At 40.2% G+C, this 144,179-nt stretch overlaps 4 long non-coding RNA genes across 17 annotated transcripts; 1 reads left to right on the plus strand and 3 right to left on the minus strand.

Annotated features, from left to right (window-relative positions):
* The first annotated feature begins 16,346 nt into the window (after positions 1-16,346).
* LOC107316155 lies at positions 16,347-84,557 on the plus strand. 9 transcript variants are annotated; one of them, XR_004307755.1, is made up of 17 exons: positions 16,347-18,564; positions 25,707-26,616; positions 27,349-27,390; positions 27,743-27,803; positions 28,802-31,104; positions 32,398-32,528; positions 33,807-33,900; positions 39,773-39,832; positions 41,254-41,490; positions 42,468-42,681; positions 44,493-45,305; positions 45,722-45,884; positions 50,002-50,141; positions 50,563-50,604; positions 73,175-73,275; positions 75,805-75,967; positions 82,815-84,557. It is a non-coding gene; the product is annotated as an uncharacterized LOC107316155 (long non-coding RNA). The 9 variants fall into 9 exon arrangements; XR_004307753.1 differs by having other exon boundaries at positions 27,743-31,104; XR_004307756.1 differs by lacking the exon at positions 27,743-27,803.
* LOC107316157 lies at positions 38,875-70,808 on the minus strand. 2 transcript variants are annotated; one of them, XR_001556199.2, is made up of 3 exons: positions 69,948-70,808; positions 42,215-42,349; positions 38,875-41,149 (listed from the first exon to the last, which is right to left on the minus strand). It is a non-coding gene; the product is annotated as an uncharacterized LOC107316157 (long non-coding RNA). The 2 variants fall into 2 exon arrangements; XR_001556200.2 differs by having other exon boundaries at positions 38,875-41,181.
* On the minus strand, positions 79,394-90,512 carry LOC107316156. Of its 5 annotated transcripts, XR_004307762.1 has the most exons (7): positions 90,457-90,512; positions 88,094-88,174; positions 86,117-86,324; positions 82,812-84,222; positions 81,871-82,103; positions 80,710-80,756; positions 79,394-80,558 (listed from the first exon to the last, which is right to left on the minus strand). It is a non-coding gene; the product is annotated as an uncharacterized LOC107316156 (long non-coding RNA). The 5 variants fall into 5 exon arrangements; XR_001556195.2 differs by having other exon boundaries at positions 79,394-80,756; positions 82,812-82,931; XR_004307761.1 differs by having other exon boundaries at positions 79,394-80,756; positions 81,871-82,075.
* A 17,640-nt stretch (positions 90,513-108,152) lies between these two features.
* LOC116653634 lies at positions 108,153-115,822 on the minus strand. Its single transcript, XR_004307835.1, has 3 exons — positions 115,559-115,822; positions 112,963-113,088; positions 108,153-108,728 (listed from the first exon to the last, which is right to left on the minus strand). It is a non-coding gene; the product is annotated as an uncharacterized LOC116653634 (long non-coding RNA).
* Positions 115,823-144,179: the final 28,357 nt, after the last annotated feature.

Below are 144,179 nucleotides of genomic sequence, written 5' to 3' on the forward strand. Positions count from 1 at the left end.
CATGTGTGGGGGAACTGAAAATGGGCACTGGACATAGCCCTGCTGTTTAAGTGGCTATTTTTGATCCTGTCTCTAGGTAGAAGATGGAGGAAGCTGTAACAAGCTCCCTGTGAGTGCAGGGAGAAAGAAGGGAAAGGAAGAGAGGATAGAAAGACAGAAAGAAACAAGAAAGGGCAGAAGGAGAGCGGTCTTTAATGAAAGGTTTACATCAGTCCCTGTATTACTGGAGCAGCATAGTCAAGCACAAAAGTCATGATGAGAGTTCATTACTCCTAGCAACCTATGGCAATTCATTCTCTCTGCCAGTAATACCTTATAGCAATGTCCAGCTTGTGGCTAGAGCTCTGCATGCTGGAATGCAGAGAAGAGACGTAATAGGGTACAAATACTTGCCTTATTTATGTTAAGGAAACTGAGGAAGATAAAAACAGTACCATGGGAAAGAAAACAGTTAAGTGGGAAAGGGGAAGCAGCAAATTGTTGGCAGAGATGAATCCTCCTGGCACCAAAGTTCAGTGCTGCATCCACAGGAGAAAACACCTCTTCCAAGGATGACAGATACTCTCCATCTCTTGTTTCATAGCTTATCCTCTCTGTGTTGCCACAGGAACTCTCAGTCATAAAGCACTTTATTAGCTCAGTCCTTAAATGCTCCAGGAAGGAAACAACCTGGCTGAGCAATCCCTACTATACTGAAATAGCCCAAGAAATGCTGAGTCTGGTTTAGACCAATAACTCTGTAAGCTTTTTCTCACTACTACAAAGAAGGATGCTGGTATTTATGAAACAGCCTAAGAAAGAAGTGGGTTTTCTCACCACACTTTTTATCCTTTGCATTCAGGGCTATTCCAACTGTTTTCCTAGGGAAAAAAAAACAACCAACCACCCACAGACAGCAAACATAGTTTCTCAAATCCCTCCACACTCTAGGAGACCCTACTGTGTGCCTTGTGGCTCAGGGTCTTCAGACCAAATCAAGGATCAGAATCTAGATTTCAATAACAAAGGATCTTCAAAGGGAATGCCTGATCTTTCACTCTGATGCTCAGGGAAATCCACTTAAGGGCCCTGATACTCTCAGCTCTGGGTATTGAGGCTGAATGAGGACTGCTCTCTCACGGTGCACCCTTTAGCCACTCTTGATCAAAGCCTGGATCAGAGCCCGGCAGCTGGTATCCATCCAGAAGCAAACAAACAAATGCAGGTGAAGAAGTGAGGTTCTGAAATTTGCCCTTGGGTAGCCAATGTCCTACATCAACACTGTGATTATTCCTAGCCATTAAATAAAGACTGAGAGGATAAATCCCAAATATAAGAAATTAAAATCAATAAACTCACTGAGTTCTCCATGTCACAGTTCAGACTCATAAAGAGATAGAACCACTAAATCCCTCCAGTGCTGCTCTTTCACAATTGCACACATTAAGAAAGGGGAAGAAAGAGTTATATGAAACACTTGGCTGGGTATAGGAATCAGTTATCTTAATGATGCAATATCAAAAGGAAATATTGCCTCATTTAGAGATCTACCAGCTACAGTCACTACAACACTCCCCAAAGGCTGGTAACGATTCTCATAGATGCCTAGAAATTAAGAATTACACTCTCGCTACGTTTAATATCCTAGCTGTACTTTCAGGGATCATCTATCTTAGTAAAGCTTTGGGGATCTAATTCAATTGCTTTCTATCTGCCATTGCTGATTTATAAAACATGTGTCCTTCTAACGATACTGTGTTCCAGTGGATCTCCCAGAAGCTGGAAGAACTGAAGTTATTCGCTCTCCTGAGTGATGAACAAGACTGAGCTGATCTGCTCACCATCCCTCTATGACTGCGTTCTGCCTCATGCTGATCAAGCCAAGCAGTAGGACAAGAAATGTACTTGCCTTTAATACTTTGAGCTGATTGTTCTGCTAAAATGGACAGGTAGCACAGCTTGCAACATCTGCCGTGTGTGATACCTTTGTGCAAACAAAGAATAATTTATACTAGATGATTAACAATTAAAATCGATTGGACAGCTTTACCAGAAATCCCAGAGTAACATCAGATTGATAAGCTATGCAAAGACAGCTGAAATGCAGCCTTTCCTCAGCTGAGACATCAGAGTGCTTGGGGACATCATGTGCATGTGTTTACAATAGAGATAAAATATCAGCATTTGAGGTTAGGGAAAAATAGAGTCAATACAAAACTTCTCAGCACAGTTCCTGAGGCATTTCAAGGTGCTCAAATATGGGGATGAGCCCAAGGATGTGGCACTAGGGGGAAGGTAAGATCTCAAAAAGTACTGTGAAGTTGGTGGGAACAGCACAGGAGCCCAAGGAGGGAAGGGACGATGGTGGTCTCTGGGTGTGCTGTGTGGGGTGCAAAGCAAGGAGGTGGTGGTGGTGAGAGGGGAAGCACTGAGCCTCCTTTGTCTGCTAAGCCTGTAAATACATTGTTACTTATCTAAGCTGGGTTTCCACAAAGCAATTAAAAATATTACAAACGCACTCAACTTGAAGGCCAGATGTACTCATCTTGAATTTAATGCTCACATGCTTAAAATTAAGTATATACTTAAAGACCATTCTGGATGCCAGTACTAACTGATAGGCAGCGTGAAATGTCAGGCTGACAAGTGCTCGTAAGTCTTATCAGCTTCCTATGGCAAGCAATTGGCAGTGCCTTTCAGCTTTGAAAGCTACTTCTCTCAATAGTCTGGAGTGTATTGTTCTTCCGATTAACAAACCACAAGATGGATTTCTTTCCAAACATCTGATGCCTTCTGAATAATTTTCTTAATCAAAATGAACAAGCAGGAAGCACATATTTTACCATCGTTGCTATGATACTGTGAATTATGGCCTTTTTTACTCAACTACTCTTTGTGGTTTTGTTCAGCTTTAGGAAATGCATGAAGAAATCATTCTGGAGAAGAGTTTAATGTGGTACTGTAGGAGCTTGGATTCAGCTGTCTACCAGATGCTGAGTCATAAAGAAGGTGAGGGATGTTTCAGAGGTAATGGATTATGGATAAAGTTGGTAAGATTCAGTAGTTATTTTTATTAAAAAATGGGTGATTTATGTCAACTACCGCTTTTATTTGCATAAGATTGCTGTCAGCTGAAATTTCTGGTCAATGTGGGAGAGCTTCTGGCCCTGGCACTGTACCAGCTGTGCAGCTGCTGATGTACATCTTAGGGCAAGAGGGAGATAGACTGCAACACATACCAGTACATGTGGTGGGGAGAGATGTGCTGTGCATCTGGACAGGGAATAAGGGCAAAAGTGGAAAAATTCAACATTTCTACATTAAATCCATTATAAAGTTGAAAAATGAGCACAGATCAACAGCAGAGCCATGCAGGTAGAAGCACAGCTGTATGACAGCACTAAATCCAGGGGTGAGTTCTGTGTCACAGCACAGCTGCTCCCAGGTGCTCCCAGCACTGTGAACCCACTCTCTGCCACTGGCTCTCAGGGAAGCAACTGCTGCAAGAGGAGATGGAGTGTTTCATTCTGCCTCCAGTTAGTGTCAGATTCAAGATGTGTTGCTGGATTTCTCTCTCACACTCGCGTGCACACAAACAAAATGACAATGACAGCAAAACACAAGATGGGAAGAGCAGCTGTCAGGAATCTCTTGGCTAGCATGTTGAAGACAGGGAAATGAATTGATAGGAGGAGGGCAAATCCTTGTAAAGAATAACAAACTAGAAAGGAAAACAAAACAGGGTCTCTCCTAAGGCTAGAGGCAATGAAAGGAAAACAGTGTTGAGGGGGAGGAAGAGAGAGAAAAGAAACCGAAGGAAAGCTGGGGAGATATTGATGCCGCAGGATCACAGATATGACTGCTGTGTGCTAATTGCACTAGGTTTATAATAAGCATGAAACTTCAGCCCTGATTGCATTCAGGGGCTGAGAGCACGTTCCAGAGCACTTGTTGGGGAAGGCTGTTTTCCTACCGAGGTGCTTAGTGATCGATGGGAAATGAGCTGGTGGTCACCGTGTCTGTTTTCTAACAGCACCAGCTGCCACAAAACCAGAAGTACAGTGTTTCCCAGCTGAACAGCTCTGTGTAAGCTCAGTTTTAATTTCTGCTGGAGAACTGTGAGGCCGAGCCCTCACACTGATGAGACATGGGGAGTGGAGGTGGGTGAGGCAGCTGGCTCAGGGCAATTGGGAAGGGGAAAAGGGGTAAGAAAATAGATGGGGAGAATCACTTTGGCTGCTAGCTCTCTCCATGCATGCAGAGAGCACCATTTACCGTTTACAAATGCATTGCAGTGACCTCTAAAATATGTATCTGATGAGAATGTTTTATTTTTTTTTTAATGGAACGCATTTTCTAATTATGCAACAAAGCAGCAACATAAATTTAAAAACAACCCTGGGGACTGCGTGAGGTTTCCCTTGCTACTCTTACATTTGCAGCACAGAGAAAAGAGAACCAAGGGAGCTGCAGTCACCAGCACCATATGGGGTTGCTGAAGAAGTCAGGACCAAGAGAGCAAAGAGGGTGAAGAAAGTGTTGGCTCAGAGGGAGCTTCGCAGGACTCAGAGTGGGGCTGGACCCACCTGGGAAGAAAAGGCAGATTTTGAAATGGGACCCAACTCCAGCTCAGTTTCAAAGAGTGAAAGCTGTTCAACCATATTTGCTTCAAGGTGAGCCACTTCTGTTCCTGCTGTTTGGGTATGAGAGCTGCAGCTCCTTATCTGCACTGAAACTCAGCCTTCCTCCCTTCTATCCTCCCTCCCTTGCTCTCCTGCCACCCTGTTCCCTGATGCAGCGTTACTTCAGTCACTTACCTGGCAGGTACCTGCAAAACGTGGTGTTAGTTCAAGGACATGTACTAACAGACGTATCACAAAAGGCACCACCTGGTCAATATGTTTAACATTCTGTGCCACAGATAACACCAGAAGGAGCTGATAAAACATCAACAATGTTTATGGAGTAGTTACACGTTACTGAGCAACACAGAGGAACAGAATCCATCCCTGGTCAGTCTTCTCTTGCTGTTTTATTACTCCAGAGAAGTGTGTTTTATTCATCTGCCTGTGGAGTCCGGCTATTAATAGGGGTCTAAAGTGCACCAAATTGGCCACTGGCAGTCCCATTAAGATGTGTAAGTGCATATTACTCATTTTATAGTTTGTGTGTAATCCGAGCCTTTCAGATTTCCCTTGGAAATCTTAGTTACTTACCATCACCTTAAGCAAAGGTCATGAAGTTCAGGGCATGTTTGCTGTCAGACTCCCTGCTGCAAGGTGCTGTTGGTTGAAGTCAATGTGCATGCAGGACACAAACAGCTGGAGGCTGTGTATGTGTGCAGTTGTTGGTGACAGGCAGTGTGGTTGATGGGCTGCTTGTCCAGCCCAGTTCAGCTGTGCTCATTTTCTATGCTATATGACAGCCCAGGGGACAGGATATGGCAGCTTTGGTTCACAGTTTCTGTGATGTAGTTGGAAAGAACTCCAGGCTAACGAGGAGTTTCACTGAGGGCTTACTTTGAGGGCTTGCTGACAAACCTGCACCCCATGATAAAATAATATAAGCATGATTCCACCTCATCAGACATTGCCATTTCAGAAGGATCCACCAGCCTACTGGTATCTTCTTCAGTAGGATTGCAATGGCACTGTCTCAAGCCCTGGGCATTTGGTCCTACTCTGTCTGAATGCTTTCCCAAGTGAAGGAGTAAGCCTTTGCTGGCAGTGTGAAAATCACTCTTTGGAAGAAAGCTATGCATTCAGGAAGTGAAAAGCATGGTCTCTTATGGGGACATAAGTGTCCAAAATACATGAACTTGCAGATTGTACATACCACAGCTTTTCTGCCTTCTGGCTGTGCAAATTCTGAAGACCCTGATCACCTTGGCATGAATTATTGAGAGGAACAGAACGAATGCTTAAAAACAAGAAAATGTGTCTGGGATGCAAGATGCTTTTTAAGCATCTCTTTGATTCCTTCACCTAAACACTGCGGATGGGTGTTCTTGTCCTTATTTCCATTAGCCCTGTACATGAATGATTAAGCTGACTACTAACATCCTGTAACTAGGAACAGACTTCCCTTAAGGGGAATTATTACTCAATTACGGCAATTTTGTAACCTTTTCTGAGACTTTCAGTGCGGACAGGACTTTGGCTGAGTGCAACTCTTGGCATGGCAATGAGAAGAAGAATCTTGGAGCTGTAGTAATATTAGGAAGAGTGAGTGCAGGAACAAAGCCAGAGGTTTATCTTTCTTTTCTTTTTTTTCTTTTCTTTCCTGTTTTTTCTTCTTTTCCTTCTTACAGAAGCTGCAGTTCAATTTCATTTGGGATGTTTCATGGGAAGGCAATGAATAAATGATGAATAAATCAGAGAGAGCAATGCAAACTGACCTACGCTGGAGGAAGGAGGAACTGCAAAAAAGATCTTTCCTATTTTCTGGTGAGTGTCAAGCTAAAGACCTGCTCAGTGCTTCATAGCAATGCTATAATCAATATTGCTGATTCTTTTAACATATAAGTTTGGAACCAGTAGAAAGGAAAAGGATTTCTTGTGATAACGATTATATTTCCAGGCTGAAAACTGTATGGACCACCGCCAGTAAACATTTTGACTCTTACTGCTTATCCTTTTGATCCCATTAGTATCTAGTGTTAAAATGTGTCATGGTTCTGCTGTGCAGAGTGCTGTGCAAACATACCAGAGCAGACCTTCAGCTAAGTTGTCATGGAGCCATCGCTTTAATTGGAAAACCAATTTCATGCCTCTCTGGCAGCTCTGTGATCCTTTTCCTGGGACAGGCTTTTTGAATAACTTGAAGGAATGGTTTGGTAGGATGTGGGAAGAGGTGACGTGCAACAGATGAGTCATGGACCTTCTTACCTTGTCAAGAACAAATCATAGGATTCACTTCATTAAGAGACGGCATTTGCCCTTGGATTTTGAGGGAGATGAGAGTTTTTGGGATGTTTTTGGAAAGATATAATAGTGGCTGATAGTGGCTTTTCTATAGAAAAAGAAGGTCTTCATGGGTGTTAAAAAATTTAGGATAGGAGTGACTCAGAAACAAGAAAAAAAGTTGGAGATCATTAAGTCCTGCTGTATTATTGAGGGACGTAGTCATATCTCTGTAGTATCTCACTTTCTCAAAGGACTTCAAAACCGCAGCTTATCAACAGAGATCACTTTATTCACTGAATACAACAGGTTCTGAAGTGGAAGACTGCACCTGTTTAATGGAGCACAGCAAATGAAGCAACTCTTTGGAACTAGAGGAGTGTAGCATCTGTTGGATGCTGGCAGGGGGGTAGGGGGGAGATGTTAGCAGAGAGCATGTAATGAGAGTACAGCCAATCCCCAGGGCTTAGTAATCTTCTGCAAAAGGGCTGTCAGACACCCAGTGACCATGGAATTTGGAGGACTTCATTTTCAGTTTGGGCTCTGGCATATAACTTCTTGAGTATGGGGTCTGTGGAAAAATGGCATATTGCTCCATATTTTCTTCTTCTGTTGGAATCTCTGTCAAATAAGAGTGCAAAATCTGGAAGAGTCCTGGTAACAGTCCAGTGGGCAGTATCCAGACTTGCAATTGAAGCAATATATATATAAAAGAGAAAGGACGATGTATCAGTCAGACATTCCTTCTGCTTTAACTCGCATTTCAGTGCATCATATTCTCCTGAGTATAGGTAATTCACAAAATAATGTAGCTCCTATTTCTTTTGGATAGCAGCAAAATAACTGAAAGGGAATTAAGAGTCTGATCTACAGCAGAAACAAAGGACTGCAAATGCAAATCCTGAGTAATTTAGAGCTATGCAGATCTGAATGTGGTTTCATTTCTAACATTCCCAAAAAAATATTTTAAGTTAAGTGCCTGAAAAGTATGTTGATTTTGAACAGAAATGTTCATACAAGTTGTTAGTATGGCTTTAGTAATCCATTAAAAAAAAAAAAAAAAGAATAAAAAAAGCCTATTTATTGTTTTTGGGTATTTACAGGAACCCCAAGGAAGTAGGAGGGGATGGCTTTGGGATTTCATTTCAAGTAATATAAACTTGTTGGTTTAGTATGGCTTGGGTGTATTGACTTAAACAGAGAGTTGGTATTGATGGATCACTGCCAGATAGGGCCCTGACAACATGGGGAATGCTCAGTAAGGGAGGAGTGGAAGACCAAAGAGAGAATACTGATGAAAAAACAAAAAAGTCCACTGAAATATAACAGGCATAATTTGATTAGATCTGTGAGGCCAGATTTCTACACCAGACAAAAGACTTGGACAGGTTTAATGTTTATTTCAGACTACCGAGGTGCTGTCTCTGCAGCTATTAGCAAACTTCCAGTGCACGAGAGGTAGGTCAACCCCTATTATCATGCTGGTAATGGAGAAGAAATCTGCATGGGGGAACCTTATGGAAGACAGCCAGTCAGATCTGGTTTGCATTTGTCCAAAGCGAGAATTTCCTTTGCTTCTTATTGGCGTCTGCCTAACGTGAATGAGATGAAGGAGAAAAGCTGTCTGCAGTAAACCAGACTCACTCTGGGCCGATAAAATAGAAAGGCAACAGCGGGGAATTTAGTATTGCAATCTGGAAAACAAAATAATGATAATAAAAAAGGGATTAAAGTGATAATTTTTAGTTGACAGCCTTTGTTTGTAAAGCTACAGCCACCTAATGGGGAAACTGAATTTCCTGGATAGCATATATGTACTGCCCTGGAGTCACTTGATTAAATAATGGATGGCAAATGAAAATACAGCTGCACCTCAGACAAGAAAGCGCACGGTCTTTCTCTGGCTCCCCCCATTTTTGGTGTGTGAATTACTTCAGTCCCCCCAACACAATTCTGAGGGGTGCTTTGTCTTCACTCCTCACTTCTCTGGGAGACCTGGCTGGTACATAATGCTGCTTTACAGCTATGGGGTGGCAAGGACAGCTCTCATGGAGGTGTTTCCTCAGCTTGAGTTATAGGTTCTAGGAAAGCCTGATGGTCACTGATTTACAGGACTGGAAACTGATGGTCACTCTTCTGTAGTGAAAGATGTGAGCCATAAAAGCAAGCAAAGCAAGCAACTTCAAGAAGAGAGAAGTGGATAGGAAAAGGCTGCAGATAGGAATCTTTACTGCATTATACACCTTCAAGGACATAAGCAGGAGTGAGTGCTAGCATCTTTATTGGGCACCGTCACTGTTGTTCACAGCAACAATAAATCTGGATCATGACTTGGTATATATAAGTGTAATCAGAAGGATCTTCTAGTGGTCCACTGCATGTGGAAGAGCTCTTGCCAAAATTAGTCAATGCGGATTAGTGGATGTTGGGCTGTCTTTCTTTTGGATACAATGAGAACAGAGTGGGATCTTCAAACAGGCAACATTTTCTGAGTGTGAATCTGATTTATTCCTTTGCTAGCAAGTCAGTCTTGGTCAGGGATGGGGCAGAATAAAATCCCCACAGACCACAGCATTGTCTGCTGTGTTACAGCTGGACAAAAGAGCTATTTTTGTTAAGGGATTATTAACACTCCATCTTTCCAGGCTTCATCTCATGGAGCATGTATGTGAGCTACACGCTTGCTCACAAAGTATCTCAAGGAGAAAGGGAACTTATTTCCTCTCCTGAGGATGACAATTCCCTCTGCTGAGTCTTATAGCTCAGGTTAGCCCAAGAGGCAGCAAATACAGCAATGCTCTTTGGAGCTCTTCACTGCATAGATGTGAAAAACTACAGATGGTACATTAAGATAAGTTTGGGCAAAGGGGGAGACTTTGGTGTCCCCTTGAAATATGAGTCAGAAGCCACATCAGCGTGCAGAGATTCCGTCATACCCGCCTCCCCATTTCTACAGCCTGAGCTGACTCCTTCCTAACCAGGATTGCTCTGCATTGTGGATGAAGCACAGAATTTTTTGGCATTTGCTATATCCCATAAACAATACAGAAAGAAAATGGTTACAAGGGTTTAACACAGAATAAGCTTCTACGCAGTGGCAGAATTCATCAATTATTACGTTCTGTGCTCTCATTTTGTAATCAGATCTTCAAAGTCAGCTTTGGTTTATTTGACATAATTATTATAATAGCACTCATTTAGGGTACAGCTTGTTAAAGCAGGAGGCTCAGATATTTGGCATTCAAGTCAATATTGCATACATAGATATTCCCTATCTGAGCGTGATGCTTGTTAGTATCATGCTCAGGAATGGACTAATGTTGTGTGAATAATTTCAGCAGGGCAAAATTATTTAGATCTATTCACCCCCAAACTCACATTATTTTTAAGAGCCATATTTAAATTCGTGGGAAGCAGAGAAGACTGCTTTATGAAAGTCTGCCTCACAGCAACCTGCAGTTTAAAAGAAATTAACCCTTTGGGAGGTATCACTTGTTTTCAGTTTCTTTGCCTCCAGCTCAGTGGAGCACGAAAGAGACCCGCTCTCTCTCTGAAACTCAACTCAAGTACTCTGTGAAAACTAACACAGAGAAAAGCAGCACATAAAAGTCTCACAACTTGAATGTGTGTTTTTTATCTCTGTGCCCACATTAACAATCCAGTCTCTTCCAAGAATTTCATGTATTTGTACATGCTCGTCATAGCTAAGTTTATAGAACCATGGGGACTTATAACAGATCCTTAAATATCATTCTTAAGTAGCTGTTGCTAAAACTGTTAAAACTTTAATCAGTTAGGAAATGGTTGGCTTGCTGTTTCAGGCCTCAGCACTAGACTCATGTAATTTTTGGTTGCCTTGATAGATAAAATGTGTTCAATGTAATCACTGCTGATAAGCTTACAGAAGAGAAGATCCTTCCCTCTAAAATATTTTCCATTTTTGCCACAAAAGGCCTTTTTTTGTGCATACACATTTGAATGGAAGACTTATTTTAGAAGAGACAGCGAGAAGCCATTGCTTTTTAAACAGAAAGGAAGAGGTTAAATGATTTATTTTTGTTTCTGGTAGGGTAGTAATGAGAGAGATGCGTATGCTGGCAGATGTGACCTTGGATGCTGATGTTCTGGGCACCCTGGAGTTCCCTGGCTGCAGAGGAGTAGGACCAAGCATGAGAGAACAGGCTGTTTTACACAGCTTTGAAATGTCTTGGGTCACAGGCTCCCACACCCCTGTAACATACCGTGCATGCTAAAATATGCTTCAGTATCCAGCATGTCTCACATTGCAGGGTAATGGAACTTAGTGCTGTGCTTTTTTCTGTATGAGTTATGATTCCTCTCCTGAAAAACACCATGAAATTGAATGAACTTACAGTGGGAGGAGACAAGAAGTTGTAGAAGTGTTGTCACCTATGTATATCCCACTAAATATACCTATAAGGTATAATAGAGGAATACACAAACTTGTACCTGGACACAAATAGAAGTCATGCTGCTGCAACTATTATTATGATTATTGTTACTATAATCATCTAATAACAGTTTGTTTTGCTTGGGAATTTCATATCTGAATTCTTCAACGAGTATTTAGGATTGTCTCTGTTCCCATGCAGGGACCCTTCATATCAGGCTAAGGGTGAAGGACTGGGGGATTGGAGCCTATAGTAGAGTTCTCTTCCAATCTATGATTGCTGCTTAATAATCCACGTGTGTGAAGAATTCAGAAGCCTGGAGAAAGGTAAGCAAGTAATGAGAAACCGAGGTAAATGCTTTACTGCCTTTAGAAGGGTCTTTATTGAAAACTTACTGAAGGCAATGCAAATCTTCCTGTTATATACAGTGATGACTTTCTCAAAGGACAGATAGTCACCACTACACTTGAATTCAAAATATATTAGTACATGGAGTGTTTAGCTTCTATTTGCTGAACATGGGATGAGATGATTGCCAATTATTTAAAGTTATTTGAATAAGTTTTTTTAGATATTTAGGGTGGAAAAACTTTGCCACTGGTCTTACTGCTATGGGATACAGAATCATACTATTGTTAGTCTAATACTCTATTATGTACTATAAAGTAGAGGATGGTGATACTGTGCATGATCCTGAATGAGTCTGACTTAGCACTGTCCCAAGTCTACCTTCATTTCATTGAGCTTTCAATATGGACCATAGGTGGTTCTGTGATGTTTTGTTGTATTTTAAAGATACAATTTTATTAGGTGAGAGGAAGTTTTTATAGTGTGGATGTATTATATTACCAATTATTTAGCACTAACATGGTAGGATTCCAGAGCTATTAACTAGGATTGACCAAACACAGTGAATTATGGGTAGAAACTGTGGGAAGGAACTGGCATGGTCTGGTTTGTCCACTCTGTTTCAGTCCCCAACATCCTTTAAAAAAATAACAACAACAACAAAATCACATTAATTCTGATTTTTAACAGATTAAATTCACTTAGGTGCCCAGCAGATTGTAGCAGCTTATGCATCTCCACTGTAACAGGAAACTTTCATTAGGTTTCCAAGGAACGTAAGTTTGGGTTCGTGCTAGAGTGTTAGTAGTTCTGAAAACAATTACTGAACTCTTCCATTCTTCTCCATTCAGCTTCATGCTTCTAAGTTCTCTGCTTCTAATGAAAGTGATGCTTACCACCAGACATCTAAGTTAAACTGATCTGGCAAGTTACTGAGAAACGTAGTTGCAAAACTTTTGATAGGAATGAAGTTTTCTCCATCAAAAGGTCTTATGTCAAAAGTGAAGAGAAGTTTCTGCTTTTGCTCTATTTAAGGACTGGATGTTAGACATCAGCCACTGAACTGGAAATCTAATGACGTGATTATTTATCAGGTGCATTTTTTTCAACTTGGAAAAAGAAAAGACCAAGTGAAACATCGGTCCACTGGGAAACACTGTCAATTAAAGCAATTAAAAGAGGATGTGGAACTCTTAATTCTTACACTTGGCTTGAAAGGTGATTGACCCTACTTAACTCTCCCGGGTGTGGATGTACTGGGCAGCTTTTTATTTGCTTCTTAAGATCAAATCCTTCAGATTCTTTTATGAGCCATAATTAATTTTCTTTGCATCTAACTTTGCTTATTAGGATATGGGTAACTGATCAAGCTTTGATCATGTTAAGTGATGCCTGTCATCTAGCCTTCCCACTCCCGAAGAGAAGCATTTATTCCTTCTACTCTCATAATATTCTGCAGACAGACTTTCTGACAGTTGAAGTGTAGCCAATAAATTTATTTTCCATTAGTTGCAAATTGTACAATAATATACTAAGGTAATTACACCATAAATCTTCTTGCCACGAAGTTAGACTCTGCGGTACACACTCATAAAATTGTGCAGCAGCAAATAAAATCCTTGTATCTGTATATATTAGTCTTGCAGAAACTTACTTGAGGGTGGTCTGAAATACTTCCAAGGGCAAATTGTTTTTCATAAGAGAGGAGCTATAATAATCCGAGACTTCAAAAATCAGGGTTGCCGTGTACGGGTCAGAGCAAAGATTATTGTTGCCAATCTCCTCAGCTGTGCAGTGTGAACTGGAATATAATATTCTCTGGATCATCCAGGATATGAGGAGCCTTAGCTGAAGATCTGAGTCCAATATAAATGGTGTTGAAGCACCTAAGCAATCCAGACATAATGCTTCTGATTTTTGTATGCCTAAAAAATGCTTTAAAGATGAGGGAAATGCAAGCAAGAATATTTGCACTGAACAAAACAGCCACCAGTACATCTATTTTTCTTACTACCTTTTTAGGTCACTAGTTAAGGATAGCGAGATAAGCTGTCTCTCAGCACCTGAGAGCCCTCGAGAGCTCATCATTTACGTTTACCACTGTGCTGCAAACTGTGGCAACAAGAATGTGGTTTCTAGGCAGTTTTGTTCCTAAAGCCAAGAGCCAGAAGGAATTTTACAACAGAGAGAAGGGCAGCAGTCCTCCCATCCCATCCCATCCCATCCCATCCCATCCCATCCCATCCCATCCCATCCCATCCCATCCCATCCCTCCCCATCTCCGTCCCATCCCTATTTCATCCTCTTTTATTTTTTCCTTTTAAACAAAAAACTGTTGAGATTACATTATTTTCAGAGACCAAGTACTGATGCAGCTTTCTTTAAACTGAAGAATTTGAACCCACATAGTCACGAACCTTCTGCTGAACAAAGAGAATGTGCTGATAACTTTTGTACTGACCAAAGGCCATGGAGATTGTGTGTGTGCTTTGTACAGCACGTGCTCTGCCCTTTTACTTCTCCAGCTGAGCTACCATGTCCCTAGGAAGCTAAAGATCAGCTCTGCATTTAGCTATTCTATTGCCTAGCTGGATGTGCTGAGATAAGAACTTCAGGTTGAATTTATAGGTGCCCAGATCAAGTTCATTTTGCTACAGCATGTATGGCTTAGCAGTAAGGATGTGTGAGATTTGCTCCCTCCCCAGAGAAATGTCCGTGTTACCATTCCTTCCTGCAGTGGCTGAGCAGAAAGTACTTTTGTAAGAATGCCATCACTGCAGCTTCCCATTCTACCAAACACTGAGGCCATAGACCTCTGCCAGGAATCAGGCAGAGAACACAAGTAGCCCTCAGTAATGGAACATTTTAGGGGAGCATACTTTGCTTTTCTGTGAATAATTATCCTCACACGGGCAGCATCTTTGGATGGATCTGGAGTGACTGTGGTGTGAAATGGGCATTTGACTTGCATTCATCTGGGATCAGGACATGCAGAGGAGCACTAGAGAGAGATTTTTCCTGCACATCAGGAAGCATTATTTTCACTGTATTTGGTGTGATTTTCTGTACTCAGCTATTCAGCTGCAGCTAGGTGGTTAGAGGCTCATCACTTATCTTTGGCTCTGTGCTGCCTATCGTTCTGTTCCCTCATATGTCTTAGCTTATGGTATCATTCTGAACATTTTGATTAGGAAATTTCCCTGACTTGGAGCTGTTTCTGGTGGCAGGATTTTTGTGTGTGTCTCCTGATAGTATCTAAACCTCCTCTGTTCAGCACTCTTTAGGGCACTTGTCTTTCAAATGGCAATTACTATGCCTTGTCTGATTCGGAGATCTCTCAAAACCCTGATCTGACATTAGATCCTAAGAAACTGCTTGTTTTCTGATGCCTGAGAATATTCTTTCATTAATGTCTTAATTTTACTTTTCTTCCTGCCACGGAAGAAAACCTGAGCAGACCACATGCATGTGCATGTAGAGCATTGTGGATGTCACTGATCACCCTGTATAGGTTTGTAAGGAAGTTTTTACATATGTCCAATTCACCTGTTGCATTCTGTATCTATGAAATCTCTGGGATAGTTTCAGACAGATATGAATGTGAGCTTTGTTTTCTAGAAAAAATGCATCCAGGATAGGAACTCTAACCTAAGCCTTATGCTTGTTCTGTGCTGAAGAACACCATGAAAGACATCAGGGAAGTGATGGACAGAATGTAAGCAGTTTGTGTACTTCTGTCCATACATAAATCACAAATGAGTCTTAAGCAGCTTTTCATTCACATCTTATTCTTCTCCATCTCTAGAGTCAGCACATATTTTGTCTGGTTATAGCTCTCACCACAACACTGGACATACAAATGTCACTTTGAATCTTCCAGGATTTATGACTTTACTTAAAAATTTAAAAAAAAGAAAAAGAAAAAAAAGGAAAAAAAAAAAAAGAAATTATTCGGTCAGTCTATTGGATATGCTGAGGAAAATGCTATATGGATGGAACTGTGGAGAGATTAAACTTGACAATCATAGTGCTTTTGTGACCTACCTCTCCAACACACACTCCTGCTGATGGAAGATTTTTTGGAGCATTTTTTGGACTTTGGCAGAAATGAACATTAGCTCCTCTTTCCCTGCGACAACTTCCTTCAAATTCACTTTTATTTTTTGTTTCTTTATTTAGGAAAGTGTATCTGATTGTTCTCTACTGAGTTTGGCCTCAATATAGTACACTGCAGTTATTAGCAGTGGAGGGAAACTGAGCTGATCTTTGAATATTTTTCTTTGATGCGGCATTTTATCAGATGGCTTCTACTTGTCCACTAGATATTAAAGATGCAAAATGCTCATTTGAATGGCTCAGATCACCTGTACAACATTTCCCACAGCTTTTAAACCAGCAAGCCAAATCCTGTGGATTAGATTGATATAAGGAATAAGAGCAAGAAAAACCTCTCTACAGTTGTCAAACAAGTAAATGCATACGAATTTCCTCCGATAAACATCTGCAGGTTGTTTTGGAATAGCCAGACTTATTACAAATGCTATAAAGATACTACTGAAATTAAGTGGTAGGAAGAGAGCAACGAAAACACAGCTATTAATCTCTGTGCATCCAAAGATATCCTGAAGAAAAAGATTTTGGGAAACATGTATTACTGTCTTTGGTTTTCTTTTTTTTTTTTTTTTTTTTTTTAATTAAGAAATACCTTCTCACCATCTGAAGTCCATGTGCTGCTTTACTTTCCAAATCTGGATCCAGAGAATCCAAAACAAACCATTCACTGCACACCTCGCCTTGCTGTAATTTACATTTGGCATCTGGATGCAGCTGTACTGACTCTTCCCAGGTAAGAAAAGGTCATATTCATCATTCTATTTTTAAATATTCCTTATGTTTTTGGTTTCTTGTAGTACACATCCTACCAGCCCATTAAACTATCATCTTTGTTGTGTTTCTATGAAGTTTACCTTTTTCCCGAGGCTGGTGAAATGAATGATGATGATGTACTTCTTACAAAAAAGCATCTATCTTTTAAACTCCCACACCTCCCCTGAGCCTTCAGAACTGTTAAAAGTAAATTTAAGGCCTTTATTCTACCATCAATTCACAAAGACTGACAGTAGTGTTTATGTGGAGTCCACAAGTGCCACCAGGTATGTGTTATTGGGGTTAAAATCTGAACTGCTCTCTCATCAATCCAATTTGCTGTACTGTCCAGGCTTTATGGTAATCCAGATCGATTCTGTACAATGAGGGGAGATCAAAGTTTGTTTGGTTTTTTTTTTTTTGTTTTGTTTTTTCCTATTAGCTTTGAGGAAAATAAACTTAGTGGACAAGGAAGCCGTGAAATTTTGCCTTATGAAATTGAGCTGTCTCTGTCTCGCCCTCTTTCTTAGAATTTCTCAGGTATTAAGCATGAGACTCAATTTGTATTCTAGTTTCATGATGGAATTCAGATGAATGAATGAGTACTAAGCAAACGGAGATTGGCCATTTCTTAAAAAAAGCACAGAGTGAGATGCCTGCAGATGAACCCAGGCTGTTTCAGACATATTGTGAGATGTCCTGGCGATTACCAGAGCTGGGAGAAGTAAGGGAAAAGATTGTTTGAGAAAGGTGGTACTTCATTTTAGGTAGAGATTTTTCTAACAATCCCAAGCATTTCCCAGCTTCATGAGAAGCATTCAGAAGGTTGTTCCATTTTGTGTGAGTATTGTATTGTGTGCTGGTTGTTTCTATAGGAATAATACAGGGACCTTCCAATGAGAAGTGACACATTAGCAAGGGTTGACAGGGATGAAGATGGTTTACACTAACAATCTCTAATAATCAACAGCATTAAAAGGTGGAATAAACACATTCAGTCTGTACTGCACCTTGATCCCAAGGATGGGCTTGCTCACCCCTCATGCCAGTGACAACCATTCAGGAAGCACAGAGGGAGAGACTGTGCTTCTATAACAAACTTTCCTAGTCTTAGATCTTAGCCACAAAAAGGAATTCCAGGAAGATGTAGGGCATTCTAGGGAAAAGATAAGAAAAAGTGAAAGGGAAAAAGAAAGAAAAATGAAAAAGAGTTATGGCACTGAGACAATCTGTGCAGGAAACCTGCAGTAAACTACCACAGCTAGTACTGGGAATTCATGCTAATATAAATATCAGTTTGCATGCTTGAATTTGAAAACTTACAGCTGCTTTGTTCAGCAGAGTTTGTACAGTCACATTCTCTCTGTGTGCACATCTTGTACTTCTGAGTGTATTAGCCTGTAGCTAAATCAGATGAAGGGGTCCAGGACAGTAAGACTTGGGATAATTCAATTCCCATGAGGATTTTGGAACATAACCACTACAGATTGTGCCAAAGTGAAAACTAAGCACTCTGAGAAATTGTATTTGTTCCCTGGTTGTACATCACTTATAGGATATTCTCAAAAGAAATGAGGAGACCACAGGAAATGCTTTTAAGCTGATATGCTGGAGGCTTAGAGCCACGATAGTTTTCTGATATGGACTAAAGTCATTTTAGAGTGCTTTGATTGTGTAGAAGTGCTACTTCTGAGATGACTTAATCCAAACTTTTCTGCTTTGCCTACATTCTGCCTGATAAAATATCAGAAACACAGAATAAAGCAAGAGAACAGCCTCCACTGGAGATATGTGTGTAACATCAGAGACCAAGCACAGGTAGAACAAACCCCACTGAGCAGCATTAAAATTAAATGGAGCATAGCCTTAACAGAGTGAGTCATATCCTCAGTCCCTACACTGCAGCCAGGGAGATGGGTTGGTCAGTGAGCAGCTACGGTCTTTCTGCGCTCATTATTATTTGTATAGTCTGTGCGTGTAGGAGCTCAGTCATAGCTGAAGATCACTGCTGTCTGCACTGTACAAACCTGAGAAAAACCAGATTCCACCTTGTGGAGGTAAGCACATTTTGCTGTTCATTTAGTTGTTTTTTAGTTTTTCTTTTTTTTTTTTTTTTAATTGCATCTGTCACTGTTTCCTCATCTTTTAGTCTGCTGCCTCCAGGGAGAAAAGGAAAATATTAAATATCTCATCATAGGATAGAGAGAATAATGCAGAGATATTTTCACCTCAGTACAAGACACCAGGGTTTGTTCTTTCATGGTAAATAGTATCAGATCCCTCAGGGCATGGGGAAATTTCAACTGTAGATCGAAAATCGAGCTGAGAGCCCTTCTCTGGCATGGATTGATTTCAGAGGATCCAAAGGGTTAATGAAACCAGAGTGAAGCTTGGGGAGCTCATCCAATCTCCATGCGGGTAGAGAGATGGAATAAGGGGAGCCCTGGGGCTAAGCCTTCCACTGACTCTAACAGAACCTGTGAAAATGTGATCTCTGGAAATGGACAAACCAACCAGATTCTGGAATAGCAGCAAAACTGCAATAATGGCTGCAAGCTGAAGTTTTCTCATAGTGAGTGATGCCTTTATTGTGCTACAGAAAGTGCTTTAGGAAGGCTGTGGAAGTTGGCCCTCTAACAGATCTGCAGACTCAGACTATTCAAGGGACACAAGGGTACTAGTCAGCAGAAAGCCTTGAGGTAGCAAAATCTGCTTGTTTGTCCTACTTCATGATAGAAGCATTCCTAACTGAGAAAAGCTTTGGAGGAGACTAATTCAGTCATTTGGACCTTTCACATAATTAGCTCAGTTGGTGCCTTCTAGGACCTGGAATGCTGCTGCTGAAAATGTTGAGGTATTTCTTATGTTCTTCATTGTATGAAACCACAAGTGATAACAAATCCAGCTATCAACCAGTCTTTTATCATTATGCAGCATTATGAAAAATCTCCTCTCCATTTGGATAAGCCAATAGTGCCATTGATTGCACTGATCTCTTACAGTTGGCGCCAGACTTATGATTCTTTAAGCCACAGGAAGATTATCTTGGTTTCTTTTCAGCTGCATAATTTGTTTCTTCCCACTCACTGCAAGAACACATTTGGGACTACCTGGCTTTCTATCTTCGAGTACCACATTAGGCTTGCTATCTTGTAGGAACTCAAGTGATTTTAGGGCTTTGGTTTTTTTTGTTTTGTTTTGTTTTGTTTTTTGATTTTATTTTTTGTGAAGGTCAATGACAGGATTCAAATCTGTTTATATCCCAAGGTGAAGCATAACAATCTCAAAAAGCATAATGTAAAACTTCCTCCTCTACTGTAATGGACATTGCTCTAGATCTAAGGAAGATGAAACCGTGCCTCTAGGTGTGTAGGTGGACCATATCTGTCCAATATGGCAGTAGGAACAGGTTGAAAACTTTGTGTAGCTTTTCTGTGTGTGTTGAAATATGGACCTAGCGTGCAGTGGGGCATTTAAATATTTGCCACTATGCTGATCCATCTAGATCTTGCAGTGGCCTGCACTAGGCAACCAACCAGCAAGGGGAAATCATTGTGGCATGAATGGGCTGCAGGCAAGCAGCATAACAGAGAAGAAAAATGAGCTAATGTACACCCTAAGGCTTTGAGAACTCCTAATACTTGGTATGTTTTCACATTTATCACACAGGAAAATTACAGATGTTTCTCAGGAGGTATTCTCACATCATCATGACATAGTCCGGATCTGGTGTCATGTTCTAGTTGTTACATCTGGCTGTGCAATGAGGCATGCCTCATGACTCTGAACGTCTGCAGGCTTCCAGTGATGCATGATCACTGGTCCAGCAGCAGAGGTGGCTGCAACAGTGCTGAGGGCATTCCCTCACCTTCACCTGGAGACATCTGCTTGGAGAAGGTGATGGAGACAGAACTAGGCTTTCTGCTGTTTGCTCCTACTCTACTATCCAAACTGCCTCAGAGCATCAGAAGGTGATACTTCCCCACGGTAATATTATCCAATATTAAAAACCCGTGAGACTTCATTTAATGATGTCATCTCACATATTATGGCAGAATATAATATGAGTAAAATAATTAGAGTGTATTTTGTGGCAAACCAATATAAAATGCAGTGACAGATCTATAGCCATATGATGACTAATTCAGGGTAAAACCAGCAGTGGCTGGAACCGTCTTGCAGAGGTAACACGACTGTTTCCTCAGGGCCTTCCTTTGTCTAGTGAACTTGATCTCTTTTAGGGTTGTTTATGTATTTAGGTCTCTGAAAAACTTCTGGCAACTTTCTTTTCTGTTGTGGTTAAGCAGATGCATTAACTGCCAGAGGGCAATAAAATTAAAGAAGTCAATAGCAAAGAAAGGCAACCATTAACCTTATTTGGCATCTACAAAGCATCTGAAACTGAAATGGACTTTACAGAGACATAAAATGCAGTTTGTGTGACAAAGCTCTTTGTAGATCCCACATGGACCTGGTGTTTTTTCCTGCTTAGAATAGCAAGAATCTGGTTTTCACTTGATAAGCTGGTGTAATATACTAGATTGCAACTGTGTAACCCTGGAAAGCTCTTAAAAAATAGCCTGTTCCAAGGATTTCAAACCTCTGTTTAAAATCAAGCACCTTGTAAAACTGTTAGAAATTGAAAGTTCTGATTTTCTGGCTGCTGGGTGTGAAAACTTCTGAATATCTGGCAATGGCAAATAGTGAATAACACAGTTTTCTTGAATTGGTGCCTGAATCTACTAAGTTTGATAGCACTCCCAGGAAGCACATCCAAGGATTTATCTGAGAATCAGCACATCACAAGACCCTCTGGGAGCCTTCCTTCAGTCCTTCATAGATTGTACAGCTCCAGCCAGCTGGATGTAAGTCATTAAAGCTCCTTATTCTATCCATTAGTAGATTCATTAATATTTCTCTGTAACTTGGGACACAACATTTCTCATGCCAAGCTTAGGAAAGTTTTCTCTTCATCTAATTTTGACTTAGAGACAGTTATAAGGACCAAAAGCTCACCATGGAGAGGAGGAAAAACTTTTTGTAAAATTTAATCTGTCATTGTGTGCAACATTTTAGAGGAATTTCACTTCAGAGATTAAAGTCTTCCACAGAAGACTGTAGGGGTATTTAACTCTTGTCACTGCACCCAGTATTCCTCTCTGAAGTTTATTAACCTACTAGAAGCAAGGCAACGAGCTTTTCATGGCAGGCTTCCTGAAGAAAAAATGGAAAATACAAAACATGTCTCCTTCTAGGAGCTGAGAAACTTGACAAACATAGTGTTAAACTGTTCATATACTCCAGAGATGGGTACCACTAGAAGGCTGCCAACTTAAACACAAATAATTGTTTTGGGGTAGAAAAACACAATCCATGTATTCTTTCATATACACTTAGACTGAGTTATACTTTTATTCTTTATATATGTATGCATATATTATACATACACATGCATATACAAACATATGTATATGACATATGTGTATATATATATATACATAAATATATATATGACCATATATTTTAACAGCAACATCTGCAGATGTTCTCAGCGAGAATTTGTGGACTTACATTTGCAGAATTTTTCTGTAAACCTGAGGGGAAAAATAAAAGAACCTTAACTATTTGATTCCTCCAAGAGAAAATACCTCAGTGCTGAAACCAGCTGGAGCACTAATTGTTCTCTGAAATGTTGACTTGGTTACTTTTCTGAAAGCAAACAGTAAGCAATTGCTCCTCATTATTTACCATGTGGTAATTCAGCCTTGATGTCAGAGGTTAAGCATTTGCTTTTTGCTCTTGGTCACATGTAAGAAAACTCATTACGTAGATTTTTTTTTTCCTTCTTTATTTAATAAAGGTCCATATTTGCTTAGAGGAATTTATGGAAGAAGCAAACTAGGGGCAGCAGGAACAAGCTCAGAGCCCTGCAGGGTGTACTCTGTATTGCCAAAGTCAATATTGCCTTTCTGTACACAAAACAAGGAGCCCTCAGGCTCTAAAAACAAGTACAAAAACTCCCTTTCTCCAATTTTTGGTTTAGCTTTCCATCTGGGATATAATCTGATTTTTGCACAAATAGCAGCACTACTGGAATTTGACTTTCTCTTCAACATTTTCTACCTACTTGGATATTTGTAGCATTTCTCCACTGATCAGAGGTTAACCTCTTGTCCTCTGGTTCTCTTGTGTTTATACTCACTGAAAGATTGGTACAGCTGTCAGTGATGTCTGTCTAGACAACACAGGACTGGAGCTGGGGTGTAGTACCGCTGATAAGTCAAACATTCTAATTGAGAAAGACAGAGCATCATGGCCAGAAGGGCTGATGTAAGGATAGGATGTGCAGTGGCCCACAGAGACAGTTGAGGACTTGACAGACCGCACTGAATCCCATGTATTTTGAGCTTTGTTTTTTGGAGGTCCATTGGGGGCATTGTGGGGTCTAGCTGCTGAAGATGTGGGTTTATGGGACGATTGCTAGGCCTGTGAACCTTGCCCAGCAAGAGCTTCTGCGGAGAGTGTCTGCAACCTTCAGCTGAGCAACTGTTGCCACCATCTCTTAAATTGCAGCCACATTTCTTTCTGTGAGTGGCAGCATTAATAATGATGAGCAGAGTCTCTTCTTGCCACATCTACCCTCACAGCCTTTCATCCCTGGTCCTCAACAGGTGGGCTTGATCTCAGCATGAGGTAAGCAGAGGCTGTCAGAGAGATTTGTGACGCACTGCCACGTCAGGATAGGGACTTTTCTGGCCTTCCATGCCAAATTCCTCAATACATTAGATGCAGCTCCTCAAAGAATGGAAATTCAGAGGGCCAAAATACGCATCTGTCTGTGTCTCCTTGCTTCTCATAATCCTTCTCCAACATCATATACACCTTTCTTCGTCTGCCTCAGTTCAGAATTCTTTGTTCTGTTGAGGCTTCTGCATAGCTGAGGACTTCAAAGCCTCTGCTTAATTTGTGTTTGTACTTCTAAGTACTGAATGAAGGTGTTTGGCAGAGGCAGGTTCTTTCAGAGTATTTGTGTATAAACATGAAAGTTACAACCTTCTGCTTCTTGCTGCTTTCATCTTTTCAGGCTCAGAGATAAAAATGTAGTTGAGTTTTTGGACTCTACAGAAAGTTTTATTAAAAGAATAACTCAGGCTCAGAAGTTCTGCTGAGCTCCTTTTCTCTTTCCCCATCTCCTTCCTTTTTATTTTTTTGTTTTTAATTTCCCTTGTTACTTGCTCCTGTAATCGAGCACTGGTATCGGGCTGTTTTGGTGGATGCCTTCTTGCATTGTTGCTTTTTGGGGCACTGGGGCTGTGTACCTGGTGGCTTCCTTTGTTACAGACGTTGACACTGTCCACTGCACAGCTCCTGTCACCACTGATGAGGGTGAAGGTGTGAAAAACTGAGTGTTTCAGCATCATGTTGCCAGTTTGTCTCCAGATTGCCATGGAGAAACATACTAAGGATGCCTTTCCATTGACAACAAAGCAAACACAGATGACTAGCTTCAATATTGGCTTTTCAGGATTTTTTTCCCTGTATTTCAAGAGGTAGTTGAGCTCAAGAAATCTTTCAACACAGAGGTGAGAACTGGAGTGTCCTAGTTGCTAATATAATCTCTTTAGAGAAAGAGGTAATTATCAGACATTGGGATATTTGTGAGTGATCCACCTCAGTTACTTGCAGGATGAGCATCATATGCATATGGCTCCTCTTGGAAGCTTACTTGCTTTACTTGACTTTTGTGTCAGCTGGAATCTGATAATTTAACTGTTAATGACTTGTACCAGTGCAATTGTTGGTCTTCCATCACTCATGAAATATTGTCAAAAATTTACTGCTCCAAAGGCTATGCAGAGCTTAGGTCCTTGAGGTATACTTTTTTTCCTAATGCTGAGCACAGTAGCTATAATATTACATTTCTGTGCTTGAAATAAACCTTGCTGAACTCCATTATAACAAATTTCAGTGCTTCACTTCAAGCACTTCATTTGTATGTAGAGAAACAAAAATACCTAATATCCTGCAAAGTGATTAACTCTTGTGTTATTGCCAATGTGACATTCATCCACAGACATATTTCCTGGGATTAAGATACTGGCCATGCTTATTAGACTGGGCCAAGGATATGGGATATCAGGTGGAATTTGCAGCACTTTCCTTTTAATGAATATTTTAATGAGGATTTTCCATGTTCAAGTTCTATCACCTGCACTGACATAAAAGTGCAGTGCAAGCTTTCTTTTGAAGTCCACTAGGATTTCCTTAAAGTTATGGTCAGATAATTTCATTGCTTGCAACTATCATCTCCCAGGTGAGAGGAGTCAATTTCCTGCATACATTTGTGCAGATCATTTCCAGAAAATGTTGTTTAAGATATCCCTTTTTATTTTGCATTACAAGATGCTGGAAGCACGGCAGCTTTCAATTTCTGCAGTTCAGCTAAGGGTAGGTAAGTTCTTTAAATATGTATTAGTATAAATTCAATAAATATTGATGTAAAAAATGCTTTCTGGTTACTTGGTACCTGTGACCCTGTCTTTGCTAACTAGTGCTACAAAATCCTTAGAAATCTGAGTTGTTGCTGAAAGAAATGCCATTGAGAATTTTTTTCCCCCATTCATTTTTCTGAATTCCTCCCATTGCATTTGGTTGAAAATCTCCGTGGGTTTGGGACAGGAAGGATTTGTAAGACTGTAAACCAATGTGATGCTCAACAGAAGCATTGCCATTCCTCACCAAAGCCCACCTCCTCTCTGACCTCAGTCAGCATCTGGACAGCAGTCACCCATAGAGGGCACATTAAAGGATTAAGGCCTTAATGACAATTTTAAAATGTCATTATTAAATGGGGACTTCCATCCTGCAGAACACTTGAAAAATAACATTTGTAAATGTTTCCTGAGCAGCATATTCCCTTTTACATTATTTGATCCATTTGTATGCTAATAAGAATTCATCTTCCATACTACTCAGTCTGTGCTTGAGCAGTTCCACACTGAATTCACGATACTGCGTTTTGTGCTGTCAGGATTTTACTTATATTTTTTTAAAATAGTATCTCAATAATTAATTACAGATAAATTATTGACAAAGCAGCAGCAGATGCAAAGGATGAGTGCTCTGTATCTCAGAAGCTTTTCAGACAGTTATCTTTGCAATAGCACTGATCTATATACTTTTTATATTCTCTTTTCAGAAATAAATCCGCTGCTCGCCTGGCGTTTGTTGCTTCCTGTGATACTACAAACTACTGAGAGAAAATTAGCATTTCATCTCCAAGTATTTCCTTAACCAATATACATGTCTGTTAATAATATCTCCCAAGAGAAAAATACATCAGTATATCTATACTTCACTTCAGTGAAGAAAACCCTGCATATTTAGGAAGCATAGCTTTGCTATCAGAGAAACTGTCAAGTTAACTGCAGATGCATAATTCTGAAATATTCTGCTCGTTTAAAATTGCCTGAATGTTCATATATCATTAGTAAGAATACTGCAATTAATTAGTTACGTAATTAGTTCAAAAATGTTGTTGAAACTTCAGTTCCAGCTAAAAGAATGTTTTCAGGCTCTTTTCTCAGCTTGGTGATTTTCTGTGCATTTCTAAGCCTCAGTAAGTTTTTGGGTACACAGTGTTAGTCTGAAGTATTGTAAGTTATGCTGACTCCCTCTTGAGCTACTGACCCAAGGCTGGGAGGCACCTCTGGAGTTATTCATTCCAACCTCCTTCCTGAGGTAGGATCAATGCCAAATGCAGGTCAGGTTGCTCAGGGCTTTGGGCTGAGTATGCAGAGTCCACAGACTTTCTGGTTCCCTTTTTCAGTGCTTAATCCTAGTGAAGAGCTTTTTTTCTTAAGTCCTTGTGATTCTTGTTCCTCGTCCTTTGATTGTGCTTCTAAAGGAGGAGCATGGCTGCCTTTTCTGTAATCTCCTTTCAGGTAGCAGAAGAGAATAACCCAATTCCTCACCAGCTTCTTCAGCTCCAGTCTGAACTTCCCCAGTACTTTCAGCCTCTCTGCATTCAGAATGTGCTCCAGTCCATGCCGATGGACTTTGGCTGGGCTCTCCCCCAGGATGTCAGCAAACCATGATGGTCCCATCAGGTATGAGTGTGCACAGTTGCTGTGACTCAGGTGGCACACACACCAGTCTGGTAATCTGTGATAACCTGTGGTATAGCTAAGCAATGCTAGCCAGATCCAGAAACATGTATAGTTTTCTTCCAGATCTCCAAATCAGACTGAGATTCAGGCTGGACATCAGGAGGCATTACTTCTCAGAAAGGGAGGTCAGGCACTGGAATGGACTGCCCAGGGTGGTGGTGGAGTCAACAACCCTGGGGGTGTTCAAGGAAAGACTTGATGTTGTGTTGAGGGACATGGTTTAGTGAGAGCTATTAGTAATAGGTGAATGGTTGGACTGGATGATCTTTTAGGTCTTTTCCAACCTTGGTGATTCTATGATTCTGTGATTCATATCTCTGCAGAGAAAAGGCAAACAGAGTCTTCCTCTTTAATGTGACTGTGAAATATTTAAGAGTTTAGACTAAGGAAGTAATTTCAGGGCCTAGTTCACCATTACAGCTCTCCTCATGAAGAATCCATCTTCAAAGAGCTACTCCAAGGCCAGGGATGTCAAAAAATATATTTCCATTGACTTTTGCACACTCTGCTTTCTGTTCTAAAGACAATCCAATTTTCAACTAAACTATCAATTGCATTTGGTGTAAAACATGGGCCAATTTCACATTTCGTCTACCTCAAGGAGAGAGGACTGCACAGCTGTACTCCTGTTTTCATGAAGCACAGCATAAAAACCATGTTTCTTGTTAACAGCACCAAGAGCTCCGCATGGGGAAATGAGCTGCCTTCGAAAAGGTACAACTCGTGTTTTAGCCTTAGAATCCTTTTCTCTTTTAAAGGTCGCAGTACAATTTTAAACTCAGAATATTGCAATGCATTTAAATGTCTGAAATATAGGGTAAAGAAGATTTACTAATATGAAATAGAAATGAAGGGATCACATCTACCTTCCTACTGCCAGAACTGACTCATCCCAGGAATAACAATTTCAAGCACTGAGAAAATGAAACTGGCCTTTTGGTGCCATAATCTTAAACTTGTGACCTCACTGCTCCTCACTGTACAGAGGGGTGATAGTTTCTGCAACAAGAGGCTGTTTTGGTGCATGAGGGGAGAGCTGTGAATTTGTTCATTGTGACTTTCACAGGTGATTTTCAACACTGTCCACTGTTACTTCCACATAGGCAAACTGACAAAGGATGAGGCAGGTAAGTGGAAAGTGAGATGGGGAGAAACTGGCTAAACAGAAGGTCTGGAAGTACATTATGTGATATTGGGTATTCTATAGAGGCCACTAGGAACTGATAAATCCTCAGTACTGCTTTGAAAGAAATTCAGAGCAAGACTTTATGGTAACCAAGAACATTTTTAGTAACACAAGATTATGATAGGTGTGTATTAATTTTTCTCCACTAAAATTCAAACTTATACAAGCAATATTTTTGGAGGAAATACTTCATTAAAGTATTTGGACCTTCAAAACATACCAGTTGTTCTATCTATAGGACAGTAAAAAAACAGCAAAATACCCTCATGACTATATTTCCCTAAAAAAATGGATGAAATTGTAACTATATAAGTATGTGTGTATTGAGTTTTATTCCTAACACTGATTTAATTGCAAAGGCCAGGTAAAATAGAGATCAAAGCATCTACCAAGCTGCTCGCTTAGCTCTATAAAAGCATGTGGTACTTAGAAGACATAAGAAAATGATAGTAAATAGAGATTTACAATGTAATTTGTAATAGAAGTTTAACTGGGGGCTCATTGTACTAAATCCTGTTGAGAAGAAAAAGCCTTTGACTCTGCCTGGAGAGAGAACAGGATGAAAGACAGAGTTTTATTGCACTTTTGCCTAAAGAGAAGATGAATAACTGAGTCACACCAGAAATCTGAATCAGTACAGAATGTGAAAGCTGGATCTGAGTCCTAATCTGATGTCCTCATACTAGAACAGTCTTTCCTTGTTTTATAAAGGGAAGGGGAAAAGCTATATTCCAAATTACCTCCACACCTTGCAGTTGAATTAAGGAACATAAAGGAGTGGACTGCACTGTGCAAGCAGCAGTGGACTGCCATGAAGATAGATGGTGTCTGGGATGAGATGGGGTGAAAAGAAGAAGCAAGTGGGTTTTTTCCATTGTGGTGAGTCATGTAAAGCAAGAAAGCACTAAGAAGCTGAGTATTTTTTCCTTTCTTTTTCAGCTGCCACAAAGAAGCCATCTCAGCATCCATACAGTTAAGCAACCTGGGCTCCTTCTGTGTACAGGGAGTGATTGTTTCTTGCTTGCAGAGGGAAATGCACACACACGTGCAGCCATACGCTTAAGAATGGTTTAAAACTGTCATATTTGACTTCCTTGCCCATATGACAATTCTCTTCAAAAATAGCCCTCCTGGCTGCAGGCTGGCAGAGCTGCTCCTGCCCTGATTTAAATGACAAAACTCAATTAGAGTTTGAATCTGTTGCACTGAAATGGAATTGTCTCTTGCAGCCAGAGCTCGGTCACGGATGCGACGTCGGGAGCTTTGGAGGCTGTGCCTGTGGGGAGGGCAGCCAGGGGGGCCTCTGAGCTCCTTGGAACATGGATTTCCCATCTGCTGTTGCTCTGGAAAGGGAACTCCATTGCTGTTCTCCACGTATGTACAAGGACCAGCTGCTTCTTGTCAGCTTTTTCTGGCTGACCACCTCCATGCTTGAGGGGGCCAAGGGGTGGCAGGGACCTGCACTCAACTATGTTCATGAGGACAGTCTCCCTTAGTTTTGCCCCTCTGGCTTTGTACAAACCTCCTTCCCATTCCAGGCACTTGCAAGTATTTTGGCTGAGCTGGAGCTAAGGCAAAATGTTTGGCTTTCTGGTAACAGGTTCACCACAGGAGATTCCCCAGTCCCTCACTGCTCTCTCCTCTCTCCTTGTTGTCCCACAGCAGGCTATTTCCAGACACAGAAGGAGACACTTCAATACTGCCTCTGCTCCTTGTAGATCTGAGCTGACCTCAGCATTTTTCTCATCAGCATGCACTGAGATGTATGTCTAGAAATCAACAACTGCCCCATGCCTCTCTTATCTGGAATCTCAGCCTAACCTTGGTTTATAAGTCACTTGTGTTAAACTGTTCCTCATAAATAGCAGCTCCCAGCATGTCTTCTTTTCTCTGTGGCTTGTATTTGTGTGTGAGAGGCAGAAAACAGGTCTAATTTACATCAGTGCAGCTGGCTCCTCTGATCTGCCACCTGGAGACTCAGCCAACCAGGAATGTGTGCTTGCAAAGGGGCCAGGCCTCTGCTTCCTCTGGCTGTGTCTATCTCTGTATTGGCCATGGGCAAAAGTACCCCTGACCCATCCCTCAGGAACCTGCTGGACCACCTGCAGCTGGTGCTGTGGACCACAAGAAGGATCCACTTGTCCAAGCAGTGCAGCAGACTTCAGCGATCCTCTTCCAAGACTGATGGTGCAGAGATGTAAGTGAATTTATGGAGAAAGACCAGGAAAATGGCTCATGCTTTGGTGGGATAGATTGGAAGGCAGGCAGGGTTTGCCAGTAGGTGCCTGACATACATGGCTGTGTATGTCCCTTGATGAATGTCAGAGCTCTTCAATGAGGAGGGAAGACTGTTCTCACTGGAACAAATCCCACTGAGATGGGCAGAGGAGATTTATCCTGGACTACTCTTTTTTTCTAGAAATAAAATCACCACAAGCACAATATAATAAGAGTCTATGTGAATATGAGCTAACTTACCCCTGTGCTGTCCCAGGAGAGGACAAACTCTTTTTTCTTTACCCATGAGGATGTACCCTGGGGCCTACCTGCTGCTGTCTGACGTTCCAGACAATCAAAAATCAATTCAAACCTCAAGACATGGCTAGCTTTCCTGGAGACTGAATGAGAGGGATGGGGTAGATGAACGCAGTGTGCTGTTTTCTCTCTTTGCATATTCCTGGAACCACAAAACCAGTTAAAAGGAATAGAATGGACTAGCTAAGAAACAGAAACAGTGAAACAAAGCACTGGCTGATGTCCAGTTCCACGTGGCAGATAGGGCAAGTCGTGTGCCCAGCCCCCTTCATGGAAGTGCTCGGATCCCAGACAGAGCACCTCTCCTTGACCAGGTTGTGGTGTGAATGATCCTACTATAAACTACTTTTCAACAAAGCTCCCTGGGAACCAAGCTCTACAAAGACATGAGAAAAATCAGCTAAGCCTGGATGGCTGAAAGGCAAAGACTGAGAACACCCCATCCCTGCTCAGGCTGCAGTTCCTGCAGCAGTAGTGGTGATTACAGCACCTGGGATTGTGATGGATGGGAACAGCATTGGCAACTGGGGACAAGGATCAGACCCAGGTGGGAACAATTCCTAGTCATGCTCTGCAGACTCCATACATAGCAGGCTCTGCCTGCAGCTGAAGCATCAGTGAATTCAGAATAGAAAATAATGTGAAACTGAGAGCTTTGCCTGCTCTGAAGTTCATTAGAAAGAAGTAAGCAGGACTCAGAAGACAAGGTAAGCAGTTCAAACGTGGTGTCTGTGAGGCATGTCAACCCCCTGGGCAGGTCTGCTGTTCCACACTAGCTCATTTGCCCCACAACTGCGGTAGAGGGGCAATCCAGTCCCCCAAGCAAGCTGCATGGAGAAACAGAGCAGCCAGTGGCAGCAGGATAAGGGAGATCTCATTGCCAGTCTGGGCTCAGGGAGAAGGAGTGCCTCAAGCAAGTGGGTTCAGAGGAAGCAGGTCAGGATCAATCCATTGCTGAGTGCAGTGCCATGTGGCGGGGCTGACTGAGTGCAGCCACAGAGCCCTCTGGTGTTGTGTGTGGGATGGCAGACCAGCTACAAGAGCTGCCCTTTATGAGAACAAGGACAGTAAAACATTACTTAGGTGTTTTTTGTTTGTTTGTTTGTTTGTTTGTTTTTGTTTAAAATGCATTTCTTTCTTTTCCTGTGTGTGTTCCTAGAAGGCAAGAATGGGAGTAATGGAATGATCTGAGTTCCCCTTGTTTTGCTTTTTCTCCAGAGAGCTGTACGCTGGGAGATTTGCACTGGAGCTCTGCCCTTGGTGTTACCTGTTATTAATTTGGTGATTTCCATGAACATGTTTTGCCTTCTTGCCATTAGAGAACCGAACCTCAGTAACTTATTGCTTCAGCCAATAGAGGTCTATGAAGAGTCAGTTTACTTGTAGAAATCCTGTTGACATTATTTTATTTTTAAAGGAAAAAAACACCCATTGGCTGAACTGTCAGATTTCTGCAGTCTAAAAGTTCAGGCAGCTTTTCTTTGGGCAATATTAGAGCCACAATGGGCTGTTCCACCCAATGCTTTGTGTACCGACCTTTGCAATCTTTGTTACAAAAGAAAAAGTGGTGAGTAGAAAAGGTTTTACCAACCACCTATTTCTTTCATAAGGTAGGGGTTATATTTATTCCCTTCTGTAGTACTTTAAGCTTTTCTCCTTCACCTGCGAAACACCTAAATCTCTTTAAGGCTGCAAATAACCCCCTTCACTGCAATATCTCCTTAAGGAAAGCCACCTCAGACAGGAGGACGTTTGAAGGACCAGGACTCCTGCTCCAGTGCAGTCCCCAGACACAGAGTACTGTTTTCTTCTGGCATGCATCAACCATTGTATAAAAGCGTCTGGGAATCCTGGTCATTGTAAAAGATTATAGGACTTTATTTATGATGTCATAGGTATACTTCTTCCTCTTTTTAATGGTCTCAGAAAATGTGAAGCCAGAATGGACTATTAAATCATCATGATTTGCTCTCTGATGTGTAATGTCTTCTATTATGTAGGCACTGATCTCCAGCAGATACCACCCACAAGGTAAAAAGATGTCATGAAAGCTAAGAATGCTTTAGAACTACAATGGAGGAAACATGGGTAGAAAATACTTCTGAAATGATGTCCCCTACTGATAAAAAAGGTAAGTGTTGTCCTTCCCTTTGTCTACATTAAATTGTAATTAGTCTGTCTTAACAAGACTAAAATTCTTTCCTTCATTCACATCCTGTGGTCTCCAAGACCCTGAGAATCCAAACAGGTAATATGACTCAATCATCTAACTACAGTGCAAGGGAGCCCTTGTTTTCAGTCATATCCACAAGTGTCAGCTGTATGTCAGAATCTCTTCTTTTCCTATTTATATCCTGACATACAGGAAGATTCCATTTATGTGATGTGTTCACAAGGCTAGGAGGAGGTTAGGAGGAAGACGTGTGTTTTGGAACTTCCTATCCAACAAAATGGCCTGTTCTGATAATTCAAGATGCTGTCAAACAAAGTAAAATGTTTCCCATGATGATGCTGTGTATGTGTCAGTTTCAATGCATTCTGCATTTTGGCTGTTCAGGATTGGATTTTTATGATATGATCCCTTGCCTTCCCCCTTACCTCTCCTCCCTCCTTAACCCTCCCCCCCATATTGCAGTCAGCATGTTCTTATTTGATCTGTACTGGTAATATAAATGCTAGAATGAGGACCTGTTTTAGTAGCCTCTTTAGTTTACATTGATTACACTTTTAATCTAAGCTTCTTCATTAGCACCCTAGAAAAATATTTGGATCAAAATTATTGTCATTTTTCAAGATCTTCCCTTCAGAATCAATCTTAATTCATGCAAGTATTTTTATTCGTTGCAAGTTTGGGAAATAAGGCTAAGAAAATTGTTCCGATTTCAAAACAAAACTCTTGCATTTTTGTCTTCCTTGTTCTCAGAATGTGTGCTCATAAAAGCTGGAAAGCTTACAGGTTTGAAAAGCAGTCAGTTCAATAGTGATGTGTTGCAGCGTGACCTTTTTGGTGTTGCATTGTTGAGCCAAAGCAAACAAGGTGCAGCCCAGAGCAGCCTCTGGTATAGATCTAGTTACACCTTCTGGTGAGAGACCCGTCCTTGGTCTGGCCCACAGTAGCTACAGTTAATGTCTCATTGTTTACTGATTACCCCTCTGTCTTGTAAAGCCACCTGTTCTACTGACTGTAATTGAATTGGCTGTCTGTATTAGGTTCTTAGATTCACCATATGCTCTCAGTCTAATATTATTTATTCAAGATTAGTGGAAACAACACCAAGAAAGAGCAAACAAGAATCTAACAGAAGAGGTCACAGAACGTCTTGTTGTGGCATATGGTGTTGTAGTCATCGTGGAAGCTCTCCCGTGGGTGTTTCAGACCCTTACATATTCTTTACCTTTTGAATTTGAGGTGAATTTAAGGAGGGTGCAGAAGAAGAGAGAAGCATCATTCCAATGGATGGGAAAGAATCTGAACTGCCCACCTGGGGATTTTCAGAGGAAAGGTAGGTCTGTAGAAATCGCACAGATTTTCAGTATTTCTGTCTGAACACTTATTTTGCTTCTCTGACGGCACTCATCTTTCAAGTGTGTTTGCATGGATTACCTAAAAGAACCCTGTTATTTGTGAGCCTCTCTCTGTTCCATGGTACCCTTGCCAGAAGGTGTCTCACTTGCGTGGTCATCGCAAAAAATCATAGGGCCATTTGTTTGCTGTGAGATATCCTTAGGTGCACTGTATGTTGCTAGTTTGATTTCAAATGATGTATTGCAGCCTGTCAGCAATGTGGTTAAGAGAATATATTAACTTAAACTAGCTGATGCATGTGCAAGGCTTGAGTGAGCACAGCATATCTCATAAGTGCTAGTTAGCAGCAGAAATATAAGAAAGAACTGACTAGTGATGCAGGAGAAGGTTCACAAGTACTGCAATGATCAGCAGAGCAGAAGGAGATGAGAGGAGGTGACAGATTCAGTGTCAGAAATGGGAAGTGTAGCCTCAGTGAGAGAGGAGATGCCTGGAGAGGGAGGAGATCCCTGGCCGGAGGAACAGGTGTAACCAGAAAGAGGGAACAAGTGATGGCAGCTCTGCTGCTGTGCCAGTGGTCACATCCCTGTGCCATGCTGGCCCCTTATTCCAGCTGGATCCCATCTGTGCGAGTTGTTCTCCCAGCGCTGTGTCTGGTCCTCCCATGGCGTTCTGTAGCTCTGATGGTCTTTCAGAATAATTAACTCGGGGAAGAGCAGAAAGCGTGAAGGAATGAGGGAGAGAGAAAAAAAGCACAGCTGAGAAGTTCTTTTATTGAATTTGGCTTCCCTTGTTGAAGGTTTGAAGCCATGAAAGATGTTTTCAAGGAAGCAGAAGTTGCTGAAGGAATGGATTATTCAGAATGTGAAAAGTGCTGATTACAAATTACTCTGTGTATGCTTTAGGTTGCTAAGTGGAAAGAGATCTTAATAACTATGCTGATAAACGCGGTATTTTACCTTGTTATTTTTATTTATGTCTTTGGAAATATGCTAGTTTGCTGCATAAGTAGGAAGGCATATTTAATCTTGGAGCAAGCCACAAACACACTCAAAGAATTCCTCAATATAGCAAGAGAGGAGGATTTTTTCCTTTATTCTATTAGCATTTGGTATCTTATTTACTTCAAATGGTTCTCAAGCTTTTCCTGCATGAAAAACTTCTGGGGTTATGTGGCAGATCTCTGCATCCCAGCAATACATGAACCTCACCATGAACGGTGGAGCAGGGTGTTTTTAAATATGGATAATTCTCAAATGCTTTAAGATTTAGAGCATTAAGAAAGAAAATACTGCCAGGTAAACTCAATTCCTTAATTCTGAGTGAAAGCTCTTGCTGTCTTCGGCTTAGAAAACAGTTCAAGGGCTGAGTTGCAAATTGAGGCTTTTTCCCAAGAAGAGCTTAAAGCAAGTTTCTTCTGTTTGCTGGGCAGAAAGATCTCCTGAAATAGCTGTTACCCAGTCATTCTTAATGGCTGTCCCCTGAGGCAGACAGGGCCTGTTCTGACGGTACTTATTGATCTATGTTATGAAAACAATTACAATAGCATTCATGAGCCTTGAAAACCGTAAATAAATATAGCACGCATACTTTACTTAAATCAATAAGTTTGGTGGGGGGTATAATATGCCTCTTGAAGCATAGCTCTAGGAGATTATCATGCTTTACAGTGCTGGAGAGGGCTCTGGTAATGTATTTAATAATGACAATGATAAAAATAAGGCTTAGCAAATTACCTGCTTCATGTGGTACTGCAAAACCTCTTCTCTCAGCTGGCCCAAAACCTCTCCTAGCCCCAGGGTCCTTTCTGCTGGAATGACAAATAATTCAGGCAGGGCTTTGCACAGCAAAAGAGGGAATGGCTTTAAACTAAAAAAGGCGAGACTTAGATTTGGTGTTAGGAAGACCTTTTCTTACTTGTATGGTGGTAAGGCACTGGAACAGACTGCCCAAAAAGGCTGTGGATGCTCCATATCTGGAGGCATTCGAGACCAGCTTGGATGGGGCACTGGGCAGCCTGATCTGGTGGTTGGCAACTTTGCCCATGGCACAGGGTTGGAACTCAGTGATCTTCAAGGCCCCCTCTAGCCTGAGCCATTCTATGAAAGCAAGTTGTCATTTCAGCTGGGGATCTCAAGCACCACATCAGTACAAATAATTTTGTGTAATGATTTCATTTTATTTAGTCTCAGGCTTTGTCTAGAGACTTGCAGAGAAACCATTAGGCATGTCTGGGATTGTTATGAAATTCTTCCCTCAAAAGTGATTTATCTGATTGAGGGTGATATTATCAGCAGTCTCTGACTATTCCTGCCCCTGTGGAAGCCAGCTCAAGACGCATAAAAACAGGACAGATCTGAAAAGAGCCCAATGTGAACCAGCACATCAGGCCTGTTTTCTGCCATTCAGGTGGTCTGCCCACAGGAAAGGATAGAGCCATCCTGCCATGGCCTAGCTTTTTCCAGCTGGAGCTATAGCTACTGCTGCAGAGCTCCACGGCCAAACTCCATGCTGGGAGCAATCAATAGTTGATCGATGGGACAAAGTGGTAGGTGTTGGGCTGCAGAATTGTGTCCTGCATCCTGGGTTTGCTGCCTGGCGTTGTATGTTCTGCATGCCAACTGGCGATAGCAAAAGTGAAGTAATTTGAGCCGATGAAAATGTGCAATTGCAAATTCATGTTCTCTGCAGACTACTCTGAGCACTAAACAGTTGTTCCAGAGTACCTGGTTCCAACCAGAAACAATGAGGACAAGCATGACAGTGGTCAGAAATGAATTTGAGGACAGAAGCCTGGTAACTAGATAAACTCCTACTGTAACAATCAGTATTGAAATAGTGTAACTATGTGAATTTTAAATCAGGCCTTTTTAGGGCATCTTCAAAATAACAGCCTCTGGTGAGAATGCATCTAATTTACTGAAATTCCCAGAGCTTGACACATGACAGCCTCAGCAATGCAGAGCTCTCCCTGCTTGATTTGCCTTCCTTCTCCCTTATGGGCCCATTGATGTGGCCTGCCTGATCTGGTCAACACCCCCGTGTCTTTGCTACCAGAGCATGTAAATACATGTGATAAAAATGAAATTTGGGGCACTACATTAAAAAAAAACAACACATACATTTATACTTCTTGAATCTTTTTTGAAATCCTTCATCTACAGAGTTAAAAACTGGAAACTATTCTGATGGAAAAGACTTTGCTTTAAAGAAGGTAAAATGTACTACCGCAGAACTCTTCATGCTGGCAGACATGAGCTCTTTGCAGATTGCTGAAGTTTGTCCATGCTTTCCCCAATGTTTTTTCCTGAGCACAAGTTATTGTTTTGGTTTTGCTTTAATTAGTCCCTCATAGTGCCACTCTGACAGATTAAATTAGGTATTGCTAACAACATGCCTTGTAAATACAGTCTTTATTTTTCTGTCTGCAAATTCTCTGTGCTCCGGCTGTTGTTTCCATGTCTGTTCAGTGCACATGATTATATAATCGTATCCTAGAAATAAAGGTGGAATAGTTGCTAATCTTTTAACTGCTCCCATTTCTCAGCTGTTATTCTTGGTGTGTGTCAGGCTGCCTAGTCCACGGGACAGTAAATGTGCTCCTGTCAAGTGACTGAAATGTTAACTGTGAAGGATAAGGAATATCAATTAGTAATACAGCCTTTTTTTCTGTCTTCCTTTTCTTAAACTGTGATCTTCACCATAATGTCTGAATTCTCTGTACTGTACGTGCATCCCAGCTAAGGGCAAATTCAGTTCAGTCCAGTCCCTTTCATGCAGGTGTGTGACCATCAGGGTGAGATGCATGGTGTATTTCAGACTGGAGTCATCATGTGAACCACAGAGCTCGAGTTTGAGCACAAGTCCTGAGCTAACACAGCAGTGTAGGCATCAAGTGCAGATTTTCTGTTCAAAATGGACCTTTAAGATCTTTACAGCGTTAACCACAGAATTTCTTCTGATAGTTCTGTTTGGAATCCAGCAGCTCATGTCTTTGTTGAAACAGAGCTTCAATACCAACTCCTGCCCTTGCCAGAAAACACTAACAGACAGCCCACCCGTTGCTTTGCTCATTATTCTTATCACTAGTTTTTGGTTTTGATTTTAATCCTTGTAGGAACTGGAGCTATGTCATTTTTTTTGTGCCTGTGTATTTTTTTTTCTTGAAAAAATATGATACTGCAGGGAAATAGGAGAGGCACTTTTTTATTGTATGTCGTAATGCCTTATTCTAAAATTTGGTCCTTATGCGGCCATTTGAAAATGTTCCATAAGAATAGGAACTATGTAGAAATAACAGACTTAGATTTGTGTCGTAGGCTGTTACTTGAAGAGAGAGAGAACTTATTGTGGCTTCTCAGTGGGGAAACAATGAAACACGAAGAACAGCTTTCTTACCTTATATTTATACAAAGCTTTTCAGTGGAAAAATACGGGACTTAAGAAGACAAGAAAGCTTCAAACCATTCTTCAAGCATCCCAGGCATCTGATTTACAATGCCACTATTATGTGAGAGGGGACTTCAGAAAGCCATCAGATGGTGTGAGTAGGAGGTCTATGATTTGCGATAGATCTTTTTGGAAATGAGCATCCCCTGTCCCTGCATGACTTCCTATGCTTTCCCAAGGATGTAGCTTGAGAGGTGCTTGGGATTCAGCATTTATGATGGGGTCTGTAACAAAAACCAGCATGGGAGCTGCAAGCAGGTATTTAAATAGTTTGAGTGAAAGTGCGAAACTGGTTTAAAAAGCATTTCCTGAAGGTACAATCACATCGGGCACCAGAGTAGAAACACTTATGCATATTTCTGCCCCCTGGGGCAGTTTTCAAGAATGTTGCTAATGTTAAATTTGAACTAAAAGGGCTTTAATTTTTCTTTTTGATGGGGAGCACTTGTTATGCAAATAAGATAGCCTTTGGGCAGATGGTTTTCCATGTGTTTTTTTTTTGTTTTTTTTTCCTTTTTTTTGGAAGAATACTAGTTTAAAGTGGAAATTTCCACATTGAAGTTACCTATTTGGTCATTTTTCCGGGCACACTAAAAATACAAGCATGATAAGTTAAACACTATCCTGGCTTGAAAGGATCCTTGTTTCATTTTGGCACTGTCTGTGTTATAACTACTCCTAGACAGAGAAATTGCAGCAACTTCCCTTTGTCCTTCACCTCATGGCACAGGTAAAACATCTTTGGTTATCTCTCTAGCTGACCTTTGTTGGCCAGGGTATGAAACAAACTGAATCCTTCTAAGTCCATCCTGATCTACCTCCACACTGTCCATTTTTGGGTCAGGGGCAGTTTGGATTTTAGATGAGGGCATCCTTGGTGTTATAAGGGAAGCTGACCTCTGTACTCTGTCTTCCAGTATTCTTGCTGCACTTCAGTTTTTTCATGTACTGGGTTCCTGGATTTGTCTGAATGAGAATGTGCATCCAGGCAGGCTTTGTCCATGTGATTACATTGGGTAACAGAAGTGTTTGATAAGCATGGGTCTTAATTCACTATCAGTAGAGTCAAAGAATTATTCAGAAGGTCTAAGAAAACAGGCTGCTCTATGACTCCCATTCCATGAGAAAAGCCAATAGAGCAATAATGCTTTTTATTTGCAAATATTTTTTTCCTCTCCTGTTATTTTCGTTTTTCAGTCTCAAAATCTTGTGTGGGATATAGAGGTTTTGGCTCCCATCAATGACTGAAAATCTAGAGGTGGGAACCCTGAAGAAGTAATTTTTAACCTGTGGGGAAAGGGCAGAATACAAGGAACATTAAAAACTAGAAAACAGGAAAGCCATTTTAGTAACTTTTTTTTTTTTTAATTTATCCCCTGTTGGCCTTTCTGTCTCAGCAGCAGTTCACAAGAGATGTGCCACTGTGGTGTGAGATCGATCTCATGTGATGGCAAACAGAGGTAAGAAACTGGTCATCCATCTCCAGGAGCTCAGTGAGACTCTGGAGCAACCCCTCCCTGGGAGCAGTGGAGGGAGAGAATTGGCATGCCTTGTAAGGTGCTTGTTTAGATGGAACTGTAAATCATCTGATTGGTACCTGTGGGTCATGCACACTCTGAGTTTCCTTACCAAGAGTTCTCATTTCTTGTGCTGGGCTGGTGGTAAAATACCTGCTTGTCAACATCCAAATGGAATTTGCCATACAGTGCTAATTGCTTACAAAGTGCTTTGGATCTATCTGGAGGGAAGACCCTCATGAGATGTAGCTCATCGTCCTGTCAATGCAAACTGACTTGGGTGAGCAAGGGCTAGGGGACCAAACGTCCTTTGGTAAGGGAGATGCATTACAGAAGATAGGCAGCTTGCTGAGGGGAGAGCAGGTGGCTTCAGTGAGTTAAGTGGAAGCTCTGTTCTCCTGGGGAGGGGAACAGCAGCAGTATTAAGTGCTGAGGCTGACAGGAAAAGTTAGTGGAAGTGCTTTTCTACAGAGCAGGGCACAGCTGCAGCACAGCACTCTGTTGAGCTTGAAGACTTGGTGTTGCTGAGCTTGCAGCTGGAGGCAGGGAGCTGTGGAGTTGGGCAGGGAAAGCTGTATGCAATGCACTCTGCTTTTCATCCCTTCCAGTCAGTAAATAAACCAAGTGGATGCTGTCAAGACCTCAGCTTTTTGGAAGCATGGGGTGATGCAAAACAACCCCAGGACATTTCTAGATGAAGGGTGCACAACAACCTGCCACAGGAACATTGCTTGGCATCTTTCCCAAGCTCTCTGCTTGTCAAATGTTCTTGTGCTTCTGCTTAAGGGTGGTGGAATTTATGACCTCTCTTTAATTGCTATGCAGAGACACTGGGGTAGGACCTTCAGCAGTGTGCCTTGCAGCTCTCAGGGTAATGCCCCACAGAGTTCCCTTCACCTTTGTTGCTGCTTTCTGCTTGTAGTGAGCACTGTGCCAGCTCCTGCTTAAAGGCTTCTGCTTCTAGCTATTTTTTTTTAATGCTGGGAGCAGCCCGAGTACAGTGATCAGAATAGCTTTCTGTGTTGCCAAACATATTTTGGAAAGAAGAATTACTATTACTTTATCAGCAAATCATTTCCCACAGGCGCTTTATTCATCTGTGATAGAGGACAAAGGGAGACATTGAGAAGGCTGATGGGGTGGTTGTGGCTGGTTGAACCCATAGCTGGATCATATTGTAAATATTTTCTTCACTCTTGCATCTGGATCGTGTTTGGTACAGTTGCAGGACCCTTTGAAGCCCATAATTTTAGTTTTCTGCTGCTTGGAAAAAAAATAAATAAAAATAGACCCTAAAAGAGAAACAACAAGCAAACTAAATCAAAACACATTTTCCCAAAATACGCATAAACTTCCCTTTCCAGTAAGTAAGAAAATACCCCAAGGACATTGGATCTCAGCATTAAATCCAAGCATTTGGAAACCGCCTCCATAAGACAAACAAGGAAAGAAATGAACTCTGCTGTCCTGCCAAGGGCAGCCACGTGCTTCCAGTGTCTTCATTCTCAGAGGGAATGCTGTTGTCACCGGGAGGATCCATGCAAGGAAGAGAGCAATGAGGCCTCTTCAGACCCAACCCTGATGTCTTTACAGCTGAACAGGTACAAATCATGGATCTTCTGTGCTCTTCTATAAACGAGGGTGGGGAGTATTTACTGAGCTATGGGTGAATAATTGTAGCAGCTAAAATAAAAACAAAGCTGTGTTTTCCCTTTTCAAAGCACACTGCAGGCTTTGTTTGCTCTCCCTGACAATTTTATTCCAAGGCAATACTGGTAACTTTAGGGAAATCCCTGTGATCATCATAAAGCCAGACAGTAACACTGCCATTTTACACATAAAAGGGACCATGGTGTCACATACAGAATGGTTTCAGCTGTGTTCTTTCACTTTCTTTTCAAAAGAGAGTTGACTTTGGTGATAAGACATCAGACAAACATGCCCCAAATTTCATTCTGCATCCATGGCCTCCTCAGCAGATCTCCCATCTGGATGGATGCAAAAAGCCCCAAAAGAGTACTCAGGGACTTAAAGAATCATTTTTTAAGTGTTGGAAATGTTACCTAAGTACTCTTTTAATGATTTTTTTAGTTTGAACAGAGCCAGGTGCTTGATTGAAGTCTCAGCATTTGGCATTTCAAATGCCACAGCATGGACATGACCTATCCACAAAATACAGTGAAAGAGAGAAGAAAGAGCAGTTCCCAGACAAGGGCTTTGTTTATGCTGAGAAAATAGGCAGATGTGATGGCTTCCACAGTGCTGTGGGTACAGGTCCTCTGAAGAGATAAGTTGGCAGCTGGTACAGCAGGAGGAGATACTGACCTTGTGTCTCACTCCTGGGACTTGACAGGATGCAGGACCAGTTGCAGTCAGTGCAGTTGATGGGAGTTCTCACAGATGTGCCTGGTATACCTGGGGTCACTTTTCTCTATGGTGGATGAAATAAACCTGTGGCAGCTGGAGAGGGATTGCACAGATTTAGTTTCCTAGGTAAATTGTTATCAATGCTCATAGTGCTGAGACTTTATGGAGTACTTCCTGAGTGATAACAAGACATAATTTTTATTTTATATAGCTCTCTGTCCAGCATTGCCAGCATGGGCAGTTATACCAGCTGAAAATCAGAGCCAAGCTGTGGAATGGAGACAGGAAAGCCCATTTCAGAGAGGGCAGGGATGAAACCTCATAAGTCATCTGTCAGGGAGAGCTGAGCCCCAGCACGACGTGATGTGGAGGTGTGGTACATGACATCTGGACACTCCCGATGCGCTGTTGGCCACAGCCATCTGGTGGGTATTTTCCTGTCTTTCATTTGGCTGCTCTTCCAAATGTCCTCATACAACTTTTTAAAGTTACTAATCTGGCAAATTCTGTTCCCTTGGGTATTTCTGACTGTCTCTGTTGCCATAAATGTGAGAAGACTGTAAGTGCCATAGGATGGATCCATATGCTACCCAGCAGATATCACTGCAAGGCAGCTGGGATGGGTTTCTTATATGCTGTGATGGTTTCTATCCTTTGCCAGGAAATGTCAGTTGGTGCTTGATGTGTTAAACTGAAAATTCAGAACAAAATTCGGCAAAGAAAATAAAATACTATTTGGTGAGTAATTGGAGCATCAGCTATTATGAGATATACTACTTTTATAAAGAAAAATAATCTCAATGTGTCTATTTGCTATCAGTCTTTATTTCCTGAGTTTTCATAGATATAGAGCAAAAAAAAAAAAAACAACAAAAAAAACCAAAAAAGGTCATAGAAATACAATCCAAACCAAAGCAGCCTTGCTTTTAATACTTTGGGAAGTCCAGGAAAAGACTGTAAGTTTAATTGTTATTACTCAAGATTTATAATGGAATACACTATTCAACCTAAATTTCTGTTTTCTTTTAAGGTATATTTGCTATGTGCCATCCCAGGAGACTTTTTACAATATGCAAATTATTTGCAACTTCAGAGTGAGTTTAGTATTTATGCTGAATTGTTGTTGGTTTGGATAGGGTAGGTGTGAATTACATTGTCATTGGATTTCAAAATCCAGACAATATTGGTGTAAACAACACCGGTGAAATATAGTATGTTAGAATGTCATTGCTATTTGTATGTTGAACACTCAATGGGCTAAAACTCTCATAATTTCACTGAAGCCAGCTGAACGTGGGTCAATTTACTCATTCTTTTCCTTTAACACAGTGTTGTCCTGCTTTCTTTTCCATGAAACTTCTCATGCTGGCCTCCAAATTTGGCAGATTGTTGTTTTTAATCTGCATTCTACAGATTCTCTCCCTCTCGTTTTTCTCTTTCTTTCTTAGGGAGTTAAACGTAAGCTGTAGCAAACTCAACATTGGGCAAATACGAAACCATATACAACAGAAAAGTGCACTGATATGGGTGGTGTTTGAGGTTCAAGAGTTGAAAAAATACATTTATGCTTTGCTTAAAAGATTAAGAGCTTGATCCTGTTTTCATGGTGTCAGTGGGAGTTCTGCCACCATTCAGCGAGGGAGGGATTAGATCCTGAAGATATTTGATGAAATGATTTGGCCAAGGATTATACCCTTGAATATGCAAAAGCACACAATAACTGTAGCCAAAATAGACTCAAAATATAGAACCTGTCTCTGATGGCTGAGCAGCACGTGAGATCCTGTTTAGAAACCAGGGCTGTTCTCTGTAATTCATTGAACAGGTTTGTTAGAGAGAGCACGGGACATTTTTTCCACGGGGGTATTTGATGAAAGGTTCAAAATTTGCTATGCAGAATAGGTTGATCTGCAAAGATACTGGTAAGAAAGGGTCTTACACAAGGCCAAAGAACTTAAAATGGATCTCAAGTCATGTCCTAGGGACTAGGCTCTACTTGCACAGAAAAGCCTTGATTCTTCCCTCTTCTTAGCAGGCTCATTCACTGTTGATCTCTTAACTTCTTGTAGGACAGGTGAAGTAAACCTCAAAGGCATCACAATCAGGCACATTTTAAGATATAGAAATTAATAAAGCATGAAGAAAATTCTGCTTTGAAGATCTTTGAGTTTTGACTGTAAGATCTACCAAGGGTTATATGCAGCCAGTGTTACCCTTATGGTTTGTATTTCTCAAGGCCAAACTCCCAGACTTGCATGAGGAAAAACAGCAGCACATGCTGTCACATGCAAATCAATACTTAAGCAGCATTTCTGGAAGAAAGAGGGATGAAGATACTAAAAGAAAGATCAAAAAACAGTTGGGAGTTGCCAGATGGCAGCTGCTGCTTGGGGACTGGCTGGGCATCGATTGCTGGGTGGTAAGCAGTTCCTTGTGTATCACTAGTTTTGTATATGTATTTTATATATTATATTATTATTATTATTGTCTTTTTTTTCCTTTGTCTTTTCTTTGTACGTGGTTTTTGTTTCAACCCATGAGTTCTGATTTGTTTTTTTCCCTTGTATATCCTTACCTGACAACAGAAAAGAATATTCTGCTTTTTGCAGCTCCACAAGCACATCCCCAGCAGCAATACCACCACTGCAGCCTTCGGCTTTTCCTGTCTGCTGCTGAACTGTCTGTCTGTTATGTTGGTAAAAAGGTTTCCAGGGGCAACTTTATCAGATTTAGGCAGCATTGCCCTCAAGTATAAAAGATCAGCCAGGGTTGGACTGTTAAAGGAATACTGAGAGGTCCCTGAGTACAGTCTTTCTTACAGAGCAGGGTTAGTTGTACCCAGACCTTCCCAACAGATGGCTGTAGGGGCATGCATAAGCGGCTGCTGGAGGCCATCTCCTCTTAAGCGAGATGGACTGGAGTTGGAGCTACATCCCAGCAGCTTGGGGATGACTGTATGGAGATGCCAAGAGACACTGGAGATAACACCTTGAAGACCAGAGACAAAAGCTGCTGTTCATCTCTCTGACAGACCATATTGCATATTGAGGTATGACAGTTCAGGAACCTACTGTATTTTTATCTACAGTAAACTCAAAACGAGCATTTGAAAGTCCCTTTCTGCTACTCATAATCTGTCCCTTAACCCTTTATGGCCCACAGAGGCTGTATGATGAAGGACTTTGCCACTCTAACCAACAAATCCAGAGTAGGAAACTGAAAATAGCTGAGCTGTACGTCCCTCTGTCTGGTTGGGCAGACAGTTGGATCCTAGGTGGATGAAAACTTATTTCTACGATGAAACAGGAAAGGGTCAAGGCTGTTTCAGTATCTACCAGCTGGCTTTCCTCATTCAAAATGGGGAAACTCAGATCCATCTGGGGGTTGACTTTTAGCAAATAGCAGTATTTGTAAGGTAATGTCTACTATGTACTGTGACAGCTGATGGTTCTATATTTCCTCAAGGTGTTTGACTGTTTTCAAGTCATTGTTATGGGGAAGAATATGTTTGCAGAAAAACCTTTGACACTTGAGTGAGAACAATGAGTTCTCACATTTCCCTCTCTGAACTCCACACCTCTGATAAAGAACCAAACAGGAATTAGAGCAGCTGCTCTGTATGGAGGAGGTATGTAACAAGTGTGTTTTACATTGCTTTTAACAACGGTCATCCATCTCAAAAGAAGTTTGTGCACTAATATTCAGTAATCAAATTCTGTTGGAAATTACCTTGGTCCTTAGCATGTCAGCTGTAGCTATGAGAGCAGATTGCATATTGCTTAAACTCTGGGTTCCCTCATCTCAGTAGTTGTAGGCCAAGGTCAATAAGGCCAAATGGGCACCAGAGCTAGAGCTGCTTTGTATGGAGGAGGGATAAAGAGCATAGCTTCTGGCTGGCACAAAAGCCATAAGGTTGGCTTATCTGTAACAGGCTCCTGTGCCCTTAGGTTAGCTGGCAGTGAAAAGATGTTGCTTCTAGGAAAATCCCCAGTGCCTAGGGGACAGATCAGAGCTGCTACCTGCCCTCTTCTAACTCTGCCCATTTACATTCTGTATGTGTCTGTGCTCAAAGTTCAGGTGTCGCAATATTTTACTGCACTTGGATCAGTATCTACTAAATAGTTTTAGCAGTGCAAAAATACAACAGCAGCCCATCAATTGCAGGTAGATCTTTCCACTTGTACTTAACTTTAAGTGGAAGAAACAACTTAAATGGAAATATGGTTGTCGTGCAGACTACTACACACCATGAAAGCTCCTACTTCTAAGTATATGAGGGTCTAACTGATTCTGTGGGAAGATGCTATCTTGTTGAATAGTTGAATAGATACTCTAGTTGAATAGAGTATACTAGAAAATACTGCAGAGGTGTTATAATTGAAGTTAAAGATGCAGTAACTATAGAAATTGATCAGAGAAAAAAAATCCCAGAATCCTAAAATCTGCAGATTCAAAGAAAAAAAGATATGATTCCAGTAAATAACAACTTTCTTATGAGTTGGAAAAGTGCAGCTTATGTTTTTGTTTCTTATTAAGCACAAGTACTTGTTTTCGTAACTTTTACAATTTCCTTCATCTCGAATTGGAAGCAGAACTGCTATCTGACCAGACTGGAGTCATGGTTAGGACTTGTGCTATTGTGGCCTTTTTGTTGAGCAAACTATGGGGAAGAACTGCCAAATATTTTGAGCGATCAAAGATATAGGACTTGGCTTGCTCAAGGGAGTAGATGTGACGAATGTTCCCCATGCCGTCTCATGTGAATTCAGTTCCTGTGCAGCAGTATGGCTGGGTCATGGAAGATGCTGAATGCTCTCTTAATATACTGCCTTTAACAGCAGAAATCCTTTGAGCTCATTGACCAGGACTAGATCATTAAACAGCACTGTCTGTTTGCTGAGTGCTTTTGGAAATAGGTTAGCAATGTTCTGGTTACTTATGAACAGAAATCTGACCAGGTGACAGAAGGACCAGACACAAGCAGAAAATGTATCGTTGGTCACTCCTTTCAGGGCAGTCAGGAATGGAAAATCTCCAAAGGTTCACCCTGTCCTGGGCTGGTGAGGACACCATGGCTAGCAGACACTGCTAGCTGATGCGAATGTCTAAATCTTGTAACACCACTGACCTTGTCCTTTGAACAGAGTGTTTCATTTTCCATATTTGCCAGTTGGGTATGTTTCTTGAAAATAGCATTTGCTTGGAAATAAACCATAGTAAAGGCTGGCTAAAAATTGACAGCAGTGTAATAGGGTTATGAGAAAGAGAATGTTAAGAATTTCAAATAGCTGTCTTGCAGATCTGAGCCTTTTCTTTCCCTGTAGCTGTCAGCAGCTTAGCGCAGGGAGTGACTACAGGAACAAAACTTAGGCAGTAAAGCTGTCACAGGGAAGACTCCGGATAGGGAGAAATGATTCCTGTTTAATCCAAGGTTAGTGGAAAATACAGACACTAAAATAACAGCACAATTCCACAAGAACACAGAAAACTGTATCTGCATTTTTGTCTACACGAAGGAGTGTAACAGGGTTAAAAAAAAATCCCAGTGCAGAGACTGTGTAAGCAAATCATACTGTATCACCTGTAGTTCTTTTTTTCCCTCCCACTCAGATAGGAACTTGGATATTCTGGGAACTCTATAAATACTCTGTAAAACAACCACTTTGTCAAGACTTTCTGTGTTAATTAGGTAAATGTATGCATCGTTTTGAGCCCATGAATAGATGTTTGCACCATTACTTGTGCTTAAGTGAAGTAGATGCTTAAATATTTATTAAACATGGATCTAAATCTCAAAATGGACCAAAGGAGGTCTAACTGGAGAGATACTGCAGAGATATTTTACATAATTTAGTCTATTTCCCATACGTCTGACTTGATGCTAAATGATTTCTGTGAGTCCAGTGCATGTATGTGGCTCACTCCAGGGTATCAGTGTTTTTTCTGCAGTAGTTCTTATCCTACAGCCCCAAGTGATGTGAAGGTGGAACTAAATGCAGGACTCTGCTGGCATTGATAAACTTGATAAACTCTACAGATAAGAGAGCTACAAAACTAGAATCAATTTCTACTTCATGAGTAGTTCTGAAATATTGGCATCTTGTTATTCTTGAATTGCAGCAGACTTTCAGATGTTAAGATTTCACCAAGAACTGCGTTTTTGAAAATCTATTATGTTAGATCTCAGCTTTTCCAATATTATCTCTAAATGTACATTTTTGCATCATTTGGTTTATTACTATGGAAAATTTCCTATGCTCCACTTCCATTTCTGATACCCATTTTTGCTGAAAACAATGTGTTCCCATGAAAGAAATGTAATTTGGCACGTTTTCTGACAGAAGGATGCATTTCCTTAGAAGATCTTTAACAAGCTTTAGATTTCAGCATAAATGTAATTAGTCAAAAAAGCAATCCAAAGGATGGCACTTTGTAATGCCAGTAAGGCTACTAAATGGCATGTCTGCTGCAGTTACAATCAAGCAGAACAATAACAATAAATCTATGGCTCTAAGTAACACTTAAAATAATAAGGACAGTTACTTGTACAAAAGTGAAATCCGTGTGTTTTCCAAGTTTCATCAGGCAGGATCCAGAGCACAGTGGGTTCAGAGAATTCAGTTCATGTGTATTAAATTCTTGGAAAATATTCTAAAGGAGAACAAATCTGATCCCTATGTTGCTTTATAGCTCAGGAATACAGCTCTGCCAGGTGTTGTTTGGAAAACAGGCAATCAGAAGTTTTCCTAGAAGTGCTTCTAAGTTGCACTGTCCTGGCAAGCACAGGTATGCCAAATCCAGAATCTCAGATGAACCTTAGAGAACTACAAGCTGCTTGACCCAGAATTAGCTTTGACATGAAAACACTGCTTGTAGAAAACTTGAAGCTTGTCGCAGGTTTAATATTGTTGGGTGCATGGCTTCCTACCTGCATCTTCCAACAGAGATGCACACTAATGAAGCCTGTATTTTTCTGCTCATAAATCAGTAAGAGTGGAAAACGAACAGATGGATTGACTTTTCACAGGCATCCCCAGACAAGATGCAGGAGTGCACCAATTCTCTTCTCTCTGCCCAGAAAAATCCCTTATGCAAAGACTTTGGCATCTAAACATCATTACATGCTCTTGTTCATTTCTGATCCCCTCTGCTGTAGTTCTGCTATTTTTTTCTTCTTTTATGCACTGCTAACTAATTAGAGTAGGGACCTTTTATTCGCATGTAGCAGTGAACAATTTCCTCATTTACCTTCAGCAGTGATTATATCATGTTTATAACAAGTTTAATTTATTTTCTGTTTGCTAAGGGTGAGCATCAGGGAAGAAAATGACAGTGTGATGACAGACAATCATAGAAAATACATCTTGCATTCTGAAAATATGTAAAAACAGAGAAATAATATTAAAAATGCATAAATAAAGAGTGCAACATCTTTTTCCCATTGCTCTTAAAAATTTATTGCAAACCAGTAGAGAAGCCTGCTCAAAAGAAGAGAGTTTAATGGGTAACTGCTGGGTCAGCGTAGAAGGAGATAGATGTGTGGATTTCTTCAGGAAGGCTGTCTACAGATAATGTATACACCAGGGTCAGTGGGTCTATCTAGCTCCATATCTTGTCTGATATGGGAAGGATCTTTAACAATGGCAGATCTAATTATTTTCCAGGCTGGACAGTCCCTGTGTCATTTGTCCTCTCCATGTACAGTAATCATCCATCCTTCTCAGCTTTTTCTGCTCTTTTACTAGGGCTACAGTGCAGTCCATGAGATGGTTGGCATCACCACTTCCTGTACTGAAGGCACCAGACATGGACATTAAGCTCAGTGAAACTGAGTAACTTCATTGAGTCTTTGGATCCACCTTGCTTTATGTAATAAAATTGAAAGGTATAGCTGACTTTTATGAAGATGATTATGTCTAATCAGGTAGATAAGCAATCCCACTAAATCAACAAACTATGGCATGTCCCCAAGTGCCCTATGAATCAAAACCCATACATGTATAATTTAATAGTTTATTCTTAAATTTATGGTTTATTTAGGATCAAAGATATACATGATGACTAATGACTATCTGTTCAAGTCCCCATAAAATGCATGCATCCTTCAGAGAATGATGCATCTTCTTTAAATGAATAGAGGCTAACAATCAAGGATCATGTGCTCTCCCAACCTTCTGATAAATGTTCTTTCTATTACTTCCAATAGACTTTGATACATTAAACTGGATAATTTATTCTCAGTAATTTATCTTTATCTTTGTTCTCACGGGTATCAGCTCATCTCTTTCTATCTTTTCTTCCTACAGAAATGCAGTGTATCAGCATCAGGAACAATACACATAAATCAGGTGATTTCAAATTAATATTATGGCATCTTCTTGGTTAGACTAGAAAATGGGTAGTGAAGAACTATGCGTTGTATCTTCTATACAGCAGAAATTCTGTACATCTACACTACTGATCATTTCACTTTGTCCTTAATTCACTCGATAACTCAGTCCTATAGTGTATTGCTGTGGGTAGTTCCCTGCAGACTAAGAACAAAAGAACAAGTTCTGGCTGCATGGATTTTCCTTTGTACTTCTGCTGAGTTAAATATGGAGTAGAAGGCTATGATAGTAAGAGAGAAGTCTGCCTTTTTTCTTTTTTAGACAGTTTCAGAAACTCATAGCATTTGCATGATATTGATCAACCAACCATCTATCCATCCACTTGCTAAATAAAAGAAATTCTGGCTACAGCCATCCTTAAGTCAGAGCTTTAAGTATTTCTCATCTGCACATCATTCCGTAAGTTTGTATAAACTTAATTGGGTCTAATTCAGTCTCAGTAAATAAGGCTTAGAATCCAGGAATGTCCTTTATACTTTTCTTTGATTTTGCAAGTGATTAGGAATCTGTGCTAGGCATCTCAGATATTTTATTTATATAGAGATATATTATTTATTGTACATACATAAAATATATATTAAATATATATAAAATAAATATATAATATTTTCCTGATGCTCTTTTCTGTAGCAGAACCTTCTCCTTCACAAAATCAGGGTGATGAGGAGAGAAAAAAGGTGCACTGCCTCACTAAAGCAAACAGTGAGATAGAAGGAGAAATGGCTCTGATGCTAAATGCTGCAGTCATAACCATAAATAGAGGAATGGGGCATTTCCAGATGCTGCTCCTAAATAGACAGATGTGGCCACGAAAGGGTGAGCTCATTAATGTGGTTCACTTCTCAGAAAGGTGAGAAGTGACCTCACTGGAGAGCTAGAGGAGATTTAGAAGGATTGATTAATATAAAAATGACCTATTTGAGTTAGAAGATCAAGATACAAAGGATATGAGGTGGAGAAGATGGATTAATCTTTATGTAAATCAAAACAAGGTCAGTTCCTTTCTTATGTGTAATTTCAGAGGGAAAACGCTTGCAATACGGAATTCTCAGTTTATTCACCACTGTACTGTGGAGTGGGGGGAAAAGCCTCAGAGATATTCAAACTTCAGAAACCAGTGTTGATTCCCAGTTTTCACTTAAGCTGTTTCAGCTGTATACCACAAGAGTAAGAAAGTCTGTGATAACAATATCAACTGCCTTCTTTATTTTTAACAAAGATAGTAGGACAATTTGAAGTAGATTTTTCTTCTAGGTAACGCATTTCTTTAGGGATTTACAGTATTTTTTAGGTGGAACATCTATTCCCCAATGATGGACTACTTTGATCATTAGAATAAGCTGCCACTAAGGTGATATCTTGTTCTCTATCATTTATTCAAGGTTGAAAGAGGACGAAGCCTCTTCTGAAGTATCAGACATTCTTTTTTACTACCTTCAGACTAGGAAATGTGGGGAAACAGTGATCCTCTTTCATCTAACAAATGGTTTCCAGTGAACTGAGAGTAGAAAGTACTGCCCCATACATTTACCAGCACTCCAAAGAGTTTTCAGATGGTGGTGTATCTGTGTAGCACTGTAAAAGCACTGACTTGTGCAGATGTGAAAGAGGAATGGCAGTGCCCATATCTGAGCCAATGTTGTCCTGTATCCTAAGGACACTGGAACCCTTTGAGACAGCATATGTTTATTAATATACAAGTTAAATTTCCATGCAGTATCATCTTCACTGTGAATAGGACTTGAGAGAATCTTTGGCTGCTGTTGTTTCTCCTCACTGTAGTGAATAATTAATCCTTGAAAAAAGGTGACTCCTGATATTTTTATTTTTTTTATGGTCTGTCAAAGTAGCTCTGGTACCATTTAATCTCTCTCACTCTATAAAAATTTAAGAAAATGAGATCTGGGGATGAGAGCATGTGCTATTTCATATTGATATTAGGTTGATTTGGCAGGTTTGACTACATTTCTTAATGGGAATGCATGGATTTTTACCTTTGTCTTTTAATTTGTTATTTTTTTTAATAATACTGCAGTTTTGTTCTTAGACACCTAAATAGTTCTTTTAGAGAATTAAAGTCTGAATTATTTCCCATCCCTGTCATGCATCATATCCTCCAGCAGCAAACTGAAGGTAAACCACTAGTGCTGCATGCCTTGTTCTGGTTGCTCCAGCATCTGCTCTTTTGGAGCAGCCGGGGCTCAGGGTGGAGATCATGATCTAGCAGAATGGATTAGCTTGGTGCAGCACTGACCCAAAGCTGTCCCTTTGTCCCCCGCTCCTTCTGAATCATACAATCATAGAATCATTAAGGTTCAGAAAGGCCATTAAGAACACCAAGTCCAGCCGTCAACCCATCCCCACCATCCCCAGTAAACCACATCCCTCAGTGCTACATCTACCTTTTTTTTGGGGGGGGAAACCTTCAGGACTGGTGACTCCACCACTGCTCTGAGCAGCCTGTAGCACTACTACCATGTCATTGCAAATATCCATGTGCCCCATAAGACCGGGGTTTAGGTTGGCAGCCCTCTCTTCCCCCTCTCCTCTTGGCAGAAGTGGTGCCATTGCTGCCACCTGGCTTCACTCCACAACTCCAGGGCTGGGAAACATCAGAAGAGATTTCTCCTGGGACCCATTCCAGAGCTCAAATTAGCAATGGACCATAAACTGACCAAACATAGGATTTTGGACTGAATTTATGATGGATTGTCCCAAGTTGAATTTCTAGCGCTGTTTTGTTGTTACAAACTTTCACCCCTAGATTTTCCCCCAGGTAATTAACATAATGTTATTGCTTTAAAGCATGTCATTTGCTCAGTAACAGTCCCAATTACTCAGGGGTTACTGACTTTGGACTTTCAAAATGCTCTACAGGAAGTACCGTGACCCTAGTTACTACAGATATGTTCATGGATCAAAGACCCTGCAGTCAGCCGTCAGGTCCTGACCAATCATTAACCAGGAGGAACATTGTGGAGCTGCTGCTGATTTTTCCTGAGTTACTTTAACAGACTGACCACACTGCATGTTCCTTCGTCCTTAGAAGAGTTCCAGAAGATTAGTCAGCTAAACCTGATAGGACTTCTGGAAAGCTGGAAAGGACTTGGCTCAGCCTAGTAGCAACTAAGGTTGGAAATACAATTGAGTGCTGCAATATCTGCCATATGTTCCTCATTCTTACTGTTTTTTTCCATTAGCCCAAACATAGCAATAAACACTTTTTTCCATATCTACTTCACTGAAAGTTTTATTGACTTGACATTGCAGCTGTGTAAGAGGAAAGAACTACAAATCAGATTTTGTTTCAGCTGTTGTCTTTGCAACAGGTTTTTGGATGGCTTTCAATATAGATAGGGAAAGAAAGAGACTGTGTAGTTTTTCAGGCCAAAGTACTGAAAAAAAAAAGTACGAAAAGATACAAAGATAAGGTGAAGCTAGATAAGGATTTAGCTGCATGAGTGAATAAAAAGGGTGGCAGTTACAAAGATTGTAGTGAAAAAGCAAAAGTGACAGAATTGTGGGGTCAGTTGTAGAGTGGTGTGGGCAAGTTTAAAGGTGAGAGAAACTGAGACCATCTTCTGTGCCTCAGAGTCCTGCTTGTTTTTCTGTCTGCTGAGAGGGGACAAGCTCAATGAGAACTTCAACTCGAGGCCTATTTATATGAGCGCTCTCTAAGAGCTCAAACTGAATCTAGGCTATTTTATTGGGTGCTGACTTGGTGTACCCACAGATAATTGTATGCACTATTCAAGGCAAAAGATTCTCATCCATCTTTGGTGGGACAAATCATTCCCAGAATATTTCTCTAAATGGGGAGCTTTCTAATGTGATCACCTAATGTTTTTTACCTGAGAAGATAGCCCTGGTTTCATCTGTAGCCAGATCTTATTTTGTAACAGTAGAAAATGCATTCCTTCACCCAATTAAAAAAACATACACATATCTACAGATTCATTTATATAAGCACTACAAAATTGAGATTGTCAGGAAGCCTTGCATTAAAACCTTCATTCCTGATTAGAAGATGGCATGCTGAGTACTTCAACTCATTTCGCTCTTCAAAACAAGCTATTATTAGGGTATCTGGCCCTTCATGCTTAATGAGAGCTTTTCTATTGAGATGCAACAATGATGCATCCAGTATAAAATTTTGGTTATAAGTGCGATTTTTTTTTTTTTTTTAAAGCACTTACTTACTTCCTTGCAAAATAAAAGGCTGAATGTTGCTTTTTTTCAAGGATCAAATGACACTGAATACATTAGTTTGGTTTGAATCTATATAATGCCATTTGCCCTTCAGGATCATTTTAACCATTTAATTCCATAATTCTGTATGGAATCCAGTCCATTCTGTGACCCTTCCTTTCAGTTTATGTAGTGCTTCACAGCACATGGACTGAATCTTGCTTAGAACAGAATAAAAAACCTTTGAGATACCAAAAGGTGAATATCTGTCTAAGGTTTATAGGGAAGAATTAGGAAATATGAGGTCCTGGGGCTGGAATGCCTGGAGGATTAGAAAACAAATATCTCCTAGGGAGCTACAATTTAATCCACTTCCAAAATGGACAGAGGCAGCTGGATTTCAGGAAGACCGTGCCAATTGCCAGTTACAGATACCTAACTTTTCCCAGTGGATGGGTTGGCAAAAGCAGGAAGGACAAGCAGAAATCACCTGTATGTGGTTGCATGAGCTGACAGGTGGGCTGCACTGAGTTTTCCCCACAATAACCCTGAGAATGACCAGGCCTTAGATTAATGCATGCAATAGGTACTATTTCAAAGGAATCTTTTTCAGTGAGCTTCACAGCTGTGTGCTGTTGTTCTTGAGATCACCCAGTGATTCTAGTGATCTCAGCTCACTTTAGCAGCATTCACTGCAGGTGGGTCTGTTCTCACCCCACCAAATCAGAGCGCAGCCACTATCTATCTGCGATGCTACATTTCTCTGCAAAGAAAATCTGCTCTGCCTGTTGACAGTGACATTCCCTCTTTGTGCAGTCAGCCTGATTGAGCATTTTGGGCTGTTTCTCCTACCTCAGCTTCATCAGATTTAGCTTAAGTGGCATCTAGTGAAATCACACAGATTACAGTAGCAAGAAAATGATAAACAAAGAGGACTTCTGCTTCCTTTGTTCTTGAATTTGAGGTGATATTAAATTTAGAAAACCTCTGGATACAAAAATGCGTGGACTGAATCTGCAGCTTATTATGAATAATGTGTTGTAAGTAAGTAAGTACTCTGATGGAGACAGACAATGAAAAATTGCTGCAGCCAAACCTGCGAGTAGTAGATAAATATGTTCTCTTACATGCTCTTGGATCTATCTTGAGCATGACCTTACTAAAGGAAAAACACATTGTATCTTCTTGAAAATATAAAAGATGATAGTGTGACATATATAAGTAAGAAATGGTTAAATATTTACTTTAAATGTATATCTATAGAATTTCATGCAGATAGATAATGCTCATGGCAAAAAGAATGAATAAACAGGAAATACTTTTAGTGCATCCTGCTCATTACAGCCGTGACTTATTAAATATTACATCACTTGTATTTCAAAGGTGATTTGTTCTGAATATTTTGCAAAACCATTGCTTTTCCATTTGAAATGCAAACTTTGGTGTCTTCTGTAAAATGACTGTACAATGAAAGCAGGGCAAAAAGAAAAGGCTCTGATCCTGTAGTGAGACAGCACTGTTAGAATGGTGTATTTTGCTGTAGCACCTGATATGCCTGAGAATAGCATTCTGGTGTGGGGGAACCACTTCATTATTGATGCAGACACTACTCTTTAGCACAGCCCCTTCTGCTACTCAAGGAGGGCTAATGTGGAAAGTGCTGGCCTCAGCCTATCTCCTCATTCCAGGTCAGTCTGACAAGCCTGTAGTTCCCCTGGATCCTCCTTATGGCCCTTCTTGTAGACAGGAGTCACATCAGCAAGCCTCCAGTCCTCTAGAACCTCTCCAATAGGAGCCCTGACAGATGGCAGAGAGCAGCTCAGCAGTCAGTCTGACAGCAGGAGCAGAGAAGTAATCATCCTCCAGTACTCAGCACTCGTGAGGATGCACCTCAAGTCCTGTGTTCACTTTTGAGCCCCTCACTACAAGAAAGACATCGAGGCCCTGGAACATGTCTAGAGAAGGGCAACAAAACTGGTGTGGGGTCTGGAGCACAATACCTCAATTTTAATATTAATGGCTCATTCTATTAGAGAATTCCCTATGTTTCAAGAAAGGAAGAGAAATGCAAATAGTCTTCTGTGGTTGCACACTCTCAGCTTCCCTCTGTGAAAGTCCTGTGGAAGCACAGGGTCCTGAACTTCAACATACTAAATGATAATGGTGCAAGACACTAAGAGATAACATAACTTGCCAGAAGTGTGTTGACGTAAGGGTGTCCAGTACCCTAATTTTGTTAAGAGTTCAGGCTACTTTGGCAACACTAAGAAACTTCAGTTGTTGAAAATCATAGCATCACAGAATATCCCAAGTTAGAAATGACTCATAAGGATCACTGAATCCTACTCCTAAGTAGGAAGTCTGGAGCGTAAACCAGATTAATAAAGAAATAAATGCAAAATTTAAGCAACTATTCCTCAAACTAAATGCAGTCCTCTACCTCTTTGTACTCTTGGAGTAGATTTCTTTTTTTCTTAGGATGGACACAGCAGTGAGTTACTTCCTCTGGTTAATGAGTTGAAAATACTTCAAGTCTCTTTTTCAGTTTGAAAACAAACCTAATGAAGAGAAATCCAGGCTGAATCAACCTCTTTATTGGTTTTCTGTGAAAGAATCATCCTTATTTCCAATTACTTGACCCAGTGACTACTGAAGTATTGGTGCTTCTAAGTTATGGACATGAGAAATTAGTTCCTAAGGAAAATGGTCTTGCTGTGCTTCATTTTCAAATATAATTCCACTGAAGGACACTTGATTTTCAAAGTGTGAGTCAACATGGAGAACTTCCTTGGACATTAAGTGCTATTGAGTACTGCTGTTTTATAGAGGAGAAATTAAAGCTCTCAAAATGTGATTCTTTCTGAGGCCACTGCTTGAACTCTCTCTGTGAAGGTCTTGCAAGGATCTTGGCTTAATAGAACAGCCTGGGGATCTTGACAAGCACAGATTCTTGGCTCCAGAGATGAGCTCAGAATCAGTACAGGCAAGTGCTGTGATTAGAGGCAGGGTTTGGATGAAATCCAGAGCTCTTGTCCCTAAGCCATTCAACACAGATCATTTCTGGTACTTCTAAAAGATTGCAAGGGTGAAATCAGTGAAAGATGTGTAGGTAGAGACCCCTTTGAACACATAGGGAAAAAAAAAGACACTTAGGTTGGACAGCATGTCAGAGATGTCTTGAGAGTACTGAGTGCTTACATCTCTCTGTATGTCTAGCCTGACATCATGCACTTCATTCAACAGCTGTTCTCAAATGCAGTAACATCATCAGTGTAACGAGATAATGTCCCTGGTGCTGCAAGTATCTGCATCATGCACATAAAGTGCACCTGCACTTTCTCATCACACTTAACCAAATGAGTAACATCCTCAAGCTTGCGTAGCAAGAGTTGCCCAGATGTCAACTTTGCTTGCAGTTGCTGTGCCTATTTCCTGTATGTGCAGAATTTGTATATGCTATTATTGGGCTTTTTCAGATGTAGCTGACAAAGTAGCAAAGACCTGGAGTCCCATTAAAATCAACGGAGACATAGAGAACTGATGTATCGAAGGCTCTAGCTAGTCATCTGTGCTCTCAACAGTGACAACCCTGTGGATTTGTTCATTCCATCCTAAAGTGGACTTCCCATCATAATATTTTGTGCATAGGTTTAGGAAAATTTGAATGGTAAGTGCTAAAAATAACAATAAAGCTGACAAAATAGGAAGGATTTTGGGTTAATCTCAGGACACGTAATTATTCAGCATCTCCTGCTTAGGCACTTTTCTTGCTTTACTTTCTTATTTTCTATTTAAATATCAGACGTTTTATTTCAGTGCCTTTAATTAGTCCATCCATAAATACAGATTGGCTCAAACTATGCCACTTTATACTGAACAAATATCACAGTAATCCTTACTATATTAGCTTTTACCTAAGGAGCAGCTGCTTTGCTATTTTGAATTAGTTTTTTTTGACTAATGTTTTGCTTCAATCTTTCATGTATAACATGTTTTTAAAGAATGGCTTCCTCCTACTTTTTGCTCTTATTTCCTCAGTAGTATTTTTGGAATTCTTAAGTTTTGAAACACTTGCATCTAAATTTGCACTTTCTGCTTAGAAGAAAATCAGTTTTTCTGTAAAGTAAGCACATCTACATTTTCTTTTTAAAATGCCTTGTGTAAATAAGTCTTTATGAGACTGGGGCAAAAACTCTCTACTTGACAGAAGGTTGATGAAGTTGCAGAAACAAACAAAAACCCCAAAACCAAACAGCAAAATACCTCCGATTCGCCAGTGTAATGAAACCTGCAAGCTGCTGGTATCACAAAGTACGGCCATTAGTCAGGTTAGTCATACGCATGTATGGCTAACACATTATGTATATACAACTGTTGCCACCTCCTAAAAATTCATTTCTGGATGTTTCATAAGGTGACATCTCAAGAAGGGGGAAAGCAGGGACTGCACAAACCACACAAGATGAGAGGTGAGTGACTCGTATTATAGACGTTGTTTCTAAACACGTATGTCTTACATTTGGTATCTAAGAGATACCTAGCGATACCAATTCAAACATAAGTCAGCATGCAGATCCTGATGTGATCAAGTAACTATGCCTTGCCTTTGAGAAATTCCCTCCAAGGATGTTGCCGTCCTTTCAGTTCTCTGAACCCTTTAAAGAATATAAATTAAAGAAAAGCTTTCCCAGTGGATGACAACAGGTCTAAGTGGCAATTCATGCATCTCTCTAATATATATTCCCATAGGGAGCTGCAACTCAAACTCTGGAGATAAAAAGCCAGCTACAGAATCACAGTAGGTACATCTACTTTCTTACACCTATTCACTGGGGAGGTTTTCTATTCACATGTAGAACAGCAGCTAAAATAAGTTCAAGTTTGCTGAAGTTAGCTTTTAGTGTTCTACCTCCATGGAACTAAAGTACACCTATATGACTATTAATATCTGTTTTTAAAAACTTCGTTTTAATTGTTAATCAACAAAACAAACTTTTTTCATATGTTTTGAAGGAGAAAGTGAAGTTTGTTTCAGGGCATTCCTTTGAAATGTACTTTGAAAGCTCTTAAGAAGAAGCAGTACAAAAGGACTGCAAAGAAACCTCTAAGCAACCATATTGTTGGATTTGAAGTCAGTGCCTGTCAGCAATTATCCATAAACCTTATAATGATTCAAAATTGACACCATCCATTGAAACAAAAAGAAATATATCAGGTTATGCATTTATATAAAACTTATGTTTGTTTGTCAGCTGGACTTGTGTGTTGCAATATACCAGCAAAAGTACTGAAAAAACTCCCTTGCATTTCTACATCCTGACACTTCCTACATCTGAGCAAAAGCATTTTGAAAAGGTCTAAGACTAGTGGGAGTCAGTGGACCTCTTGGTATTTAGGAAAATATCAGATATATATAACAAAGAAAACATTTTAATTGAATCCAGCTATAACCCATCAAAATCACCATTCCTTCTGAGTCCAAACCAGCTGCTGCTGATTTGGAATTCCCTCTGGAAGTGTTCTCAATACAGACTCCCAATTCCTTGCTTTAGTTGGCATCTTCCATGGGAAAAGTTGTCTATTCACGTAACTGCTCTGAATGGTACAGGAAAGTAGCAGCAAAACATCATTTTGCTTGTATGCTTTCTGCTTTTCACCAGCAGATGAAACTCTGCATTGCTTAAGAATACCTCCTTCAAGCACAGTGTCTTCATTCCTGGTACTTGACTTGTAAGAACTTGATTTTAGCAGTGGCATTATGAAGAACTACAGGATTGAAGCAGTAAAGATGCTGGTAATCAATATTCAGTCAGCATAGCATCTCTGGACAGGAAACCCCATCCTAAACCTTTCCTCCTGCACAGCATTGTTCAGGCTGATGTTAGACTGAACTAATCACAGTGAGATGATGAACAGGCCCTTTCTGGCCTCTAGATGTTTGACACAGTGCTCCAATACATCAATGTATGTTAGTTATTTTGAGATGTGAAGATGAGAAGCTTTGAGGGCATGGACGAAGGAGACCACTTTGATTGTTTGTGAATTGGGTAGCACTGCCTACACTGGCTGAGTGAAAACAGGGGTTAGTACTTGCTGCCCCACACCTCAGCTTCACTGCAGCTGCAGTGGGGGAGCATAAGAGTCCAAGAAGGGTCTCCTGAGTTCTCTTCCATTTGGCCTTGCTGTGCCCTGCAGTCAGTGTGCAAGTTTCCCTCCGAGCACCATAGAGAAAGTGGGCTTGCAAGGTCAGAATAATAACTCCAGTTTGTTTCATTCTATTTGGCCTTGGTGGAGAAAGAAAGTGAGTTTTATCTTGCTATTTATTCAAAACTATTGTTGCTGGAGATCCTGTCATTCTCTTCATACATTGTACCTCATTGAGGGAAAAAGGATTATCTAGATTATATGTAAAAGCAGAGTTGAAGACCTTCAGAGTCTAAAGAATTTGTAATTGCACACCTCATATCTTTTTTCCCCCCAGTTCTCATTAGTTTAAGAGTATATAAAAAAAGTTTTTTGGTTTTTTTTTTTCTTTGTTTGTTTGTTTTTAAACAAACAGTTTTGTTTACTTACTAAGTGAACTAAGAAATTCAAGTGACTCTGGTTCAGAATCTGAGAGCCAGGATTCAACTCAGATGAACTTCTGAAGATCAGTTCCTAATGTCCTAAACATTTGCATATGAGGAATAATTTGAGCTATTTTCCAGTCCTTCCAAGAGTGCAAGCGTTCCTTTTCCTTATACTTAGGACCTTTTTTCAACTTGGTATATTTTCTCATTTAGAATTCTAAAATCAATTATTTTTTTTCTTGTGCTAACAAAGAGAATAAAGAGCTCAACGCTTTTCTTTAACATTTTAAAATCTCAAACAAACCCCAGAACTGCAAGAAGCCACTTTGAGTTATATTAAACAAATCCTGCAGCAGGATTAAGTCCTTCTCCCTAAAGAAAATCAAAATAAAATGGGGTTTTCCAGTAAGCACTGAACTTCCCCATGTAGAGATGAAACACTGACTCTTCTCACCAAGACTATTTGTAATAGTCAAAGTGTTGATCCAAAAGAGTTGACAAAAAGAACCTGAACATCTTTGCACTTGGAGATCAGAGCGAGGCCTTAGTTTTGACTCATGTCTAACCAATGACATTTTGAGTTAGCCAGTGCTCTAGCACTACCTATTCATGCAAGATACATCTCTTGCCACTGACTTCAGTTCCACCTCTTACCAGCTGGCCATTCTCTGTACAGATGTATTTTCCTTGCAGCCAATGTTTCCCCATAGTCTAACAAGTCTACACTATATGCTATGCAAGTCACAAACTCACAAAAAAGCCATGTGAATGACATCCTTGTTATGTCCCACTTTTCAACCTCCAAGTAACTCCTTGGTTTTGTCTTTACAACAGTTGCCAATGGAAACCACTGCAGTGTGGGTTTATAAGACATTACATTATGCCCTCTCATATTTTTCTTTCACGCATATTCAACTTTCCCAAACTTTGCATTATAAAGAAAATCTCCCAGGACTGGTTACATTCAAAAGTAAGATTATTTGGAAAGTTTGAATAAACTCTCATAAGCAGCTTTTAAGTGAGCTGAGAGAATGAGAAGGAAACTTGGTAAGGTCAGAAGACATGATCCCATTCACGTCAATAGCGTTGTTTCCAAAGTCCTCCCAGAGGATCTAGAACCAGGGACAGAGGATGCTGATCTGCATTCCTTCAATAAACTGAGTTGCCAATGAATTTTGGTAGATTTACCAAGGCCAGATTCCAAACTCATCAAGACAACAGGCCTCTGTGATCTGTGTGAACCACATACTAACAAGAGGACCCACTTGTTTAGGTTCCTTAGTTGGTTCTCAGCAAAGCACTCATCAAAAAAACTTGCATGGTAAACAAGTGAGAGAAAGCTGAACACCCACCAATCCCTTATTTTGTGGTTGTCCCAACCTTCGCTCTTTTCTGATTACACTTTCACTTAAAAAAGAAAAAGCCAACAAGCAATAATACCGCAAAATCCTGTGTTACTTGTGCAGAGATCAGCACTCTTTGTCTTGGTGCTGGAAGCAGACTACTAATTATCAAGGAAATAAGCTTCCTTCTGCCTATATCTGTGTTGTGATGAGTCTGTTGCAGAGCTAGCTTTAAGGTTTGTGCAAGATATGTCAGGGGTTGGTACTGTACCAGCATCAAAAGCTGAAAGACTGCAAATTTAAGAACACACTCTCAGTAATGCAGATGTATTCTTCTCTATTATTATAAAATCTGTTAAGCATTCCCTGCAGAACAGAAAGCTGCTTCTGCCACACTATGCATTGTTTTCCACAACAGGCTTATCCAGCAGAACTAGGGAATAACCTAACTGGACTGAGACTGCAAAGATTCCAATGTAAATATTTGAGATCTATAGCAAAGTACCCAAGATGTGGTTGATGTGAGCAAATATGCCTGATGAGGATTCTGAATGCCTGACTTCTTTCAGACCTGTGAAAGTCCTTATCTACAAAAATGAAAAGCGTGTTGCACAAAAAGCTGACTGTAAGTATCAGGACAACTGAGTTACCATAGCACCTAGTGGTGTTGCTGGAAGGTAGAACAAGGACTATCAGCCTTATTTTGAGAGGAATTACTCCAAATTCCCTAAATATAGCTATTTCAGTAGCTATTGGTCCAGTCTAACAAGGTCAATGCAGATAGAGAGAGAAGGGACCATGTGAAAGTCTGTCTTTTGATTCTCTTTGTTTGAAATGATGCAGCAATCTGCAACTACTGGTCTGCTATCCCTGAACTGTGGTAACTGCTACTTCAACCTACAGCAAAAAAAAGTCTTCATTAGAGCATTGGAAAAAAAAAACAACAAAAAAACACCCTTGTCACAGAAACAAGTGCATGACAGAGTGAATTCAGAATGTCTAAGTCTGTAAAGTATCTAATGTTTGTATTTGCAGCATTTCATTGTTTAAACATTATGAAGAATCGTATGTTTTGTAAGCAAGAATGGTATTTTGTATTGTAAGCAAGACTTTCTGTATCAGGCTCCAGTATCTCTTACTCTGTGCAAATGTTTTGAACAATGGTGATATAAAGATCTACTGGCAGACCTCCAGGAGGAGTTCAGAATGGAAGTTAAACAGCCTGAGCTGTTACGGTTCAGCAAACAACATCTCTTTTGTCTAGTAGCAATTTCTTAATAATTTTGGAACATAGAACAGTAATAACTCACAGCTAGGTGCCCCTGGTTTGCTGTAGTATCAACATGGGGTTGGGGTTAAGTCCATGGGCACCAGCTTGGAAACTCCACATCCACATAGAAGAGAGCTGAAATAGATACATGTCTTGCTGCTACTAGAAAATATACAGGCCACGATTGTCATTGAATTATATTATCTTCTTAGTTTTGTTCCCCTTCTTTTGTTCTGAGTTTTTGCTGCCCGCAAAAGGCAAGACCAAGAAGAAAACTGATGGTGCCTCTCTGGGGTCTTGTAAAGTGAGAAATTAAGCAACAACCCTTGAATTAGGAGGGAGTCTTTCTGTTCTGTCATGTTTTTCAACATTCTTTTCTGGTATTTGTTAGATAAATAGGAGTCTAGGTTCTGGAGATGTCAGCAGAGAGCAGAAGACATATCTGCACTCTCCCTCTTCCCCGGAACATAAGTGTTTGAGTGGCTAATGTCAATTAATGGTCAAAACACTTGCTAATTAGTAAATTCTCTCTGATGGATCAGTTCAGTTCCTAAGTCTGAAATCTCATGTGACAGTGTAACCTCTTTTTTTTTTTTCCTCAAGTTTTCATCATGCCTAATAATTTTTCTTGCTTTCAGTCCTGAAGCCTTATTTGCAGTAGAAGAATGCAATTAAACTTCTGTGTTTGGTTGGCAGGTGAAAGGATCCTTGCTCACAGACGATAGTTAAACTTTTAAAGAGATTAGTAGTCCTTCAAAATAAAAGTAACTAATGAAGCAAGTGCTTTCATCAAAACCAACCAGAATTCCTTCAGAATAACATAACACTTTCATTCTTGGTTTTCCCTTGCAGCTTCTTCCTTTAAGTGACTTAAAAAGCAACTTCTGAGGGTGTTTTTATCCCTGCAAGTGGTTCAGATGGAGTGCATATCTGAGCATCTCATTAGCTCCTTCTTCAATCTGTCTGCCAGTCTCCTCTCCCACTTCAGCTTCTCAAGAACAACATAGCTTGGGTTAGCATCCTATTTCATTATTTTCCCTAGGAGCTGGGACAGGCCATCCCTCCTGAGTGCAAGATGGGTGATGTGATATTTATTCAGTTACTTTACCTAAGATGGGTCCAGCATGCAGGTGACATGAAGATAGAAAGCAGCATCTCTCTGTTGATCTTTATGATCTTTGCTGTCAAGAGCAATAACACTGTTCTTATTTTACAAAACTTTGCACATCCACCTGAAGGTGAATCTAGTTGACTCCAGTTGCGATCATGGAGTCAACACACAACAGTAGGTGGGAAAGATGAATTTTTCTTACATAGGCTGCTCTCCAGAATTGTGTTAGAAGTGTCTGTAAACAAACCAGCCTTCCCCTAAACTCTCTCCCTGACATTTCAAAGGCCAAGAAAAAAGAAATGACAACTTCAGTTTGTCAGAAAACAGCCCAGAAGGGTTGGTGATCTTCCTCCAAAACAAATTTTAATGGGAAAAAAATACCAAAACTCTGCTATCTCCAGTAGTGCGGTGTTAAAGCAGTAGGTGTCCTCTACAGATAAGTATTCATAGCTGCACTGGTTTGGGATATGTCCTCCAGAGTTGGTTCTTGATGGTGTGATCAGATTGTGAGATCTTGGGGCATGTATATTCACAGCACTACCTGCCTCTGTTACCATCTGCAGGTAGGTAGCACCTTTTGCCTTTAAATTATTAAGGGGTCAATGATAGCATATCACCCAGAAGTCAGGCACCTTCCCTTCGGTGGCAGTGTGCACATAGGAACATCACGCTCTCTGTTCTCTCCTGTCTTTGCTACCCCATCACAATTCTTGAAGGCCAGAAAAAGATCTCCTAACACTTCCAAATCCTCTGAAGCAATTTCTTCTCTCAGTGGTGGCTCAGATTTCTGTCTTGGCTTATGTTCAGGGAAACTAACCACATCATGCTTTTGGGAACCAGACCTGAAGATTTTGAGAGCTATCTTCGCTTAAGAAAGTGTGTGACAGTGTTTGCAATCTCTGTAGTCTTAGGTTACAGGAAATAAATATAATTCACAGCTTAACTTTTAAAATGAGCCCCAATTCAGTCTGAAGTCCTTTCAACATAAGTTCTGACCTGCGGCTTCTACAAAAGGTCACGTTTTCAGTGAGCAATCATTTGGATGTGGGTTGCCTTGGGACTGATCTTTATTACCATTTTACCCCGTGATATCACCACTTATTCCCTAGCATGGTATTCAGTTTACACATGGAAATAGGTGAGAATCTGTGTCAGACATGCTAACATGACTCTGCAGATCAGTGCTTTTATCCCAGAATTCTAAGTGATGTTAAGTGACTAAAACATTGCAGGTCTAGGTCTATACACTTTATCACTTAATAAAAATTTCAGCTGTTGTTAATATCCAGCCTCCCCATTCTCCTCTGCAGTTGTTAAAGCAAGGGAGCAGAATACTGAAGTGTTTAATGCACTGTTCCTGATCCAGCGAACAAGGGTCATGTCAGCTTCTTATAATGATTTACCACTGATCAGTGGCAGTGTTAACGCGCCAAACTTTTTATTCCTTGTCTGCACTCAGAAACACAGTCCTGAAATCAGCAAAAACTGGAATTAACACCCAAGTTTTCCTAGTGAGAAAAGTACCTCCAAAAATTAAATCAAACCAAAGGTGACCTGACTGCCTCATGAAAGGAGGATCAGCTCTGCTCCAGAATCCATTGCAGTTTCACTGACCATGACATAGGGAAAACTAAATGGCTGGCATTTCAGCCCACCAACAGACAGATCACATGCCTTCCACTGATGAAGTGTGCTATATGATGCTAGCCTTGCTGCAGCTTGGAGTTCCTGCTGTTCTCCTTTCCTTCAGAAAGGACTCCTGCTACATTGGTGATGTTTGCTTGCTCACCAAAAACCACAGAGCTGGCTATGGCTGCTTAAGTTCCACTGCTAAGAGGCTGCCTTCTGTTAGTGGAGTGCCACAGGGTACTCTGCAGGCTATGCAGCTGGGGCAGGTGTCTGAAAGGTTCTCAGGCAGTAACCCTTTTACTTATTTATTTTTCACGTGCTTTTGTTATAAGATCACCAAGGATGTTTTCACAGGTCTCAAGAGCCATAACTTCATTTTAATCATTGAAAGAAAAGTCAGAACCTCCCACTGAATCCTCCATCCCATATTGTAGTCATATAATGGAAGGCCAAGTCATCACATTTGGGCACCTTTTTTCACTACCTGTGCAGTAAAGAGAGAAGGGACACAGCTTTGGTGTGTACTTCTCCCTGCCCCTGGCAGAACTGAGCTTCCAATGAGCTGAGACACCATTTCTCCCAATTCAGAGAAGGGAAACCTGTAACTGAAGCAGTGGGAACCCAGCATGCTACTCATTCCATAAAGGCAGAGTTAGCCCTAAACCTAGTCTCCAAAGCAGAAGTATAAAAATATTTGAGAATATATCTTATATTTAGAATTGAGAAGGTAGATCTATTACAAACATCTCTTCATCTTGCTAAGTGAAGGTAACCCTGAAAAACATTTGTCTGCATATGTTTGTGCCTATTACCTATGTAAATGTGTCCAGGAGAGTTAAATTTGCACAAAGGAATTGGATCTTTCATTCTACTCCACTCTAGAGGTTTTGAATGCCTAAGTGCTGCCTCTGGCAGTGCATGGCAATAGCTGCCCTCTGAGAAAACATGCATTTCTGTAGGTAATATTGTGTTTGCAGAGTTTGCTGCCTAATTGGCTTCAACACTAGGGTCAGACTGAACTGTTCTACTCAGCCAAGCAAGAAAAGTTGGTCATACTTGACTCACATATAAGAAAATTGGAGCAAAATAAAGGGAATGAAGCTGTGCCTCCTCTGTGAGCCATGCTCAGTACCTACAACTATAGTGGGTTCAGCAATACTACACAGAGCTTTCTTAGTGAAGAGCCCAACTCACTGTCATGGTGTCACATCAGGGGTCCATCATGCTAGTTGATTTATAAATGGATAATTTAAAAAAAAAAAAAGAAAAAAAGCCCTTGGTGCAGAGAGAGCTCATAGTCTGCATTAAACAAGATGCTGGAGGGGCTGAAATGCTGATGCATTTCTGTATTCTTGGTCACAGCATTTCAGTGCCTTGAAACTGATCTGCTTCTCCAAGTTTCTGTGCATGGGTTTGAACTCTGCTCTCTCTACTTTCAGGAGTCACTGAATCCAAAGCCAAGATCCAAGCACTGATCAAGCACTTGCCATTTGGAAGGGAAGGAATGCTCACACTGGTGTCATTTTAAGTCAACAGCAATTTAAGTAGAAACTGTAGTTGAGGAGAGTGTGAAGATTTAAATGATTTCATAGAAGCAGAAAGGAACATCTAGTTACAAGCTGTAAATTGTACTCAGTGAAGTAGACCTTGTTTACACTCATAAAGAGTCAAGCAGAATTCTACATTCAATTCTGTTTTCTTCACAGAAGGATCAAGTGTAGAAGTGCTGCACTAATAGAAGACATGCTGTCTGGGAAGCAAGCCCAGTCTGTTCTTACAGGATCCCTTCCACTGCAAGCACCAGACCTCAAAACAGCCCAGAGAAAAAGCCTCTCAGATCCAAGCAATTTAAATGCAATGAATGTGATTTGGCTTGTAGTTAGTTCCCTTGGAAGTAATGAAAGAGGTAATGAAAGACTGGACAACTACCTTAAGTAAAATGTTATTCATTAGAGCAAAAGCACTTCAGAAAAACTGTTTTGAGGCTGTGAAAGCCAACTCCATGTCTGTCCATGCATCTGTAGCTGCCCATTTCCTGAGTAGGGAAACACAGTGTCTTTCTGTAGGTCCCACCACAACATTTCCACACGCATGCTGTGGAAAGGTAAGTGGTAAGATTTTCCTGCACTGTCCTCTCAATCAACATTACTCTTGAATGCAAGCTGCAGTTTTACCTCACCCAGTCCTTCTGTCCCGTCTTGAAACACCAGCCCTGAACTTCTAGCAGAATGGGAGGGGGAAGGTGAAACTATGTTTCGCAGATATTGAGTTGTGTCTTAAAGTGGATCACCCCAGCTAAAAGGTCTGACACAGAGAGAGTGAAAAAGAGTCACCCAGGAGTGCCTTTGACAAGAGAATTTGATTAACTCCTTGCTTTTGAGAAAGCAAAAATATTACCAGCCTCAAAGAATATGTCCTAACAATTTAATGGACAGCACTTCTGTGCTAGCAACAGAGAGGGTAGTAAATTCCTTCTCCGAATTAAAGTGGAACAATATTTACTATTCAGTCAAGGAACTGTGCCTTTTATAAGATCCTAAAAGCAGTTTCTCAGGAAAACAAACAAACAAAAAAACCCACACCAAAAAACAATTTAAAACACCTCAAACCACTTTATGTATTTACCAAGGTGAAGATAAATAGCCGTATAACTGTATCTGTGCACACATCAGAACAACAACCCAACCACTACCACAGTATTATTATAGCAAATAGAAAGCATCTAACTAAACTGTCTACAGTAATTCTGAGTATGTCTTCACTGACCCAACATATGTCCATAAATAATGGGGTTCTATTATCAGTTGAAGTAAGTAGTACCAGTACTAACTTTGTTTACAGCATTCAACTTTGACCCTTGCAGTTAATTTTACACCACAGACTGCTTTACCATACCATAGCACACCTTAACTAGAACAGTGACTTTGAAATGCACTGTTTCACTCTACCACCAGTAATTATTCCTGCCCTTACTGTAGGCTTTGTTAGCAGCATATGAAGCATAAGGAACTCACAGCATCTCAGAAGAAGCAAACATTGCAGTAGATATTTGTAAGCAAGCCTAATGTTATGATATGATGGAAAGTACAGCAGGAATAACAGGGTGGCACAATCATAGACTGCAATAAATGAGAACAAGCTCAAAAGCAACAGCAACATATGCAGTAACAAAGAAAAGAAAAACTACTTACCTGTAGAAGACCTCCAGTAAGCAGGGACCTCCAACAAAACATGCTCTTGCTTCCACTGCCAACCCTTCTGGTCATTTATGTGCATTGCTTGCACCTGAGCTTTTATTGGCCCTGCCTTCCCACCAGGTGCTCAATCACAGTTTCAGGCCGTGACATTTCCTCTACAGCAGGTCTGTGTAACTGTCAACTAAACCAGGACAACAATCTTCCATGCCAATCTTTTTCAATCTTCCATTCTTACTAGTTGATGCTAAATCATACCATTTTTACCTGGAAATACTGACCCTTGGTTGAGATAAAAAAACCTGGTCATGGAAAGTTCACACATTCAGTGCCTCAGGGATGCACATCAAGGAAAATACTTGCTGTATTACCCTATGGAAAGAGGGAAGGTTCAACACTGTTCCTTTAAAGACAGGATACCTTAAAAACTGGTTTATGGTGGTATTGATACTGCACTTTATGAGACTGCCAATGCATACAAAGGAAACTGAGTCAACACAGGCTTTGTCAGGAGGAACTGGTGTTATTGTCTTCTGTAGCATTTGTAGGATGCAGCTGTCATGGTTACAGGTTCTTATGTCTCAAGCTTTTGTGGGTGATTGCGGTTCCTCTGTCTCTACTTTGAATTGAGACTGATTGCAAGAGTGACTGTTCTTTGGTCAACCACCATGCTGTGGCTTTAATATCACCAGGAGGATAATGAATAATGAGGAAATAGATTGAGATTTCAGTGTTGTAGCTGTGGGACTGTAGGCCAGTGCAACAGTGCAATGAAAACACAGTTAATGTCCTCTAGAAATTCTCTAGGTGCATCTTTTTCTTCACAATTATAGGTTGTTAACTTGTTGACAAAGTGCTATACTGCAAAAAAAGGAGGAAAAGACACAATTCTTAACATTTCAAAACAAGTTATCATTGTTAACCTTTCTGTATTCTTTTGCCATTATAACTGACTCTCTCAATGTAATGTTATTAAGAATCTATTCTAAATAGGACAAATGCCAGCAAGAAGCAATACCGGTAGAGTTGATCTTGTCTTAGGGTAGAAAGAAAGACCAGGTGCTGTCTCAAGATCCCATCCAAAATAGCTTTTCTCCTAAAACACTCTTAAAAGCTGTTCTCTTGGATCGGCAGTAATTTCCATTCCATTTGCATGGGTGGACATTAATGCACCATCTTCTTGCAATAGAGGTCAGTCAGTGTTGCATTCAGATCAAGCTCGTTTTTAGCTTCTAGGACTCGATATTCAAACACCTGAAATCATCTGACTTTGATGTTATGCATGCTGCCTTGCAGATTTTTAATGAGAAAACCTCATATTTAATGTATTCGGGATCTAGAAACTAGTTGATGAGTAAGCTGAAAACATTCACTAAAATATTCCTCATATAGCTCAATGTTATTTTTATTCTTCCCATTTAAATTCTTTCTTCCTCTATTTTTTCATAGCATTTCAATTAAAGTTAATCTTGAATGACTAAGAAGAAATACTTCTGCAGAAGAGTAAATCATCAGTTCCTTTGTGTAAAGTGATTTTTCTCTTAAACGCAAGCCCAGCAAAATCCACTGAAGATCTGTAATATTTTTTCCAATATTCTGTCTGACCAAATGATATTTTAGGATTAACTTTAATTAACCTTTTAAATAAACAGAAGAAAAAAATCAAATTGTATACAAATTCTTCATAAACTGTTAATCGTTTACAAGCTGACCTTAAAAATTCTTTAAATCCTTTCCACTTGTGAAAAGTAGAGAAAATTAGTTTACAGAATGATATCAAACAGTAGTCATGACTCAGAACAAGCAAACTATCAAGTTCTTGTTTTTCTTTATGTGGCATTTTTCTTCTTTGTTTGCAGGCTCTTGGCTTTTCCATCATGAGCCTTGACTACAAAGATTCATAATACAGCCAAGATAGAATAAGTAGCATAACCCTAGAACTGCTCATAACACTCAACATGGAATTAGAAGTGTTCTTCAGATTTGTTAGAAGGTGTTTCTGTAAATGGGATCAGTGACCTGAAGACAAGCTGCTAGATTTTCAGAGAGGAATTAGAAAGCAGGAAAGGGTTTTCCAAGAATGGATTAATTGAGATGTGGGTCTTTGTGTATATTAAATTCTGTTGTTTAGACCGGAGACTCATGCAGCTGTATGGAGACGTGGATTTATTATCTGAAGTGTGAAGGTGCAAGTACAGGTAGCTGAAACTGCTGTTTGGGATTGCACTCCAAAGATCAATTGGGTAACACCCTGGATATGTATAATTTTCTCTCACCTGTAGTTAAAAGTGTTTTGGAGAGCTGTCATTTGCAGAATGCAGCTGCCTTTCACTGGTTGGTATCTATATGTGTAAGCAGTTCTGTGCAGTGTTGAATGTGCAGCACTCCAAGACCTTTTGGTACGTGGGTAGATTAAGGAACCACAAAGCTTGAGAGGAGTTTGCAACCCTTGGGAGAACTGATATCCCTGGGTACATATGTGTTGATTTTCTCTTCTGCATGGGGACCTCTTTGTGTTGGATGGAGCCTTGAATTATGGGTAGATAAAATACTTTTCACTCATTTTTTGAAACAAAAAAGTACTAAGGATCATAACCTGTAAAGTGCACAAGGATCCATTTGACATCTTTTCAGGCTTCCTCCAAACCTATCCCTCCTTTACAAAGCCATTTGAAGGGTGGTAGTATGTCTAACTAAAACAGAAGAGAAGTGCTTTGCTTTTATAGCTTGAGAACCAATCTGGGCAATTGAAGAAATCTTTTATTTATCTTGATGTTAAACTGCGTTGCTGTGGAAAAAAACAACCAGCTTTGAACATCTTATTTATGAACAGATCCTTACCCAGCTTAGGAAATTTTCATCAAATGAGACAGTGTTTACTGGTGGGGGGCAAAGTGTGTGAGGGAGGTCTTATACAGGGAATGACAGAGTTGTCTGGAAGTTTATGAAAATGCAGATGCTGAGCTATCAGCATGCCTGATTAATTAGCACTTGTTTATATGCTGGTTCTTTCAGGCTTGTTTCAACAACCCAGAACTGATTCTAAAAAAATCCCTTTGCGGCTTCTTTTCCCTTCCACACACTTAACTCATGATTGCAAAAATCATTACCACTTTTGATTATAATCTTTAATTAGCCATAAAATGTATGCGTTGAATTATTTACTTAGTGTTCATTTCCATCATCATGTTTTGACAGCTTTAGCATTAATAAATCTTTTGTAGACCCAAAGACCCTGGATAGCCTCAGACTGAGTTGCTTAAGGACACATTGCTTTCCAAAGACCTTGAAGAATGGTGAGCTACCAAGGATTTTTCAGTCCCAGGTGAGCTTCCTGATCATTAGGCTGTCTCTTCTGTGTACTTTGCAGCTTAATGAATCTTTAAGAGATTTTCTTCTGAGTGGATCCAGTTTAGAAGGAAAGGAGGAGATAACATTTCTGTACAGCCTGTCATGCAAGGGTGGTTGTGTGGCTTGAGGCCAAATTCACTACTTGTCTTCTTCATGGTTCTGAAGGTGCTCAATTGGCTTTCTCCAGAGAAACACTTCGAATATATTTTATTCTTTATGATATTCTCAAAGGAGACTTTATCTGTCTCATGGAAGTGACCCAGCAACTCTATACTTGACCCAGTCTTCCTCCTCTCTGCATTTCTGGTGAGTGGATAGAATGGCTCAAAGTGTTCTCAGAAGGATCCCAGCATCCTCACCAAGGCCTTTAGGGCTGGAGATAGCAGAAGTTATGGGTGTCCTATGGGTTTATGAACCCATATCCAACTCTGAGCTTCACTGGGAGGTGGGAGGACAGCTGGTTTTCTGCCCATAACTATGCTAGACCCAGTGAAGTTCCTTGCAATCACTAAGAAGTTGTAGTGTAAGAAAATGCCTCTGTGACTGGACCTCTTTTTGTTATTTAAGACATCCAAATTTCTGCCTGTTCAGCTCCAAGTCTGGTTGCTGAGTACAGCTTCCAGTGAACTGAGGTCACTGAAGTTCTCTGCCTGTGTCTGAGGCCATCAGGGTTTTAAGCTGTGGATAAGATGCTGAGGTTTAGGCTTTCTCTGATTATTGCCTTTCTGCGCTTTTCTATCCAATTTGATGAAATTACAGTGTTCATAATTGCAATCATTGTGGGTAGGTATTTCTGTGTGCATGTAATTTACCAACTTTAATGAGTAAATAAGCAACTAACTGCTGCAGCAAGTGATACTCCCCAAATCTTTAAATAATAATAAATAATAGTGCCACGATGTGTACTCAGTCTGGAACTACTGCCCCATGTGCAATTACACCCATGCAATAAACAGTTTAAAACTGTTATAAATGCTTTCTGTCATTACTGGTGGTAGTAAAATAATTTTGCATGGTTCATTTGCTGCAGTACTTAATTTTCTTTAGTGCTTCTGGAAGGAGTGATTGTTATGAGATCAAAAATGACTATAACAAGACTGTTATTACATGTTCAGTTTCTGTCAGCAATTTCTAAATCCAAATGAAACTAGAGGTGCTCCAAAAGTAATTCCTCCTATTTTGACAACAACAGAGGCTGATGTTGATGCAATGGCAGTAGAGGTTGAACCTTCCCACCAATATTCCATTACACGTTGTTGCTGTGTGACAAACAGCAGCAGAGGGGCAGTCTGGCAAAATGGCATCTTACATGGAAGCGTGGATGAGGAAAAGGTGTGGAATTGATTTCCTCTGTTCAGAGAAAACTGCATCCATTGAAATCTTTGTGTGTCTCTGGCTATAGCACTGTCACCCTCTGGGCCATGCAGCAATGAACTGTTTCTTTCTTGCCACTCAGTAGCAAGGAGGTGAAATTGATCTATCCTAGTGAGATTTGAGGAGAAAACTTGTCACTGAAGACAAGAAGTGCCTGTAAGTTTGCCTGGTAGGACAAGTGTGAGCCCCCATCTATTGTCCTGGCCATAGGAACAGACTATCACCTCTCCTTTTCCCAGATTAGGCTCCAATTAATTTCTACTTACAGGTAAACTGATACTCAGATAGTGAACAAATCCAAGTATTAGGACTATGGCTCTTTTTAGTAGTATGTGCAGTGGAACAGCTCCTCCAAACAAAATACTTTTTATGTAAAGTAGGCTAAAATGAAATTCAATGACTCTGTTTCTTGGAAGCAGTATCCACTTGGCACTGTACTACATTTTAACAACGTAACTTATAATATTTATTCAGATTGGTGCTTCTGACTGTCTGTCAGTGTCTGCAAATAAAATACAGGAGTATTGATTGCTAAAGTAACATCCAGATAGAATAGAATTTGTATAGTTCAGAAAATACTTAAGGTTGCTAGAACGATGTGACCCTTTTGAGGCATCTATGATTAGTAGGCAGTATCTGGCCTATCACCTGGGCCCATCACCTCAGTCCATCATATCCTCGTCTCGAGGGAAGCATGAGCTATGTGGAAGAGCTGAGGAGTGGTGGGAAATAAGATAATATTCATGGGAAATTAATGGCAAGCAGGGCAGGAAAAATGAGATTGGAGGAGAGCGATATGAACAGGTCTCCTGGGTCATGGAGTATGGTGCTAAGATACACAAACAAAGTACAGATCAATTAATTAAATGGCAGTACTTAAAAATGAGTTAATTAAAGATTAATTGATTAATAATTGGTTACATAAAATGTAATCACTATAATTACATTAATTGATTAATTAGAAGTAACATCTATTAAAATGTATCAAACATTTAGGACTGGTTGGCAAGTTCACTCTCACTGATTTATGTATTTTCCTGTTTCCTCTTTCTTGCTTGATAACTGCAAACTTTCCTAAAATTTTGGATGCATGGCCGCATTTATCTGGTTTGTTCTTGTTCCCATCTAGAGAGGAGCATGTGCTCAGCCTGACTCAGTTTGACGGTTCTGCCAGCTGTGCTGTGTGACCTCCAAGTGCAGAGGTGACCACAGCCATCTGCCTCCCCCTGGCCCATGGGGTGCTGGGGTCAGGATGAAATCAGAAGCACAGTGAGCTACCTCTTACTAGGGAGGTCAGTACTGCCCTACATCCCTCCAACCGGTTTTGTCAGTGACAAATTAGCCCTGGACTCTTTAATTTTTGCATTCCAATTTCATATCCTGTGTGGAGCCAGGAGGTGGACTTGAAGTTCCTTATGAGACCCTTCCAACTTGGGATATTCCATGATCTCATCATAAAATGGAAAGGTTTTTTGCCCTGTGGTAGAGACCAATATCCAGACATAGAACATGACTTTGCTTGTTCCTTCTGTAACATGGACAGGTAACATGGACTCCTGGTTGGATGTTAAAACTCAAAAAGAGTAGTCAGGCACTGGAATGGGCTGCCGTCCCTGGAGGTGTTCAAGAAACATGGAGAAGTGCTATTTAGGGACATGGTTTAGTGGGTGATATTGGTGGTAGGTGAGTGGTTGGACTAGATGATCTTAGAGATCTTTTTGAACCTTAATCATTCTGTGATTCTATGATTCTGGTCCTGTAGAGTGGTGACACTCAACAGAAGTAGCAGGATGTGGTCACTGTGACTGTGGCCAATACCTTGGTAGTATCTCCAGGCTGTGAATGCCTGCCCTAAACTGCTTTGCATCATTTGACCTGATAGCCTGCAAGTAGCAAGATCTCATTTATTCAGCTGGCATGTGGGGCTGCGAACCTATCTGCCAACATTTACAAGATGTTTCATGGTGACAGTAATTACTATAATCAGTCCCTTCTGTAGCAAGCTTGAAGCCTACTCTTTCCATTGGCATGGTTGATCTGACTGCAAAATAAATCACGTGTTAACAGCTGGACTAAAAATCCACCCACAGATGTTGCTTAATAGGAGCCTGAGTAAGTCCACCCACTGCTTGTACATTTAGTACTTCTAGAACAGGCAGGTGTATAATCTAGGAAATTTTCCAGTTCAGCCCTTGGAGACATGAATCATTAATGTTCAGTGTGAAGAAATAAGGTCCTTTTTACCCATAGGGGGAAAAAATGAAAGACCACAAACACAGAAAAATGGAGTAGGACATCTGGGAGGAAGCAGCCACTTTTTCTTTATGCCAGACTAGCTACGGGCTTGCAGTATAAGAAATAATGCAGTGATCTCTCCCTGTACTCTGGTACTTTTTCATGTGTTATCTGAAGCACTCACCATGCCTGCAAGCTGGGGTCAGAGGTGTCAGGTTGTGAATCAACTGAAATATTTAGGGACTGCTGCTGGTGGAAATGTGCTCATAGAGCACGCTGCTGCAGCTGAACCATGCCAGTTCTCCTTGAAGGAAATGCTCATGGACTTACCTGGGGGCTGGTGTGGCCTGGTCACAATCCTCCCCATGCAGTGCAAAGCAGAAAGAGGCCCATTTTCAGGAAAGAAGAGGCTTCTAGGGGAGAACCCACAGAAGGCACTCACACACAGAGCCCTGTGTATGCCCTGACATAGTTCTGCAAATGGGTAGCCTGAGGAAAAAAGAAAAGGAAATTCTACTTTTCTTTTTCTTCTTTTTTTCCCCCCTCTTCTGCAGTTTTCTTCATTGTCTTTCTGGTCTTTTTCCAAAATGGCAGTATTTTGTAAAAGTGTGGTGGCTCGAGCCTCCAGCAGCTGCAGGCAATGCAGAACAAGGGGAGAGAGTCCCAGAATGGGTGTTCTAAACTTTGACTTTGAGTGAGGGCTTTCATTGCTGTTAGCATGAGGACACTCTTCGATGGTACCGGATCATCACCTGGCTTGGGTGGCCTCAGTGAAACAGACTCTTTAGCTTAAGCAAACTGGCATTTTTTCCCCCAGATTCGGCAGCTCGGTTTTTCTGTAAGTTGGCTGAGCCTGTGTCTCCAGACCTTTACATCTTTACTTCAGCTCTCTCTCACTTTGTATTTCGGTCTTGCTTAAAAAAAACCAACACAACATTTAAAGAAAGAAACAGTAGGAAAAGGTCTTTTCAGTTCTGATCATTGTGATTTACCAGAGAGATGATGGCATAAAGCTGCTGCCTGGTCCCTGCAAGGTACATGGCACACAGTTAGTCACAAGGCAGCATAAATAGATGCTGCTGAATTGTAAGCACTCGTGTGACTAGCAAACATACTGCAGCCTCCTCTGTGAAAAACACTCTTTCTGGCTTTAACAAAACAGCTGGCAACACCTCGAGAAAGTTTTCAGCTTTTGCCCAGAGCTCATAGCTATGGAGCCACGTTTCATGCGGCATTAATCAAGAACAAAGATAGCCATACATTTTGATATGACTTTTGACTTCTTAAGGACATCAGCTGTGTCCTTCGTGTTCTACTTTCCTCTCTATTTTTGTTAGAGTGAATATCCTTGTCCTCGAAAAAGTAAAAACAAAGATCTCTTGTTACATTTTAAAAGCCAAAATCAAAACCCTTTCGGGAAAAGTTCTTGACTCTGTGGATGAGGAATGAGTTGTTTTCTGTTCCCTCAGTTTGGTCAACTGTCCAGGAAGATTTGTTCAATGACTTGTGACTGCTGTTTGTCGAAGAAGTGGGAGAGTATTAATGCCTGCTCTGAGGCACTTAGGGATCCAACATGGGGTTGCTGGGAAATATCCAACCAGAACAAACAGCAGCTGTCTAAATGCAGTTACATTATATCGTGTTTGGGAAAAGAAAAAAAATATAAACATTAAAAGTTTTTCATTAGTTATATCTGCAAGCAAAATTTGTTCACTGGAATGGGGTAAGAGAAGTATTGGCCATGCACTTCCATTGCCAAGCAAGAATGGCATTTAGTACTGGGACAAAGAAGAAAAGATGAAGCTTGGGATGAGATGAACAACTGGGAGGAGCTCTAAAGGTCAGGCAGGGCAGACTTGGGTGGGTTAACTGCTCCTCATATGCCTGCTGCATTCTTTCTTGAGAATTGCTAATGGTTGCTAATGGGGAAGCTTGAGTAGTGTGCATTCAGTGCTATGAAATCTTTGGACTGAAGGTGAGCAGCTCTAAAGAAGAAGAGATGCAGGGTGAAATACAGGGCAAGCTGTTTTTAAAAAGAATCCATACTAACAGATGGTGTTGTACCAAAAGCAATGACCAATTTGCTGTTCTGTTGTTGAAGCCCCAATCTAACAATCTGAATTTATGGAGAGTCAAGTTTCCTCCTGAAATATGCAAATTTCCCTTAAACATGAGATTATGAAGTAATGAACAGTTTTCCTTTAAATGGCTTTGGCACCGATAAAAGCAAACCTTATTTTTTTTTATCAGAAGAGCCGCTCAGGACAACAGATTATAAAGTCATCTTGCTTCCAATTCTTATGCTTTTTCCACCTGGAAACATTTTAATCTGTAGTTTTCTGATACTGTCTTCTAAACAGTTTGTCCCCAGCACAACACATGAATTCTGTGTGCCATGTTTTATTGGCAAATTAGCGAGGGCACAGAAAAACTGCATCAGCATATCATAAAAAATGCAAAAACATTGAGCACTTATTTACAGCTTGAGCTGTTCCAAAAGGCTCGGCAGCTGAAGCAGTTGAAGACCTGCAATTTCTAGAGCTGGTTGACTGCCTAAATCACACCTAATTTTCTGGGATCTATTGCTATCAGTAGTGGGGAAATCAGAGGTAGATGAAATGAGCAATCCACTATTAGCAGTGATGTAGAGAAGAGTGTCTGATTCAGAGCAGACCCCCCTTTTTTTTTAATCTGGAAGATGAAGTTCTTGAAGTCATGTACCTGGAGGTGTAGCGTGAGTGAGTGTGTGGCTGATCTCCTCATGACATTAAAAGATTTGGCTCAGGATAGCCAAATCATTTGCAAAGCTGCTCAAAGTCATATGTTTGCAAGATGAGGTCTGATCAGGACTGTGCTCCATCATTTGTATTTTGCTGAGGCACAGCTTAGGGTCACCATCTCTGCACAATTATCTCAGAGACACCTGTTCCAAAGTAGCTTTCTTTCAGAGACAGGGCTGTTATCATGGAAACCGTACGTCATACTTCAGATGTGCCTCCAAGCATGTGCTGGATGGGAGGAATCACTTCCACGCATGAGGAGGAAGCTGCTGTGCAGGACCTGTTCCAGGTTGCAGATGATGGGTTTGCCAGTGGGTGTTGTTTAATGTCTTCATATGGACTGAGATCAAATCCCACCACTCTTCAGAATTAAACGCGTGACTGAGTCTGTGGCTCAGTGAGTTACTGCCTTCAGCAAACTTGTGGCAGGCAAATTTCCACAGCAAATAGGAGGTAAAATATATTGGTTTATACATCTTTCAGCTATGGGGTGTGATCCCACCAACCTCAGCAGCAGGAGAACAGCAGCTGGGCTTACTGGATGGCCATCCTTACCCGAGCTCTGCAACGGCAACGGATGCCAGTCTCTCCATCGGCCTCATTCAAGTGACAGCTCTCCAGGAGACCAAGAAGACTGAGCAGATGATAGGCAAAGGGGCCCCTATTTTCTCATCCTTTTCCTTTTTGCCCCAGGAGCACTTTTCTCTTGGCCACTTTTTCTCCATCACTTTAGAAGCTTTCTAGTCTTGAAAACAATCTAGTAATTTTTCTGGCTTTCAGAAGCTGGCTCCTGGTTGCATTCTTTTATGGCTTCCTTGCAGTTTCTAAATGTTCTCCCACAAAATAACACTGAAGTGAGTGTCTGAGCCTGTAAAGAAGTGTTATAGAATATTTTTATATAAGCGAGATTAATGATGTTTGGAAGATGGTGCATTTGTCATGCGGCAGCATTTTGGCAGAAGACTGAGCTTCAGTGAGTGCTTGTTTTCTATCATGCCATACGTCGTCAAAGATCTAACCTGAATTCTTTCCTGAATTTGGAGTTTTACAAAATCACGACTAAGTCCTACAACAAACAAAAAAAGAAAAAGAAAAAAAAAACCCTGAAAACCAACTCCTTACATCATTTTAAAAGTATGAATTCTGATAAAGAGAGAGGAAAGGAGCTTTAAAAATTCCATCTCTGTACTTTTGTTTGTGTCCTCTGAAATTGCAGTTTTGCTTGGTGGAGCTAAATTAATCAGATAAGAGACATTTGTGAATTATAAATGAACACTCTGAAACCTAGAGTTAAATAGAAGCTATAAAAGCTACGAGAGAAATCTTTATACAGTATTTCTGGAGTATTACTGGAATTTATTTTTTCTTTAAACAAATTAAGTTCGTGTTATTGTTAGTGTCCTATAGCAACTACAACAGATTTTGGAAATAGGTACAGGAAATGTAGGTACAGGAGAGAAATGATTCCAGTGATCCAGGAGGAGCAAGAAATAACAGCATGATCCTTATCACTCTGTCATCTTATCTCAGAGCAGAAGTCTGATAAATGACCTGAAGTAGTGGCTTGAAGCCTATCCCCCTGGGAGCCTTGTGAGGACAGCAATCTGCTGCTCACTCCTGAGTGCAGGCAGAGCAGGAATGCTTTCCCTTAATGACACCAGTTCTATGAATTGCAGCATGTGAACTCAGCCAGGCCCTGAAGGACAGACTTTCCTGAAAATGACTCTTAGGTAGTGTGGCCAATTCAGCCAATTCAAGGTTGTTGCTTTTGGCAAATTCTCCACGTTTTGTTTATCTCTAGAATGAAGCCTAACAGCAGTCCATTACGTTTATCTTCTCAGAGCTCAGTGGTCATCATTTGCAACTTAAGGGAGGAAAAAAATGAGCTCAGAAAGAACAGATCTGGAGCAGGAAGCAGTGGTGTTCTTGTGGGGGACAATTATAACCTAATACACGAGGCTGTTGTACCTTGGAAGAAAAGTAGAGCAAAAAACAGACCAGGAGCTCTGTCTGAGAAAATTTCTGTTACAACAGCCAGCGCTGGGCTTGTGCTAGTGATCACGTACACCATAAAGGTGATGTATTTCATGCTGACTTCCAGGAATTTGCTTTTATAATGCAACATCCTGAAAGACAAGCAGGCTATGAAGGGGAAGAGGGGACAGAATTAGAGCATTTACCTTCTGGTTTCCCCTGTGCTCAGTGTGCTTTGCCTGCTTGGATGAACCACCTCCAAGGTGCTGTTGTGCTGCTGTGTCCTTGGCACTGGCACTGAGGACCTTGGCTCTGCTGGGGTGGGAGCTGCAGGCTGCATAGAGCTGGAGACCCTCCAGGATGAGGTGTTCTGGTGCTGATGGCTCCGAGTTTGCTCAGAGGGCTGGCATGCTACAGACTCAAGGCAGAAGGTGGTTAGCTACAAGGAGAGGTGACACAGGGCTGTGAACCCCACCTGAATGCTGTGATGGAGCCCAGGGCTGAGGCACCTCTGTTTGCTACAGAGACTGAGAGCTGCAGGACCGCATGGTGTTGTATATTAACTAAGGCTACCGAGAGCTGCTGAGACTGAAGTCTCAATAGCAGTATCAGTGTGCTGGTCAACGTGCTGATCCTCATGTGTCCAGCTGTGTTGTATACCACTCGTGAAATGGGAAACTGGGATTCTACAATAATTATGAGTTATTCAGGGAATTGTTAGAAATTACAGATCATCCAAACAAACAAGAGAAACAAAAAAAACACCACCAAAACCAAACAAATAAACAACACCTAAAAATCCACTCTCACGAAGAGAAGAGAGTAGTGAATGCATCTTTCTATCACTATGAAGTTGAAAAAAACAAAACTGGCTTTAATCTCTACAGAAAATTGACACTGGGGTTACAATGTATTTGCTAAATTTACTTGTTCCCAGCACAGAAAACAAATACAAATCACTCTGGGGGCAAGTAACCCTTAAAGGCTCCATTCCTTTCTTTCCCCTTCTTGTCATTTCCCCTTCAAGCCCCAGTACTTGCTTTGCAGAGCTTATTACTAGCAGCTGGGCAAGAGACTGGAGAGAACATTGCAGGAGGAGAGCTATATTTTTTTTTTTGCTTCTAATAAAACAATGTCTCTTTCTTACCAGGTAGTGTCTTGGAGCAACTTCACTGTTTGGCTGCAGTGAAATGGAGAAGATAGTCTCTGAAAAATCACCTCAGAAGGCCCATTTAACTCCTGGGGCTGTCCAGCATCCCTCGGAGCTCTATTGCCAGTTTATGGAGGAGAAAATAGTCAATACACAGGTTTGCAGCATCTGTTGTGGAATGCTGGCATTCAATTAAGAGAAGAGCAAGACAACTCATTTCCATTTGACACCAAATATACAGAAAACATGGCACAGCAGGAAACATCTCTCTCTTCTGTGTTAATTTTACCAGGGATTTACCTGGCTTGGTAATGTGCAACCATAATGATCCCAACAATAAAACTTCCAGCTGAGTCAATCTCAGCTTTTGCCCAGTGAAAAAATATTTGTAGTATTGGAGCTCTGTGTATATTGAAAGTGACCTTGTTACATAGGTACATCTTCCACCAATACAGACCTGCTACCTACAGGGCAGTGCTGAGCAGCATTTGGCCAGGGACCAGCAGACCCTCTGACAGAGTAGTAAAGCAAGGAACTCTAAGATGGTTAGATGGTTAGGATGCCTCTTATTTAATATGCCAAGTGGAATAGCCTCCATTAAGTTTCTGGCAATTATTAACTCATTTTTTCCTAGCTAGAAAAGAAAGGTAGTTTTGTTTTCACAGTTTCCTGGCAGACATTAAGATAAGATAGTCTTGTCTTAATATCTATTGTCTATAGATATACTATTGTCTATAGTATGAAGACTGTCTTCATACTATAACTCAGTGGGACTTCTCTCCTGAGAATGGAGTGGAGCAAAGCAGGATTAACATTGATTTTACCACTGCTGCCTTCTCTAAGGGAAAAAGTCCTTGCTGATTTAAGACAATGTTCTTTTGTGTGTGTGGAAATCTTTGGGGAGTTATGCTGCCTGTATTTAAGGTCTCTAGAGGTCCAAGTCCCTCGAGACTTTATGGAAGACAGACTCAGATTGAAACTCTGAGCATATAATAAAAAAAATTAAACTGTAAGAATGAAGTCAATGTAACCACAACACCCATTCAGTGGCTTCAGCAATTACCTGTTAGATACAACAAACTTTTGACCAGTGTTCATCCAAACTTTTTTTGGATTACAATTCCACATGAAAATATTGTGCAATTGTTCGAGTTTCTTTCTTCTCAGCAGTGCCTCCTTCAAGACTTAAGCTTACGAACTATAGTAGGATTTCGGCTGTCTTGGTCCATCCTAAGCAACATGTTTTTGCATAAGGAAGTTTCAAATGCAGCTTTCAGCTGCAAAAAGTGTTTCTCAGATAGTTTCAGCTGTGATTCTGTGCATGTGGCTCAGGGGCAGAACATGGAGGCAGGAATAAACATGGTGCAGATCAGTGTTAGATAGCTAATATAGAGCTGGTATCTGATTCCTGGTAGAGAAAGAAAGTCAGATATCACTTACAGCCTGATAAATCATTCTCCAACTTTACCATCTACTGTTTGGCTTTTGCCACTTAGAGCCCTCATGACTCCATCCTCATAATGAACAAGTCAATGAATATTTTAAAACTCCAGCTATTACTGCCTGTTTAAATCTTCCTACTTAGTGGTTTGTGAGGTTTTCAGGTATTTCTGACTCAGTTCTCTGTGGTTTGTATAGGTTTTATAAAGGGCACAGGGAAGAAAGCAGGTGTTGCTTCTTGGCAGATTTGTTGATACTGGCACAAATGACCAAATGGAAAAAAAAAACAGAACAATTACAATAGTGAGTAGGAAAGGAAAAGAGAACAGTGAGTTTTTGAGAGAGAGAAATAGAAGAATAAAGGTGAAGGTAGAGCAGCCATTTGTGGAATTCAACAGTAGAGAGGTTGAGAGGCACTGAGGTAGTCACAAAGGAATATGAAGATAGAACATTTAATGTTGATACAGATTTGTACAAAAAGAGAGAAATACCAAGAAGGTTGAGAGGTGAACAAGAGCCTGGTTTGCATTTTAGCTTCAGGGAATAAGCAGTCAAATGAGATGTTGAGGGAAAAATATCAACAGAGAGCAGGGAGTGTAAAGGACAGGCAAGAGAGCAGTTCTGAAACAAAGTAGTATTGACATTTTTGCCCTTCTCTTCTTTGCAGACAAATCAGGAAAATAAAATGATTGCCTCAGAGCAAAACTATGACTAAAGCAGAGTAACACTATACACCCTCAGTGCCTGAAGCCTCCCAAGGTACAGGATAACAGAGGCTGCAGTGTAAAAGGACCTTACACAGCAACACGCAACACTGTAGTAGTGTTTGTGGTCCTTGGGACTTCTGCTCTAGTCCTATGAAATGCTATTATTTGCTTGCCCACTTCCTCATTGCATAGAGCTGAATAAGAGGAATCAAGTTTCTGTTTAGTTATTTGCTATTAAGGATGATTTCTAAACAGTTTCCAGTTTCTGGTAGGTTTGACATTTCAAGGACATCTCAACATGCTGCTCAAAATATACCATGCAGTTTCAAAGGCAGAAGGGATGTTGGAAACATGTCCTTTTCCAAGAAACTTTTTACATATTCCCAGTTCTAACAGCCATCCCTATTCACTCAAGCACTGAAACGTCCTCCCAGTCTCCTCTTCTTTAGGCTGAACAAACCAAGTAGTCTCAGCTACTCGTCACGTCTTATCCTTCAGAACCTTCACAAAAGCCCTTTTGGCACACTGCTTACTGATGTTCAATTTACCATCAACCAGAACCCCTAAATCCCTTTCTCTGGGGCTGCTCTCCAGACTCTCGTACCCCAGTCAGTACACACAGCCAAGGTTGCCCTGTCCCAAGCGCAGAATCCAGCACTTGCTCTTGTTACACATCATTTGACTGCTAATTGCTCTAGTCAGTCAAGATCTCTCTTCAAGACCTCACCACCCTTCAGGGAGTAGGCAGCTCCTCCTAATTTAATACCTGCAGACTTGGTATGACTTCAAGTCCTGCATCCAGATCATTCACAGAAATGGTAAAGAGAACAAATTACAGATGGTCAGCCTGATTGTTGACAAAAGAAGTAGTATGAAGTATTAGGATAAAAAAGAAAACAAAAACTGATGAAAGAAAGATTCTGGAGAACCTTCATTATGTCCCTTTATCTCAAAGAGGAAGCAATAGCGCTAACAAACAAAAACAAAAGGACATTCACAGATATACTATCAATATCAAAGGTATTACTCTCTTTGACTGGTGAAAAATGCTATGTTGTGTTTTTTTTTTTTTTCCCAAGAAAACAAAACCAAAAGGCCTGGGCTCTAAATAAATGGGACATTCAGTGGAACAAAGTTTTAAATACAGTTGCTTACCTCTACTGAACATATGCTTTTTCTAACACAGAAAATCTGTGTTTCTACTGGAAACTGACGCAAAATACCAGAGGAAAGATGTCCTTGAGCTTTTCCTCTCTGTTCCCTCATTAGGTTTCTGCTGTCAACCACATTTGCTCTTGATCTGATGGGATACAGGTGCTACCACAGTCATCTTCTCATCTCCTCCTCCACACAGCTCTCCTCCCTAAAAGTTAGAACACAAACAATGGAATTAAAATGGGTGACAATGAAGGGAAAATTGGGTTTGTTTTTTTTCTCTGGGGTTTGCAGATGCTGTGACAAGCTGCCTTGGTTAGGAAACATCAGAAGTGTAATCATATTAATAGAATCATTTTCTTATGCATGTGGAAATGAAGATGATGTATCATTTACAAGTGAATGAAGACTCAACATTGGCAACTGCTGGACTGCATAATATGGTCATCAAATGCTTCAGTTATAATGAGTCTAAGAAATTATTGCACAGCTGTAACGCAACTGTGGAGATTAGTACAGAGTTTCAATAGAGTTTTAGGTTCTCCCTTTTTAAAAATACCTTTCATCCTCAATGCAGCCTGATTGCATACGGTAGCTGGCACAAAGGCAAGAAGCAACTACAGCAAAGACTCGTAGAGAAAACGGTAGCATTTTTGGATGTGCTGACAATGCATCTCCAGGATGTAAAGAAATTCTAGAAGGCAAATCACAGGGTGAAAGACAGGATCGTGGTATAGACTTCACTCAGAGATGGAAATCTGAAGAAATCAATTCCTCCCTTCCCCAAGAATTTATGACAATATTTTTAACATTCTCTTGTCTATTCCAATCAGAGTTTGATCATAGGTAGAGATAAAGAGTCTGTGAAGTCATCTGTCTTGCTGTGATAGCTTGTGTTGTGTTTCTCCCACCCTCAGGTGGAAAAGCAGAATCTAGCTGCTCACTGCAGGGGAGCTAGACTAGATGACCTTGCAACTCAAATGATTCTATCATTCTATTAAACTGATGACTTGGGACACTCGTCCCATATGACTAGGACAAAGACATTCGGGAGGGATATGGTGGGTAGATCTACCTGTATCAAGAATATTTTATTTCCCCCTTTACTCAAGGCAAGAAAATTACTTCCCAAAACATATATTCATTCATATACAACTTCCTCTTGGCAGTTAACTGAATTATGGTCCAGGCTGACGCAGTAGGTTCTTGCAGCCATGGAAAATCCCTGAAGTTTGTTCTTAAATGTGTCTCCAAAGGAAGTAAACATGACAGCTGAAGAGGCACACAAACAGCAATATGACTTTCACAGAGAAAAGAAAGCATCATTTTGAAGAGGTCTCAGTTTTTATATGCATTATGATCAGAGCTCCCAAGCTGTCAGCACGCACAAATAAACCTATATGAATTGCACAATAAAGCTTTAGTGGTAAGATCTGCGCTAGTTTGGTCATATCCTTACCTAATATTAATCAAAACTGTGCAGAGCATATTCTCTTGCTGTGCAGATTTACTCTGGTGGAAGATTCAGCCCCATGTTTTTTTGCTTGGCTTTAAGATTATGACATATTAGATTTATTGGCTCATTTGCTACAGTAGATGAGAGTTTCTGGGCTGAGACATTCAATAGCAGAGTGGTGAATAGACTGGCTGAGGAACAGAACAGGAATAAAGACAGAACATTTGTTCTGAAAGACAGAACCCAGTTCTCATGCCTCACCTAGTTCATCATTAATGCTTTCTATATCCCTTGAAAATACTCTGCTTTAAGTCTCAAAATGAGCAAAGGCATTTTCTCCTTAAATGGGAAGTGTTGAAATGACACGGATTTGACAATCTGTGGAACACGCTGTAGAGCTTGTGGACTATCTGAATGGAAAGGGATCATCTAATTTCTGTGCTAAGAACTGAAGTGTGAAGCGTGCAACAGATTACATAGATACTTGTATTGGGTATGACAGTGCTTGGTTTTACAGTTACCTGCTGCTTTGTATTGAGATCTCCAGACGTGAGCTGGGAATCATGAGAATTTGAAGAATTTGTGTCAGAAGGCGTAGACTCCTGAAAGAAAGGATTAAAAAATACCTTACTCATTTACTATATACTTAAGATCGTAAGTATATATAGACAGACCAGACGTGATGACTTTGCGTGTGTGAATAATATGAAGTGGGGGAACACAATGACTGCGTGTAACAAATGAGAAAAATATCTTTTCCTCATTTAATTCCTAACTAAGAATTTAAATTTTTTGGAAGATCATTAGCAAGTGGCCACTTCAGTGAAGATGAAACCTGTCTAAAATAATAAGTTCCAGAGATAAGGTTTCACAGAATGTTTTAGAGCATCTGGAGATAAGCACCTCTTACTCTTTTAAGTACAGTGCTTCTGGTACAATAAAATGATTTATACCACGTTCTGGTATTTACAGTTGTGGTGACAATCTGTTTTAGGGCATACAATAAAGCTTTTTATCAAAGCTGGCTTTATGTGTCTACTTATAGTCATAAAGAGCAATATGTGGAAACATCCCCCTCAGTTTTCCCCAGAAGACACAAAAGGACAGCTTGTTCAGTACAATACTTGATGCTAGCAGTGGGATATGCTTTTAGATTATCAGCTTGTAATTGAGTTATTAATGTTGCAAAGGAATTTTCAGCTCAATCTATAAACTGTTTTCATCTTTAACGGACAAAAATGCACCCAGCGGAACAGAGAACACATGCTGTTATGGTGTCAGCTCCCTCACTGTGAATCCTCTTCACTATTGCTTCCAGTGGCTACTCAAAAACCTCTTTGGTCAGTACAGGGGTTCACAACACTGCTCAGGTTGCCTCTTCTTTGCTTTGAGTCCACACAAGTCATTTGTTGTACGGGAACGTGCCTACTTCTATACTCTTGAGGAGACTAAATTTTGCATTTCCCAAAGCCTAAATACATTTAAAATATTAAGTTCAGTGCACTCTTCTGAACTACTCAGCTTTGCTTTGGCCTCTTGTGACTGGGGACATGGATGTAAGCAATTCAGACAGCCCTACACAGCCCACAAGACAGGATAATCTCACTAACCACTGCTTCCAGCTTTGCTAGTACTTTACTAGTACTGGACAACAACTTGCTAATTGTTTCCTGGCACGTGGCAAAGCCTAAGGAGATTTTGTTGCTGACTGGAAGGATGGGAGCATAACTCAGTGGCCACAAATAACTGGTAGATGGTGGATAACTATGAGCAAAGCACAGGGGAATAAACAAGAAAAGTCAGGTAGCCTTCATACCCTTGACATTAAAGAAGCCTAATCAATTGATGAGAAGGATCACTTGCTTCCTAATTGCAATTAGTTGAAAAAAATACGCAGAGCAGGGTGACTTCTCCTGACAACTGGAAAACTGCACCACAAAGCCCATCTATCTCAAGTGCAGTTAATTAACTTTACTGCCTGCTCCCTCAAAAATACCTCATTCAAGGAGGGAATGAGACGGTAAGTCTTGTTCTGTCTTTGTAACCTTTCACCTTTATTTATTTTGTCATCACTTTGGCTGTGGTTCAGATGACACTACCCACCATGCTCACTGCATAATTATCTCTTGGATATGGTCAATAAATATTGCATGGGACTTGAAGACCTTATTTGCCTCCATTGTCCCAGAAACTAAGATGACTTTTCTCACCTTTTCCTACCATCATTATGTGGAAAGAAAACTCCATTGCCTGGTGCCGATGTTAAAAATAGAATTTGTACACTGGTCTGTCTTAAGGGTTTTGCAGGGAAGCAGGCACTGTGGACATAATTTTTCATCCTCCAGTGGAAGAGATTGTTTGGCTTGTTCAAAATGTTACATAGGAAATCATTTTAGATCATTAGGAAATTGAGCAAATCACTTTTCCTATGATTTTTCTATTTCTCCTCCTCTGCCCCTGCATATTTTCTTGTTGTGTTGCTCTATAGCTTCTCAAAGCCTTTGTACTTTTTCAAACATTAGAAGCACTGAATTGCATTGCAAGTTTGGCTTTTCAAAGCTTGCTAAAATATTTGAAGTTCAAGATTATGCAGTAACTTTCTGTTACGCATTCTGCTTTTTTTCCCACTTTTTTAAAAGTTGGAAAAATGACAAGGAAAAGTCAAGACAGTGAAATATCTGCATCCAACTGCAACTGGATCATTACTAATAAACATTAAGGAGTTGTTTACTTTTTAGAAATAATCCATTCACCAAATCTTTCTTTCCTCTTCCTATAATCTTCACTAAATCCATCATTTCTCTCTTTTCTTATTTTTCTTTTTCCCCAGGAGTGGTGAACAATGGGTATACCCTTAAAGAACATATAAAAATATACTACTCACATGAAATGCCCAGGTACCAGCCTAAAGACACTGCTAGCAGGGTTCCTAAGTTGTTCTGGAATCTCCATCTGTGAGGTATCCTTTGGGACTCTTCAAAGCCTGATTGGACAGTGTAATGAACTACCTGCTGCAGCTGACCCTGCTCTGATTGGGGCTGGAGTAGATGCACCTGAGGTTCATGCCAGCCTTCACCATTCAGTGAGCCCATTGCAGAGGCAACATTTACTATTGAGGAGTATCACATGTGTGGAGGCAGTTGGGCCTCATTACCAGTGTGTCCTGTACACTTTCAGTGGCTGTTCTGTAAGAATGTAGTGGTTTGAAGTGCAGAGAGCTGCATGACTTTCCCAAGCAAGGAGCAAAAGGCATTGAGTGGAAGGACAGGGAGCTCGACCTGTATTTCTAGAAGACCTCAGGGCTCCCTCCTTCTGCCTGTCCCTGATTGCTCTGTGTGGACTGCTGTCCTTCTGTCAGGGCTGGAGCATCATAATTCATAGCCTGTGCTTGCTGCCAAGCCTCTGCTGCCCTGAGAGGCTGTTTGTCCCCAGCAGCACCAAAGAGAAATCACTCCACTACAAGTACATTAAGCACATGAAAAGCTCTGACAAGAAGCAGAGCAATAATTTTTTTTTTATTTTTTTTATTTTTTTGTAAGCTGACTTATGCTTTATTGAATTCATTTACTGGTTGTCCAACAGCTCCATCAGGTGCTTTTGCAGCAGCTAGACACAGAGGCATGACCTCAAGTCTGGAGTGATTCATAAGGTCCTCCCCACTTCTTTACTATGGAGGTAACAGGAAAATCTCCAGCAAGCAGGGTGCGTGACTGTGACAGACTAAACATCAGTGCTGTGCAGACTAAACATCAGTGCCATGCAGACTAAACAGTTGCATCATTTCAGTGGGAGCAGCTAGGTGTAGCTGTGCCAAGCTTTAGCAGACTGATGTCCTCTGGACATGTTTGAAGTTCTTACCAGTTTGATGTGACAATGGCAGGAAATACAATTGTAATCACATTTCAGCATTGTTGTCTCTCCAGGTGTAAGGATGAATGCAACAACCTGTAACATCTCACATTCCTCTTTTTTTTTTTTTTTTTTTTTGTCACACAGGTTGAATACAAATTGTAGTGTATCTTTAGCTGCACTGATGAAGTAATGGATTGCAAATTTACTTGCAAAACACTAAAGAAGAGGACATTTTGTCATAATGGCTTTGCAAAGTGAAAGAAACAAGTCATCAGAAGTCTACTTTTCTACAGGAAAGCTTGGGAAAAACACTGCACTGTTGGTCACGCAAGTAAAAAGCAGTGGTGGTAAATAAGCCATAATACAGAGAAATGTTGATCTGTTTTGTGAGAGATGTAGCAAAAGTTGGCTGGTTTCTGTGGGCTCAGCATCGCAGTGCAACATACACATGCAAAATGTATTGTACAGAATAAATGGAATGAGAATAACTGATGAATGTCGCAGACTAGAGACAGAGAGAGCTTTACTGCACCACTGGATAATGTTTGGGTATTTGCTAGTGACAGATGGTCAGCCCTTTCATCTGTATATGTGCCCCCCGGATGGAAGATTATTTGACAACACATAAACTGTTACTGCCACACTCTACTTTGTCATCTTGTAGCATTCTTACAGCTTGAGGGGCCTGTGTGTGTTTAATCAATCTAGAAGCAATTTTATGAGGCAGGTGCTTAAGAGAGTGGTAGGAGGAGAGAGAAAACTAATAAATTAAAGTTAGTTCCAGTTCTCTTAATCACAGGCACTCTCAAGCACAGGCAGAGACTGAGATCACTTATCTGTTCCTAAATGACCTGGATCTCATATTACCATCAGTGCTGACGACGCTTGCGGTGTTAACTGATAGCATGCAGAAACCAAAGAAAGGAACACATCAACTTAAAACCATGTATGGCCACATTTCCTCCACAGTGGATGCCAATGGAAAGGCGCAATGTGCACTGAATACCAGAAAATTAATTATGAGCTGAAATATCTTTCAGGTCAGTCTTGTGTTGTTCTGTTGCCCAGACCAAATGTTGCAAGAGGTTGGATGTGGCTGGAGGCAACAAGGTGACTGGAGGTCTATCCTTGTGGCAGCTGAGCTACCGGAGATACGTGCCTCACTGGGAGCACTCTGGTGGTGGGGTACAACTGTCTCAGCCCCTTTCTCCTGCACTGAAGCACTACTTCAGCTGCATTTTAAAGGAGAGTGCAGAAACCAAGAAGGGTAAACAATTACTGGGAAAAAATTCAGGGCTATCACAGCAACTTAGACTCAGGTGAACAGAGGCATGTGAATGCTGAGCTTTGCCCTCAGCATCTTCTTTGCCTGAGACCCCTTTCTGCAGCATGACTCTCCTTACATGCATGCTCTGGGTCCTTCTCCCACTCTGGACTATGGAGGAAAGACCCAAGTCCTTACTACAGCATCTCATTTTCATTCCTTCACAAGAAAGTGCACCCTGTTGCTGTACAGCTAATGTATTGCAACCATTTTCTTCTGAAGGTAAATCAGTACACCGGGAGAGCTGCTCCACTGCACGTTCTCCATAACCATGAAGATGCACATGGCTTTCCTCTCTGCAAAACCCTAAGATTCCAGCTTTGATCAGATGAGGCTAGAGCCTAAGAAATGTTTCTTCTAGGCCTTCAGTTTTCTTAGCACATCTTCCTCTGTTCCCACAGGAATTTGCTCTTATTTGTTGAAATATCTCCTGGCTGGACCATCTCCAGACATCGTCTGTAAGGCTGATTAATTAAAGGAGATCATCACAATTCATAATAAGTTGTGTGCTAATTACGTATACCCTATGAGTATTTTCCTCTCGTTTGTCATGTGAGTGTTCATTTTGCAGATTTATAATTAACGTGACAACTTCAAGTGAAACCAGCTTTGTGGACTGTCAGAGAAAGGCATGGGGGGATTGTGCTCTTAATTAAAATTCATATTTGTTTGGAACTACAAATGTTACTACTCATTTTGCTTCTAGAAAAGACTACCTATTAAAAATGTAGTATTCCCAAGAGAAAAGACACTGAGACATGCTGTTAGCACCAAAATAATCACTTAGTATTAAAAATTATTTCATGCCCACACTGAATTAAATAGTTTGTGAAAAATACAAACCGGTTAGACCTGAAGATCAATTCCCTCTCATGCAGGCAAATGCAAATAGCTTTTCTCTTTTGTCTGAGACAAAGAACTCATGTCTATAGCTTTCTTTACCCAGCTGAGCTGGACCTACAGTCTCTCTTAAAGCTTCCTAAGAGCAGCATAAATAACTTTTTTATAGCCAAGAAGTACAATAAACTTGGTTGAGAATGGTCATTTATCATTAGTACCTGTTTTATTCACTGACAACTTCACTGGCTACTTGAGAATCTGCAGTCTGGAAGTCAAAGTGGTTTACTTGTATCTTTGAAGGATCATCACTTGCTTTCTACAATCTAAAAAGCAGTATTTGTGGGTTTGAGACAAGGAAAAGTTTGGCTAGCAATGTGTGCTCTGTCATCAATGGACTTTAAGCTTCGCATCAATGCTGCAGCAGCTGGTGCTTCAGAAATCTTTCCTTTGGACATCAGAGTTCTACTAGCTGTGAGGCTTATAGTTTGACTGGAGATGAATTTATTTTGGTTGTGCAGAGGTGTATCAAGGCAATTAGCTTTGATGGCACTAACTTTATGTGAAAAAAAGTAATCCTGGTCCTTTGGATTTATATGAAAACCCAATAGGCTTGAGTTCCTTCTTGCACTGCTTTTCTGATAGCATTATCATCATTCTTTATAATAGCTTAGCTAAGTTTCTAATGAATGTGTTAGTTTCAATAAGGTGCCTTGTGCTGCTCCAAAAAAACCCACATGAAATTACTGCTGAACTGTGTTTCCCTAGAAATTCTCCCTCTTCAAGAAAGTTGATTAACCTTAGCGCTAAAATAAAAAGTCATTTCCAACAAGAAACAAGTTGATTCTTACTCAGAACCCTGGGATCTCAGAAATTACAAGGATCAAGACAACCTCTTGCTAAATAGCTCTAAAAAGTCTCCCTGCCCCTTCCCAACCCTCTTTATTTTCTAGCCTTTTTCATATCCCCAAAAGAGCTAATTACATCTCATGTAATTACTTGCTCGTTAGTTCATGACTCCATGACTCAGGTGCCATCTCCCATTAGTCAACTTGACCTCCCATGCATTTACATCACAATAGCATAAAATTGTAATTGCAAATAATTTAGAAGTCAAACAGTTTGTCTCTTGAAACACCACTTTTTCTCATCAAAGTGACTTTCCCTCTGGTTAGTCTAAATGTATTGCAGCAGTGACTGGCTGGTTGGAAGGCACTTACAATCTGATTATAAAAAATCACGTATTTTTATATGAAAGTTAGATCATTCAGATAACCTGCTACCCTGGATGCTAGCGGATTCTGTTTTCTGGGCTACTGCTTTTGTAAACATAGATTATTTGACTAATGCAAGTACAATTGCTAAAATTAAAACCTTTCTATAGAAAGCAACACATGCTTCATGTCATCAGCTGTTCATTCCCCAGAACATCACCCATTCTTCACTAGATGTTTCTGTGCAAATCAGTTCTCCCAACAGTGGCTTACTAGTTTCTGGACCTGCCCTTGCTACAGTGCCTCTCTGTACTCCTACTTTCCCACCTTATTTCTGCCAAGCAGAGGAGAAATTCTTAAACAAAATTCGCAGAACTACAACAAGCTAACAGTGCTGCCAGATGCCTTTCTTTTCTCATTGGTACCAAGCTGAGTAAGAATAGTCAGCGAGTTTGGTGGCACATGTACTTAAATCAGAATAATTTTTCTTATCCAGTCCATTTTTATGACCATGTTGACATTCTTCTGGAATTCAGTTTTTCTGAGGGAGAGACTTGTTTTTGTTTGCTCATGGAACAGCTGTAGTTTGTCTTCCAAAAAAGACAGCATGGTCCTTATCCCTGGCTATTTTTAAATTACCTAAGTCTCCCTTGTCATCTAAAAATAAATTTCTAATATTCACACATAGTACACATGCAACCATCATTTGGCCAAATATGGTAGCAAAAAGGGGTCTTTATCAGGTCTTTGACTTCTTCCATAGTTTCTGAAATCAAAACACTGCAAAATTACAAACAGATCCCATACTTCCTGTTTGCAAAACACCATGAACAGAATTGAGTGCTTTTATGTAAATAGAGCATGGACTGAGTGCACTTTCAGTCTTCTCCCTGCACCAGTCAAACCATAATGGCTTTTACTTCTCTGAAAGAACCCAAAGAATCATAGAATACCCCAAGGTGGATGGAACCATCCAGGATCAGTGACCCAAATTTCCTTTCTCCACAGAGAACCACCCCAAATCCAACTGCTATATCTGGGACTGTTATGTAGATACATATTAAACTCCAGCAGGCTGGGGCCATCACCACTATCCTGAGAAGCTTGTTCCAGTGCCTGGTTAATTGTAACTCCCATATAGCTAGAAAACCCATTATTTTGAAGGGAAAAATAATATTAGATAGCAAAAGAAAAATCTGAATTCTCATAAACAACAATGAAAGATTATTCTTTTAAATAAGCATAATTAAACATCTTTTTAAATCGAGATTTTTAATCAGATATATATTGTTTTTTCTTTGAAGATGAGTTCAAAACATCCGGGTCAGCTAACTTCCAAAGATTTTAAGTTTCTTGTTCCCTACTGACCCTGTAGAACTTCAGTCTGCCTGGACTGAGCACGTGGCTACAAAGCAGTGCTGCCAGGGAAGAGCCCTCCTGCAGCCTGGGACCCTTCAGGTCCCTCAAGGATCATCTCAAAGAATGAGCACATCTTTGTTATTCCTCTCTGCAAGCTGTGGCTGTCACTGATATTTTCTTAAATATTCAGTGTTTCACTCAGGAAAAGTAGAAAAGCTCCAACAGCATTGTCATCTGGTTGTGCTGGAGCAGGTTCTGCCTCTATGGCAATATGAAAAGCCATTGCATGGCACAGCTTTCCACAAAACAGAGGAAACCCAGTTCTGTGGTTTCAGTTCAGCATGTGAATTTTTGAGTGTTTCAGAGCTTTCTGCAGCAGCAGTTTTCATAAGTGAGAATCTATTCACACTATTATAAGGATGAATTCTGAACTTCATGGTAGGATGGATGACCTAGCGTTACAAGGTAACTCTGAGGAGAAATCTTCTGTACTGGGAACTTTGTGGTCTTTATTGAAATGCAAATACATTTTTTCCTTAATTTGTGACAGAAATGGCTCTGATATTCAGCGTTCTTTGTTTAAAAAACAAAGTCAAATTACATTTCCTCATAGTTCAAAACCAAGCAGTTTAGATGCCAAGTGATTTCATGCAATTCAAAACAGAGACAATCCGTATTCTCCTTCCTTATATTATTGTATGAACACTATTGCAATGATATAGTGTATTTTTAGTGATCTGTAACGCAATAGTGTTTCAGAAAAAATGTTTTATACAGACTGCTTTATTCAGCTGGGATAAAGGAACATAAAGAGCGTTCAGAAAATCACTTACTTGCTGCAGGAGCTAGTTAGAGATACCAGAGTATTGGCTTATCCAAACAGCTCATTTAGTAATTCTGTATCATAGAGACAGTGGGATGTAGGGACTTCACAAAGCCACAGAGTCTCCCATAGGTGGGAGACTAAGATATGTTATGGTGATTAATGTTGTTTGCTTGTATACAAATTTTAGAGGCCAGAATGAGATTTTCATTACTGCGTTGTTTGTTTTTCTGTTGGAATCTGATAGAGTTGCCAGCAACTCATACTTAAGTGGAAAAATTTCCAACCTGCTACTCTAAATGTAAGTACTTTCTGACCATTCTCTTTTATGCCAATGAAACTGTATTTTAGATGTCTTCAAGTGCCCACAAAGTTGACCCTATACGGAATGATGATTCTTATGATAGTTATGACAGACACTCTTTTATTCTGAGTGTTAAGATCTTTACAGAAAAATGGCAAGAAATGAAAGGAACTTTGTGGTGCTGAGAACTAAGCATTTCTTTCTTTTCATTACTGATTGTGAATATCTCTGAAGTGTGGAAAAAAGACAGTTCTGTAATGAAGGAAGCAAAACTGCTGTTTGCTACAGTGCTGTTCTCCTGAGGCAAAAGAGACAATAAAACCCCAGGGGGCAACAAACTGACCTTGATTTTGCTCCAGGAAATCCATTAATTTGACAGTGTTCTAGTTCTTGCTTCTCATTGAAGGTTTTAGGTGTGACAGTATCATAGTTCTTTGACAGTTCAAATACAGAGCACCTCAGCAGCAGGAAGAAAAGATTCGGCATTCAGTTAAATGGCTTTGGAGATATAATGGATAACTGAGGAGCCTGAAGAGATTTTAAATGCTGATAGAGACATTTACACCAAGTTTCTGAGCTCCACTTTAAATTCAGCTCCTGGCTTGCCAGTATTTGGCATTGCTTTTGAGCAGCACCAACATTAGACAAGGAAAGTAATGTGAATGAGCTATTAGCCCAGATCTCATAGATCTTTGGCTTTTGGAACTTCAGAAATTGACAGCATATGTTGGTAAAAAGCCTGAGACATCAGCCAGGACAGTAAGTTGCTGTTAGGAAACAGCTTGCTTATTTGGTTTTAATTTGCTGCAACTAGATTGCCTGTAGGAGTGTATGTGGCTTTTATACCCATGTGCATAAAAACCTTTTCATTGCCCCATGTGATTCTAACCAAATATACATGCCACTCTATAGCCCTTGAATGGCATGCAGCACTCCTGAATAATGAAACAGCTATTTCCCCTTTCAGAGGCACAGCAGCAGGAAATGTATTCTAAGCTCATCTCATGTAGTTTATGTAATTACTCAGGTCTCTTGCCAGCTGGAAGTTGGTTGGCAGACACACATCAACTTCTAGACTTTCTCACACACAACCTTATGCAGCTCATTTGAGCAGGCTATTAAATGAGAAAATTCAACCTGTAAATGAGGATGGATTGTCTATGGATGCAATTCAGTTTGTACTGCCAGCACTAAACATGTGCCATTCACTCAAGGGTCATAGCTCATCACCAGAAAAGGGAATGATGCCTCAGAGAAGTCACAGTACAAGTTACAGTGGAGTATATGTGCTACATGATGCCATCATTTGACTGTATGGTAGAGGTAAAAGCAAATAGTCTCCCACTTTATAGCATGCACAGGCCAAGAACAGATGGCCCAAAGTTCTGCAGTTTTGAGCTCTGCAACAAATTTTTTGTATTGCCAAGAGCCAAAGACTTAAAGAGCCTAGAACTGGAGAGCCTTGGAGTATGGGTTCTACTGCTGCCTCTTTGGATAAGAGGCTGCAGAGGCTGGATGTGAGGATTGGTCCCAGGGAGCAATGTCACTTTCAGCAGTACTTGCTGTTTTATTTCATCCTGTTGACAGGGATTTCAATTAACCGATGTTTCCCATGCCAGTACAGTCCTGTTGCCAGTTTGAGACTCACACAATTCAAGTATTTGGCTTTTGCACTTGGCTTGATAGCCAGAGTTTGGCCACATCTGTCTCATATTTTTCCTAGTTCCCCTAAACTGCAGCCAGGGAATTTTTTGTTTTATTTCCTGAGGGAAATTCAGTATAACCAAAACACAACTCACTTATTTCTCGTGCATTCCAGTATCTCATCAATCAGCCATACCCTTTTAAATGTCCACCTTATATAGCAAAATAGGTTTGAAGACATGTCCAAAGTGTTAATATTTTAATAACTGCTTTGTTATGGAATACAACTAGTCAACGAGCTGCATGTCATCAGAGACATCTGTTGTAGTTGCCCTGAGAGACACCTATAAACACAAAATATTCCATCTGTAAGGTGTGTATTCTATGCACTATCACATTATGTTAAACCCAAGTATTTAAAGAGACTGTGATCTTTATTCTGGAGTTACTTCATTGACAATCAAAGTACAGTTATCTCTCTAGTACAGGAGGTGGACTACTCAACAGCCCACAGACATATTACAAGAGCAGCACTAAGAAGGAAGAAGAGTACAATCTTTTTGCTCTTTTAAGGGGTTGAATGATGGTGACATCCAACACCCAGTAGCATTTGCCAAGGAAGACAAAATTGATACAGTGGCACCACAGCTTCTCAAGACAAGCATACCAGACAACCTCAAGTGGACACTCTAGCTCGGGTGAGCCTTCCAGCGCAAAACAACTGTTTACAAATGGTTCAGATCCTTGGCAAAGGTAGTTCTGACTTCACTGCAAAGGATATCTCCTGTCTCTGTTTAGGCAAAAGTAAAACTCCTAGAAGTAGAGCTCAGTGTGTAATATAAAATCTAATACTAAGCTGTAACTATTCCAGCAGCTGGGACTAAGTTTTACGGTTTACATCCACCTCTTGCAGCATAACTTTGTCTGTACATAAGAGAAGTTTCATTTAATTGCTAACAGAATGATCTGGGGAACATAGTGGCAACTAGTGGGACAAAGATTGGAAGAAAATCAATACAAAGCATTCAGAATGGTCATGAAATTTCCTTCCCTTAGGAGATCCTACTCCAGTTGTGACAGGAATACAAATCAATGTCTTCACATTTGTCAAAGTTCTTTCTTGTACTCATTGAACTATACTATCATGCATTCTTTGGTTAAATAAAATGATTATTGTGGTAGCAGCATTTCCACATTTAAACAAAATTTACTGCCATGGGTAGCTTTTAGGTAATGAAATATAATTGTCTCCTAGACAGTTCACATTGGAAACTTAGAAATGATTTCAGTTCTTGGAATAAAAATAAGGAAAAACATTCCTAATTCACTATTCATTCAGGCTGACATTTCTGAGTCATATTAAGAGCACCAGGCACCCACATTCACAAGCCCTGTGCATAGCAGAGGGAAAGATAACAGTCTATAAAAATGAAGAATAATCAACTCTTCCTTCTTCCATTGTTTTCAGCTCAGTTTTTCAGCTTTTCAGCTGGATTTCTCTTCCACTCACACTATGTTTAATGTCACTTACCTCACAAGTTTCAGCAGAGCTGCTCCTGGTTTACTCCAACATGATGACACGGGTGCAACCATGAGTGCTAAAGGAGTTGGCTGAAGCCACTGAGAGGCCAATCTTCATTATCCCTGAAAGGTCATGTTAATCAGGCAAAGTTTGTGAGGACTCCAAAACAGCAATTATCAGTCTTACCAAGCAGAGAAAGAGCAGGATGCAAAGAACTACAGTCTGGTAAACCCCACTGTTATCTCTGACAGAAGAAAAGGATCAGAGAACTACTTTCGAACATATTGATTACAACAAAGTGATTGAAAGTGATCCACATGGGTTTGCAAAGTAGCAACCTGTTGTGTCACTGGTTCTGAGAACCTGTTACCTTGTGAATGAAGATGAATGTGGATCCAGATTCCCTTATCTGACAAATCCCAAACTGCCTCTCTAAGTAGGATTTTAGTAATGAAATAACTAACATCTGGACTACAGATTGCATTTAGTTATCATTGCATTTAATTCATTAAGTTCCTCAGTAAGAACTCCAATTAGAAGTAAAATAGAAGTTTCAAGGTTCAGGCAGCAAAGTTGTTTCAGAAAATACCCCAAGCACTTGCATTTAGTTTTGCCCTAACAGTTCAGGCTTGGTGATGGCCCTTGTTTAGGTAGCCTCCAGTCTAAGAACACTGAATCCATAGTCTGTATCCTCCTAAGCTATGAACATTGACACTGAGCTTATCTGGTGAATGTTTTCTTTTGCTCTGAAAATACCGTAATAGTGATTTCCTTTCAACTATGCTCTTGGTCATGGCTCCAGCATCAGGTTTCTGGAATACAGTCTCTCAATGTTGAGGGTGGTAAAAGAAAAGAATTTCAAGCACCGATTTGAGAGGAAACAGGACAAGGTCCCAGCAGTAAAAAGTCAAAACAGAACCAGTGAGTAATGTGATATGCTAAATCATTGCTTGTACAATTTGCATTGAAAATGTGAGATATTAGACACAAGAAAGCAGCTGCCAGGCAGAGGATCTATTGCATGCTTGCTCTTAATACCCTGTGAATCAGAGTGCATATATTACTGTGCAGGAATTGAAACTCTCTTAATATCCTGGTGGGATTACTCGGATTGCTGGTGGGGGAATGTGTACATTCAAAAAACTTCCTACTCACTTCCTTCTCTCAAGCACATCAGGGGATAATTTCTTCTCATTCCATCTCTGTCTATTGGAAAAAAAAATATACCATTATCTTCCATTTTATTACAAACACAAAATAATCACTGAACTACAGCTCTGGAATATCAATTGCCTCAATAAAGAAAAGTCTAATGACAATTAAAAGTATTTCAAGGCATTTAGTTGTAAACATAGTAAATATATTTGATAGTATAACTTCAATTCTATTTTTTCCCTCTTTATCACCTGAAAAGACAGTTTGCTTAAAATTTTCGATTTTTTGGAAAGATAACAACAAAAATGAGCAACACTAGCTTCTCAGAAAAAAATAGCTACAGAAATTCAACATGACTTATGACTTTTTTATAAAAAGCTGGTGAACAATCATGACTTTATTCCTTCCTTATTGATAACATTTATTGGTTTGCCAAAGTTCTTTCCATTTATAGCATATCTGCTGTAGATGCAGACCTCTGACTCTTAGTAAGCCCGATGTTATTATTAGGATAACTTACTATTTTGTCTGTTTATGCATTACACAAAGCCCTGAATTCTGTGCACATGGTACCTTACGTCATTTTCAGAAGAGGGTATATTGAGTACCAGATCTGAATGCCAAGGTGAAGAAGGCAGAAAGGTGATGTGGATGCAAAACTACAGAGTGATTATAACTCAAATGATTTTTGAGAGGAAATAGCAGCAGAGTAATGGAATACAAGGCATGAAGAATAAGGATGGGTATGGTGACAACCCTGAGTTTTGATACATAATGAGGGGCAGATTATTGGTATCCAGAAAGAGTGAGACCAGGGCAATAAAGTGGAGCATAAGAGAGATGAACTAATTGAGCAGAAACAACAAGTTGATAGAAAGGACATATTGAAGAAATAGAACAGAAGAAAGTATAGCCTACAGAAATGAAATGCTAACATGGAAGGAGCATTTATTTGGACGGTAGTTTTAAATGAAAGAATCCAATTGGAAAACTGAATGATTAAGAGAAGTTATGCAAATGATAGATTGTTATATTGCTCTGAAAAGGAACCACACAGAAAAGCAGAAGGAACTAAACTGGTTAATGTAAAAAATTAAAGGAGTTATATGGTAAACAGAACAAGTATGGACAAGCAGTTGTGTCTTGCATGGAGTAACTAAAGGACATACATTGTTCAAAGCGAGCAGAAATAAACAGGGAGTGTGATATGAGAGACTGAAGAGTAGGAACCATCATAGCATCACAGAAATGTGTAGGTTGGAAGGGACCTCTGGAGGTTGCTAGTCCTATCTCCTGCTCAAAGCAGAGCTGTCTTCAAAGTCAGATCAGGTGTTTGAGGCTGTATTTGATTGAATTCTGAAACTTTCTAAAGATGGAGATTTCACCACCTTTCTTAAGATACTCCGCTGGAGTTGTGTATGTTGTTTTGTAAAGACTGATAAAGACACACGAGGTTAGATCTGTTTACAACTTGAAAGGTCTTTGATATTTTTTTGGTCAGATCTTATGAGGAAATGTCTCATTCTGAATAAACTTTCCCATTAGAAATTCAGAACAAATATTACCGGCTTAATATGAAAGATTTATTTATCAAGTACCAGTGAAGTCAGTGTTGTAGAGAATCTCCTTATGGATGGAACCACAAAAAATCAGCTAATCCTGGCTCAGTACTGAATATCAAAATATACTTCTGAGAACATTGTCCAGGCATTTCTTGAACTCTAGCAGCTCGATGCTATAACCACTGCCATGACCATCATGGAACCTATTCCATACCCACCATCTTTTGATGCAGGGCCTTTTCTCAGTAACTACCCTGATCCTTCCCTAATGCAGCTTCATAAGTATTGCTGTTGTTTGAGTAGATTATTATACATAGCGCTGTAGAAAAATATTCTGATTAAAAATATTTTAAACAGTGAGATAAAGTATTGACTATTAAACAGAAAAGAAAAAATATATATATAAAAGGAAAAGAAAAAGAAACGCTTCAATAGATGCAAGGCTCCTTGTAGTGGGAAGACTTGGCAATTTGCAATTTAATCCTGATGCACTGCATGAGGTTGCCTCAGAGAACCCAGAGATTTCTTGATACAGGAACCAGCATGAGAGCTTGCATGTTAAGATGCACAAAAGTAGAAAGCAATGCTTCTGATGTTGTGAATATTTTTCTTTTTCCTGAAAATGCATATTAGATACATTATTTTCTTAGCTGGCATTGCTGAAAAGCCACGGAGCAATTTATTAATCTGAAGAGAATATGTCATAGATTGCATTTGATAGATGTTGGCATTTCCCTATGGTTTTTACACAGTAACACAGAAGATGACATTTTTATCCTTTGAATGGATGATGGGACTTATCATTCATAGGAATGAATCAAAGATGCTGTTTGCCACAATGAAGAAGACAGTCCTTTGTAATTAGTGTCAGATGGACTGAAAGACTAGGTCTAAAACTGAAAGATCATGTGTAATAGTAAAGCATGAACAACAGATGTTTTCACAGTTGAAAAATAATACATATAGGTCTTAACTCAGAGTTTATTATCAACCTATCATCTGTTACATGAAGAGCTTGCTGCACTGAATATGAAAAATGATGTGCAAATGTGTGTGCATCTGAAGAACTTTTTCTTAACAGAAAACCTGTATGAAACAGAAGAAACTGAGAACCTTTGCAGTGGACTACTAGATAAGAATATAAAAGATGAAACAGGTTGGCAGCTCCAATCAAAAACTCTGGGGACCCTTGGCAGCAGTGGACTGAGCTCTTAGAAACTGAGGTTATAGCAGCCAGGGGTGAGGTGTGATAGAGGAACAAATCAGTGACTGCCTATGAAACTGTCTCTCCAGCAAACACAAAGCAAAAAGCCTTCCCCCATGCATGGGTTGCAAGTCAGAGTTTTTTTCTGCTAGTGTTAAAGGGTGGCTCTGCTTAAAGCTGAGCATAAGGAGCAGCTGAAACAGCACAGAACTGGAAAATATTGACAGAGAGTAGTGAGAAGAAACATTGGGATTTTATTCTGTAAAAATATTTAAAAATATTTATAAAGTTTGGAGTAATGAGTTTGGTTTAGAGGAAGGAGTCACGCTCTTGCTTGACTTTTCTTCTATGCTCATAAAAGCAGGAAGTCATGCTATGTTTGATAAGACAAATGACTGCAGTGATATTTGGTTCAAGACTAGTTTATTTTACTGACCCAAATTTGACTACTGTTAAGGCTGCAACGGGATAGAAGTATTTCTATATGTATATTGCTACTATGAAGCTTATGAAATGTCTGTGTAACTGGGAAGAAAAATATGAATTATAATTTATTATTAAGAATTTCTAATACAGCAGCTCTATGGAACCTTCTACGGATGCCTTCGGGATCCTTATTAGGTTTAAAGGTTTTTGTTTATTTGTTTTTTGATAAAAGAATATGGAATTCTCCAAGACAGAATAAAGAATTGTGCAGTAGAACTGAAGAAGACATTTAAGTAGACAAGCTGGGTCATAGAAGGATTAAAGGAAAATTTCCCTCTATTTAAATATTTTACCCTAACTCAGGCCAGCTCATACCCAATACAGATTAGGTAAAGAAGAACTCCTTGTACAAACCCAATGAGCTACAGAAAAAACCTTCAGCTCTGGCATTGTCAGGATTGCTTTTCAGGCTTGACAAGAAAATCACAACGTAAAGCTAAGTGAAATCTGTGGTGCAACACAGGAAAGAAATGTGGTATAACATGAAACAGTTGACATTTGATGATGCCCTATTTAAGCATGAAATGTTTTTAGATCTTGCCTTAACTTCAGGAACATCTGGGCTGCTTTCAAAACCAGAGCATATCTTTTTCTTTGCATTGTGATATTTGAAACAAAGTTTAAAACCCATGTAGACTATGAAAGCCATTAAGACAGAGCCTGAAGGGCTTTCCTCTGTGTGTAGCATTGAAGACACCCATTTTCATTAATAGTCATTAAAAGGATTTGATATTAATGATGCACTTTTCACAGTTAATTTCCTTTTCAGAAGCATAAACTATGTTTCTGAGTCCTACATTTGCTTCAATTAATTTCTAATATTCTCTCCCCTGCAACCACTTTACATAAAGAATGGAATCACCAAAACAAAAAGAAAAACCCTTAAGGCTTTCCTAGCTTCATAATAAACACCATCCCAAAAGACCTCCTTGCAAAGGAGAGTACATCCATAACAAAGATATTTCACTTTTATACTTATATCTAGTATCAAATACAAATATCTGTTAAGAGTCAGTAGATTGCAAAAAGTTACGTAGCCTAAGAAAAAACAAATATGGCACAAGAATAGTTTTTTTTTTCATCCTCATTCAGTTACTGGGCTCTTATCTCAGTTATGTCCCTCCACAGAAGTATTTTCCCCTGGCACTTTAGAAAATTGTCTGTCCCAACCCAAACTCAGTTTTGCAACCTGGTAAAATCTAATTTTTTTTTCTCACTGGAGAAGGAGTGATGCTTTTTACTTCTTTCTCCTTAGCCTGTGGATCCTTTGCTTATGGGTGCTGATGAACAAGGAGATTTCTGCTGAGGAAGTTTCTCACTGTAAAACTGAGAGGCTACTCTGCACTCAGGATATTGGGTCTCTGACTCCTGCTACATTCTCTTGGTGCTGTCACAACAATAAGCATAATATTTACAAAGTTCCACTGCTCAACAGATCAGATCCCATACCATACCCACAGGCGTCTGGCACAGCAGTAAGATGGCAAACACACCACTAAGGAGTACAGTAGCAAGCTTCATATAGCTGTATTGCTTGAACAACAACACCAAACACATTTCTTGTGCTAGGATTGCCTCTGAGACCAGATAGACTGCAGAGTACAAGATAAAAACCTCACTGAGCGGACAGGCTATTCATGCAATTGCTCATTAGAATGATCTTGCTAAGCGTTCACTGCTTGGTCAGAGGAGAGCCCAGGTCTTACCCCTGGCTGGACACTGAGAGTAGAATTGAACAAAATGGCTTTGCAAACTCTTTGATAGGGCACAAAATGATCAAACCAATTTTGGAGACTGTTCTCTTCTGATTGCAAATGGCAATGGTGGTGTAATCATCTCTCTGTGCATGTGAAGCATGTAACAATTTGTTCATAAACAGGAATCTTTTTCCGTTCCGAAGTGAGTGTGCAGCATTTATTGGTGTAACCTGAGGACAATGCTGTCACTACCTGGACTTTTGCCTGTAGTCTGCAAAACAAAAATGTTTATAACCTCAGTTCAGATTAACCATAATCCAAATAATAAATCACAGATGTTACTTCTTTGGGGTTCAACCTAAACACAGAACTGAGGTGATTTGCTGCCAGTTCCCTCATTAGTTGATAAAGCAAATGTGGCAGACTGGCAGGGGTTTTGAAGATTCTACTTATTTTTTTTGAGAACAATTGCCTAGATATAGGGAAAAAAAAAAAAATTAAAAAATCCAAACAATCAAGCTCTCCCACAAGCTCTCCTAACCTTAACCCTAACCCAAGCTCTCCCACACAACAAGACTGCAGATCAATAGCATTTGTTATCAGTGGTCAAACAGAGGGATTGACTATAAATGCCACAACCATAAAGAAACTTCTATCATAGCCCACCAGCAAAACCGCACAGAAAACAAAGACCACAGAAAAAGCCTCAAGAGGAATCAAGGGTTAGAAGTTCTGCTTATTCACAGAATTGCCTGTATGATTAAATCTGAACTACCCCAGTCTTTTTCTGGGATGATAATTCAGCCATGAGCACATGTACCATCCCTTTGAGCACCCCTCACATTTGCCATCTCTCTGCTCCTGCAGCTCTGATGCACTCAGCATTTCCACGGCATAATACCAGTATTGGCATACTTTTTCATTCTCTGTAATTAATCCAATACACCCACAGGAGAAATGAGGGAGGTCTTTAGACATGTCTTCCAAAGAATGTCTCACGGCATTCTTGTCCCTTTAAATGAGTCAGCTACTTAGCAGCCAAATTGGGAAAGCAGCCAAAGAATTCCCCAGGGATCTGCTGGCAGGAAACACATCACAGCCCTGTAACACAGCTTTGTGGCATTAAAGCTCTTTTATCATACCACTTTCCAAGATTATTTGGGGTAGCAAAATGTAATGGCAAACACAGATTCATACGGGATCAACTGACAAAACACCCAAGCTTTCCTCTTTTTGTGTTTCCTGGAGGCGCTCAGCTCTGTAAGACAACAGAACACTGCTGACAGGCTTTTTCATCTGGGTTAAACACATAGATGGTGGAAGCCCCATCTCTGGAGACATCCAAGGTCAGGCTGGATCAGGCTGTGAGCACCCACTGAGCTGTAGGTGTCCCTGACCATTGCAGGGGAGTTAAACCAGTTGACATTTAAGAATCTCTTCCTACTCAAACGATTCTCTGATTCTCTCAGTGAGAACCAGTGCCTCAAGTCCTGTATGTAAAAGTCTGAAATACATCTGACAGTGGGAAAAATAAAAATTGCATTATATATTTCTGCAATATCCAGGTGCTATGAATCTTGTGCAGCCTCAGGGAATATCCAGTTTCTTGATAATGTGATTTGATATTCCAAAGAGAAGAATAACCTGACAAAATGATTTGCTAAAGAGACGTTACCAGAAGCATTCAACTGTTCCCATTCTCACACAGTGCCTCCATGTTACCCAAGGGGAGGAACTAGGAGAATGAGCATACTGCCATGTGGGAATATCCAGAGTCATTTTCATAGTATGCAGCCCATTCCACATATAACATTAAATTCCAGTGTCACTAGAAAGATCAGCATTTGTTTATTGCCCAAACAATAAAACTGTCCCTAAAACTACGACAGCGAGTTTTACCTTATTTTTGTTGTTTATGAGGAAAGACACTTTAACATAGACTGCAATGCACCATAAAACTGAAATATTCCTGCTGGTTCAAACCCTTGTTCTCCAGTGCTTTTCCCCTATGGTTAATTACAATGCACCTTAGAGAAGCTCTTAGTCCCACACACCACTGATGACCTGCTCCCAGTCCAGCCTCAGGATGATGAAGTTGCAGGCATGTTCTAACCTGAAATGGGAAAAAGCAGTTCTCCTTCTTGCTACAGGCTGGGAATAAGGTATCTCTGACCTGGAACAAGATGATATGCTTGCAGTAAGAACCTGAGAGACAGAAGGTTTTGCAGCAAGTAGTTACTTAGTTAACTCCATAATTCCAGTGTGAATTTTGACCTTTCATAGATCCTTCAAATACAGTGTTTTAGCCTAGCAGACATTTAAATATCCTACCTGTTAACATATATACATTGCATACTGACTACAGCCTTACTCGCACTGCTCATATTACACAGACAAAAGCTGCCATATGGTTTCATTACTTTATTGAAGAACAGAGACAAAGCACTAACCCTAAACAAGGGATATTTGTGGTGTCTTTAAAATTCATCCAGGAGCAGCATACAAACCAATATTTTATGCAAATTCAAAGTCTTACTGTATGCTGCTGTGTCTATGGCTGGTCTAATGTGTTTTGACTAAATTTATCAGTACACTCAGTAACTCCTTGTAATATTGAGTTTGTTTCCCCTCACAGGAGTAATGTAAAACAAGTGCAGAGCCTTGTGGGTCTGCAGGTGTGGCTTAGCTAAAGGGTAAGTGTAGGGTTTCTATTACAAATAATTGTTCCTTTTAAGTAAATAACACAAAATATTAATATACAGTAGGTACAAAAGTAAATTGCATAAGGAGGCCCAGTCCATAAATGGCTATTATTCTCCATGTTTTCATGCAAAATATGGAGTCTGATACTTTGAGCGTGTACAGAGATACAGAACTTCACTCACTGCCAGTGGAATAATTATTCCGTGTTTCCGGATTTTTGCTTTCAGAGATACAATAAATGCAATTGTTTTTCATGAGACTTTTCTTCATCACTGTGCTCTCTTTAAATAAAACTTTGACTCAAAACATCACCTTAACTGAGATCTCCCTCATAAAATGATAGCAAGGGGAGAAGCATTGTGTGTGAAGACAATGTCCTGGTCATCTGGTCTAATGCCCTTGATAACCTTCTTGAGGTTCTCAGACTGAGATTTTGGTCTAGGAACCTCAGCAAATGTTTTGTCTAAAACTTGTTATCTTTTTCTGAGAATGAAATGGGCATGTACAGTGTTCTAATTCTGCTCTTAGCTCCAGGTACATGGAATCTTTGCCAAAGTCTTGAGAGAAGATGAATCCACCACCTCTCAATATCACTCAGTTTACAGGCAATTCATAAACAGTAAACTTATCATTCAAAATAGAAAATGGTTTCTCCGAGTGTTTTTTTTTATTTTTTCTTTCTTTCTTTTTTTTTTTTTTTTCCCCTGGGCAAGGAGTGCTTTGCCCTGATTAAAAAAAAGCGACCTTTTTACATCACTGTGGAAAGTCCCAGATCTATATATCTATATATTTTTTAGAGGTCCTTTCTCAGGAGACTGACTTTGAGCTCCCTGTATCAGAGAGACACCTACAGTCAGCTTTCTTTTGTCTGTTTGGCATAGCCGGTAGCATAAAGTCCATTGGTTATCTTTGCATGATTACACTCTAATTTTCCCATTAACACCTAAATCTGACCAGGTTTATGAATTGCAAATCGATTTCCTTCTCTACTGGAAATCCTAAGTTGGTATTTTCAGTCTGCCAAAACCCATAGGTTCTCCTTTAGTTTTGTTTTTCATCCTTTGCTAAATGTTTTTCTTTTCCTTCTTTACAGATTACAATGTATTCATCCATGCTTATGATTATTTTGGAAACATGTGCAGAGGACAGAAAGCTTGTTTCCCAATACAATCACTGTATCAGCTTCCCTTCTTTGATAATAGAAATTTGCTACAAAAGTAAACTAAATCTAAAACATGAGACGCTAAAGCGTATCCAGCCAAATACTTTCCTCCTTGCTTTCCATGACCTTGGAGTGCTGCATTAGCTTTTTGTATAGAAAAAAATCTTCACAGCGCACATTCTGGGAAAAGAAACGAATGAAGATCTTGATACTATATGCCTAAAATTTCCACATGTTTATGAGAAGGGAACATGAAGTACTGAAAATACAGTGTTCACATCATGCTTTTGCAAACTTACCACTTTTGTCTGTTAAAAATAGTTCCACAGACTTTCCCATAACCAAATGTTCATAACTATATCACCTCCAGCTGTGATCTCATTAGAGTACTCAGACAGAGCAAGGACAGACTAAGTTGGTTCATGTATGTAAAGCTTCCAAGAAAGGCCATGTTGTGAAAGGGATTCAATACCAGTAATTCCATAGGAACTATTTTTGTCTCCAACTTTTTTTCTATGCAAAAGTAATGATTAACCTTTTTGCTATGAGGAATAATAGACAAGGGATCTCTGAACACAGGAAACTTCAGTGTGCTCTCCATAAACATGTAACTATGAAAAAAGGTCATTACTCATCCAGAACTTGAATGCAAAGCCTACAAATGATTGCCCCCGTGAAAGGAAAGAACATCAGAATATTATTCTAAGATTACTTCCATGGTATTAATAGGCATGCAACTTATGATTACAATTTAAATGCCAATAGGAGCTATAATCATAATATTCTAATCTGCTGAAGAAAACAGGACACTGAACTTCCCTAATGTATTCTAGCTTGAAGATCATCTTAAAATAAATAAATAAATTCAAACAACTGTCTAAACAACAAAAATACCTCAATTATCATTTGGAATTGTCCAGTTTCAGCTTCCATTTATTGGATGTGCACACATTTTTCCCTTTTGGAGTAACAGATCTTTTATTGGCACAGCTCATAACAGTCAAAGCCACCTTCTTATTTCCTGTCATCTTTAAAGACTAGCTTTCTATGAGCCAAGACAGTATTGGTTCCCTTTGTTTACTTTCATCGCTCTTCACAACCTTTCTTGTAATCCCACAGCAATGATACCAACATCAATAGGGAGAATAATCCTATTTAAAGTTCTCCTATTTTATCTCTGTATCACAAAAATCTTCCTGGACAGAACTACCATGCAGCAGGACACATTATATTCAATATTTGCTAATAAGCACATTAGTTAAAACTGATAGTCATCAGGATTAAACTTTCAGACTTTTTCTAGCAAACATAGAAAAAGAAAACAAGTGGTTTGACTATGAAACTCATTAGCAGCATAATGAGTGAACAACTAGCTGCTCAGATAAAAAAAAAAAAAAAGTTGTGCAAATCAAACATGCAAATCAAATATGGGATGATAGTCTGAATTAGGAAGAAGAGCCCTTTGCTTCATGTGCACAGTGATGGAAGAAAATACAAAGTACACCTCTAAGAAGCAAGTATAATTTGAGATGCATTTTGACAGAAGTTTTCCACGACCATGTAGCTCCAGAGGGAAGTCAAAGTAAGATGCTATAGAATATTTTTATGAGCCCTGCAATAACATCACAGTCCTTCACACAGTATATTTCATTGTCATGGAAATTGTGGAATTGCTGGAGAAGTTACTTGGGCCACAAGAAATCAACTCTGGGTGCTATCTCTGGGACTACATCTTGTCAGCATTCTCATAAGGGATTACTTTATTTACATAGCTAGACTCTTAATATCTTTGTTGAAACAATAAATAAAAAAAACAAAACTATGCTTTCCTTTGAAACAGGAAAAATGAGCCCCTGAAGAACAGCAAAGAGACTACAAAAATCACTTACATTTGGATTATTGCCAAATAAAGTGGCTTCACATAAAATTCTCTTCATAACTGGCTTTAGAGATGCATTTGATGAATTTTATCTATTTTGAAGAGCTTTTAGTGTCTTGAAATTTAATTTGCATTGCCCTTGTCAAACAGTGAGAGCTGAGGTGTTGCTCACTGAATGTAAAACCAGTCCAGTTCCTCCTTCTTAGTCATAACCAACAGCTTTCAGTAGCATGTTCATACTCTCACAGTCCTATTTTATTAGCATGCATATTGCCTCACTAGCCTGGAAAGAGGTCCCTTGCCTTGTAGAGTCTTTTATGTTCATCTGTTGCGTCAGCTCAAACTGCTTTCATCCGTAATGTCTCATTTGCATTTCCTTCATGATCCACAACTACGCTCAATTCTGTATCTGCTGTTTTATCCCCATGAACAGCAGCTTAATATTCTATTCTGTTTCGTGCTTCAGTTTCTAGTAACCAGAACAAATGCAATACTCTCATTCACAGGAATATATCTTTAGACTTGATGACAAATATTCTGACTAGATACAAGCAAATTGCCTCTTTCACAGGAATACATTGTGCCTGCCTCTCAGTCACACAAAATCAAAGGGACAAGGTTCCCATGAGCTTGAGAACAAAGCCATTCACATAAGCAGCTCACCATGTCCATAAGCAGTATTTTGTGGGGTCCACACTTCTCTGATGTATTTGAGCAGCCAGTTCTTCACATTCACCACATAAGCAGCAACTTCCATCCACTGTAGTCAATTCTGAAGGTGCTCTCGTACTGTAGAAAAAAACATGGTTGTTAAGATGTGCTTTAAAAAAAATAAATTTAAAAAAAAAAAAATCTATATGTAATGATTGAAAGGCTGGATAGAATATGCCAGAACCTACAACATGTATGTTTGCATCCATCAAATATCCCTAGGATCTAAAATGAAGCTGAAGAGGTCAAGGGTTCTAGCAGGTCTGATATACTCCAATGGGTTTCACTTTCTCACCTCCACTAGGAGGACAGCAACAAACAGCAAGAAGACCTCTAGCAACTTAATTATTTACTTGTCTCTATTGAATTCAGGTACTAGGCCTTAGGCATTCAACCTTGAAAACTATTAGCTAAAATCTCTGAACGCTGGGAATCTGACAACACATTATCCATGCCAAGCAGAAAAGACAAAGAAATGTCTGAAAGTTTTGTAGCAAGAGGTAGAAAGGAAACAGATATTAAAGAAGAATGGAAGGGAAACATTCACTTTATTATGGCAGAAGTTTCAGGACTTCCTGAATGACCTGGTTGCTACCCTCAGGGAGGAGAAAGGTTACCTCATCAGCAACATTAGTTTAATCTGCTGCAGCACATGAAAACTCCAAGAAAAATGGACAGAATAAAACATAATTAAATATCCAGAACTTTAACTCAGCATCTAGGTATCTCTTTCAAAAGACCAGAAGATGTGATAAACCAATGGCACCAAAGAAATAAGCATAGGAACAGATAGTCAGGAGGAAATAAAAGAATGCTTTGGGTACCATCAGGAGTTTAAACACAGATGAAACTGCTTAGACCTATCAGTCAAAGTGTTAACATAACTCTTGCAATGTGAGAAGAAGAGCAATATGTAGATAACATGTACTTTGATTTTTGGGGTGCTATAAATTGTGCCATATGAGAAGTTAGTGAAAAATATAACAATAAGCTCCACTCATTTTTCAACACTGAGGATCTTATTGCAAACAGCCTGCATCTACAAGTTAACTTTTCAGTAGCCTTACATTGTCTTCTAGGTGTTGCTCAGAACATCTGAGATTGAATAGTAACTCCAAGAACAAACTGCTCTTAAGTGTGCCTTGTTAAATTATACATATGCAACCACTTAGTTTTATCTACTGATATGTTTATGTTATGCCTTCCAAGAGCCATGAGAAATAAATCACACCCCTTATCTTTACAATAAAGTGTCTTGTAGCCCTCTTGATATTCTGTGTTTGCACACAAGCCTGGAGACAACTCATTTATACATACACAAGTGCTTAAGCTGTCAGAGAGCCCAGTATCTGCTTCAGCTCTGAAACAGCATTTTTTGCTCTCCATATTTCACTTCTCAGCTACATGCTGGACGGTACACAGCTGCTTTACTAATTTGAACACATGACTCTGCTCAGAACTGATTATAATGCAATTACAGTTATCTTTGTCTTCCCCCTCCCCTTAGACAATGCAAAATGTAAACAAGGATGCTTAACATAGATTCATTCCTTGAGACACAGTGCTTTCAGTTTCACATATCTCTGGAGGAAAAATAAAGCATCCTCCTAACTTTATTGCTTTCAATTCTCACAGTAAAACAATCATCTTCTTCACAAATTACAGAGCTCCTTATCAAATGGAGACTCATGTGGTGACTTGGCTTGAGGTCCTATGCAGAGAAGTATGAAATCAGATAAAGAGATAATCATTTGCTTGAGAAACAGTCACAGCCTGCCTTGAAAGCAGTGGAAGTTGAATAAAGGCATCTATAGCACTACTATAACTATGGTCCTGTGGCTCTGGGAAGTAGGGAAGGTCAGGGCAAGGCAGGATAAAGTTGATCTCATGGCATTACTGTTACGAGAGCAGTTCTGTGATACAATCAATACAACACAAACTGTAACAGCCCTTCCCCTTTCCTGCATCAACAGGAGATGAACTTCAAGGGCCCTTTAGCAGTTGGGTGCTACCTGATGGGAGTCACACAGAGATCAGATATAGCACGACAGGAAGTAGATAGCTGCTGCAGGAGTTACAGTGGCAGATGATGTGCAGTAGGTGCACTGACAGCTCCAACCAGCTATAAGGTCTGAAAGCTTCACAAATCATTGTGTGCTTGAGCAGCAATCAGCGATTCTCTATGAGGGTGTGAAAGCACTAAATCAAAGCTGGGCTCAAGCCATACCCACAAGAAGTTGTCTGTATGTGAAAGCAAAATGCCCTGCTCCCCCACACCTAATCTACACAGGCATCTTTCCATTTGAGCACCTCAAATACAGTTGCAATTACGACATTTGCAGCTGGAGGAACCAGCAATGTTTCTGGGTATCTTCTGTAAAGACACTGTCAACTCCTTTGAACATGTTAAGGGCACGTAGGAGATATAATGTTAGCAAGAAAGAATCAAATGAAAGCATATCAGCTGTCTCTGATGTAAGGAAGAATTTTGATTCATTTATCTACTAAATAAATAAAACAATCAAGAGTAAGCCTTGGCAGCCATTACCTTTATAAGACATCCAGAACTCCCATTGCTCTTGAATAGAAGTGACAAACCCTGATGTTGCGTAAGTTCTGCTTTTGAAAGCACCTTCCCTCTCCTACAGTTAAGCTCCTTAGTCTGAAGGAAAAACTCAGCACAGAAGGAAACAGGTTTTCTAGAAGACAGCTATTATTATTATTTCAGAAATATCTCCTGACTCAAACTTCATCTTTATGCTATATCTAAACCACTGGGGAAAAAAAAGAAAGAAAAATACTCCCCAGCAACCTCTCCAATATACCTGTTCCCATATCCTTTGTTGAATAAATGAACAAACAAATAAATAAATAAGTACAGCTGTTCTGTTATTAGGCTCAGCTGTAAAGATTCACAGGTCTTTTCCCTTATCTTCCCCCTGCATTTGTCAGCCCCCTGCATCTTCATTGGCCCTAAGTTTAATGTATATTTTCTATTATTATTTGCAAACCACGATAAAGAAAACGTTATTAGAAATTTCTGATAAAATTCACATTTCTCTTTCTTTAAGGAAAGAAATCTGATAGGAGTAAATTTTTCCAAAGAAGTTCCTGCAGAACTGCTTACTGAAGGGCAGAGGTTTTCAAAGAGCTGATCTAATAATCTCTATCTGGAGTTTAGCTGTGAATGTCAGCCCACAGATGATTGTATTCTCTAGGAGAATGTGTCTGGTAATGAGCCTTAGATCAGTATATAACCAGGTTTTGATTTTAACTAAAAAAATGGATAATCTTACATAGTTTAAGAACTGTGCCTTCCTTTTCCCCCATTAGATTTTAATACTGACAAAGAAAATCTTGTAATCTACATTTGTGTAACAAAACAACTGAACTGATCTATCATCTGTTGAATATTGCTTACAAATCCTCTGGGCCCAGAGAAATTTGCGTTTAGGGAAACAAACTGCTCTTTCGGAAAGTAGATGTTTGATGTTGCTTCTGACTCTGAAGCACAAACAGAAGCCTAAACTAGGGATGAGATGAGCTTTATTCTCTGCTAATGTGACATTTTCCAAATGGCATGTCTCAAAAGAGGTAATTTGTGAGTTTCTAAAGAGTTTGGGAGCTGTTTTTATTTATTTATTTTTAATTAATTTATTTTATTTTTTAAGCATCTGCTGGTGAAAGAGTAGCCAAAAGATTTGTGTGACTGTGGGTTCTGGCTCTGTAATGGTTATCTCAGGTACCACTGTGAGATGGTGGTAAGTGTAAGCTACAGAAAGTGTAAACTGACAACCGAGAAAGAACCAGAACCTATATTCTCCTGATAAAGTTCATGTAAAAAGCCAAGCAATGCTACCCAAAGTTCAGGCTGTCAAGCTGAGAAACTAGCAGAATTCAGAATGGGCAACTGTATAGCTGATTGGTGCTGAAAGGTGGAGATTTGCCATTAATCTATAAAGAGAATTTCTGTTAATAGTCTGAATAGGAACGCCCAGGAAATGACTAAGAGGACACTGACTCTCCTTCATGCAAATGCTGCCTTCTTATAATAGAGCTCTCATTCCCCCTCCTCTTTCAAAGGGATTCATATACATCTGTCATTATGGGTTAGGCAGCTGAGACTGATTTTGTGGTTTTATCTTTCTATTTTCAATAGTCCCAAAGCATTTGCTTAGGGGAATAAGAGAAGTAATTACATTACCATTGAAAACAAATATCTGTTAGAAAGTAGTGTCCATTAGATCTCACCAATCTGATATTGAAACCACAATAAGAGACAACAGAGCAGCATCTTTACTGTTGTATCTTTTCCTGTTTTACTTTCCGTGTGTCCATACATACACATTAATGTATGTATACCTTCATATATATATTTACAGAAACACTTTCTGTAAGAAGATGTATGCAAGCACAGTGAAACATTTAATTTTGACTCCTTGACAAAGCAGACTAAAACATGTTCATCCTTTCCTGAAGTATTGTGAGGTAGCAACACTGACCTCTGTGTTTTCAGGATAAACACAAGTTTATTAGAAACAGGAATACAGTTTTCATTGCAGTCTTGTCAACTTACACTGGAGAGACCATTCTGGCCAGCAAGAACCTCAATAATGCTGTAACTGCTAGCAAAAGCTCCAGAATTTTTTTCTGCTCTCTCCCAGACACTCTGGCATGTATCAGATCAGGAGAGTGTTTTCCCCTCATGCCATCTTCCCTGTGAAAATAAAATGTCTTGAAAAGAACTAGCACAGGCTCAGGAAGTGGTTTGGGAATGCTGCATGATGCTGATGGGTTTTCCCAAATCCCTTGCGTGGAGACATGCCAGGAGGGGATCGCTGTTTGCTTAGATTCTCTGTGCACAGCTGAGGGCCTGCTGAAGCTGTAATATTCCTAATGAGATCATGGGTGATGTGCTTGTCTCACTCTGTGGAACATCAAAGCAAGCAGGAGAGGTTTATTAACCAGCAAAGGAGACTCAAGTTCTTATCAGTGTTACAGTATATGAAAGGGATCAGAACAGTCAAGTTAGAGACAGGTCTGGATGCTTAGAAGCTTTTGTTCCATGCTTTGAAATATTTTGTGAATGCAGACCTGAGAAAACAGGAAACTGAGGGGAAGAAGGGTGGAGGTGAGGTTTAAATTTATAGGCTCAATAATTTATAGGATGGATGGTCTCCACAAAAAAATGTGCAAAACAGAATGGATTTCAACAACTTACCTATACAGTGGGATAAGACAATAAGTACTGAAAGGAGAATCTACCTTCTTTCATTTTTTTCTTCCAAGGATTTCATAACATCTGTTTTTTTTGCCATCACTGTTCCAGTAGTCCAGATAGACAGAGTCCAAACCCTTCAGTCCTTGTAAGATATCTGTTCTTGTCCATGGCTTTTCTGAAGAGGTGTAGAATCAAATGTAACTTCCCCTCTGAGATTGTGTTCTGTGGTTTGAGCCCTTTCTGAATTTTACATTTCAACTTTATCTTCCTCAATAAAGATTTGCTTTCACTTTTCATCAAATTTTCTTCTGGATTTTTTTCTTCTTCCATTCCAATTGATATACTGGAATCTTTGGAAGACTGTTTATATACATACATCTGCAAAGAAGTGCTGTACTGTGAAAATGGTCTAGTGAACGTATTTTGACCAGTCTGAAAGAAAGACATTGACACATGCTGTGATAAAGAATGATAAGGAGAACTATTCATACCATCACTTTCTAAATGAGATACCTAAATGAAGATTTTAATAGTAGCAGTAATAGACTTCTACTGAGTTAATGGAGCAAACTGGGATCTTGCAGAGAACCATTTATGAGAGCTGGATGTCTCTCTGCTAATGTGTGCAGAGGGAAGTTCAAAAGTCATGAGTCCTCCCTTCCACGGAAGTTCCATTCTTGGTGTTATAAAAGTGGAAATAAGTATACAATACTATATCTTAGAAAACAGAGAAGACTTTATTCCAGAAGTTGCTATTAAGTATGGGGATTAAGTATGTTGCTTGTAAGGGTGCTATAGATGCTTAATTTGGGATTTCTCAAATGTTTTTCATTCTCTTCCCAATCTGAATGATACCAGGCATGCAGTGCCTAAGCAGACTGACCAATATCCAAAGTGTAGTTTGTGGCACACCAGATATTCCTCAACTTCAGTCCCCAACACCATCTCTGAATTTTGAAAAAGACAATTTATTTTCCTATCTATGGTACCATCTGTGTTGATGAGTGTCTGGTCATAGCAACATGAATGTCTGTTATGAATGAACTTACCCAGAGAAAGACTTGATACCAAGTAATTTTAGCAATCAAGGCACTTCATTTAGCAGCTATTTGGGATAAAAGTAGTTTATAACTTTAAAATGATTTATCAGGCTAAGACCATAGTGCCTAAAAACTCTCCTTGTTGCTGCATCATTGAGCAATGGGATGGAGAAATACATTGCTGATAAAATATAAATGACATCCTCCACCTTCAAACTCTGCTGGAATCTCTCTTGATTGTCAAAAGGATGAATTACCTGGCTGCTCAGCCTTGGTGCAGTGCTGTATATGCTGGATCTGATCCAAGCCAGAATGTATACTGAAAATCACCTCAGAAAAGCCCATCTGAGTTATTTCCCTCCTGGGATCAAGAAATTCAGAGTGGCCACACTGGGTGGTTTCCAGCACACAGATGTTGGTATTCAGCCCACAACATGGAGACAAAATTAAAGTTGCCATGGATTTATTAGAGGTACCATTTTATGTGGCATACTATGGCCTACCTTGTCTTTACTCCAAAGTAAAGGCTTGCTAATAATCTAGAGCATCCCCTGGAATTCTTTTCTGATGGTTCTTCCATCAGCATGTTTCAGTAAAATGTCCCTGCTCTTCTCAAATAGTTTGAGATAGAATCATAAATTCATTTGAGTTGAAAGGACATTTAAAAGCCATTTGGTCCAGCTCCCCTGCAATAAACAGGGCCACCTACAGCTCATTCAGGTTGCTCAGAGCCCTGTCCAACCTAAACTTAGATGCCTTCAGAGATGGTGATCTGCCATGTCACTGGGCAACCTGTGCCAGTACTTCACTACCCTTACTGAAAATACATTTTTCCTTATATCCAGTCTAAAACTCCCCTCTTTTAGTTTGAAGCCATTTTCCCTTTTCCTAACACAGCAGATTCTGCTGAAGTCTGTCCCCTTCTTTCTTGCAGCCCTTCTTCAGATACTGAAATGCTGCTCTCAGGTCTCCCTGGAGCCTCCTCTTCTCCAGGCTGAACAGCCCCAGCTCTCTCAGCTTTTCCTTGAAGGTAGGTGTTCCATCCCTTGTGTCATTTTTGCTTGCTTGTGCCCATCAGAAAAGATGAGACTGTCAGTAGGATGGTGGGCTCCTACTGCCTGTAAACCCTCATGTAAAGTTGTTTTTAGGTCTTTTTTAGCCAGACTCTCCTTGAACTGTAGGCTGATGTATCCCACCTCATTAGAAAGAACATTGCATGAAGCAAGTAGTGGTTGAAGAAGCATCAGTGGCTGAAGCACAAAGCATGTAGTGGCTGAAGAGCATCAGTGTGGGGCTGCCTATAATTACACACCGGAGTGCTATTACAATGTGTGGGGCGAGTTAATGTTTCAGCAACAGTGCATGAATCACCACCAGCACTTGCTGGTTTCACTCAGAGAACTGTGAGCTGCACTGAGAGTATTGATTTGTCTGTGTTAATGCAGAAGACTGTTGGATTCAGTGTTTGCTATGCCTTATGTGAGGGCTAGAAGTTGCTCCTTGTCATCATAAGAACAACGACTAGAAAAACAATGAGGTCCCAGGGAGTCTGCTGCCAGCCTGAGGGAGTATCGTTGGACTCCTTTGCTTTGTTTTGTAATTAATTTTGAGTGTGCTCTGCAGAATTAATTTTAACTGGCTGAAATACAGCCCAGAAGAACAGCCAGTGGTCTGGAAGGCAGTAGTGCCAGAGTTTTTGATTTCTGTCTGCCATTATATTGAAAATGCATGTACATGCAGATCTTACAAATGTATGTTCCTCATATTCTCAAGGATTCTTGTGGCTAGGCTGCAAATTGCTAGAAGTAGTATTGCTCTCTGCATATTGTTTTCTCTACAGGGGAAGAATGAGGGACAGAAGTGTGATTTTCTTGGGGTCATAAAGCGAGTTCAAGGCATGGCTCAGGAGTTGGTCCTGGGATGGATTGTCTCTGCCATCAAGTCCCTGGGAGAACATAGTTGCCTGAAAAACATCGTATTTTATGATTAAAAGTCCTCTTCAAATGACCGGTACCTTCTATAAGAATACACGTCATCCCATAATGTCAAAATTTTAAAGAAATAAAAATCTCTGAATTGGCTGCTATGAAGAATGCTTTTTTATTAGGCTGACTTCTCTAATTAGAAGTTACTGGGGCTTTACCAGAGAGGTACTAAAGTGTTTATTAGGGACACTGAATAAAACACAGCCTCTTGCTAATGGTGAATGTCTCCCATTATTAGTGCCAGTGGCAACGTGTCCCCATAGTACTCTGTCATCCATGGATTTGCTACTGATTACGGATGAGTTCCCTAGAGTGCAAACGATAAAGTGATTTTTTTGTTTTGTTATATATTTTTTTAGTTTTAGCTGAAGGAAATTTATGGCACAGCTATCACAGGTAAATGCATTAGTTCTCCATAACAAGGGGAGAAATCTGTGGTGTGTTCTGGGAGCTCTCACGAGCCCAGCACATATTTATTAATTCTAGCTGGAATGCAAATCAGAGATGTTGCCTCTTGGAATGCTCAAAACAGAAATTGTAATAAAAAGAATGGCAAACAAATCAAAACCTCACATGATCCCTTCTGATCTGCATTGAGCTCTCTGAAGAACAATTTCCCTACAAATCTGTTCCTGTGTTGTTAGTTTTATCTTCCAATAGCAGTAGACAAAAATGTGACGACTTCACATCTGTTAGGCCATTATTGTTTCATGTGTGGGGGTGACATTGCCACTCACTGATGCACCATAATGACGCATAATGGCTTGGTGATGCAAGTGGGTTGGCACTGCTCTCTGCCACCAGGAGTCTGCAGCTGTGGCTCTGCTGGGTGGGGAGAGATGCAGCTTTTTCTCTTCACGTTTCAGCATTACATAGTGGTGGGATAATTTTAAGTGCAAGCAGGGTGTACAGATGCCATTATCTGCTTGTGAGCATTAAATAAGATTTCAGAGCATGAAGGGCATATAGGAACTTGCTACTGTTGGCTGAAACTATCAACCAGAGCCAAATAAGCTGCGTGCTTGAAAACAAAGACTGATATGAAACCTCAAAACATTCTGTTTCTAGTCCTGTGTGTGGAAGAGAAATGGCCAGGCTTGATCTTGGTATGGGAAAGGAAAGACGTAGGGATTATTTTTAACTGCTAATACTTGAGTGTTGCTTATAAATTCAGAAAAGGTAAAACAACATATTGAATAATAAATCTATTAGTCTTCTGATTGGAAGACTATGGGGGGGTCAAAGTTCATCTCACTTCTAGTCTTCTAATAGGTTCTTTGATTTCCCTCCAATTTTGTACCACATCCTTTATGTTATTGGGCTAAGAGCAAGCTGGTCTCCTGCATATTTCTCTTATATGATTCCTACATCTGCTAAAATTTAGCTCCATATTTTCTCTAACCTATGAAAATGAAACTGCAAACTGTCCTATGTGAGCCCATGCGAGCCATTTACCTCAGTGCCTATACCTCTGAAATACTACTGCAGGTGCTGCTGGTCAGATATTACAGGTATCTTCATGCTCAACATATTGGTCATTATCTTCAGTCATCATATAACCTATGCTATAATCACAGTTGCCTTTCTTTTGGGGCCAATTCCTCTCCTTCCATGCCACCCTCAGCTCCTGTAGTGGCTGCTGAATAGGGATTACTGTCTCCTTCTGCAGAAGATGAGGTTTCTGAGGCCCTGATGGGTGACAGCTCCTTCCAGACTCATTGGCTTCATGTTGCGTCCCTGTCTGTTTCTGGGTGGATCTAATCTGGTGCAGCTCTTCTTGCTATGTCATTGCAGGCACAGAATGCACAGCTCTGCTTTTGGATGTCCATTTACAGAGCTGCACGTGAGCACTCAGTTCTCATATCAGAGCATCTGATGCCAGTGGTTTAACAGGAATGCCATTGTGACTGTGTAGAATCCAGTAGTATCTCTTTTGTACTGCTTTTGAGAATTTCCATTTAAAAGTTACGGTATCAGTTTCCTCTTCTGCTCCTACATGAATAGCCTTTATGAATGTAGTCTCATCCCAAGTAAGATTTATTATAAAGAGAAAGAAAAGGAAATTGAAAAAAAAGTTTAACATTTAACAGATTTATTTACATTCCTCATAATCTAAGCTAGATAAAACATTTCAGCTTTGTGAGAAAAGAAAAATACAAGTAACTCACCTTCCATTAAAAACAGTCTTTTGTTTATTTAAATCCTCTGCTATCATGAACTTTCTCTAGAAAAGATGTGTGTGCACTACCAGTTTCCCTGGAGAAAACAGTAGTGAAAAACACAGATCAGAGGGAGTGTTCATCACCTGCCCTGACAGGTGGCTCATCGGGGTTGTTATCTTACTCATCATTAACAGGTGCTTTTCAAATGCGCAATTACATCTTTCACAGATTGTCTTGCTCAGGTTGTAATATCTCAGCAGAGCAAATGCTATCTGGACGTCAGCTTTATCACATCTTCTTGTACATCAATTTTCCCTTTGAGTCAATTCTTCCTGTACTAAAAATATGAACTATGGGCAGATCCCTGGACTTGGCTTATCATTTGTCTGAGTTCTGAGTCTTAAAATAAGGTTTTGATTGTGCTTACAGGAGACAGGTCAGAATTGGAAACCCTGAGCTGACTGCATCAAACTTTCTGATATTTGAAATCTAGAATCAATCTGAGGTATGAAGTACCTCTACCATCAAGAAATAACACGTAAAGTGCAATTACTCTTTGTCACTCTAGCAGAACCTAACCTGTTCTTAGTAGTCCAAAAATGCAAGAAATAAAGAAAAAAGTCTATAAGCAGAAACATAACCTAGGTAAGCTAACAGCACGACAACCTGAGCTGTATGGGATGTGTGTGACTGAGAATACGCTTCTGCCGCTGCCTTCAGTGGATGGCTAAAATGAAGACACTTGACTTAATGGTGCTGCCTTGTTCTAGCCTGCCACAAAATAACAAGGTAATTAGGTGAGGCTGTGTCTGAGTAATAAGTAGACTGTCATTGTGGGCTATAGTAAAGAAGGGTTGTCTCACCTTTTCTCAGAAAATACAGGGAGTTCTTACGTGGGGCTGAGCTGTACAACGCTGTGTTCCCATGAATGCTGGACAGGAGGGGAAGGGTCTGTACCAAGACTTCTGAGAGAAGCTGTAGGAAAGATGGTGGTGCTGTCCTGGGCTCAGCCTTATAAACAACAAATGTGCAACCAGACCAGCCTTGCACATAGGCTTGTGGAGAAACCCACATCAAATATTCCTTAATGTCCATGAGGGATATTGCAGTCCTGATCCTAGCTTGATGAGCCATATAGCTGTGACATCTACGTAGGCAACAGTAGCATTTCTTTTCTTCTGGCTACTATGAAGCATGCCACTCCCACAAATCGATCCAGCAAATGTCTTTGACGTGGAAAGGTTTAAAGCTGAAAATAAAGCATGCTCGCCATCCTTCTCTCTGTTTTTCTAAAGGATCAGAGGGACCAGGCCTTTCTGTGGATCTTTTAATGCATTTCTATTGCCTTTACCAAAGCTAGATTTGGCAGCTATTTTTATGGAGAAAGCTGTACAGCTTGCACAGTATTTTAGATTTTCAAAGCAGTCTAGGGGATTTCAGACACATATCTACCATTTGCTTTAATATACCCTCACTTTAATGAAAGATATGTGCCTGAATCCCCCCAGCTGCTTTGGAAGCCTTAGCTATAGAGTCTGATTTAAAGCCCACTAAGATCAGGTCTCTCCACTGACGTCAATGGGCTTTGAACAGCCCCGATGTGAAGGAGTTTTCATTATTAGAAGTATCTGTAAAAGGCCGAATATAAGCCAGTTCATACTGTCATATTCTTAATTTCAGGAAGACCTTGCTTGTCACCACTAATGGCCACAGCCACAGAGCAGTACCATTTTCCAGGTGATGAATGATTAAACAGCTGCAGACACAGTGAAGTTTTTAATGCAATCACTGATACAGATGGATCAGGGCAGGGGTTAATGTTGCCTGAGAGACATTCATTGTGATTGCAAGGGTCACATAGGATGCCCAGAAACAAGGGAAAGATTTTGAGATGGTAGCATAAAATGAAAGTAAAGACCAGAAACATGTTTCACATTCTCCTTATATGATGCTTGGCTGTTTGTCTGTTTCTCTTCATCTTTTTTTTACCTAAACTTCCAAAATAAGTTTCAACCAGAAAGAGAGGAGTAGGAGGTACTGGTGTTCTCTGTGATGCAAATAAGCCTTTCCAGGACCAGTTTGCTTTCTCGTTCAAGCAGTTAAGGTTAAGCTATGTGTCAAGAAAGATTTTCCCCCTACATCAGAACAGCAGGGACTGTTTTCATTTGAAAGTAGGAAGGGGGAAAAACGAAGAAGTTTACAGGAAACACAGATTGTGTGTTCTCTGTAGTCCTCTCTCTTAGGTCCCTCAAAGGCTTTCTATTTCTGGGGCCACCGGGCAGTGGCAATGCTGCCTGTCTTTTCTGTGGGCAGGAGCATGTAGCTTTGATCTCCATGAGCATCAAAACTTTTGTTGTGAGCTCCAGAAGGTTCCTCACCTCAGAGAGTAGTAGATTTAGTTATGTTGAGCTCCCTGCCGGCCCTTAGAGAAAGCTAAGATTAGTAGAGCTGCGTATTGTCAGAAGCACAGATAAAACCTCCAACATTGTATTTTAGATTTTAAGTTGTCTTTTTTTCCATTAGTTTTCCCATTCTATCAGCCAGAAATTCCAGGAATCATGTCATTTCGGTGGGCACAATACAGAACAAGAACACATGTTAATTTGGAAAGATGATATTTTGAACAATTCTTATGTTTTCAAGAGTTCCAGAGAGACTCAAATCAAGAACCTGTACCTTCTTGTACCTGCTTGACCTATAATCATCCCTTCTAACTCAAACGATTCTATGATTCTATGATTTGATGTTACTTTCTTTAGCTTGATTTATTAAAAGGAATATGAGTCATGGAGACAGCACAAAGTAAATAAACGAATCTACCTGAAACTGGAGTTGTTCCTTTTCTAAAACAAACGCAAAGTATTCAAATAAGCAGTTCATTTCCCAGCAACGCAGTATCACTCCACTGATGGCGCATCATTTGTGGTCACAGCATAAAAGTTTTCCACAAACTGAGAAACAATGTGTAGCTCAGGAGAAATATCCCATCTTGTGCTGCTTGATTCTATGTGATTGTAATTCTAATGATTCACAGGCAGATATTTTGGATCTGTGTGTGTCTATCTACATATACCTTCATACACGCTTACATCTATACTTACAGGCATCTCCCCCACACTCTTATTTTGGAATATGACTCCAATGTGTGACTGCAGAAAAACCCTCACATTTCACGTAAAGCAGTGGTAAGCTGTTACAGAATGGTGTCACAGATTGTTATGACAGGTTAGTCAGAAAACTGACACACTAGAGAGAAGTAACATCCATCTGAAAATGCTGAAGAACTGACAAAAATGTATTTACGCATACAAACTGGAAGTATATAGGCACATGAAAGCCCACTATAAAGCTGCTGTCTGCATTAGTTTCTCCATACATCTGCACTATTGTTATGTACAAGCCTCAAGCATATTCTCTGGACTAGCTGCAACTTCACAAAAACTGTTTCTGCTTTGTTGGCTTTAACAGGCTTATCCAAATTCATAGTAGCTGATTATTTGTTGTGCTGAATGTACAAACTGTCACCAATCCCCAGCTTGTTTCAGAGGGTCTTCTTTTATCATTTGAACTAACTTAAACATCTCAGGGGAGTTGTCAGTTTCCCTGATTTTTCTGAGCAGCCTTTAGTACAAGTGAGATATTTACATGTACATCTGTGCAATGTAATTTGGACTGTAGTTGTGATGCCATGGCATCAAAACTTAATTCTATCTGAATATGCTGATTTAGATGGCTCAGAAAATTGCTCATTATCTATACACGTTTTGTCCATAGACTGAAAAACCTGCTGTTAGTAATCAAAGGCAATTGCTACCCGTGTTTTGTGCTGATAGCTAGTTTTTTTTTTTTATGTTTGGGGCTTTCTCCATAAGCCTACATATACATCTCTGAAATCAGTTTGCTTCATTTTTCACTTAGCTTCACCAGAACATATTTGCAACTTTGGACAGACGATGATAGTGTCACTGCCTTTCTCAACATATTTGTCTCCTAGGAAAAAAATATATATATTTTTTGTGGCAGCTTGGCCTAAACTGACACAGAGAAAGAAAGCAATAACATGGATATCAATTGTAGGGGAAAGAAAATTCCCACTCATCAATGCTCCCTCATATTACTTTTGCTGGGTTTAATTTCAGACTATCCGATTTTTATCCTAAGTCAAATATCTCATTTCAGCTGAAGTTTGGATGGTATTAACAGAAAGAATAACCAGAATCTAACATTTATAGACACAGTCTCATAGCCTTTCTTTCTCATCCTTGTTTTTGTTTTTGTTAATACCCTTCCTGTTTTTGAAGAAGCAGAGCCCTTTCTCAAACAGTGTTGCAGAGAACAACTGCTTGAAGACTGAGTCACGTGTCAGCATCTGTGCCAAGTTCCTGGTAGGACAGGGAGCACTTGAGCCATCCCATGGCTAATCAAACAATCTGGCGACATCCTGCCAATCCTGTCCTCGTCATCTGCTGCTCCCTCTGCACGCACATTCGATTAGCTCGGCATCAGTCTTCCTGCTGCACACCAAGTTTCTTTTTCCTTGCTACCAGCCAAAGGAAGCAGGGATGGACTGATTTTAAAATCTTGGCTCATCTTAGCTGGCTTATGACAAATATATTCTCAAATTAGTCCTGCAAGTCTAATATTTTTTTTTGTCCCAGGATCATTTTCCCAGACATATTCTTAGGTTTTGATTCTGAAAAGTGGGGACAGTTTCCCTTTGAGAACATAGAGCAGATAAGCAGATAAATCCATCTTGCTACCTTCAGACCACAATCACCTGTGTCCTTAGAGCTGAACATATATCTGAGTACTCGTAATAAATGGTAATGCAAATGAGACCCAAAACTACTAATAGAAGCGGATCAGTTTTCCTGAACCTGAAGTGTTAGTTTGTCCTCCTCTGTGCATGATGACTCCCAGAGGCTGGGCTGACTCCCCACACCCTTGCTCTAGGGTTGCTGTTTCCTTCTTGAATCTCCTCCTTGCCAAAAGAAAAGAGCAGGAAGAGGGTTACAAAAGCAGAAATCCCCTTGGACAATTCAAATCAAGGATGAAGAACTGCTGCTCATAAACCACGACTGGAATCACTCCCACATGCCAGGAAAGGTCAGCGAGAGTGAATGCCTGCAGAGAGTTTGTCTGTAGGGGTGGATAATTTTCAGTGACAGAAGATTTCCCAGGAGTACACAGCAAAAGGAAAAGGGCTTTGAAAACAAGCAGCTCATTTTCTCTTGGGCTAAGGCCACCCTGTAAAGTTTTGAGAACACAAAAAGGGCTAAAAATAAATATAAAGCTCTATATTACATTAGAAGCGGGCCACACAGGTACTTAGTCTCATGAGGCTGGACATCAGGCATCCAAATATCTGTATAGATGTGAACAACAGACATCAGATCAAGCTTCTACAGCAGAGTATTAACAATCTAAAAAATGATTAGTTTTCAAAACATAAGAAAGGGCTGGAGGCTTAGAGGTTAAGCCTTCACAGTAAATAAGTGGATTATGTATTCTTAGAGATCGTGGCGTTAGGCTGCTTTTCCCACCCCTGATGCTACCTTAGGTAATGTAACATGAAGTGACTCAGCTCATATTGTGTACCAATTATTTGCAACAGAATGAATACGAGTGAAGTGTGTGTAACACCAGCCCTTTGAAATTAATATTAGTAGAGATTTTGCTATCATTTACTAGGAACAGAATTTCCTTCCTGATCAGCTCTGTGCTACACTGGCTATCATCATCACCACAATGCAGTACTGGCGGTGAAGACCTAATGGTGGCAGACAAGAGTGAACTTCTTGAGAGACAAACCACATCTGTAACCAAAAATCCTATTTGTGGAGTGGTTTGTCTGCATCCCCCTTTGAACACCTGCTTCTTGTTGGTTACCCCAAAAGCTGTGCACCTATTCTACTGCAGGTTGTAGCTAACCCTACTGTGGCAAGCATGTCTCTGGTACAGGCACTGTTCTGTGCTACAGCTCCTTGGGCAGCAGGTTAGGGATTTCCCACCTCAATTCCCTTGTCACAGTTGCTCTGTCATTGCTCCTTAAATCGGATCATTTCATACACCTGTCATTACATAGTTGTGCAGCTGTACAGTGACAATAATGTAAAGATGGCAGTAAATACCCAAAAGGTTATTTACAGAAAAAACTTACCAGTATGGAAGACTTCAGTCTGCTGGGAAACACTGAGACAATCCCCACCAAGGAGAAATCTCCAAAAGATGCTGCTTTAGTGGTGGTCAGCCCTTAAATGAGGTCTAGAGGAGGTGGAGTCAAGCACCACCCCTTCCAGGAGCACAGCTAAATTACTCTCACCTGTGCTCCCACAGCTGACCCGACACTCACTCACCTCAGCTGATTAATCAGAGGTTCAGGCTGTGATTACCAATTTCCCATACATACAGCCTATGGAACTGTGACTGGCACATGGCACAGGGAGGGACAAAGACCTTTTGAGGCAGGACAGCTTTCAGGCAGGGAACAGTCCCAGAGAAGTCACTGATGTGCAATGGCCACAAAAGGAAAAAAGAGAATGTCTCGCTTTACCTAAATCTGCAAATGCAGAAGCAACATCTGTAAGGCTATTTAATGATACAGTCCTTCACTCTTGGGATGTACTGGATCTCAGTTATGAGATGTTTTACAGCTTTCAAAGACCTCTATACCCAAAATATTTATTAGAGTTCAACATTCATTCTCAGGAAAAATGGAAAAAAAACCCAGTCATTGTGGCTGAACAACAATGTGCATCCAAGCTGGAAATCTGCTGAGCCACAGATATTGTAGAACATTTTTATCTGAAGAATTTCCTGTGATCTAAACAAGCAGTTTTTAATTTGCATGAAAATAGTTAGGGAGTTGACTTCATAATTAATTTCTGTGTAAGACATTGTGCTTATTATCTCTGCAGGTATGCTGTACAACCTCTTAATAGTATAGTTGATTTCTAAGCATTACATTAAAGTTCTTTTAGGTACTGTAATTTGGCAACATGTCCCTGACTCCCAGTGAATCTGGATCTATGACTGTGTTCTCCTGAGCTGGGACAACTTCTCATATCTTTTCATTATTCCTGATAAAGTGCATTTCCACTATAAAGAAAATATGCTGTCTTGTTTTCTTTGCTTACAGTGTGCTATTTCCCTGGCAAATGACAATGCACTGAATACATTAAGCAGCCTTATAAATTCATTTCTTTGGTAGCTTAAATTTGTTGCAATTTGGTACATTAAGCAATTCTCCATGTAGCATTGTACTAAAAGAGAAGGCACTACAAGGCTATCAAAGTTGCTGATACAACATTTATTATCCGAAAATAATGACCGTCATTGAAAACAGATCTATTAGATTTGGGCAAACTAATCTTATGACTATCAATTAAAGCCACATTTTCTGAGGACCTAGTTTTATGACTTGTTATACAGAAGTAAATTCATCTTTGAATTTCAGACTTGCAATGTGGGATAAACTTGCAATATAACAGGCTAACATTCCCCCTACACAGGATGTTGTTTCTATGGAAGACTAAAATAAAGAAAATGCAACATAATATTTTCCCAGTCTGGTAAATGCTGCTTTCTCAACCATCAGTTGCTTTGAGTTTGCTTCTTTGTGGAGTTAGTGATCGCCATAGCTCCCAAGGGATGTTTCTATGATGCATTTGTCCAGTTCCTTTTTGAAGCCATATGATTCTACTGCCCACTAAACACATATCCCGCAGCACTGAGATCCAGAACTCGTCACTGTGTGAAGTATATACTTTTCTTTGTTTTAAACCTGCCTCTGTTAAGAAACTAATTTTTGCCAGAAGCAAGACATTCTTGCACCACACAAGACTTAGTAGTGTCCTCTATCATGCAACACCTCCCTTCCCTCATTCATCTCTTTTCCAGACCAGTCATCAAACCTACATCCATTTGCTTTACATGTATGCTATTCTGCACCTCTATAAAAATGTTGTAATCCCATGAAATTACCCAAGTCAGGGTGAATTCAATGCTAACTAAGACACCAGTGACTTGCCCAGTACTCCAGAGTCCATAGGCTAAGGAATGACGAGAGCTTACCAGCTCCTCCTGTCTCAGAACCCAGATTAGCCTTCCTGGTCACAACAGAGTTTTTCATTCCCTGAGCTGGAGCTACTCTTGCCTGCTAACACTTCACCTTTTGCTGGCTGCCACTTTATACACAAGTTTGCCTTTGAGTTTCTCACCTTCCTGAAATGTTTATTCTCTTGAGTCCTCCCTTACAGCAGATCTAACATCAGGGAGCAGACACTCCTCAGTCTCTGAGCCAAAGCCTTAGGCTGATATGAGGATTCAACTGTGAATCTCTTCAGTATAAAACAAAAACCTGAAATTGAAGTGTAAAAGGACTGGAAATTCTAGTGAGAGGCTATGCCTTGCAGCTGTGTGCTCAACACTTCAATGCCAGCAACTGCAATGCAGCCCCTTCTGGGGCAAAGAGAGAGTCCTGCTCAGTGCCCCTCTGCACAAGAGCAGGTGGGATGAAAAGGCAATTTAGAAACAACGAGACTAACCCTCATCACTGGGAATGGTGAGGTGCTGCAGTGCTTTTTATAGCAGCAGAAAGAAGAACTTTAAATCTTGCTGAACCTGTGCACATCTCAGGGAGCGAACATTTAATCTGTGTGATATTTGACATTGCTTTCTGTAAACATGTGAAGGATCAGTCAGATGTTTTTGAGGCTGGAACTTAAAATTCCAGGGAGTTTAGGCCAGGCATCTATCCCTTCTAGCTATTGTCAGTTAGTGCAGAGGCTGCAGAAGTTCACTTTTTTTACTCTCCCAGCAAGTACATGAACAACAGCAAGAAACTTTCTGCTTTTTACACTTGCCATGAAAAAGCAGGAGCAGAGCAGGATGGGCTCCTGTCTGGTTATTACAGAAAGCCACAGTCAACCTTCAAATGCATTTTTGCTGGTTTGAGCATCACAAGGAATATATCTTCTGTAAATCCCATCTCTGTATATGGATAATTCTATCTCTGGTGTTCATTCTTACTTTACATATTTTTATAAGAGATGGTCTCTAGATGTACAAACTTCATCTTTGACTCAAAGGAAGTATTGTATAACCTTGTAGATTAAACAGCACTGATTTAATTGGAAAGCAGTTTAAGCCATACTGAGCAGCTGCAGAACTGAAAATCTGTCCAGAAGAACACAGATGGATCTAATTGTCTTAAAACAGCACCTAGATTGCAGCCATCATGTAGATCATGAAGTGAAGACAGCAAACGCACTGCATCCATCGTTCAGTTGGGAAGAGTTTGGGTTCAGTGTCTTATGGAGAAGAAAAAAGCTGCAGAAGAAAACATCCTGCAGAAAAGGAACACTTTCCCAAATTGATTACTGCATGTAAAGGTTGTATTTTTTTAGGAAAATAAAGGGTAAATTGAAACTTTTCCTACTTTCTTTAATTGTAGAACAATTCCTTAATAAAGCTAACAAATACTCAGAAAATGAATGACAATTTACTTTCTTTTTGAGGTAGTATCTTCATTTGTAACACTGAAGGAGAAAGTAGTGCTTCAAATGTAAAAAGTAGCACTTAAAAGTGAGGATGCTACTCTCAGTTATTGCATGATACGGGTTTTATAAAGACTTTAATGTGGAAATATAATGAAAAAAATGATGTTCTGAAAATGAGAATATTGTAACAGTAAAGTTTGGAGTGAGAAAACATCCTTTTTATAGGTGTACCCATTTCAACAAGTGATTACTATACCTTGGGCAGACATAACACTAGTAAGGATATGTTGGATATTTAGAATACTCTGCCATAGTTTTGGTTTTTTTTACTTGGAATATTTTGTCAGAAGGGAATATAGTTCACTTTACATTATTAATGTGATTGCTGCTAATCATTAAGAAGTGCTGCCTGAAAGAATTGCACTAACTGTAGAATTAGATTCCCCATTTTTACATGAATCAGCATTATTGAATCATGAAGGCAAACCTGCTCAAAGATCCAACCCTAAGCCCATTAAAAATCAATGAAATCTTTGCAATCAGCTTCTAGTTTGGGTTACCGCCCCACTGACTGTAAATTAAATTCATCTGTCAGGCAGCAATAATACAGTGATATAATTAACTTGCTTAGAATACAATCACTCCAACTTTCATTAAAAGTGATGCGTTTCTTTCAATTACCTTGCCAAGATGCATTTTGTTGCTGTTTGCTTGTTTGATGCTGAAGGAAAAAAACAACAACACAACTATTTGGTTAATTACCCTCTGGACTGGTGATTGTTGCTGTAATGGAGTCTGACTTCCAGGGTCATGTTTGCAAATGCAGTGACAAATAGGGACATCTGTGGAAGGGGGGCAATCACAGCCATTTTCAGAGCAGAGCCAGGAGCACGCACATCTCACCCAGAAGTTAATGAGAACTCGGTGCAGCATTGATTCAGCCTCAGCAGCTGTATGGATGGTGAATGAGTATTGCAATAAAGGACTGCAGATGTTTCCAAACAGTGACAGACAAGTAAGGTGAAAATGCAGACTCTGGAGCATCTTAGAGTCTGGGTAAACCATTTCTTGTGGCCTCTTTGTTCTGAAAAATCCCCTGAAAGACACACTGCTGCCTTGTACTTCAGGGTTTCACTGGACTTAGGAAATTTGATAGTTCTCAAACTGTGCTTTCTCTGGGGGTAAGAGTAAGGATTGAGTGACGATCACCTCTTCTGCTGTGGCACATCCTTTCTCAGCAGACTCCCAGGCTGCCTTCGAGTGAATCTTACCTTCTTCCTTGTCTGAATCTTGTGTCTGAGCAGGATGACAGAGAGATGGAGAGACTTTCTCTTCTCTTAACTCTGCAATGCTTCTCACCCCTGCATCTTCATGGAAACTGCAGAGAGGAGCTGCACCAAACCGCAGTAGGGGCGAGAAGAGCATTAAATAAAAATGAGACCGAACCGAGCAGAGCTACAAGGAACTTGGCAGATCAGATTCCCATGGGTTCGCATAAGCATCTTCAGCTGCTATCCAGTGAACACCTGCCAACAGCCCAGCAGCCACAGGGGCTGCTTCAGCCTGGGCTGCAGTAGGACACACCAACTCCAGTGCGAATTTTTCCTGTGTTTGCTTCCTGCTAATGCTGTATGCACATTAAGGTTTACATTCCTCTTTCCTTTCTTTCCCCCTTCAGTCTCTGTCTTGAAAGAGTTGGAAAGCTGATGAAACTTGAAAAGAAAATCCCCTTTTTTCAGTTGCAGGCATAGCTAGGGGGAACGCAAGAGTGTTTCAGCTGGGCTGCTTTTTGACCAAGCAAACTAACCACAGCTATTTCTTTATTCTTTGGAAGTCTGAGGCAGAGGACATTTGAAAGCAAGAGGGTCACAGAGGAGAGTCTCAGCATAGTGTCAGCACTGTGATATCAGGAGTTGGAAAAAGCTTCAGATGCACCTTTAAGCATAGGATTAGAGCTAAATAAATCATGGTCTGGTAATGGACAGACAAGAGGTAGGGGAAAGATTTTGTTTCAGTTGACCTGGAAGAATCTGGAGAAATGGAGCAAAGAAAAAAAAGGATACATATATACATTTTTAATCTGGGTGAGCTTATTCTGTTTTCACATTATTTAACAGCTGTCATAATATTAAAATCTACTTTAATTTTAATAAGGTAAAAATGCCATTTAGAAGGCAAAGAAACAAAACAGAAAGGCAGAAAGGTTGCAGTTTGAGAACAATGCCATAAGAATTGACTGTGTCCCTTCTGGTTGTCTCTTCTCACCCCTTACCCACCTGCAAAAAATCAATGTTACACACCATGTTCTTCTGGAAATCCATTTTTAGATGAACTTCGTTGAGCTCCCCTGAACCAGTATTTGATGCATGGCTTCTGATTTGTCTGTCTTACATACGAAGATCTCTTTGCTTAGATAAGTTCTCCAGTGCAAAACCTGCCACCAAGTCTTCCTTCAGAGGCACAAAGTAGTCTCCCTTGCTTGGCAAGATATGCTCTGGCTGGCACCTGCAGACTGCTGAGCTGTCTACCACAGTTCTTCCAACAGAAAAGGAGCGGACTTGGAGCATCCATCCATTTCTGCAGGTGTGGAGAAGCAGAGAGGATACAAGTGTGCATCAGGAGAAAAGATGAGGCAGTTTTTCTCTCTTAAAAAGTCAGAAAACATTTGCAGCCTTCACTTTTCAGCCTCAGCCGTCTGCTTGCAAGAATCCTCACTTGCAGATCCTATTCAATAGCAATTTGTCTTGATTCTTTCTGTACTTTAGCCTGCGCTTACTTTGAGTCCAATCCAGAAAAAGGCACCCATTTAGCAGTCCGGGTCTGCAGTGACACCTATTAAAAGTGGGATAATAAGCATTTTGCCAGTTGGCAGAATTAAGCAGAAGATGGGCTGAGAAGGCAATAACACTTTGCCACCTCAGTAGATACCTGTAAGCAGGGCAAATGACACAGTTCACCCTTTAAACTTCTATTCATGTCTCTCTGTTTAGGATTCCCTTAGGATTTTCATTCTTCATTCTGTCCCATCTTTAATGTACATGATGATTGGCAAGGAAATGCCGTGTTAAATCTGGCTTTGCACCCAGGAAATATCCAAAAGACTGAATGATACTCTAATTAAAATCCATTTGCTTCAAACTTCCTCTGTACTCATTGCAGCTTTCCTTTGTGACCGCAGTGTATCTCTTGGCATTATCTCAGCTGTTACCCTACTCTGTTCCTCCTGCTGTGGGTGGATTGGTTACAGCTCAGTAGGCTGGTGTGAAGTTTGCAGAGAGCAGCAGAATTTTGCACTCTGAGCTCCCTTAGCCCACAGGCTCAGTAAACATCGGCCTTTTCACTACTGAGCTCAGAGTCACAAGTGCAAACAGCACCGGGCTGGCAGCCTGGGGAGAGGTAACCAGAGGACAAGAGGTGAAATATGCTGTAATTATTCTGTTCCAGAGCAAAGCCAATCCCATGGTAAAGCTGTGAGCTGAAGGACTATGAAGCCACCTGCGCTGGGGTGCTTCCAGTGAAGTACTGAGGGACATGGTTAGTGGGCATGGTGGTGGTAGGTTGGCAGTTAGACTAGGTGATCTTAGTAGTCTTCTTGAACATTCATGATTCTACGCTTCTATGTGTGCCTGCAAGATGGCACAGGTTATGATCCTAGATGCAGGTTTGGTTATTAGAGGTACAGGATGGGCACATTGGAACAACTTAGATGTGGTGGTGGTGAGACCCTGGAACAGGTTACCCAGTGAGGTTGTGAATGCCCCCTCCATGGGCTGGATGGGGGTTTGAGCAACCTGGTCTAGAGGGAGGTGTTCCTGACTGCAGCAGCGGAGTTGGAACTAGGAGATCTTAAAGGTCCCTTCCAACACAAACTAGTCTATGTTTCCACGATATATCAGTTTTATGTGGGTTCTCAGTATAAACTGAATGCATGCAAGATCACTGTCTTTCCTCAGAGCCACCTGAGATTCAGTCTGCACCTTTACTGCTATGTCTCTGCACAGCAGAAAACTCCCAACAACTGCCTTCCCCAGAACATGGCAGAATCAAGGCCTAAAAGCTGAAACCATGCCCTACAGTAGGGACAAAGGCATTGCTCTCCCCATCCCCCGGCATGCCCTTGCATCCTATCTCTCCCATATTTGCATGCAGAAGTATAAGGGGCTGAGCTCACCTTCCTGCTGACTGCCTGGCGTGGGCTGGTGTGGATGAGCATGGATTATCACTGCAGTCATTCACCCAGTGAATAATGGAGGACATGAGGAGGCAGGAACAGCTCTCACTCCCAGCCTCAGATTAATGACAGACAGGACTGCGTTGTCACAGCCTTCAAGTCATCAGCACTTGTCAGCTCTCATGGGCACTGAAGGCTGCGTTGCCCTCCTGAGGCCTCCTGGAAAAGAAGCTCAGAAATGTAGCCCTTTGCATGAAAACCTTCTTCTCCACCAACTGATTCACACTGTATTGTAAAACACAGGATGTCATAGAAAGAATCCAACTGACATGAAGTCTTTAGCCCAAGTGCTAAAATTAATTAACAAGGTAAACATTTCAAAAGTGGAAGGCATGTTCTTTTCTTGTAAGGCATTTATCCGGAGGTTGTATTAATTCACCCTTCAGCTTCTCCCCTGTGTAGAATGACCTGAGGGATCTGTTCCCCTGGATAAGTTACAGATTGAAATTTAAAATTCTTGAAAAGAAAGGAAGTAAATTCCTGCCAACACACCCAGAATACATTGACTTTCTACTGTTGTTATTTGTACACATAAATTATTTCCTAGGACTGGTAGGTGAAAATTGCACAGCTGAAAACTAAGGTTAGTGCCTAGTCACCTTCTGGGAAAATCCATGCAAATTGTCACACCACGTTTTGCAGTTGAGCATCCATTTGCATGGGGCAGTGGCTGTAGGGCTCAATCCGGGTTCCCCGTGTTTCTGTCAGTCCTGGCTGTGAGCCCAGCCCTGCAGGGCCCTCCCTTTGCCAGAGCGGAAATTTCATTTTTTCCGGTCAGTTTTATTTTCTGCACAATTATTTTCTGCACGATTATTTTCTACATTTATCTCAGAGATTTATTATTATTATTAACGATAACGGAATAAATGTTTCAATCCCTTCCATGTTTCCCTTTTTAGCCCTGTCCTGCTGTGATTTACTGGACGCTGTTAAACAGAGATCTCTGTCTGGAAAACCCAAGGCTGGACGCTGAGCAGATGACAATGGTGGCAGAGATTTATCGGAAAGCAGACCTTCTGGTCTTGGTGCGGCTCATACTTTACGAGTGCTCGCCACCTTCTGGTTTGAGAAAGGATTACAATCATTAAGCGACCGGGAATTGAGAGGAAATCGACTGTAAAAACTGGTCCTGTTCCTAATCCCCCTAAAAGGATTGACGGATTTGCACAGTGCCGTGATTCCTGTCAGAGAATTTTGAAATGAAAGGATGGATGATGCTATTGATATCCTTGAAGAATGTCCTTTAACCATTGAGTAAACTATTCAGGGAAAATATTAAGAGCAGGAGCAATGGAAAATTGATCTTAAAAGTGAAACAGGTACAAAGCTTTCAAGAGGAAAAGAGTTTTGAAATGGTGATCTTTTTGTCTTCTCTCATAAAGACGCCTGCAGATTTTGGCCAACCTGAGACATTTCCACTCAATTTTGTCAGCTGTCATCTGACTGCCCAGCTTCAGTTGTCATCTGCCCTTTGCACAAGTGGAGGATGCACAGTATCTGTAAAAAAGCCACTCTACAGTTATGGTTACTCAAATAATACGAATAGCACTACAAAAAAGTCAGAATTACCTCATTCAGTCATTTTCAATTTAGCCAGATGAGTGTTTTCACAACACACATGTACTTCATGAAGGCTGGTAAATGCTTTTTTTAATGGATATCACATTTGTCTGGCTTCATGTAATTCAAGCTTCATTTCAGATGTCACAGTTTAGTCCTTAAAAACCATTTATATTTAATTTATAGTGACCTTAATAGAAGGCACCTGAGTATCCGAACACATTCCAGCAGTGTATGAAGCAATGTGACTAACACATGCCATTTATTTGTTCAATTTGTTCCTTCCCAGCATGGGACGAATGGGCAGTGAAGCGCTTCTTTCTGTGTGTTTTTATAATATGAATAAAGAACTATGTTTGTATTGGAAAAGGCAGGTCAGAACCAATGTCCCTCACACAGAGAGAAAAGCAGTGAGGTTTTGATGTCCCCCAGTTCCTGTCAGGTCACATAAGGATTTTGGCCAGTGCTGCAAAAAATGGTTCGTTGATTTCTTGGATATAACTTGACCTTGCTGGTCTTCTCACTGTAGGGTACAAGCATGGCAGAGTCCCTGTTTACCTTTGCTGATCAGAACAGATTTTCTGTATCCCCCCACTGGGTCTGTATGATGACTGTGGTTGCAGCAAGATGAGCAGCAGCCATTTGCCCATTTCGATTCCCTAAGAAGGCTGGGGAAGAGAAGTTGAAAACTGGAGGAGAGCTGGCAAGTATGGATCAATGGGGTGATATACCATAGAACTCCTTGCTGAGAACACATCCTTTTGGATATGAGCATCTACAGATAATACAGGAAAAGACAGGGAAGAAATTAAAGAAAATGAAGCCATGACTTTCATCAGGCTCAGAATTGCTTTTATGCAGTAGAGAAGAGCTGGAGGAAAAAGCTCTGCTAATTCTGTTCAGACAAGAAGGCGCATCAGGGTCAGAGCAAGCAGGAACAAAGATAAAAATAAAAGAACAAGAAGTCTCTGAGACACCAGGAAATATTTTTACACTTTCTACACTTTCCAGCCTAAGTTCACTCCTTGCCCATCTTTCCTCTGGATGGTGCTTGGTGCTACAGCCATTTCTGAGGGTGAGGAGCTGCTCTCAGCTGAGGAAGCAGCCACCAGAGATGGTCATCTTCAGGTTTGCCCTGAATCCTCAAGAGCAGACCCAGGCCCACTTTGAGGCTGTGAGGTATTGAGAGTCAGGCACAGCCTGGTAGCTTGCTCTGACTTTGCTGCATTCAATGTTGTCTCTTAAGCAACATTCATCTGCATATCTCACAGCAATTTCTTTTTCTTTCTTTCTTTCTTTCTTTCTTTCTTTCTTTCTTTCTTTCTTTCTTTCTTTCTTTCTTTCTTTCTTTCTTTCTTTCTTTCTTTCTTTCTTTCTTTCTTTTCTTTCTTTCTTTTCTTTCTTTCTTTTCTTTCTTTCTTTTCTTTCTTTCTTTTCTTTCTTTCTTTCTTTCTTTCTTTCTTTCTTTCTTTCTTTCTTTCTTTCTTTCTTTCTTTCTTTCTTTCTTTCTTTTTTTTTTTCCCCCTTATTTTTTCCCCCTATTTTCTTTTTTCTCCTTGTCATCCCTAGGATCAGTGTTCTGTTTTCTTAGATTTGTTCTTGTGAATCTCTTCTGCTTAGCAGATCACTTTATAACCACTTTGAGAATACCATGCAATCAAAATTTCATTGCTGTGACTGTTCACTTAAATGATACAATATGTATCTGCTCATTATGTGGTTGAATGACATCCAGATTTCCCAGTGCATGCATTTGAGGACAATATATTTAAAATTCCCACTTGGCAAATGTTTTTCAATACTGCCTTAAATAAACTAGTTTCCATGGATGTTCTTGCCAATACATTTATTAAGTTCTGATCCTTGGCTTTTATCCAAATTAACCAGTCATTTGTCAGCTGAAACGTAGAGATGCAAGGGGTAGTGCCATGAAAAAAGGAATTTTAGTTTCCAGTTCTTTACACATTTGCTGTGGTGCTTTTCATTTTGAACACAGGATGTTTTCAGAAGGCGCATCTTGAAACTGCTGTAGTATCTATTGCCTTTCTGAGCACACGTGGTGGCTCCACGAGAGTAGGTAAAACCATGGTGAAGTACCATTCCCATCACAGGAACAAACAAAGCTGAATTTATCTTGCCATGGCATTCAGAACTGAAATGAATATAGACCCACAGGATGTGTGCCATTGGGTGGTGCCAAGTACAATCTTACTTGAGCTCCCTGCTATCTGAAGGCTCCTGCTGCTTGCTGTAGTTCATCACCAGGCAAGCGGATGATTTAGTGTGCATGAGTGTAGCCATAAACCAAAAGCTTCCAGATGAAATAATGCTCCCCCTCTCTCAACAGAAGCAATTACAATGTAGCTGTCTGTACTGCATTTAGCATTGCCACTAAAAGGCTGAGCTACTCTCACACACACAGAGATAGCGCTGAGTTTTCTCTGTCTAAGAGTAGTTTTTGCACCTGCTGAACACATCCCCAAGCCTTGGGAGCCTTACAGGAAGCCAGAGAAAGTCTACACAGCCTCACAGAGCATGTGTTTTGGATGTGAATACATAACTTGCATATAAAATATATATGCAGTCCTTCCTTTATATGTGCATATGCACATATGGAGAGGAAGCAATGTCTTATTTCTCCATATTTCTAAAATAAATCACTACTTTCATGGGATATCTGAAAGATTATGCCTGCAGTTCTTCTACTATGGACTTAGAATGAATTTTCATGAGAAGAATCTTATTTTCTCCACAAAATATATCCAGAGCAGATAGAGTTTTCATGAGTGAGCGAAAGATATTCAATTTTCCCTCACTTTAATCCAAACAATTTGTGGTGTTTCAGAAGTCTGACGATATAACCCCCCCCCGCCCCCCCCCCCCAAAAAAAAAGAGTATTTCTCTGCCAGTTCTACTGGTTTCCTCAAAGCATTCAAGTGCATTGTGCAACTTAAAGATCAAATTCTTCATCATGAGATGACATCTAGAAATCAATGCCATACACACCTTACGCATTACACTGCCTTTGCCACGAAGCATTATGCTCTGGTGTACTGCCTGCCCTCCTCTCCTTGACCCAAAGAGCTTTGGAATGCACAGAGGCTGAGGGTTAAGTCTATGAAACACAAACAAATCAATGCTGGGAACTCAGACTGAAAAGAGATCTGTGCAGTCCATATTTATGGCCAGAAGGGTGTACTAGCCAAATCTTCCCAAACAGAGGTATGCCAGAGGTCTTAGCATTGCTCAATAAGTCAATATCACCCTCATAATTTGATTTGGAGAACTCAGCATGTAAGGAGGTCACCATGTCTCTAAGCAGTTCATTATGTGATTAATTAACTTCAAAGCTTAAGCAAATATTGCCCTTTATTCTCACTTGACTATGTCTGGCTTGACATACTTTTCCAGATTAAGGACTTTCTCAGTGTACACTTGCTTCTGTACTTTAACTGTATAAAATACTTCTCTGAGACTGTCTCCTATGGACAGCACTTCCTTACTGTTTCTAGGAGTGATGTTATGACTCTGTGAAATGTTTTGCTGCATGATCTGAATCTGCAGGTAAGACAAGTTCAGGACACTGTTGAACAGAACAAGTCCATTTTCTGTACAAAAGACAGGATTAAATTCACCATATTAGAAATGCTGAGATTACAAACTGTAAAATCATTTCCTGCTTTCTGATCTCTCTATTCTGTTTGTAGAAGACAAGAATCACAGAAAATGATAAGTGGGTTTCAAGTAGTTCTTTTCGCATCACTTTCAGATGTCACCTGTGTAATTCCAAAGGCATTTGTAAAACTCATGCTTAAAGAAACTTCCCATAATCAGATCATTCTATTGAACAGTTATACTAATTTGTTTTCTGATTTCCAAACCCTTTTTCAGAATCCTTGTTTTCCATGATACAACATATCATTTTGCTGTTGGAAGCCTTGAAGCCATTTGTATAGGCCAAATAACCAAATGATTCATCCACAATCAGAAATAACTTCATATTTCCCTGCTACCCCTTGATGAAACATGTATGACAGCGTAGCCTCAAAGTAGAATCACTTCCAGAATACCTACTTAGAGTTACACCTTTACTAATGGTTTTCTAGATATCATTTAGGATTCGATAGTCAATTCTTGATCCATATATTGTATTTATGATTGTTTTGGATCTTTGAGGCAATTTCAATTGAAACACCTCAAAGAACTGCAACATAGTAGATTAAGAGAAAGTATAGCTTGGGGAAACACAAAGCATGGTCAGTTCTGTCCCATAACCCAAGGCAGGGCTGGTTGTATGAATATCTCATTTGAAGAATGTTACAGTTTCAGAGATACCATCATCATCCAATCTTGCGACCTTGTCAAAGAACAAATTAGATTTTGCGTGACAAGGCCTTTTTTTTCCCCCACAGAACAGCCCTAATTACAGCCCTTTTTTGTGTTTCCTAACCTGTTACACTTAAAAACATCTCAAGAATCTTCATTTTGTAGTACAAGGAATTTAATCTGCTCCCAGTTATATATCATCAGGCTTTTCATCTCAACCAAAATTGTTGCTTGATTCGAAGATCATTAAAAAGAGTGGGAGTACTTGCAATTATTTAATAAGCCAGGTCTTTTCTACTCTTCAATAAGGTTAAAATATTTGTCAGCTTCTTAATCTAAAGAGAAGTTCCAAATTGGTAGATTTCATTTTATAGAAACAAAACATGACTTAGGAAAGCAGGGAGCGGTTGTCTGTTTCATATTCACACGCCAACATGTTGTTGGAAAATTAGGCTTCTTCTTATAGTAACAGCCCACAAAACACCCCTGGCTGCTGGAGAGTGAGACATGAACAGAAAGTAAAGTTCGTTGGTAAGGAGACCAAAGCCTCAGGCAGACAGAGAGCACATAAGAGACCACAGTATGCCTAAGATCTTGTTTTTATTATGCAAGTGTACTGTCCTAGAGATAATCAGGTAGCCTAAAGACACTGGATTGTTTCTGAACATTTCACATACTAGCTTTGAAACAACTTTCTGAAAATTTCTGTCAATTTTCAGCTTTCATATATGGACTTAAATAATGACGTGTGACATGACATAAAAAAAAATAATAATAATAATAAAAAAGCAACAACAACAACAAAAAACAGCAAGTAAGTTAAGTTCTTTACAAGGGAAAAGCACTAATTTATGAGTAGGCAATTCCAGCAGTGACCATGCATCAACACAGCCAGCTGAAGGCATTATCAGTAGTTGCTATCAACCAACAAAACCAAATCTACCCAAGGCAGCTACAGATAGGTCTAGATGAAACTCACGCTGCAAGTCACAAAGTAGGTGAAAGGACCATAGTCGCATAGTACATGGTAGGTTACAATTCTGTCCTCATCCTCAGAGTCTTGTTACATTAAATGTGGTATAAGCATAAAAAGGGAGATTATATTTGCAAAACAAATAACAACCAACACCACAAAAAATAGCAC

Source organism: Coturnix japonica, chromosome 6 (genome assembly GCF_001577835.2).
Source record: "Coturnix japonica isolate 7356 chromosome 6, Coturnix japonica 2.1, whole genome shotgun sequence".
Taxonomy (NCBI): domain Eukaryota; kingdom Metazoa; phylum Chordata; class Aves; order Galliformes; family Phasianidae; genus Coturnix; species Coturnix japonica.